This window comes from Capra hircus, chromosome 19, assembly GCF_001704415.2.
Source record: "Capra hircus breed San Clemente chromosome 19, ASM170441v1, whole genome shotgun sequence".
Lineage (NCBI taxonomy): Eukaryota > Metazoa > Chordata > Mammalia > Artiodactyla > Bovidae > Capra > Capra hircus.
The window spans coordinates 50,210,389-50,317,900 of NC_030826.1; the positions used below are offsets into that span (position 1 = coordinate 50,210,389).

General features: G+C 55.8%; 8 protein-coding genes and 2 long non-coding RNA genes across 17 annotated transcripts; 5 read left to right on the forward strand and 5 right to left on the reverse strand.

Moving 5' to 3' along the window:
* On the forward strand, window positions 20,495–22,830 carry LOC106503208 (carbonyl reductase [NADPH] 2). Its single transcript, XM_018065425.1, has 8 exons — window positions 20,495–20,556; window positions 21,068–21,165; window positions 21,270–21,424; window positions 21,515–21,557; window positions 21,643–21,742; window positions 21,862–21,926; window positions 22,147–22,264; window positions 22,361–22,830. The coding sequence occupies exons 1-8, from the start codon at window positions 20,505–20,507 to the stop codon at window positions 22,462–22,464; spliced, it is 735 nt and encodes a 244-aa protein (XP_017920914.1). The 5' UTR covers window positions 20,495–20,504; the 3' UTR covers window positions 22,465–22,830.
* On the forward strand, window positions 22,976–27,978 carry LOC102190167 (L-xylulose reductase). Its single transcript, XM_018065426.1, has 8 exons — window positions 22,976–23,016; window positions 25,567–25,606; window positions 26,090–26,244; window positions 26,342–26,384; window positions 26,461–26,560; window positions 26,661–26,725; window positions 26,817–26,934; window positions 27,054–27,978. The coding sequence occupies exons 1-8, from the start codon at window positions 23,000–23,002 to the stop codon at window positions 27,155–27,157; spliced, it is 642 nt and encodes a 213-aa protein (XP_017920915.1). The 5' UTR covers window positions 22,976–22,999; the 3' UTR covers window positions 27,158–27,978.
* Window positions 29,545–35,136, reverse strand: LOC106503223. Of its 3 annotated transcripts, XR_001919773.1 has the most exons (4): window positions 34,870–35,136; window positions 31,298–34,400; window positions 31,040–31,199; window positions 29,545–30,391 (listed from the first exon to the last, which is right to left on the reverse strand). It is a non-coding gene; the product is annotated as an uncharacterized LOC106503223 (long non-coding RNA). The 3 variants fall into 3 exon arrangements; XR_001296844.2 differs by having other exon boundaries at window positions 31,298–35,135; XR_001919774.1 differs by lacking the exon at window positions 29,545–30,391 and adding an exon at window positions 30,592–30,751 and having other exon boundaries at window positions 31,298–35,136.
* LOC102191238 (L-xylulose reductase) lies at window positions 37,048–39,721 on the forward strand. Its single transcript, XM_018065434.1, has 8 exons — window positions 37,048–37,175; window positions 37,253–37,350; window positions 37,832–37,986; window positions 38,084–38,126; window positions 38,203–38,302; window positions 38,403–38,467; window positions 38,559–38,676; window positions 38,796–39,721. The coding sequence occupies exons 1-8, from the start codon at window positions 37,124–37,126 to the stop codon at window positions 38,897–38,899; spliced, it is 735 nt and encodes a 244-aa protein (XP_017920923.1). The 5' UTR covers window positions 37,048–37,123; the 3' UTR covers window positions 38,900–39,721.
* On the reverse strand, window positions 39,132–43,758 carry RAC3 (ras-related C3 botulinum toxin substrate 3 (rho family, small GTP binding protein Rac3)). 3 transcript variants are annotated; one of them, XM_018065433.1, is made up of 6 exons: window positions 42,741–43,291; window positions 42,097–42,168; window positions 41,787–41,904; window positions 41,578–41,640; window positions 41,014–41,177; window positions 39,132–40,889 (listed from the first exon to the last, which is right to left on the reverse strand). In XM_018065433.1, exons 1-6 carry the CDS (start codon window positions 42,773–42,775, stop codon window positions 40,694–40,696), a joined length of 648 nt encoding a protein of 215 aa, XP_017920922.1. In that variant the 5' UTR covers window positions 42,776–43,291; the 3' UTR covers window positions 39,132–40,693. The 3 variants fall into 3 exon arrangements, with proteins under 3 accessions (XP_017920922.1, XP_017920921.1, XP_017920920.1); XM_018065432.1 differs by having other exon boundaries at window positions 40,368–40,889; window positions 41,018–41,177; window positions 42,741–43,758; XM_018065431.1 differs by lacking the exon at window positions 42,741–43,291 and adding an exon at window positions 42,275–42,577 and having other exon boundaries at window positions 40,368–40,889; window positions 41,018–41,177.
* On the reverse strand, window positions 43,400–51,205 carry LRRC45 (leucine rich repeat containing 45). 3 transcript variants are annotated; one of them, XM_018065429.1, is made up of 17 exons: window positions 50,524–51,205; window positions 49,947–50,008; window positions 49,496–49,566; window positions 49,053–49,231; window positions 48,705–48,833; window positions 47,792–47,904; window positions 47,390–47,448; window positions 47,021–47,098; window positions 46,428–46,563; window positions 46,270–46,347; window positions 46,058–46,169; window positions 45,901–45,971; window positions 45,404–45,496; window positions 45,214–45,306; window positions 44,515–44,688; window positions 44,272–44,419; window positions 43,400–44,027 (listed from the first exon to the last, which is right to left on the reverse strand). In XM_018065429.1, exons 1-17 carry the CDS (start codon window positions 50,741–50,743, stop codon window positions 43,831–43,833), a joined length of 2,013 nt encoding a protein of 670 aa, XP_017920918.1. In that variant the 5' UTR covers window positions 50,744–51,205; the 3' UTR covers window positions 43,400–43,830. The 3 variants fall into 3 exon arrangements, with proteins under 3 accessions (XP_017920918.1, XP_017920917.1, XP_017920919.1); XM_018065428.1 differs by having other exon boundaries at window positions 47,390–47,503; window positions 47,793–47,904; window positions 50,524–51,199; XM_018065430.1 differs by lacking the exon at window positions 48,705–48,833 and having other exon boundaries at window positions 47,390–47,503; window positions 47,793–47,904; window positions 50,524–51,199.
* On the forward strand, window positions 51,341–54,970 carry LOC102178856 (centromere protein X). Its single transcript, XM_018065436.1, has 5 exons — window positions 51,341–51,420; window positions 53,724–53,775; window positions 53,976–54,029; window positions 54,316–54,404; window positions 54,492–54,970. Exons 1-5 carry the CDS (start codon window positions 51,391–51,393, stop codon window positions 54,504–54,506), a joined length of 240 nt encoding a protein of 79 aa, XP_017920925.1. The 5' UTR covers window positions 51,341–51,390; the 3' UTR covers window positions 54,507–54,970.
* ASPSCR1 (ASPSCR1, UBX domain containing tether for SLC2A4) lies at window positions 56,146–84,509 on the reverse strand. 2 transcript variants are annotated; one of them, XM_018065437.1, is made up of 16 exons: window positions 84,348–84,509; window positions 83,373–83,428; window positions 79,618–79,732; window positions 78,242–78,342; window positions 72,584–72,641; window positions 71,675–71,748; window positions 70,896–71,331; window positions 62,067–62,206; window positions 61,774–61,855; window positions 61,338–61,404; window positions 60,865–60,927; window positions 60,285–60,337; window positions 56,889–56,940; window positions 56,585–56,654; window positions 56,327–56,502; window positions 56,146–56,242 (listed from the first exon to the last, which is right to left on the reverse strand). In XM_018065437.1, the coding sequence occupies exons 1-16, from the start codon at window positions 84,447–84,449 to the stop codon at window positions 56,229–56,231; spliced, it is 1,659 nt and encodes a 552-aa protein (XP_017920926.1). In that variant the 5' UTR covers window positions 84,450–84,509; the 3' UTR covers window positions 56,146–56,228. The 2 variants fall into 2 exon arrangements, with proteins under 2 accessions (XP_017920926.1, XP_017920927.1); XM_018065438.1 differs by lacking the exon at window positions 83,373–83,428 and having other exon boundaries at window positions 56,148–56,242; window positions 84,348–84,458.
* LOC108638232 lies at window positions 89,682–92,093 on the reverse strand. The gene is made up of 4 exons (XR_001919660.1): window positions 91,736–92,093; window positions 91,285–91,448; window positions 90,223–90,320; window positions 89,682–90,127 (listed from the first exon to the last, which is right to left on the reverse strand). It is a non-coding gene; the product is annotated as an uncharacterized LOC108638232 (long non-coding RNA).
* NOTUM (NOTUM, palmitoleoyl-protein carboxylesterase) lies at window positions 98,615–105,941 on the forward strand. Its single transcript, XM_018065439.1, has 11 exons — window positions 98,615–99,204; window positions 100,336–100,388; window positions 100,471–100,566; window positions 101,083–101,143; window positions 101,398–101,456; window positions 101,869–101,971; window positions 102,638–102,829; window positions 102,956–103,056; window positions 103,615–103,762; window positions 104,977–105,024; window positions 105,264–105,941. Exons 1-11 carry the CDS (start codon window positions 98,873–98,875, stop codon window positions 105,568–105,570), a joined length of 1,500 nt encoding a protein of 499 aa, XP_017920928.1. The 5' UTR covers window positions 98,615–98,872; the 3' UTR covers window positions 105,571–105,941.

Here is a 107,512-nt window from a genome sequence, read left to right on the forward strand (position 1 = left end):
CTCCTTGGAAGAAAAGTTATGACCAACCTAGATAGCATATTCAAAAGCAGAGACATTACTTTGCCAACTAAGGTCCATCTAGTCAAGGCTATGGTTTTTCCTGTGGTCATATATGGATGTGAGAGTTGGACTGTGAAGAAAGCTGAGTGCCGAAGAATTGATGCTTTTGAACTGTGGTGTTGGAGAAGACTCTTGAGAGTCCCTTGGACTGCAAGGAGATCCAACCAATCCATTCTGAAGGAGATCAGCCCTGGGATTTCTTTGGAAGGAATGATGCTAAAGCTGAAACTCCAGTACTTTGGCCACCTCATGCGAAGAGTTGACTCATTGGAAAAGACTCTGATGCTGGGAGGGATTGGGGGCAGGAGGAGAAAGGGACGACAGAGGATGAGATAGCTGGATGGCATCACTGACTCGATGGACATGAGTCTGAGTGAACTCTGGGAGTTGGTGATGGACAGGGAGGCCTGGCATACTGCGATTCGTGGGGTCGCAAAGAGTCGGACACGACTGAGAGACTGAACTGACTGACTGACTGACACAGTCAAAGGCTTTGGTGTCGTTAATAAAGCAGAAATAGATGTTTTTCTGGAACTCTCTTGCTTTTTCAGTGATCCAGAGGATGTTGGCAATTTGATCTCTGGTTCCTCTGCCTTTTCTAAAACCAGCTCCCTGCCTTAACTACTGTTTGAATCAGTGTTTTGGGGCTCAAGGATACCAGGCCAAGGAGGCTGAATGAAGTCTATTTCCTACAAACAAGAAACGGGGAATAGAGAAAGGATTTGTACCTGGGAGGGCCCCTCAGGATTCTACTCTGTTTGACCAAGTGGACTGAGGGAAAGATACTGGGTCTCTGATGTTGCTGGTGCCAGATACTCACTGTGCACTTGTTATTATGACAGAAATATTTCAGCCAGTGTTAATCACCATGTTTGCAGCTAGAATCACTCATAACTTATATGGAATGTGAAACAAGGTCCATAAGTGTAAATTGTTTTTGGAAGGAGTACTAAGGGGAGACACAGCTTTCCAGGTGGCCCCAGTGGTAAAGAACCCACCTGCCAATGCAGGAGACATAAGAGACATGGGTTCTATCCCTGGGTGTGGATGATTCCCTGGAGGAGGGCCTGGCAACTCAATCCAGTATTCTTCCTGGAGAATCTCACGGACAGAGGAGCCTAGTGGGCTACAGTCCATAGGGTCGCACAAAGTCGGATACGACTGAAGCAACTTAGCACACACACTAAGGGGAAGAAGAAAAATTAAATAAAAAAGGTGTTGGGTTGTATTCCAAAGGCCTAAGAGCTGTGCTTGGCCAGCTTCAAGACAGAAGAGCCAAGAGTCAGCAACAGAGCCATCAGTGGTTTAACAGATTGGGGAGCTTCCAGGTCCGAAGTAACACCCTACCATGTGCAGCTGACAGAGAGCAGGAAATGGTAGCAGACTTCTCTCCTGGGGAATGGGGGGAACAGGGAAGATTGCCAGTTATAGGGGAATTGACAACAGATGGGCTCATTAGTTACCAGGGAAACCAGTAAAGGGGCATGCCCCTCACCAACCCTTTAGTAAGAACAATCACTAGCTGAAGCCTGGGGCAAGTATGTAGGAAGGTCAGTCTTGTGTTAGGTTATACATGAAGCAGGCACTGGTTGGAAAGGGGATGTACAGAAAGCGAGAGAACAGTCATCTTGAGTGGCCTGACCATACGGGAGGAATATAAAAAATAGAGAAGATATGGAAGGTAAGCCCCTCAGCTTGAGAGGGTGGCTCTGAGTCCAAGCTTGAACTGCTTGCTGCACAACAGGCCAGTAAATTGAGAGTAAGGATTAGCAACTTTTCTCAGAAAGCCGACAGACTGAGAAGACAGTGGGCTACTGTCCCAAAGAGTCATCTTTCCAGAGTTAGAATTCAAGCTTCTTAAACTGAAAGGGGAGGGGGAACGTTCTGGTTGTGGCCAGCCTCTGGAGGGGATGTGTTAATTTCTTCCTGCCTACAGCCTTTCACAGATGGGCCTAGTTGGGATATTTTGTGAGAGTAACACAAAAGTATTTTAGCTTCATGCTCTTTACCTGGGAGGCAGGGTTCCCAGAGATGGGCCATTACGTGTAATTTAGTTAATAGGCAATAAGCCTTAGGTAATTGATTTGTCAAAGGATACAAGGCTCTTCCCTATTATAGCTCCTGGGTGCGGCACACAGTTATAGGGGAAAGTCATTATTTTAATATCTTTCAGGAGAAGGAGGGAAAAGCATTTGCACTTTGAAAAATCAGCAAGGGCAGAAGACCCTTTGGAAGTGTTACCAAGTTCGAGCTCACTCTGCTCACTGCAAAACAGGTCAATGAATCTACAGGTGAGGTGTTGAGACAAGGAATACAACTTTATTCAGAAAGCCAGCAGACCGAGAAGATGGCAGACTAATGTCTCAAAACAACCATCTTGCCGGGACCCAGATGCCAGGTTCTTTTGCAGAATAGAGAGGAGGAGGAAGTGAGGAAGTAAAAAGGCCATTAATCTAGCAAATGTCTCCTGACACGGCCACACTTGGGGAGGGGATGTATTAATTTCTTCTTTCTGTAGCCATTCACAGGTGGGCAGGGTCAGATTATCTCTCTGTGAGCTGAATAAAGGCACTTCAGTTTAACAGGCAGAGTGGCAGGATTATGAGGCAGGCCATTATGTATGATTTTAACAAAAACAATGGAAAGCAAAGGTTAAAGTCAAAGAAACAGATCCAACATGGAGTCAAAATTGGCTCTTCCCTGTAACAATCCTCCACTGTCAATGTCCATTCCACATCTTGTGGAAAAAAAGAGTGACGATCATTCGAACTGCTTCGTCAGATGGATCTTTCTGTTATCAATGCCAGTGTTCCAAATGTTGAGATTTTTCTTCTTTTATTCCACTTTGGAAAGTGTCTACTTTATAACTGTAGACTTAAAAATATTCACAACCTAAAAGTTGAAATTTTTGTGGACTTCAAACCTAGAAGGCAACATCTCAAGTTAAGGAATTTAGCACTTTTCTATGTATGGTGTCAACTAAAAGGTGTACAACATAAGAGTTGCGAGTTAAGTTTTATCTGGGGCAAAAAGGGGACTGTAGCCCAGGAGACAGCACCTCAGATAGCTCTGAGAGATTGCTCCAAAGAGGCAGTGGGGAGAAGGTCAATGTATAAGATTTTGATAAAGGGGGTATTCAATACAATCAAGCGCTTATTTTACAAAAGGTTTTCTGCTAATCACAGGAGCTGATGTCACCATGAAGGGATCTAGTGCTTTTCTAGATATGAAGAGATTCGAGGATTGGGTTCATGAAATCAGTTCCTGAAAATATCCAGTTTCCCTGGAGCACAGCGTGCCTCACTCTCCACCCTGAATTCCCCTCATAGGTATCGAAGTTCTGCAGCTGCAGCAGCACAGGGTTCAATCTCTGCAGAGGCAGATGGCAAAGGCCCTTGTAGTTGTTCAGTCACTGGCAAATGCTCTTGGCAAGTGCTGATTTGTAGTTGACAATGGGAAGATTCAAGAGTCAGGGCTCATTGAAATCATTCCCTTGATATGTACCCTTGGAAAGATTCCAATATATAATTATTTCTCAAAGCTCACCCAAAGCTCTTATCTCATGTGCATTTTCTTTCCTTAAAATTTCGTTACATCAAGTTACTTTCCTTACTGATAAATTTGCATCATCAAACATTAATACCAGGTATTAACTTAATATTGTTTCCCAGTTCACATGAACCTGAAACTCATTTTAGCTTAATTTCTCTTGTATTTAGGATTGTTTGATTTGTAAGCACTTAGTTTTCTTTAAACCAATTAAATAGAGCTCTTCTACAAATTAACCGCAGCAATAATATCCAAGGCACATCCTGAGACATACATACATCCAGACAGACGCAATGAGAGATCTCATCGCTTCACTGTCCAAACTTAGTCATGAATCAAATATCACAATATAAAACTCACTAGTTTATAAATAACAATTTAAATTTAAAAAATTTAAGTTTCTTCCATTTTCACTGATATTTATGGAAAACAATTCAAGTTCTAAATTACTTGACCCTCTTTTCAAAGTTTGCATGTTAAAAAGAAGGAAGAGGGCTTCCCTGGTGGCTTAGTAATTAAGAATCTGCCTGCCAATTCAGGAGACATGGGTTCAATCCCTGGTGCAGGAGGATCCCACATGCCTCTGAGCAACTAAGCCTGTGCTTCCCGACTACTGAGCCTAAAAAGCTATTGTGCTCTAAAGCCTGGGAACTGCAGCTACTGAAGCCTGCCTGGAACCTGTGCTCTGCAACAAGAGATGCCACCAGTGAGGAGCCTGCATTAACAGGGAAGGTTTGGGGAGCTGTAAAAGGACTGATGGCCTTTGCATTATTCTTGGAGTTACACTTCTGGTCCTGTATAAAGACTGTATTTGTAAAACAAGGGCAGTTTTGTTTTTTCTTTTTTCAAATAACCGAGTGGCTATCTCAATGATATTGAAGGACTGAAATACTCATATACCTATGTTGGAGAGTTTTACTTTTCCTCACTTATCTCCTTTTGGTAATCTACTTACAAACACTTTTGAGACTCTTCCCTAGGCTTCAACCAGTTATCTAAAATTTCCCAAGGATGATAGTGGAGGACAGAGAAACCTGGCATGCTGCAGTCCATAGGGTCACAGAGTCATGACTTAGCAACTAAACAACAAAAGGGCTCCCAGGTGGGAGTGGAGCCTGAGAGGAAGTGCCTCCCATTTTAGCTTGAGCAGTTAGTACCAGATGTCTATGGGTTACCAAAGTAACCAAAGGAAACCAAAACCTCACCAGCAGAAAAGTCGCATTCAAAGCCGAATGGCAAAATGCCCAGTGTGACTTCCCTGTCCCATTAGATCTGTCACCTTTGTCCAAACTGCCTTATGAACAGAATTTCCCTTCATAGGCGAGGACTTCCCAAATTGGAACCGAAGTTCTCCAAACAGGAACCTGAGGTTCCCCAAATGAAACCCAATTTCCGCAAATGGAAGCACAGTTCCCAAATCGACAAGGTCAAAATGCCCCGGTAGAACTCTAATTTCCAGCTGTTCTGGTGGAAAAAGTTACTTTGAGCATTTAGCTACAAAGAAGATCTTATCCCCAAAAAGGGGATTGGACACTTTGACATATATAAGAAGCTATGTTGCAGGGTGAAATCCCCTAACTGGCATTCTAGAGGTTATAAAAGCAAATGGTTTTTTAATTTCCCCAGGGACTCCTGTGACTGGCATAGACTAAGATGTTTTCTGGTCCACACTGATGTTTACCATGGAACAAGTGGCACCTGTATCTATTAGAAAGTCAATCAATTTGTTTTCCACTGTCAAAGTTACCTGAGACTCCTCTGGAGAAATTAGAATCCAACACCACAAGTCCAAGGGTGTCACTACATTTATTATCAGAGTGTTCCTCTCTTTTCCAAAATGCTTCTAACTGCAAGATCATATCATAATTGAATGAGCCATTCAGGGGCCATCACTGTTTTGACCTTAATATATCTAATATATGCCCCCAAAGGATTTTTTCTTCTGGATAAATGGGGTATTTCTCATTTTATAAGTTTGATAACACCAAAACACAAAAGATGTAGACAAATTCCAACACAAACAAACTCCAGCATCAATGCACACAAAATCAAAGAACTGGTTCCCAAATGAAGTAGACTTACCCTACAAACCAAAGAACTGGTTCCCAAATCAGGAAGACTTACCCTACGAAGCCAATGAACTGGTTCCCAAATGGGGTAGACTTACCCAACAAAAACAACGAATTAGTTCCCAGTGAACCAGTTCCAACTCAGGTACAGTCCAAAAACAATTCTCCTCTCCAACAGGGTACCCCAACCAAATTGGCTTGTCCCATAAAGGAAAAGCCCAAACTGAGGGGCGAATATGTTCCTGGTGTGCACACTAGAGCAACTTAACCTACAAAATCAAGCCTGTCAACTCACAACACAAAAGGATACACAAAACCAAAACAAAACCAAGACAAACAAATGAGCTGGTTACTTAATTGGGTAGGCTTACCCTATAAGATTGAATCTGTCAGCTAGCAGAAATTTGTAGTTCCCTTGCTTCAACTGCCAAGCACTAGGGCAGTCAATGCCACTGCAGGGAATTTTGAAGGGAAGATCCTCAAGACAAATGGTCCCAGAAGTTGCTAGGGCCTTGCCTCAGTAGTCCCTGACCAGGGCCAACTATCTATGAGCAGCAAGCCTCCTGACTGGCTAAGCCAAATTTGTTACTGAGTCCAAGCTCACTCTGCTCACCACACAACAGGTCAGTGAATCTACAGATGAGGTGTTGAGGCAAGACATACAACTTTATTTGGAAAGCCCACAGACTGAGAAGATGGCAGACTAATATCTCAAAACAACCACCTTGTTGGGGCCTGGATGCCGGGTTCTTTTACAGAACAGAGAAGGGGAAGAAGTGAGGAAGTAAAGTAAAAAGGCCATTAATCTAGCAAATGTCTCCTGGAATGGCCAACTTCGGGGAGGGGATGTATTAATTTCTTCTTTCTGTAGCCATTCACAGATAGGCAAGATTAGATTGTCTCTCTGTGAGCTGAACAAAGGCACTTTAGTTTAACAGTCAGGCAGAGTGGCAGGGTTCCCTGAGGAAGGCCATTATGTATGATTATAATAAAAAACCAATGAAAAGCTAAGGTTAAAGTCTAAGTCAAATAGCTGAGGAAAGAAGAGAAGAGAAAGGGAAAGATAGAATGTAGAGTTCCCAACAGAATGTAGCCTTCCAGAGAATAACAAGGAGAGATAAGAAAGCCTACTTAAATGAACAATGCAAATTAACAGAGGAAAACAATAAAAGGGGAAAGACTAGAGATGTCTTCAAGAAAATTGGAGATAACAAGGGAACATTTCATGCAACGATGGGCACAATAAGGGACGAAATGATAAGGACCTAACAGAAGCAGAGAAGATTAAAAAGAGGTGGCAAGGATACACAGAAGAACTGTACAAAAAAAGGTATAACCACGGTGGTGTGGTCACTCCCCTGGAGCCAGACATCCTGGAGTGTGAGGTCAAATAGGCCTTAGGAAGCATTACTAACAACAAAGATAGTGGAGGTGATAATTCAGAATTGGCTCAGAATTCAAGCTAAGCTATTTAAAATCCTAAAAGATAATGCTGTTAAAGTGCTGCACTCAATATGTGAGCAAATTTGAAAGACTTAGCAGTGGCTACAGGGCTGGAAAAGGTCAGTTTTCATTCCAAGCCCCCAAAAAGGCAATACCAAAGAATTTTCAAACTATTAGGGGAAGTACACTGACTGAAACCGCCCACCCTGGCCAGGCACCATAGTAACCATTTGCATGAGTTGTTTTATGACAGGAGGTCCTGGTAAGAAACAGAACTAACAAGCCACCACCAATCGGAAGATTCAGGGAAAGTCAAAAGGAGACACCACATGTCTGACCACCTCCCAGAATCCTCACTGGCATCCATCTTGGCTGAACAAGGTGTCCACCACCAGGGAAGCACTCTGAGTCAGAATGATTGGCTAAAGATAACCCGGAAACTAATCCCATCACCATAAAAACCAAGACTGCAAGCCATGTGACAGAGCTGTTCTCCTGGGTTCCCTTACCCTACTGCTCTCCACCTGGGCGCCCTTTCCCAATAAAATCTCTTGCTTTGTCAGCACATGTGTCTCCTCAGACAATTCATTTCTGACTGTTAGACAAGAACCCAGTTTTGGGCCCTGGAAGGGATCCCCCCCTTCCTGCAACAAAACTGCAGCACAAATGTGCTCATTTCACATACCAGCAAGGTTATGCTCAAAATCCTTCAAGCTAGGCTTTAGCAGTATGTGATCTGAGAACTTCTAGATATACAAGCTGGGTTTTAAAGAGGAAGAAGAACCAGAGGTCAAATTGTCAATGTTCGTTGGATCACGGAGAAAGCAAGGAAATTACAGAAAAACACCTACTTCTGTTTCATTGACTACACTAAAACCTTTGACTGCATGGATCACAACAAACTGTGGGAAATTCTTAGAGATGGGAATACCAGACCACCTTACCTGTCTCCTGAGAAACCTGTATGTGGGTCAAGAAGCAACAGTTAGAACCAGACATGAAACAACGGATTGGCTCAAAATTGGGAAGAGAATATGACAAGGCTGTATATGGTCACCCTGCTTATTTAAACTCTATCCAGAGTACATCATATGAAATGCTGGGCTGGATGAATCACAAGCTGGAATCAAGATTGCTGGGAGAAATGTCAACAACCTCAGATACTCAATGATACCACTCTAATGGCAGAAAGTGATGAGGAACTAAAGAGCCTCTTGATGAGAGTGAAAGAGAACAGTGAAAAAGCTTGCTTGAAACTCAGTATTCAAAAAACTAAGATTATGGCATCCAGTCCCATCACTTCATGGCAAATAGGAGGGGGAAAATGGAAGCAGTGACAGATTTTCTTTTTCTGGGCTCCAAAATCACTGTGGAAGTGGACTGCAGCAGTGAAATTAAAAGATTGCTTGCTCCTTGGAAGGAAAGCTATGGTTAACCTAGACAGCATATTAAAAAGCAGAGACATCACTTTGCCCACCAACTTTCATCTAGTCAAAGCCATGGTTTTTCTAGTAGTCATATATGGATGCGAGAATTGGACCATAAAGAAGGCTGAGTGCCAAAGAATTGATGCTTTTGAATTGTGGTGCTGGAGAAGACTCTTAAGAGTTTCTTGGACTGCAAGGAGATCAGTCAATCCTAAAAGAAATCACCCCTGAATCTTCATTGCAAGGACTGATGCTGAAGCTCTAATACTTTGACCACCTGGTACAAAGAGCTGACTCATTGGAAAAGACCCTGATGCTGGGAAAGACTGAAGGCAAAAGGAGAAGGGGTGGCAGAGGATGAGACAGTTAGACAGCCTCACTGACTCCATGGACAAGAATTTGAGCAATCTCCGGGAGATTGTGGAGGACAGAGGAGCCTGGCATGCTGCCGTCCATGGGGTCACAAAGCGTTGGAGATGACTTAGTGACTGATCAACCACAATAACAAGGTCAAAGAAACGCATTCAACACGGAGTTGAAATTGGCTCTAACAGAAGTTGGATAAACTGGAAGGTGTTGAGTCAGGGTGACTCTTTTCTACATGTGGGCTGGGTTCCAAATCTCATCCCAAGCTGTCACTTCCATCTAATTTCACAGATCCATGCTGGGCACCAGGTTCGCCCCATACCTAATCTCTGCACCAAAGGCTGGCCGCTAAGCCTGCACCAGAGCCAAGCGGCACACCTTCTTCCCTCGTACTTGAGTTAGCACTCTGGTTCCACCTATCCCTGAGGCCACTTTCCCTTTCATTCATTGAATATATTTATAATAGCTACTTTAAAGTCTTTCTTGGTAAAGCCAGATCCATTTTTAATTGGTTGCTTCCCCCCGCCCCGACTTTGAGTAACATTTTCCTATTTCTTTTCATGGCTAGACAATTTTCATTGTATATAGGACATTGTGGATGATATGCCAGAGAGAGTATGGATTTTGTTATTTTCCACTGAAGTGTTCATGTTTGTTCTCCCAGATAGTTTAATTACTGAGCAATCACTTTGTACTTGTCTGGGCTTGGTTATGTGCTTCTTTGGGATAATCTGTGGAAATTCTATGGCGTTCATAAGGACCTCTAACTTAGTGGGATTCAGCCTCCAAATTCTTGTCTCCTCTGTACATTTTATCAAGGTCTTGGGGATTACGACTGGAGCAAGTTTACCTCAACTGGTCCTGAATCATAAGGATCAGACTTTGGAGGCCTCAGCTGGATGTGTAGAGAGTAGACTAGTTGTTAATGAGCTGTGTTCAGCTCTGGAAGGTGGAAACCCTGAAGGTGGGGCCACAACTCCTGGGCCTCCGGCCCTTTCTCACCCCTAGTAGCTCCATTCTGCCCTTACTCTCTCTTGGGTCATCTCTCCCTGCATACACACAGCTCAGTCCTCAGCTATTGACTCAAGGAACTGGCACAGACATTTGGGCATGGCCTCCTCTCTACTGCTGTGCCTTGAAGATTTCAGCTCCTCGAGCCCTGATCTGCTTCCACTGTTTGGCAGGACCATGCATTCTGTTTGGACTCCAGTTCCCCGTCCCTCAGGGCAAGCGTCATCTGAGCTAGAGCATCTGAGGGTCTCATCTCAGGGTTTCCACCTTCCAGAGCTGGAAGTCTTGTGCTGCTTGTTATCTATTTCCTGGGAATAACTACTGGGCCTCTGATGTCAAGATTCACGGTTATTTACAGCAGGGAGGCTACTTGGGGTGCCAGTTACAACATCCCTGCTGGAAGCAGATGTCTGCGCACGTATTTTTAGTTTACAGTGAGGAGAGTGTGTTGTACACCTCAGTCTGTTTTTTGACTTGTTCCTCAGCTCCCAGGGAGCAAGTTATAGCAGTTCCTGGGGAGCCAATCCCACGAGGAGGCACTAGCTGGTGGGAGAGTCTGGTGGAGCCTGGGGAGGCAGTAATGCAGCTAATCTGGGCCGCTCCCCAGGAACATCATCGCCTTGAGGAAGGGGTCACCCTTTCCCTGTGTCTGTGAGAGGCCAGGGTGTGGAGGGAGCAGACAGAACTGCTGAGGACTGAGTGATCTGAACTGCTGTTGGAGAAAACCCTCCTCCCTTGCCTGGAGAGCAGGGTCTTCAGCTCTGGGCTCACAGTGCTTGGGACCTTGTGCCTCCAGGCTGGGGTCAACTTCCCCGTGAGCCGCTGACTCCAGGAGAGTGTGGGGCCCCTGTTCCCCATGGTGGGGAAAGGGAAAACTGCTTGCCAACAGGAAACTTGACAATCCCTCCCTAGCTCTGCGGCTCTCGCCACTCAGGCCTAATCACCCTGGGAACAGCCAGGGTGGCTTTTCCCAGAGGTATCACCTTACTTCTGAAGCTCTCTTCTCCCAGGAATATTTCCCTACCCAGAAGAGCTTAGGAGAGCTCTTAGCAAGGTGAAAGAGAGCAGGGCCTATCCCAGTCCACACCCAGGCTATAATGCCATGATGTTATGGGCAGAAACCTCAGGCCCTTTCCCATCAGAGAAGCTTCTGTGGGTCCTAGGAATCGAGGAGCCGTTGGGAAGTGGAATTCCTGCACAATAACCCCAGCACTTAAGCCTCCCTCTCATTTCTTCAAAATCCTGGTACTGAGGTGGGAACAAGTCACCTTCCTGGAGGGCAAAGCCCCTAGAGAAGGGTTGGGGCTTGCAGGAGATGGCTGATGTGGGGTAGAATAGGGGCACATCCTGAGAAAGACTGAGACTCAGCAACTGTGAGTCTTCCCCCCCATCCCATCAGGTCTGGTCTTCACCCCTCCCTGCACGTTCCCATACCCTCTGGCTGTCCCCTCTGCCCCAACAACACAGGAAGGACTCATCCTTGGGGGTGAAGGAAAGAGTCACCAGGCTGACATGGGAAGGACCAGAAACATCATGGTCCAACAGTGACATTCCACTTGATTGGAGGTGGCCACAAACACTGGCCTGAGGTCCACAAAGAAGGCCTTCAGGAAGCCCTTTCTGTGTGGTGTCTGTGGGCTTGAATGCCCCCTGCCCCCAAGAGGGTGCTTGCAGTAGGAAAGGCTTGGCACTGAGCGCACAGACACTCCTAGAGGCAAGAGGCCCCTAGCTGGGCTCCTGGGGTGGCCTGAGCCCCGGATTCCACTCCTAGTGGTGAATACCAGAGGCCTGCACCCAGGATCTCACCTGGAGTGCTATGCCCCTTCCTGATCAGCTTGGTACCTTGGCCCTTGCCAGCTGCTGGCCAGGCAAGGGCTGTCCGGAGAGCCAGAAGGACCAGTACAGTGTTCAGGAAAGTGGAGGGTCAGAAGGTCTTATTAGGTCCTTTCAATCCCCTCATAGTCCAGAAGAAAACAAAATATACCAATGAGATGGAATATTTTCCAGCCCCCACCTATGGTGACCGCAGGACCGGATCTAACTCTCAGAATCCAGTGTGAATCTGGCCCAGCAGGATCCCTGGAGCCCTCGCCACAGCCAGTGTGCTATCAGTCATCCTTGCCCAAGATCCAGCCAGTGTGACCGGTTCCAGGGAGTGCCAAGATTCTGTCTCCTCCTTCGTGGCTGCCCGGTAGGAGAACCCTAAACACAGTGACAAAGACACAGCCCAGCCTGGCTATTGGCTCAGCCCAGCATCAAGAATGAACCCGCTGGGAGTTCCCTGGTGGTCCGGTGGCTAAGACTCTGCCCTGCCAGTGCAGGGGGCCTAGGTTCGAACCCTGGTCAGGGAACTAAATCCTACATGCAGCAAATAAAGATTCCATAGGCCGCAAACCCCCCACCCCCCAAAAATCCCGCATGCCGAAATTAAGACCTGGCTCAAGTAAAATAAGTAATTTTTTTTTCCCTGAATGAAGAACAAACTTGCTGACATTCAGGTCCTCTTCATCACGCCAGTGGGACGAACGTGTGCTTGTGTGTGTGTTCATGTGTGCCTACACCTATGTGTGTCCGCGTGACTACACATGTGACTCCGTGTGTGTGTCCATGTGCATGCCTGAATGCATATGCTCACACTTGCATGTGCCATGGGTGCACACGGGGATCGTGAGAGGAACGATGACCTTCAGCCAGTGACCTGAACAGGTTTTCTCTCCCTCCCTTATGGTCACAGGGCAGGGCAGGCACTGGGCAATGAGCGGAGCTGACCTGGCCTTTGGGAGCGAGACACAGGGACCCAGGCAGTCAAAAGGCTCCTCGTGTGGTAGAACCAGTGAGCCTTGTGCAACCCAGCTGAGCAGTGGAGGAGGAGGAAAGGTCAGGAGCAAGTGACGGCTTTGGGCTGAGCAGTGGGCAGTGCAGGGGCCACAGCTGTGGCTCTGGGTGGGGTCAGGTGGCATAGAGGAGACACTACAGCTAAGTGAGGAGTGATGGCTCAGCCTAAACAGCAAGAAGGCACAGTACCTGGAAGAGGCATGGGGGAGTCCCACTCACCCATGACCCTGGCTATACCCGGCACTATTTGGGAGAAAGCCTTGATGTCCAGGTCCAGAGGGTTCACTCCATCTCCCAGACGTGGAATTTTCTACATGGCATCAAGCCCTGTCCAGCCTGGGCTGCAGGGTGGGGCCTGGCACCCTTGTCATGTGCCTCCTGCCCCTATTCTGTTGGGTGCCCAGCTCTCCCTGAAGCCCCTGTGGCCATTCTTCCCGGACCCTGGCCTTTCTCAGTGGGCACCTAAAGGCTGACCCTTTGGACCCTGGCCTTTCATAGTTCAGTTCAGTTCAGTCTCTCAGTTGTGTCTGACTCTCTGCGACCCCATGAATTGCAGCATGCCAGGCCTCCCTGTCCATCACCAACTCACAGAGTTCACTCAGACTCATTTCCATCGAGTCAGTGATGTCATCCAGCCATCTCATCCTCTGTCGTCCCCTTCTTCTCCTGCCCCCAATCCCTCCCATTATCAGTCTTTTCCAATGAGTCAACTCTTCACATGAGGTGGCCAAAGTATTGGAGTTTCAGCTTTAGCATCATTCCTTCCAAAGAAATCCCAGGGCTGATCTCCTTTAGAATGGACTGGTTGGATCTCCTTGCAGTCCAAGGGACTCTCAAGAGTCTTCTCCAACACCACAGTTCAAAAGCATCAATTCTTCAGTGCTTAGTCTTCTTCACAGTCCAACTCTCACATCCATACATGACTAGTGGAAAAACCATAGCCTTGACTAGATGGACCTTAGTCGGCAAAGTAATGTATCTGCTTTTGAATATGCTATCTAGGTTGGTCATAACTTTCCTTCCAAGGAGTAAACGTCTTTTAATTTCATGGCTGCAGTCACCATCTTCAGTGATTTTGGAGCCCCCCAAAAATGAAGTCTGATACTGTTTCCACTGTTTCTCCATCTATTTCCCATGGAGTGATGGGACCAGATGCCATGATCTTCCTTTCCTGAATGTTGAGCTTTAAGCCAACTTTTTCACTCTCCACTTTCACTTTCATCAAGAGGCTTTTTAATTCCTCTTCACTTTCTGCCATAAGGGTGGTGTCATCTGCATATCTGAGGTTATTGATATTTCTCCCGGCAATCTTGATTCCAGCTTGTGTTTCTTCCAGTCCAGCGTTTCTCATGATGTACTCTGCATATAAGTTAAATAAGCAGGGTGACAATATACAGCCTTGACGCACTCCTTTTCCTATTTGGAACCAGTCTGTTGTTCCACGTCCAGTTCTAACTGTTGCTTCCTGACCTGCCTACAGATTTCTCAAGAGGCAGATCAGGTGGTCTGGTATTCCCATCTCTTTCAGAATTTTCCACAGTTTATTGTGATCCACACAGTCAAAGGCTTTGGCATAGTCAATAAAGCAGAAATAGATGTTTCTCTGGAAATCTCTTGCTTTTTCCATGACCCAGCAGATGTTGGCAATTTGACCTCTGGTTCCTCTGCCTTTTCAAAAACCAGCTTGAAGGGAGTTCACAGTTCACGTATTGCTGAAGCCTGGCTTGGAGAATTTTGAGCATTACTTTACTAGCATGTAGTGGGCACCCAAAAGCTGACACTTTGAGGGGGCCCATTCCCCTCAGAGGTCTCTTGTCCTGGACTCTGCCCAGCCTGGACGTCAGCCCCACTTCTCCTCCCCTGATCAAATATTCTGTATTTATGGTTCCAGTTTTTTGTTTTTAATAATTTATTTTTATTTTTGGTTATGCTAGGTCTTCGTTGCTGCATAAGCTTTCTCTTATTGTGACCAGCAGGGGCTACTCTCTAGTTGCCGTGGCTTCTCTCGTTGCAAAGCACAGAGCTCTGTGGGTCTCTTCTCTGTAGGTCAGAGCTTATGGCGGCAAAAGCTGCCATCGAGTTGGGAATGACGGGAATCTCAGGGTGGCAAGGATCAAGGGGTAGCACTTAATAACAGACTAGCCAATTTCACCAGCAGAAACAGGTTTATTCCAGAACAGCCAGAGGAACTATGGCTCAAGAAACCGCAAACTATGGGGAACCAGAAGCAAACCCAGAGAACAAGGGACAGGAACTTGCTTTTACAGCAGAAAGAAGAGGCGCGAACAGGGGGTTGGTAATAACCAGAGTCTCAGTTGGAAGAGCTGGGAGACCACAGTATGGAGGCTTCTCATTGGTTGGATGGCAACAGTCTCTGATTGGCTGGGCTGTCTGGGCGCAAAGACTTCTTCCTCCTCAGTTTTCAGTTCAGTTCAGTTCAGTTCAGTCACTCAGTCGTGTCTGACTGTTTGCAACCCCATGAATCGCAGCACGCCAGGCCTCCCTGTCCATCACCAATTCCCAGAGTTCACTCAGACTCATGTCCATTGAGTCGGTGATGCCATCCAGCCATCTCATCCTCTGTCGTCCCCTTCTCCTCCTGCCCTCAATCTCTCCCAGCATCAGAGTCTTTCCCAAAGAGTCAACTCTTCGCATGAGGTGGCCAAAGTACTGGAGTTTCAGCTTTAGCATCATTCCTTCCAAAGAAATCCCAGGGCTGATCTCCTTCAGAATGGACTGGTTGGATCTCCTTGCAGTCCAAGGGACTCTCAAGAGTCTTCTCCAACACCACAGTTCAAAAGCATCAATTCTTCGGCGCTCAGCCTTCTTCACAGTCCAACTCTCACATCCATACATGACCACAGGAAAAACCATAGCCTTGACTAGACGGACCTTCTACTGGACGGTAAATAAAGGCAACTATCCTTGCTGTTCGGGGTCATGGACGCGTGTGGCAGGCAGAAGAGCTCCCGTACAGGCGTACCCAGACTCCAGATGTGGCTGAGATTCCCTTCATTCTGTTACCGAAAGTGTGGATTGGCTGCTCTCCACTCTAAAGCCAATAAAGAGGCAAGGTTGGTGGAAAAGAAAGTTTGCTTTCTTTAGGAGGCTGGCAGTCCTTGGGGTGAAGGCAGACTCCTATCCACAGGTTGACTCCTCTGCACTGACAATCAATTGGCAAGAGTTTTTATAGGTGAAAGGAGGAGCTACATGCAGAAGCAGCACAGTCAGCTCTAATAGTCTTAAGTACACTTAATCTTCAGTTCCGGGGTAGGTTTGTTCCCATTTCTTTGAGGCCAGCGCTTGGAACTGTGGCAGCTTATGTTATGGCTACAGTCTGGTCATCATGTAGTTAACTTCTTTCACCTGGTGAACATTTTAGTATCTATAAAACAGCTCAAAGGATAATGCTCAGAGTAATCTCTTAGCTCTTGAAGAGAAACTAAAGAAACTAAACTATGCTTAATGAGTAAACTATTACCATCTAGTCTCATTGGATTCTTTTCCTTTGTTTCTGCCTTTTCTTACTTCTTTGATTAAACTGACTCTTTGGTTAAAGTTTTTCCACAGACAAAAGACAGGCTGAGGACATGGGAATGGGGCAAAGACCATAGGGTCCCACTCCACTTCAGCGCCACAGACTTAATCCTCAGCAACAACTTGGTCACACTTGCCACAATGGTGTGTGTGTATTAGTTGTTCAGTTGTGTCTGGCTCTTTGTGACACCATGGACTGCAGCCCGCCAGACTCCTCTGTCCATGGAATTCTCCAGGCAGAAATACCGGAGTGGGTAGCCATTCTCTTCTCCAGGGGATCTTCCCGACCCAGGGATCAAACCCAGGTCTCCTGCATTGCAGGCAGATTGTTTACTCTCTGAGCCGCCAGGGAAGCCATGCCACAATGGTAAGCAGACCCAAAGCAGTGATCAAAATGTTGTACCCTAAGAGATCTGACTCTACCTGGCAGAGGAGAACAAAAGAATATTGGGCAGGGGGACTCCCTGGTGGTCCAGTGGTTAAGAATCCACCTAGCTGTGCCGGGGATTTGGGTTCAATCCCTGGTTGGGAAACAAAAATCTCATGTGCCTTGGGGCAACTAGGACCACTTGCTTCAACTACTGAGTCCATGTGCCCCAACCAGAGCTCCCACATGATGCAAGGAAGATCTCAGGTGCTGCAACTAAGACTCAATGCAGTCAAATAAAATAATTAATTTTTTTAAAAAAGAATATGGAGCAGTGTAGAAGATAAGCAGTAGTTATGGTCATGTGACCATGTGACCAGCTGGAGAAAGTTCAGTCGCTCAGTCATGTCTGACTCTTGGCTACCCCATGGACTGCAGTGCTCCAGGCTTCCTTGTCCATCATCAACTCTCAGAGCTTGCTCAAACATGTCCATCGAGTCAGTGATGCCATCCAACCATCTCATCCTCTGTCGTACCCTTCTCCTCCTGCCTTCAATATTTCCCAGCATCAGGATCTTTTCCAGTGAGTCAGTTCTTCGAATCAGGTGGTCAAAGTATTGGAGCTTCCGCATCAGTCCTTCCAATGAATATTCAGGACTAATTTCCTTTAGGATTGACTGGTTTGATCTCCTTGCAGTCCAAGTTGCAGGAAAGAAAACTATAATTATCTCATCCTCCTTTTGACACAAATATACTTGTTATTGTTCAGTTGCTCAGTCGTGTCCGACTTTTTGCAACCCCATGGACTGCAGCATGCCAGGCTTCCCTGTCCTTCACAAATACATTTGTGCACATATTAACCAATTTTTTTTTCTCTTCTCCCTCTCCCTCACTATCTACCATAATATGTGTTAATAGTGGTTATCCTTCTAGGTCAACATTGAAGTTAAGAATATACAAGAGAGTGTGGCTCCACTGGAAGAGGAATGAATATCACCCAGAGATGGATAAAGGGACTTCGTCATCTAATGGTCAGAGGGTAACATGCATTTGGTTGTGTGTTGGTGGTTGCGTTATGTCAGGCAGTCTTTGCTATTAACTTTACTTGGAATTGAAGTTAGAGGGACTGGGGTGGATTTGTAATGGTCAGTGTATATTGTGCAAGGTTGAACCTAGGGTCCCATAGTCCTTTCTCTGCATGGTTCTGAGCTGGTGTGGAACACGGGGGACATTCTGCCTGGGATTTGGGGGAAACAGATGTGAAGCTACAGCAATCATGTTCTTTTTGCACCTGGAAGGGAGACACAGTGATTAAAGTGGTGTCCTAGTGATGTCCGCTTCCATCCTGTGATCGGATTTAACATCACCAGCGATGGGACCAATCAAAATGGTGCCAACCAGTGGGATGCTGTAAGGATGCTTTGTCACCATGGTGCTCATGACAGAGATACACAGCCTGCATGATTACAGAGAAACACTGGGCAAAGCGAAATCGAACAACTTTCTAAAAATAACTGATCTATATTCTTCAAGAGTATCAAGGTCATAAAGATCAAGGAAAGACTAAGGAGTGTTCCAGAGTGAGGGAAACTAGAGACGGGACCTCCAAAGACAATATATGAGCCTGAACTGGATGCTTTGGCCATAAAGAACTGGAATGGGGAGTCTCAGCTATGCCAGACAAGCAGGTTGTAGAGACCTGTAGCTCACAGTTAGTACTAACCAATGGGACTCTGTGTGAGGGGGTGCCCTCACCACAAACACAAAACCAGTGTGCAGGGACTTCCCTAGTGGTCCAATGGTTAAGACTTCATCTTCCAACACAGGGGGTGTGAGTTCAATCCCTGGTCAGGGAGCTACAATCCCACATGCCTTGGAAGCACCCTTAAAACCCCAAAAACATACAGCAGAAGCAATATTGTAGTTAATTCAATAAAGACTTTAAAAAATGGTCTCCATCAAAAAATAATCTTAAAAAAACAACGATGGGCACAAGGAAACTTGGGGGTGATGGATATGTTCATGACCCTGATTGTGGTGATGGTTTCCAGGTGTTTTGTCCAAACTCATTAAACTGTATACATTAAATTATGTATTCTTATATATATCAATTAAATCTTTATAAAGCTTTATGTCGTTTAGAAACATGAAGAACATCATTGGGACAACTTATGAAAGCTGAATGAGGGCTGAGGACACGTGGTAGGGACACATGGTGTTATTCTCCTGACTCTGATGGTTATGTTGTATATTTGTTGTGGTGGTGTGTGTTATGTTGAGATTTTGTTGTATTTATTGTGCGTTTTTGTGGTTGTATAGGACAATGTCTTTGTTCAAAGGAAACAGACGCTAAGCTATCTGGGGTGACGGAATGCTAGTTTTGCAAATTTCTCTCAAATGGTTCAAGGAGAAAAGTTCCTGTTATCCTCGCAACTGAATTACTTCAAAATAAATATTGTCTTTAGCATTTGAAAATGGGTCTAGAGTGTAGTGATGGCCTTGGTTGAGTGGGGCTTTGTTTGGGGTGGGGATTGATGGAGGTAGGGAGACTTTTTAAGTTATAGGCATTTGGGAGAACACTTGCCAGAAGGACCTCTGAGAGTAGATCAGGCAGGCAGTGCGGGCGGGGTGGGGTGGGGGCGGGTAGGGCTGGAGTATTCCACAGCCAGTGACGTTCCTTTTCATCAGGCCACCTGGAGGTTAGCTCCCAGGGCTCAGGAACGGGCTGGGAGCAGGTGTGCCCTGTCCTGTGGTCCGGTCCATGAAGAAACCTGCTGGTCACACTGTATATGAGGACTCAGCCCTCTGTTGCTCAGGGCGTCCCCTGTTGTGTATTCTGGGCCAGCTCACTCATGCACAGAATTGTCAGTTTTCTACTTCCGCAGTCTGCATCCTGAGTCTCTTTTAAGAATGTTTCTCTAGCTTTGCACGGCAGCAGTACCATAGCCAATGAGGTTTATCCAGTGTGGGATTATTGCTCATTTGAAAAAAGAAAAAAAAAAGAATGGCCTGGGAATTTCATGGTGGTCCAGGGGTTAGGACTTTCACTGCCAAGGCCCAGATTCAGTGCCTGGTCTGGGAACGAAGATGCTGCAAGCAAGGCCAACAAATAAAAAAAGAATGAGTTTCTAACAAGTGTGAGGGAAGAAAGCCAGGTTGGATGTGTTACCTGAGTCCCTGGCAGGGCAGGGACTGCCTTCCTTTTAGTCACTGATGAATTCACAGGATCAGAAGAGCAAGCCCATCTGGGCCTCCAGGAGTCAGGGACATCTCAGAGAGGTGGGATGGGATTTCTGGCAGGAGCCCTGAATGAGAGTGGGGTGTAGGTGGCCAGGGCCCACAGGCGTGTCTGAGAAGTGAGAGTCTGGGCTGGCAAGGGGCAGGTGAAGAAGATTCCTGAGGCCAAAGTGGCCCCTAGACTGGGGCATGGTGTGATCCAGGTCGGCAGGTGCAGGGGGCCAGCCTGAAGCATAGTGTTTCTTGGCCGTCACCCCAGCGCACCAGACTCAGGGCTCGCAGGGACCAGCTCCAGGCTATCTGCTTCCAGCCAGCCAGGGACATGTTCCACACCCCAGGGTTTATTTCTAGCTTGTTTCCCAAACCCAGGATGGAGCTTCTGGCTGGCCCCTTTGGATTGTGGGCAAGGAAGGTGACCCCTTCCAGGGAGGCAGGTTTCTGTAAACAGGAAACAGAAGCTGTGCTGATACCTGGCTCCGCCCGGTGCCCCTAGCTTCCCCTTCTCCTGCCAGCCCCACCCCAAACCGCCCAGCCTGCCCCAGCCCCGGCCTATAAAGTCCCCACACCCTCATTTCCAGTTGAACAGTGGCTTGGAGCAGCACCATGCAGCTGAATTTCAGTGGCCTTCGGGCCCTGGTGACAGGAGCAGGAAAAGGTGGGTGTGATCCAGGCAGGTGTGAGAGGAACTGAGGTTAGAGAGCAAAGTGCACAAACCCAGAGCCTCGTGCTGGGGCCTGCACATTCCCTTTATGCCTGTCACAGCCTGCCCTGCCGGCAAGTGGCCCCAACTCCAGCCACTGAACCAGCCAAAGTGGGCCTACGCTGCTCCCTACCATCCAGCAGGCCCCACTGGGACAGGACACTGGCCTCTCCCTGGCCAATGCAAGAGCCCTCCAGAGAGGACGGCCCTCAGACTCAGTCTGGGCAGATGGGGACACGTCTAGCCAAAGCCTCTTCCATGGGCCCAGCAGGGAGGGGCTGCCCTCTGGGCCTCCCTTGGCTGGATCCTGGTTGTCCAGATCCCTGCCTCCTGCCACCTCCTGGGCCAACACCCCTCTGGCCAGCACCCTCTCATCACTCTTTCCTGAGCAGCATATCTGCAGCTGCCACCCGCAGTCTTGGTCCAGACTTGTTGGGCCATCTTCCTGCCTGGTGAACCCCTGTAGGGATTGGACGGGACACGGTGAAGGCCCTTCATGCCTCAGGAGCCAGAGTGGTGGCCGTGAGCCGCACCAACGCCGACCTGGTCAGCCTCTCCAAGGAGGTGAGGTGTGCAGGCCTGGTGTGCCCTGGAGCTATGACCCTTGGGGATACCTCATGAGCCTACCAGGACCACCCCTTTGGGCACCGGCCAATGCCTCCCCACAGTGCCCCGGGATAAAGCCTGTGTGCGTGGACCTGGGTGACTGGGAGGCCACGGAGAAGGCTCTGGGCGGTGTGGGCCCCATGGACTTGCTGGTGAACAATGCCGCCGTGGCACTGATGAGGCCCTTCTTGGAGGTCACCAAGGAGGACTTTGACAGGTGAGGAGGAGGGAAGGAAGTCGACGGGAGAGAGCTGTCCAGGACGTGGTTTGGGTGTGACCGTCATCTGACTGTCTGCTGTCTCCCCAGGTCCTTCAGTGTGAATCTGCGGGCTGTGTTCCAGGTGTCCCAGGTGAGGCAGGGGAGGCTGTGGCTCAGCACTGACATGGCCCAGGTAGGGGTGCGCTGGGCTCAGGCCATCCCGTCTTGGCTTCCAGATCGTGGCCCGGGGCATGATCAACCGTGGAGTGCCTGGCTCCATTGTCAATGTCTCCAGCATGGTGGCCCATGTCCCCTTCCCCAGCCTAGCTGCCTACAGTGAGTCCCTCTGCCCAGTCTTGAGCCCCTATTCCGGGCAGGAGCAGTTGGGCTCCCAAGCTGGGCCTCATGTAAAGCCTGCTGAAACCTTAAGGATCCTCAGCGCTGCCTTCTCACAGGCTCCACCAAGGGTGCAATGACCACGCTGACCAAATCCATGGCCCTGGAGCTGGGACCATACAAGGTAGGCATGGGGGCCCTGGGGGTGCCAGGGACCCAAGCCTAAGAAGGCACGCAGGGTAGGGGTCAGGTTGGTGGTGGTGGGCAAGGCTGGGGCCTGGGGATCAGAACGGGGGAAGGGGGCTTCAAGGGGTGAGTGAGCAAGCTCAGTGGGGGCCGCGACGGCGGGGTTCGTACACCGTCTGAGGCCGCCCCTCTGGCCCCTCTGGCCCCTCCGGCCCCAGATCCGGGTGAACTCCGTGAATCCAATGGTGGTGCTGACAGCAATGGGCCAAAAAGTCTCGGCTGATCCTGAGTTCTCCCGGAAGCTGAAGGAGCGCCACCCGCTGAAGAAGTTCGCAGGTCAGGGGAGCTTCGCGGAGTGGCGGGCGTGGATGGGGAGGCTGGGCAGAGCCAGCCGGGCCGAGCCGCGCTGACCCCGCCTGCCACCCGCTGTAGAGGTGGAAGACGTGGTCAACAGCATCCTCTTCCTGCTCAGCGACCGCAGCGCCTCCACCAGCGGGTCAGGTATCCTGGTGGACGCCGGGTACCTGGCCTCCTAGAGCGCCACGCTCTGGGCGCCAGCGGGATGGTGCGCGGCGAGCCTGGCCCCGCCTCCACGCCCCGCCGCCTAGCCCTCAGGCCTCCAGGGCCACCAGGCGAACGCTTCTCCGCGTCCTAGGCCACGCCCCCGACGCCATCCACGCCCACGCCCAGACAACCATCTGCAGGCCCCGGCCCACGGTTTGGTCCCACCTCCACGACACACTTCGGCAGCGCCCCACCAGCCTGCAAAGCCATACCTGCCCCACCCTGCCCACCCCCGAACCAGACCACATTCCTCCACATCCACACCCAATGTGTGGATGCCAGGAGACCCAGTCCCTGTCGATCCCACCCACTGTGTGGTCCAATGAGCTAGGGTGGATTTGCCTAAATAAATAGAAGTTCTCCTGAAACTATTAGATCTTCCCTGGTGGCTCAGAGGTTAAAGCGTCTGCCTCCAATGTGGGAGACCCAGGTTTGACCCCTGGGTCGGGAAGATCCCCTGGAGAAGGAAATGGTAACCCACTCCAGTATTCTTGCCTGGAAAATCCCATGGACGGAGAAGCCTGGTAAGCTACAGTCCATGGGGTCTCTCCTGAAACTAGTAGCCTTGCCAGGGCTCTGGATGGGCTTGCTCCAAGGGCAGGGAGGGGAGGATCAGGGACTGAGCCACACAAAATCTTGCAAGAGGTAGAGAGGGGGCAGATCCAAAGCCAAAGGAATTCCTCAGCTGACCCGTGACTTTGATCTGAATGGCTGTGTTTCCTTGTCTTTGTTGTCCATGGCCCTGCTACACCCAGCCTTGTCTGTGCAGAGGGCAGCCTGGCAGCCTGCACCCAACTTTCCTTCCCTGTGGTTCTGGCTCTGACCTTCAGCCCAGCACCCCCTGCTGTGACTACCTTCGGCTGGAGAAGGAAGAGGATCTGAGGAGCTACAGGGAGATGCTCTGGACCATCCCTAGGGAAGATGGTCCTGAGCTCTCAGCCCTGGTGTGAAGGAGGCAGGGAGCTGGTTTCTCCAACCGTGAGAAACCCAGTTTCACATTGGGGCACACCTTCCCCCTCAAGACCATCCATGAGGAGGGCAGCCCCAGCTGGGGCAGTGTCCAGAGCTGCTGCCCTGCCTACTGTTCCTGGCCTGACCCCGGACACAAGAGCCCTGCAGCTGGGGCAGCTAGAGGGTCCCCCTGGCCCTGCTGGGATTCAGTTGTGCTTGCCCTAGTCAGCTTCCTGCAGGACCCATGCCATCTGAGTGTGTGATGAGGGCCTGAGGTGGTCAGTCAGCTGGCCTGGTGCAGTGTACAACCCTGGGCAAGGAGGCAAGAGACAAAGGGCTGGGGTGGGGCCATCCAGGCACTGGTAGTGCTGGGTTGAGAGAGCAAAGGGCACTTCTGCTCAGCCTCATGGCTTCCAGAGCAAGGTCTGTGCCAAAACTGATATGGATCAGTGCAACTGGCCCACTCTGGGAGTTGCTGATGGACAGGAAAGCTTGGCATGCTGCAGTCCATTGGGTCGCAAACAGTCGGACACAGCTGAGCTGAACTGAACTGGCCCACAGAGGATCACGGGACAAAGAAAGTATTTGGACACCAGTCTGGGGGGCCAGGAAAAGCCAGTGAAGGGATCTGAGCTGATGTGCCTCTCAGGAAGGACAGGCTGGGGATTGTTCCCCCCACTCCCTGCCCCTGGGCTTCTGGCAGGCAGATGGCAGGGTCCAAGGTTAGGAGCAGAAGGCAGGGTTAGGTGGGAGCCCAGAGGAGATGGGCAGTACCACATGACCAGGTCTGGTAGGGAGAATTCACTTGGCGATCCTCCAGGGGCTTCTCAAATCTGTGCCTCCTGCTGACCCCAGGCCACCATCTCCTCCAGACAATCCATCCCTCTGGGCCCAAAGCCACATGACCCAGGGGCCCTGCAGTCACCAACTGCTTACATAATCCTGGCCAAAGAAGGCCCTCAGGGCAGGTTCTAGACTTTCCCACCATAATCCACAGAACAAAGTAGCTTTAACAGTGGAACCAGTGCATGCATGGACATGTGAGCACACATATATCTCTGACCCTAAAGCTCCAGGAAGCAATGCTTGCCCTTTTCGGGCCACTGGTACCCTGATGACCCCAAGTCTAGCCTATGCCAACCTATCCTAGTCTTTGAAGTACTAGTGACCTTCTGCGGGTGAGTCGGATGAGTTAAGTGTCTCAACACCCTTTGCAGCTAAAGTGCACCTCTGCTGTCCTTGGCCTCTGCTTCAGGCTTATCAGTTCAGTTCAGTCACTCAGTCGTGTCCGACTTTTTTTGACCCCATAGACTGCACCATCCGAGGCTTCCCTGTCTAGCACTAAATCCTGGAGACTGCTGAAGATCATGTCCATCAAGTCGATGATGCCATCCAACCATCTCATTCTCTGTCGTCCCCTTCTCCTGCCTTCAATCTTTCCCAGCATCAGGGTCTTTTCCAAGGAGTCAGTTCTTCACATCAGTTCTTCTTCCAGCTTATAGGCTTGTCCAAACCTTTTCGCTCAAAGCACTACAAGCGAGCTTGCGTGAGCTGCTCCCAGGTCTGGGGGAGGGGATCATGAGATCCTTTTAGCCAAACTTTTCATCTGAGAAACAAAAAAAAGGGTTAGCACTGCGTTCTCTTTCACGAGGTACCTTCTTTCCGGTATGAATTACCAAATCTGATTTTATTTATTTATTTTTGTAATAATCTACTTGAGAAGGGGAAAATGTAGGCGGGGACCGCTAACCTTATTTCCCCTCGGGATGAAGGACCGCTGAAAGGGCAGTTTGATAAACTCTGCCCCAGGGTCAGGCGAGGACTCTGTGCCTCACCTCGGCCGCGCCCACTCGTTTCGGCCAATCGCCCCCGCGGGGAGATCACTATTTGAATATCCCCGCCCGCGGCGGGACACCACCCTGCGATTGGCCCGCCGCGCCCCGCCCCGCGCCCCGCCCCGCGCCCTTCTGAACCCAGGAGCGCCGCTCAAGATTGGCAGTGTGGCCGCCGGAACTCCGCGCTCGTCACGGGGGGGGAGGGGGAAAGGTGGGTCTGCGGAGGTGGCCGGGGGCAGGCAAAGGTGGCCGGGGATGGGTACCGTCACTCATCCGCGCTCCTCGCAGGAATCGGGCACGGCACTCTCGAGGCGCTACACGCGACGAGGTAGGCGCCACCCTGTCCCGGCCCAGGGGGCAGCAGGGGGGAGCTGAGGGCGGCCCAGGAGGGACACACGGAAGCTGGGCGCTGGGGCTCAGCAAGGACTCTTAGCACCCCCGCCCCTCGCCGGACGCGCGGAAGAACGACGATTCCCCCTGGACTTAGAAGGAGGCAGAAATGGCTGCTTTGCTGGGCCAGAGGCGCTCTGGCGCTGGGAGGAAGTAGACTGGCTGGAGGCGGGGCTAGATCCCTGATGCTGAAGCCCCGAGTTGAGTTGCCCAAAGGCCAAGTTAACTCTCTCCCGACAGCACCCTGGGAGCCCCCAGAAGGCGGCTGGTTCCCCTGAGACCCCCTAACCCCCTACCCCTGTGAGACTGAAAGGTCACGAAAACACAGTCCCTCTCCCTTGAATGGGAGAGGCCCAGCTGTCCCCTCCCCGGGGCATGGAGCCTCTGGTAGACGTGCCCCGTTACCACCTAATATACACAGTGCCCCGGGGTCGAGACCGTGTGCGTGGACCTAGCTGACTGGGAGGCCACGGAGCAGGCGCTGGGAGGTGTTGGCCCTGTGGACCTGCTGGTGAACAATGCAGCTGTGGCGTTTCTACAGCCCTTCCTGGAGGTCACCAAGGAGGCATATGACATGTAAGCCAGGGTGGGGTGGAGGAATGCCCCTGGGGAAGGGCTGTCTCCTGCTGCAGCGGCCTCAGTCCCTGACCAGGGCCTGTCCATCTGCCTCCAGGTCTTTCAGTGTGAACCTTCGGGCGGTCATCCAGGTGTCCCAGGTGCGCTGGCTTCAGGGCAGGAGTGGGGATTGCCGGGTGATGCCAGCCCTGCCTCATCCCTCTTCTGCGATTTCAGATTGTGGCCCGAGGCCTGATAGCTCGGGGAGCCCCAGGGGTCATCGTGAATGTTTCTAGCCAGGCCTCCCAACGGGGACTGACTAACCACAGTGTCTACTGTGAGTGAGCCCCGGCTGCGCCCTGCCCCCACCCCCACCCCCTGCCACCCCCCATCTGAGCAGGCAGCTCAGGCTCCACACATGCCGTCCCTCCTCACAGGCTCCACTAAGGGTGCCTTGGACATACTGACCAAAGTGATGGCTGTGGAGCTCGGGCCACACAAGGTGAGCCCCAGTGGGACCCCTCCCCTCACCCAGTCCATGTGCTCAGAGAGCCTCAGTCCCCCGAGCTGCCCCCCTGCCTGTGCCAGTGCAGATCCGTGTGAATGCAGTCAACCCCACGGTGGTGATGACACCCATGGGCCAGGCCGCCTGGAGTGACCCTCAGAAGGCCAAGGCCATGCTGGACCGCATCCCCCTTGGCAGGTTTGCCGGTGAGTTGGGCGGGAGCCCGGCTGGGAGTCATGCCAGTGGCCTGCTCAGGTGAGGGGTGGGAGGGAGGGACGAAGGGCAGCTCCTTTCATGCACGTCCTGAACGCCACCTTGCCCGCAGAGATGGAGAACGTGGTGGACACCATCCTCTTCCTGCTCAGTGACCGCAGCAGCATGACCACAGGCTCCACTGTGCCGGTGGATGGGGGCTTCCTGGCTACCTAAGCGCCCCCTCCATCCCCACACACCCCTGTTCCATGCTGAACCCACCTTTATCCCCATCCCCCTTCCCTATCTCTTCAGTAAACATGATTCTTCCGTCCAGCCTGCACACTCACACCTAGGCTGCAGTCATGTGGCCGGAAGATGCAAAGCTCAGAGCTGGGCATGGGGACGAGTCCCAGGTAGAGACACCCTTTCAGCTCTCATCCTGGGTCAGTGGCAGCCTGGCTCTTCTGCCAGAGTTTTTCGGGCCTAAGTCCCTAGCAGACATGTAGGACCTTCCAGAAGCCCAGCTTCTAAGGAGGGTAGTGAATTTGACCGAGGATGGCCTTCGGCCCTGTCCAGAGGCCTCTAGGGTGGAATGGTGGTGTTTTTAACGTGAATGTTCATTGATGTTCCTTAAGTCAGGGCAGAAAACAAAAGTGAGCTGAGCAGGCTGCGTGCTGGAACTCCACCGCTTTGTTCACGATTGAATGACTTCTTTGCCGAATCAGGTGGTGGTTTTCAGTTACGGAGAGAATATTCCCTCAGCGTTGTGAGTCCTTCACCATGTACTGGGCACAATCCAGCGCAAGATCCAGCTGTAGAATTTGCCAACTTCCATGGTGACATATTCCCTCCTGTTTGATGTCCTTGAGGTGGAGCTGGCACAGAGATGCCTGTCCTCCACTTTTCCATGCTGTCTTCACCACACAGACACAAAAGGCTTACACCCCAAAGCACAGCTAACAGTACATGTACAAAAATGTTTAGGAAGTGATGGAACAAATGTTGAGTATTTGTTAATTTCATTTTAAAATACAACTGATTTCAAGTTTATGTAATTCTTAATAGTGGTTACTTAAAAACTGGCTAGCAGAATTCCTGAACTCCAGCAGTCCACCCCCTGCACACCACTGCGGGGGAGCTGAGTGTCACTTAGCTTCATGTCACGGATCTGCCCAGAGTGGTGCCTTGCAGGCCCCAGGGGTGAAGTCCTAGTGACAGGCCAGGCCCCCCCCTCACCTCCCGCCATGTCTGCCCAGCAAACCCAACCTGTTGACCCGTCTGCCACCCCTCCTGTCCTCTCCACACCTCCACAGCTGCAGGACGCCCTCCCTCTTGACGGTGTGTCTTCGTGAACACTCAGTTGAGTGACCCCTGGCCTTGGCCTGGGCTCCACAGGGCCTCCTAGGGCCTGACTGCAGGCTGTTCTGCGCCACCCCTGGGAGCTGCTGAAGGGTGCTGTGCCCTCCCGGATGCCTGAGATGAGCACAGAAGGGGCTTGCTTTATTCAGAAGGGGCCAAGCACACTCGCTCCCACTCACTCCCACTCACTCCCACACTCACTCGCACTCCTTAGGGTCCCTCCTATGGAGACAGAGGGCTCATATGGCTTTGGGCTGAGGGGTGGGGAGTGTCAAGCTCACCTACTCTGTACCCTTGGTTGGCAGGGGTTGGGGGCTTAGCACTCCCAGGGTGGAGGACTAGGCAGGGAGAGACCTGGGCAGGGCAGGTAGTGAGTCAAGAACAGGAGATGAAGAATATTTGTTGTGTAAAATAAGAAGGGGCTGCCCCATCGTGGGGCACAAGGACAGAGCCCACCCCCTCAAACTCCCCCATCTGGGAAGCCCATCCTGGGGCTGCCCTGGACCCTCCCCTACAGCCTGAGGGAGACCCTGCTCCCTTCCCCACCCCCAGCACCCCCCACAGCAGACTCAAGGATACATCTTAGCACAACAGACACAGGCAGGGAGGGGCTGCTCTTCTGGAAGCGGGGGCTCTGGAAGACCGTGCACTTCCTCCCTGGTTTTTTCTCGTGCGGCGGGCAGAGCACAGCCCAAATGGTCTCGTTGAACACTGTCTTCAGGCCCCTCTGGGTCAGGGTTGAGCACTCCAGGTACGTGACAGAGTCTGGGGGCGGCCAGGAAAGGAGATAGGGCAGGGCCACACCTTGGCTTCACCCGACTGGCCTGCACTCCCACACGTGCTCCACCGGCCCATCCCCTAACCAGACCACTTTCCTCCACATCCACACCCAATGTGTGGGTGCCAGGAGAACCGTGCCCTGTCGTTCGCACCCACTGTGTCCTCCAATATGCTGTGATTCAGTGGCTCTGTCGTGTCCGAGTCTTTGCAACCCCGAGTACTGCAGCATGCCAGGCCTCCCTGTCCATCACCAACTCCCAGAGTTTACTCAAACTCATGTCCATTGAGTCGGTGATGCCATCCAGCCATCTCATCCTCTCTTGTCCCCTTCTCCCACCTTCAATCTTTCCCAGCATCAGGGTCTTTTCAAATGAGTCAGCTCTTCCAGTCAGGTGGCCAATGTATTGGAATTTCAGCTTCAACATCAGTCCTTCCAATGAACAACCAGGACTGATCTCCTTTAGGATCAACTGGTTGGATCTCAGTGGACAATTATCAATAGGCTTGTGGTCATACCCATTAAGCATAATAGAATGTATGATTCTATTTGGTTTCACAGATAATTAGGGTATTCTTTTAGGTGTCAGAGAGTTTAGGTACGAGACCTGGGGCTCTTCCTTCTGGAGGTCTGGTTTTCCAGTTGGTATGTCGTTTCCATAGATACTGGGCATGTAACTCAAAGTCCACAGTCCCGCCCAGGATGGAGTCCTGGTTTCAAGATGGAGCCTGCTCTGTCTGTTTCCTCCTTCATTCCCCACTCTTGATGCTCTTAATTGATAGTATGAGCATCATTCATAGGGATATATTGGACCCTGGCTCTCTGACCACCAATTCGGGAGAACGACACCAACCTTTGAGTTACAAAGTTCATAATACATTGTAAAACGCAGGGTCCACAAAGCAGAACTATCAAGGGAACTCTAACGTTGCTAAATATAGTCTTCCACCAATCCCCCTTCACCCAAGATAGGACCGAAGTCCAGAAAGGAATGTTTACATTTGACATTGCTTTTACCTGCTTTTTCATGTCATCTAAAGCAGCTGATACATAACCAGACAAATCAGGAATATATACACAACATTCAACTTTAATTATAGCACAGGTCTCTCTTTGTACTGAAACTATGGTTAGTCTCACGATGGTACCAGCAAGTCCTTGTAGCAGCAGTTGATTGTAGAGCTTCACCTCTTTTTTCTTTAAGACGATCTTGGTTTCACGGGGCTCAGCAGGGTCCTTCTGTGTAGTCCACTCAGCGTCCTCCGGGTCTGCGTGGTATGCTCTCTTCACCCTCGTGTGGTGGATCCAGGGAGCGACACCTGCAAGTTTAACTGCAGTCGGGCTGGTTAGAGCAACAGTATATGGACCCTTCCAATGTGGGGCCAAGGAGTCATGTTTCCAGTCCTTGACCACACCTGACCCCCGGGCACAAATTCGTGAATCTGTTCCCCAAGGGGGAACAGCACCCTTTCTTGTACAAACTTAGTTACCTGATTTATTACCTTACCCAGTTGTTCCATCTGCTGTGAAATCTCATCTCCCCTTACCTGAGGCAAATTTGTTGACAGCTGTTTTATTATGGGAGGGGGCCTCCCATACAATTTCCTATGGAGAAGAGCCATGGGACCTTGGGGTCATCCTGAGTCTTAGCGGAGCCATTGGAAGCAAGTCCACCCAGGAGCAGTCAGTCTCTATGATCCATTTTGGAGAGTGTCTCTTTAAGTGTCCAGTTAGTTCATTCCACCATCCCAGAACTCTGGGGCCTATATGCAGTGTGTAGTTTCCATTTGATGTTTAAAGTTTTGCTTATTTGTTGTACTAAATCAGCTACAAAAGGCAGGCCATTGTCTGATCCAATGCTGGTAGGAAATCCAAATCTGGGGACTATCTCCTATCTCCCTAAGCAGGCACTGAGCTACTTCTGATGCTCTTTCAGCCCCAGTAAGAAAAGCTTCTACACATCCTGAGAATGTACATACCATGACCAGCAGGTAGTGTTGGTGAGGTTTCGTTTCAGTGAAGTCCACTTCCAGGTGTTCAAAGGGCAGCCTGCCTTTTAGCTGAATACCCAGAGGTTTCCGTCTGTGCCAAGAGGCAGCATTGACCTGTGAGCAGGCAGTGCCGCTCTGAGATTCTGTCCTGCATAGGGAAGAGAGGTGGGGAACCAAGAAATATTTTTTAATTACCTCTTCCAGTTTATCATGGCCTAGGTGAGTCGCTTGGTGTGTTTGGCTTACCAGAGTGGGTGCCAGTTCCTCTGGTACCAATAATTTGCCACTTGGCAATTCCCACCGTCCCTTTTCAGTCTCGATGGCCCCTTCCGCTTTGGCTAGTTGGTTTCGGGCTTCACTGTATTTTGGAGAGTCCAGTGTTAGGTCAGGCAGCTCTGCCAATACGAGAGCTTTAATAGGGGCTTCACTTGTCACCCCCAAGCCCTCGGCTGCTTGTTCAGCGGTCTTATCTGTCAGTCTGTTTCCCAGAGCCTGGGGAGTATCCTCTTTTTGACGTCCTCAGCAGTGTATGACTGCAACCCCTTTTCTGGTTCCCAGGCAGCATCTAATAGGGTCAGAATGTCTTCCTTATTTTTAATATCTTTGTCACCAGCTGTCAAAGGCCTCTCTCCTTATACAGAGCCCTGTGTACATGCAGTGTGGCAAAAGCATACCTGGAGTCAGTGTCAATGTTTGTCTTCTTACCTTTCGACAGCTGGAGGGCCCGGATTAGAGCATATAGTTTGGCCCATTGAGCAGACCAGTGTGATGGCAGAGAGCTAGCCTCAGCGATGGTTTCTTCCATGACTACTGCATATCCCAACAGTCATTGTCCTTGTTTCACCAGGCTGGTGCCATTGGTTTACAGGACCAAATCTGGGTCTGGGATTGGCCGGTCTCTCAAGACAGGTCTGTTGGCATAAACTTCTAGGATTTCCTTGTAATCATGTGAGGGCCCACCTTCTCCCACAGGAAGGAGAGTGGCTAGATTCAGGGCCTGACAAGCCTCAATTGTAACATGGGGGTTCTCACATAACAGTCCCTGGTATTGAGTAATCTGGGATGTCGACAGCCATTTATGGGGGTCCCCTCACAGGAGAGTGTTGACCTCATGCGGGACTTTTATGATCAAGTCTTGGCCCAAAGTCACCTTGGTTGCCTCCCAGACCAGTAAGACAACAGCAGCAACTGCCCGTAAGCATCCCAGCTACCCAGTGGCAACAATGTCCGGCCGTTTCAAGAGATAAGCCACGGGTCTGTCACATGTCCCCATAGTCTGGGACAACATTCCCATAGCCACCTTGTCCTTTTCAGTCCTGTGCAGAGTCAACAGCTTAGCAAGGTCTGGCAGGCCCCAGGCGAGTGAGTGCTGATGTAATTGTATTGGGTTTGAGCTCTATTACCACTGGGACTTGTTTTGCAAGCCCGGGGCGGAGGGGTTGTCTTCTGCCCAGACCTCAGGAAATTGTTGAGTTAACTCTCTCTCTCGCTTTCTCAACAATTTAGGTCCAGTCCAGGTCCAGTTTCCCTCCCGGGAGACTGAGCAACCCCCATTCATCTTGAGGGGTTACCAAGAGGGAGAGTAAATAAGTGGTTGAGCCCACTCAAAGAGTGTGTCTTTTGTGGGGGGGGGAAGGCCACTTGTGCCCTCAATTTAGACAGCAAGTCTCTTCCCAACAAAGGTACTGGGCATTCAGGGATGTATAAAAATTCATGAGTCACTTGGTGCCCCACATCTTACATTTTCAGGGTAAGCTTGATACACACAGGCTGCATTTATCACCATCTGAGACCCAGTGGCCTCCGGATCTATTGGCGTATAAACTCTATAGGCCTCGCATAGTTTTTCATAGAACTCAGAGGGTGATTTGGTTTCCCTTTGAATCACTTTGGAGGGTTTTGCCATATTCATAGGTTTTCGGGCCCCCCTTGTGAGGCCTTGTAAAAGAGTCACCCAATACCTCTCCAGGTGGCCCCTCCCTTCCTCTGTGTTACAGTCCCAATCGGGCCTCTCATCGGGGGTGGCTGGTTCTGCCCACCGCTGCAGGTTTGAAGTACCCTCAGGTGCCATTTCCCTTAACCATTTTCTGGCCTCAGTTAGGATCCTGTGTCTTTCCTCAGTGCTGAAAAGGGAGACTAGTAGTTGGATTATGTCATCCCATGCAGGGTGGTGGGTTCGAGAAGTAGTGTCTATTAGCCTAATTATGGCTTGTGGCTCCCCTGAGTATGGTGGAGTGTGTCTCTGCCAGTTTAATACATCTGTAGAGGAAAATGGCTGGTAATACTAGGCTACGGGGGGCGGATGGTAGTGCCCCATTCATCCTGAACTGGAGGCTGTTGTACCCTCTGAGGGGCATCTGTAGTGGGCTTCTTTCCCCCTGCTCTTTGGCGGAGCACAGCCTCTGTCTAATTCCTGTGTTTTCTTCCCCCTTCCCATCAGTACTCACTGGGAGAGGTGGATACAATCTAGGAGGTCCAGCTGAGGTAGAATCCTGGGGGCACTGACCAGAGGTATCCATCGCTGGGATAGGAGCCTGCCGAAACGGCGGCTCTACGATCTCCAGGAGAGCTGGCGGAGGAGCAGCGGCTGCTGCAGGAACTTCACCTGGCCCTGGATCGGGCATTAAGGCGGCCTCTGGTCCTGGTGGAGCACTGGGTGGCGGGCGCATCATTATCCAGTATGGGGGAGGGGTCAGGTCATCCCCGTCCAAATCCTGTAGAACTTCTTTTTTTATCATCAGTCAATTTTTGTGCCATTAATATTTTTCCCTTTCCCTTCTGGATACAGAACCTTGTCCAAGTAGGAGGGTTTTGAGCTAACCCTAGCCATGAGTCAGTATATGGATATTGATTCGGGTGTCCCGGCTCTCCTACTGTACAGACTGCTTCCACCAGTTTTAAGTTCATGGTGTTCTCTGGTGGCCGTCCTACTCCCATAGGGGGCCATTCGACCTCACAGAGTATGTGGAGGCGGTTAAGCTTCATCTTCACCCCATAGTCTCCTCCACATCCCTTCTTTAAATTTTTAATCCTGCACTCCAATACAGTTGCCTTAGATTCATTTCTTCCCATCTTGCTTACCTTCTCAGACTGTCTTCTACTTTTCCTTTTTGTTCTGTCTATGAAGTTCTTGGTACCATATGTACTTCTGATATTTCCACTCAGTGAAACACTTAAATTGCCATTGGGGTTTCCTAATTGGGGTGAGAGGAGCCTTACCTGCCAGATCTCAGAGGGAGAAGGGGGATCAGCGTGTCTTCACCTGCCGGTCAGCGCAGCCGAACCAGAACACCACGTGGTCCAAAACTGTTTCTCCCTTAGCTTTTAAAGTCCATTCTACCTTGGTGGGCTTGATCAGGAGCAGATGAAAACACAGATGGGTTAAATATCCCACATCCCAGGCTGTCTCTGGAAAAGCCAATTCATACTCACTTATGTATCCCCCTCCTTCTAGCCTGACAATTCCGAGGGGGTCAAGAATTTCACAGCAGATGGGACGCCTTCTTGGGGAGGGAAGAATACGAGCACACAAAGACCAAGTCTTTCTCCTAACAATCTCCTGGAGATAGCTTGGTAATAATTTTCCCCAAGATAGCATGGACACTACCTCCTAAATGACATTTGCAAATTTCCTTACTAAGCCCTAACATGCTCGTTAACCTGCATACCAGGCAATCGCTGCCACCTGCCTATTCCAGGCGCCTGTGGGTCCGTGTCCCTTCTAGTCCCTCCAAGGGGGGTGATCAAGCCCCCTCTTCCACCCTCCACGTGAGTTCCTCCTCACCTGAGTGCTCCGTTCCCCTGCTGCCGTCCACTACCTGCTAACATGAAAGGTCCGGGTGTTGGGAAGCAGAATCCTTCCAGAAGGGTGAGGTGCCTTCTCCCCGCTAGAAGAGTCAGTCTGCAAGCCCTTGGAGTAGTCCCAAAGGGGACTTGTCTCCTCAAAGTGAGGAGTTTCCCAGCCAATGCACCAAATGTAGCCATGCGTTCCAGGAAACAAGCTCCCTCAGAAGGACAATGCAGATAGTGGAGTGCAGGTTATTACACCTGCAGACCAAAAGAAGAGTCTCCTCTTAGCCAAGGACGCCGACCAGTTTTTCTGAAAACCTTATATACCCTAAGTGTATGTGCCCAAACCCACCTCCCCAAATCCCTGAAACTAGTCTGAACAAAGGAAAAGAAAGATACAATCAAAGTTAACCTGTGATTCATATGCCTTAAGCCTAGGTAGTTAACAGTGGACAATTATCAATAGGCCTGTGGTCATACCCCAATAAGCATAATAGAATGTATGATTCTATTTGGTTACACAGATAATTAGGGTATTCTTTTAGGTGATGGAGAGTCTAGGTACGAGCCCTAGGGCTGTTCCTTCAGGGGGCCTGGTTTTCCAGTTGGTATGTCATTTCCATAGATACTGGGCATATAGCTCAAAGTCCACTGTCGGGCCCAAGATGGAGTCCTGCTTTCAAGATGGAGCCTGTTCTGTCTGTTTCCTCCTTCAATCGCACCATCGTGATTATCTGGGTCATGAAGATCTTTTTTGTATAGTTCTTCTGTGTATTCTTGCCAGCTTTTCTTAATATCTTCTGTTTCTGTTAGGTCCATACCATTTCTGTCCTTTATCGTGCCCATCTTTGCATGGAATATTCCCTTGGTAGATCTCTAGTCTTTCCCATTCTATTGTTTTTCTCTATTTCTTTGCATTGATCACTGAAGAAGGCTTTCTTATCTCTCCTTGCTATTCTTTGAAACTGTGCATTCACATAGGTATGTCTTTCCTTTTCTTGTTTGCCTTTCACTTTTCCTCTTTTCACAGCTATTTGAAAGGCCTCTTCAGACAACCATTTTGCCTTTTTGCATTTCTTTTTCTTGGGGATGGTCTTGATCCCTGCCTCCTGTACAATGTCACGAACCTCCGACCATAGTTCTTCGGGCACTCTGTCTATCAGACCCAGTCCCTTGAACCTGTTTGTCACTTCCACTGTATTATCCTAAGGGATTTCATTTAGGTCATACCTGAATGGTCTACGGGCTTCCCTGGTGGCTCAGAGGTTAAAGCGTCTACCTTGCAATGCAGGAGACCTGGGTTCCATCCCTGGGTCGGGAAGATCCCCTGGAGAAGGAAATGGCAACCCACTCCAGTATTCTTGCCTGGAGAATCCCATGGACAGAGGAGCCTGGTGGGCTATAGTCCACGGAGTCGCAAAAAGTCGGATGCGACTGAGTGACTTCACTTTCACTTTGAATGGTCTAGTGGTTTTCCCAATTTTCTTCAATTTAAGTCTCAGTTTGGACCCAGAATGGTGTCCAAATCCTTTCCTTGTCCCGTGATCCTCTGGGAGCCAGTTCAGTTCAGTTGCTCAATCGTGTCCGACTTTTGTGACCCCATGTACTACAGCGCACCAGGCTTCCCCGTCTAGCACCATATCCCGGAGCTTGCTCAAGTTCATGTCCATCGAGTCGATGATGCCATCCAACCATTTCATCCTCTGTCATCCCCTTCTCCTCCTGCCTTCCGTCTTTCCCAGCATCAGGGTCTTTTCCAAGGAGTCAGTTCTTCGCATCAGTTCTTCTTCAGGCTTATAAGGCTTGTCCAAACCCTTTGGCTCTAAGCACTACAAGTGAGCTTGCCTGAGCTACTCCCAGGTCTGGGGAAACTTTTCTTCTCAGAAACAAAAAAAGGGTTAGCACTCTTTCACCTTCTTTCCGGTAAAAATGACCATATCTGGTTTTATTTATTTATTTTGTAATAGCCTACTTGGCAGGGGGGGAATGCTGGCGGGGCCCGCTAACCTTATTTCCCGCCGGGTTGAAGGACCGCAAAGAAGGCAATTTGATAAACTCTGCCTTAGGGTCAGGCGAGGACCCAGTGTGTCTCACCTCGGCCGCGCCCACTCCTTTCGGCCAATCGCCCTCGAGGGGAGACCATTATTTGAATATCCCCGCCCGCGGCAGGATACCACCCTGCGATTGGTCCGCCGCACCCCGCGCCGCGCCCCGCGCCCCGCCCCGCGCCCTTCTGAACCTAGGAGCGCCGCTCGAGATTCGCACTGTGGCCACCGGAACATCATGGATCTGAGACTCGCGGGGCGCCGGGCGCTCGTCACGGGGGCGGGCAAAGGTGGGCCTGGGGAGGTGGCCGGGGGCGGGCAAAGGTGGCCGGAGATGGGTACCCTCACTCATCCGCGCTCCACGCAGGCATCGGTCGCAGTACTGTCAAGGCGTTACACGCGGCTGGCGCCCGAGTGGTGGCCGTGAGCCGGACCCAGGCCGACCTGGACAGCCTGGTCCGCGAGGTAGGCGCCGCCCTGTCCCGGCCCAGGGGGCAGCAGCGGGGAGCTGAGGGCGGCCCAGCAGGGACACACGGGAGCTGGGCGCTGGGGCTCAGCAAGGACTCTTAGCACCCCCGCCCCTCGCCGGACGCGCGGAAGAACGACGATTCTCCCTGGACTTAAGAGGAGGCAGAAATGGCTGCTTTGCTGGGCCAGAGGCGCTCTGGCGCTGGGAGGAAGTAGACTGGCTGGAGGCGGGGCTAAATCCCTGATGCTGAAGCCCCGAGTTGAGTTGCCCAAAGGCCAAGTTAACTCTCCCGACAGCACCCTGGGAGCCCCCAAAAGGCGGCTGGTTCCCCTGAGACCCCCTAACCCCCTACCCCTGTGAGACTGAAAGGTCACGAAAACACAGTCCCTCTCCCTTGAATGGGAGAGGCCCAGCTGTCCCCTCCCCGGGGCATGGAGCCTCTGGTAGACGTGCCCCGTTACCACCTAATATACACAGTGCCCCGGGGTCGAGACCGTGTGCGTGGACCTAGCTGACTGGGAGGCCACGGAGCAGGCGCTGGGAGGTGTTGGCCCTGTGGACCTGCTGGTGAACAATGCAGCTGTGGCGTTTCTACAGCCCTTCCTGGAGGTCACCAAGGAGGCATATGACATGTAAGCCAGGGTGGGGTGGAGGAATGCCCCTGGGGAAGGGCTGTCTCCTGCTGCAGCGGCCTCAGTCCCTGACCAGGGCCTGTCCATCTGCCTCCAGGTCTTTCAATGTGAACCTTCGGGCGGTCATCCAGGTGTCCCAGGTGCGCTGGCTTCAGGGCAGGAGTGGGGATTGCCGGGTGATGCCAGCCCTGCCTCATCCCTCTTCTACGATTTCAGATTGTGGCCCGAGGCCTGATAGCTCGGGGAGCCCCAGGGGTCATCGTGAATGTTTCTAGCCAGGCCTCCCAACGGGGACTGACTAACCACAGTGTCTACTGTAAGTGAGCCCCGGCTGTGCCCTGCCCCCACCCCCACCCCCTGCCACCCCCCATCTGAGCAGGCAGCTCAGGCTCCACACATGCCGTCCCTCCTCACAGGCTCCACTAAGGGTGCCTTGGACATACTGACCAAAGTGATGGCTGTGGAGCTCGGGCCACACAAGGTGAGCCCCAGTGGGACCCCTCCCCTCACCCAGTCCATGTGCTCAGAGAGCCTCAGTCCCCCGAGCTGCCCCCCTGCCTGTGCCAGTGCAGATCCGTGTGAATGCAGTCAACCCCACGGTGGTGATGACACCCATGGGCCAGGCCGCCTGGAGTGACCCTCAGAAGGCCAAGGCCATGCTGGACCGCATCCCCCTTGGCAGGTTTGCCGGTGAGTTGGGCGGGAGCCCGGCTGGGAGTCATGCCAGTGGCCTGCTCAGGTGAGGGGTGGGAGGGAGGGACGAAGGGCAGCTCCTTTCATGCACGTCCTGAACGCCACCTTGCCCGCAGAGATGGAGAACGTGGTGGACACCATCCTCTTCCTGCTCAGTGACCGCAGCAGCATGACCACAGGCTCCACTGTGCCGGTGGATGGGGGCTTCCTGGCTACCTAAGCCCCCCCTCCATCCCCACACACCCCTGTTCCATGCTGAACCCACCTTTACCCCCATCCCCCTTCCCCATCTCTTCAGTAAACATGATTCTTCCGTCCAGCCTGCACACTCACACCTAGGCTGCAGTCATGTGGCCGGAAGATGCAAAGCTCAGAGCTGGGCATGGGGATGAGTCCCAGGTAGAGACACCCTTTCAGCTCTCATCCTGGGTTAGTGGCAGCCTGGCTCTTCTGCCAGAGTTTTTCGGGCCTAAGTCCCTGGCAGACATGTAGGACCTTCCAGAAGCCCAGCTTCTAAGGAGGGTAGTGAATTTGACCGAGGATGGCTTTCGGCCCTGTCCAGAGACCTCTAGGGTGGAAGTGGTGGTGCTTTTAACATGAATGTTCATTGGTATTCCTTAAGTCAGCGCAGAAAACAAAAGTGAGCTGAGCAGGCTGCATGCTGGAACTCCACCGCTTTGTTCACGATTGAATGACTTCTTTGCCGAATCAGGTGGTGGTTTTCAGTTACGGAGAGAATATTCCCTCAGCGTTGTGAGTCCTTCACCATGTACTGGGCACAGTCCAGCGCAAGATCCAGCTGTAGAATTTGCCAACTTCCATGGTAACATATTCCCTCCTGTGTGATGTCCTTGAGGTGGAGCTGGCACAGAGATGCCTGTCCTCCACTTTTCCATGCTGTCTTCACCACACAGACACAAAAGGCTTACACCCCAAAGCACAGCTAACAGTACATGTACAAAAATGTTTAGGAAGTGATGGAACAAATGTTGAGTATTTGTTAATTTCATTTTAAAATACAACTGATTTCAAGTTTATGTAATTCTTAATAGTGGTTACTTAAAAACTGGCTAGCAGAATTCCTGAACTCCAGCAGTCCACCGTCTGCACACTACTGCAGGGGAGCTGAGTGTCACTTAGCTTCATGTCACGGATCTGCCCAGAGTGGTGCCTTGCAGGCCCCAGGGGTGAAGTCCTAGTGACAGGCCAGGCCCACCCCTCACCTCCCGTCATGTCTGCCCAGCAAACCCAACCTATTGACCCGTCTGCCACCCCTCCTGTCCTCTCCACACCTCCACAGCTGCAGGACGCCCTCCCTCTTGACGGTGTGTCTTCGTGAACACTCAGTTGAGTGACCCCTGGCCTTAGCCTGGGCTCCACAGGGCCTCCTAGGGCCTGACTGCAGACTGTTCTGTGCCACCCCTGGGAGCTGCTGAAGGGTGCTGTGCCCTCCCGGAGGCCTGAGGTGAGCACAGGAGGGGCTTGCTTTATTCAGAATGGGCCAAGCACACTTATTCTCACTTTGATCTGGGTCCCTCCTATGGAGACTGAGAGGGCTCAACTGGCCTTCGGCTGGGGGATGGGGAGTGTTAAGCTCACCTGCTCTGTACCCTTGGTTGGCAGGGGTTGGGGGTCTAGCATCCTCGGGTGGAGGAGTAGGCAGGGAGAGACCTGGGCAGGGCAGGTAGTGAGTCAAGAACAGGAGATGAAGGTTTATTGTATAAAATAAGAAGGGGCTGCCCCATCATGGGGCACAAGGACAGAACCCACCCCCCCCCCAAACTCCCCTATCTGGGAAGCCCATCCTGGGGCTGCCCCGGACCCGCCCCTACAGCCTGAGGGAGACCCTGCTCCCTTCCAGCCTCCCGTGGGGGCCAGGGGAGGCTGGAGCTGCGTCCCCACGAAGATGAGGCAGAGCAGACAGGACCCCATGGTCCCCGCGGTGCCCCAGGAGCAGCAGCCTCATCCCCATGCTTCTTTCCCTTCCCCACCCCCAGCACCCCCCACAGCAGACTCAAGGACACATCTCAGCACAACAGACACAGGCAGGGAGGGGCTGCTCCTCCGGAAGAGGGGGCTCTAGACCACCGTGCACTTCCTCCCTGGCTTTTTCTCGGGAGGCGGGCAGAGCACAGCCCGAATGGCCTCGTCGAACACTGTCTTCAGGCCCCGCTGGGTCAGGGCTGAGCACTCCAGGTACTTGACAGAGCCTGGGGGTGGCCAGGAAAGGGGGCAGTTAGGAGAGGTCATGGGGCGGGAGGAGCACAGGCTAACGCTGTGGCTCCCAGAGCACACTCCTCTCCTCCCTGCACCAGCAGGCCTAGACGGGCCCACTCACCGATCTCTCGGGCCATGGCCAGGCCCTGGGGGTAGGTGATGGGCGCTAGCTTCTTATCTCGCAGTCGCTCGATGGTGTCCTTATCGTCACGAAGGTCCAGCTTGGTGCCCACCAGGAGGATGGGCGTGTGTGGGCAGTGGTGCCGAACCTCTGGGTACCACTGTGGGGATGGAGGCTCTGATCCCTACCCCTGGGGCCTTGCCCTCCGCCTGGCCCAGAGCAAGCCACAGCTCTCAAGGGGCCCTTCCTCGTGCCTAGACCCACACTTAGCCCTTCTTGCTTCACAGGGCAACCAGTAGGTCTGGTAAAGCAATGACCAAGAACAAAAATATGCCAAGAAGCTTCCAAGCTCATCAGGGCCTCTCAGTCAGGGCCCTCCTTTCTCTGAGAGCCGCACTCACCAGCCCTACCCCAAGTGGAATAGGCATCTCTTCTGCCTCCAAAGGACAATTTGCCTCTGTCAGGCCTTCAAGCAAGAGACCCTGCCTTGTACGGACAAGTTCTCTGGGCAGTCTCCGCCCCTCCCAGGAAGCCCAACCCGGCTTCCTGCCCTGCCCTACCTTGGCTCGAACATTCTCAAAGGAGGCTGGGCTCACCAGGGAGAAGCAGATCAGGAAGACGTCCTTGGGAGAAAGGGAAGGAAGGAGAGGACCATGTGGGAAGGGTCAAAAGGCTCTGAATGGCCTCAGCCCCCAACACACACACGCACCAGGCCCTCTGGGCCTCTACCCAAGCCACCCGGCCCCTGCAGGCACGCTGCGGTCCCTACAGTTTGGGGGTAGGAGAGGGGCCGCAAGCGGTCGTAGTCCTCCTGCCCGGCGGTGTCCCACAGCCCCAGGTTGACGGGCTTCCCATCCACCATCACATTCGCAGAATAGTTGTCGAAACTGCAGAAACAGAGAGATCAGCCAGTGTTTGGACTCTCAGTCTGCACAGACCTGGAGCTCTGTCAGCACCTTGCTGCACCCCAGGAGCCCAAACTAGGGCCACGTGGGCCCCACCTCAAAGCCCAGAGGAGCTTCCCGCACAGGCGCCCACACCCTCTGCTCCCCACCTCTGGACCCACCCCGCCTGCTCACACTGTGGGGATGTATTCTCCGGGGAAGGCGTTGGTTGTGTAGCTGATCAGCAAGCAGGTCTTCCCCACGGCGCTGTGGAGAGAGGGCGAGCCCACGTTGCTCCCAGGTCCACCTCTGCCCACTGCTCAGCAAGGGCGCCCCCCTCCCACGGTCCCAGGGTGGGGACAGGGGTGCCTGCCCTGCAGATCCGCAGTGAACGAGAGACAGGTGGGCTTTGGGGACAGAGTGGTGGGTGCGGGCTGCGGCAAGCCGCCTCAGTGCCCCAGGCAGGTATCGGGAGGGTGGCACCCGCTGAGGGTTCAGCCCAGGTGAGAGCCCTGGCCCCACCCACCCGGAGGCCGGGCGGGGCCGCGGGCAGCTGGCAGCATCAGGTGGGCCTGGGCTGGAGGCCTGCGCCCGGCGAATAGCCGGGACCCCGCCCCACCACGTCCTCCAGCCCCTGCCGGGTCCCCGGACGCCCACAGGCCGGTCGGGGCGCATCCGGGCCGCCGCGCCTGGACCCCCAGCCGGGATCCCTGGCCCGTGCGCGCGCCGCCTCCTCCGCCCTGGCCGCGCCCCGGAGCCGCGCGCCCTGCCCGGGAGGATCCCCTGAGCCAACCCCGCCGGGCGAGCCCGGCCGAGCGACCTCCGCACCGCGCACTCACCCGTCGCCGACCACCACGCACTTGATGGCCTGCATGGGCGCGGGCCGGGAGGGCGCGGCCGCGAGCCGAGCTGCGGAGAAATGCCCGGCGCCGCAGCGGCCGCGGACCGGAGCCGAGCGCGGAGCCGAGCGGCCGGAGAGAGCCGAGCGCTGCCGAGCGTCGGGCGCGGAGACAGCCGAGCGCGGCCGGCAGGGCGGGCGGGGGGCGCGGACCGGCCCCGAACCCGGGCAGACGCGCTTTGCAGAGAAATCTGGCGAGGGGCGGGACACAATGAACCCCTCAGCGAGTCTGAGCCCGGGCTGGCTCTCCCCAGTTCCCTGTGACCCACTTCATGGGGCGAGGGCAGCGCAGACAGGCGGCTCCCACCCACCTGGACAGGTTGTGATCGGTGGGCAAAAGTACCCCCTGGGCCCACCCACCTTCCAACCAAAAGGCAGCTGGTGAAAACTCGGGTGTTTGCTGTCAGTCACCACAGACCCTCAAGGCCGACAGCCCGCTGCGCCCCCATCCCCTCCTGTCCGCTGCAGTAGCCAGACCATCCCCACCTGGTAGCAGTTAGAAGGGGTGACCCAGCCACATCTGGAGAGCCGGCCTTTCCTGCAGGGCCGGGCTTGGGAGCACAGACTGATATGGGAGAAAGGCACTGGAACCAAAATGTATCACAAAGTGCAAAATTCTGTATTTCAAAATACCCTAGGGTGAGCAGTTGGGTCTGCAGAGCTCTGGTTATAAAAGGTGACTGCACCACGGTGGGTGGGGCCGGGAGAGCTCACACATTGCTCCTCCCTTCCAGGGTCTGTTCTCAGGCATGTCACTCCCTGCAATGGGGATGACAGAGTGGGTAAGGCCCTCTTGGCCAGCCAGGTTCTTGACCACCCCACCACCCAGACAGGCACCCTGGTTGTAAGCTGCGGCTGTCCTGCTCTCAGATCCTGCCCAGCACTGATTTTCCACGTTATTGGCTGTAGACTCTGTGCAAAGAGCCCAGACTTGCCAGTGGCCTGTTCCTGGTGAAGAAGGGAGGGGCAGGAGCCAGACACATGTCCGACAGATGCCACCTTCCTGCCGCTCTCAGACTTTCCCTGCTCCCTCACTTTTGGGGGCTCAAGGTCCTCAGGGGGGACCCCTGCACATAAGCCAAGACAGCATTTTGCAGGAAGCTGGCCCTTTGGGCCTCCTCATCCCGAATCCGGGCGATCTCAGCCTCTTTAAGGCGAAGCTTCTCTCGGAGAGAGGCATTCTCGCTCTCCCTGTCCAGCAGCGCCTCCCGGTGGTCACTCGCGATCACTGCAGGAGAGGAAGTTCAGTGAGGAAGGGGGCCCAGGAGGTCCACAGGGGGCTGGCGGGGTGGGGTTTGCTCAGGGTCCTCTGCGCGTACACACACCCAGCCTCCCCTACCAGCAGCACCTCCCGGAGCGAAGACCTAGGCCAAGCTCAGCTCTCCCGGCCCACCTCCTCCTCCTGTGGGATGGCCTAGTAAGAAAGGCCCTGCAGAGATGCCAGGGGGTGGGGGGCCTGGGGCTCAGCTCGCCTTTCAGCTGGCGTTCCAGGGCCGCCACCTTCTCCTTCAGTGCTTCCTGGGCCGTCAGCTCGGCCTGCAGGCGGCCATTCTGCTCTTGCAGCTCCAGCCGCACCCTCGTCACCTCAGCTACCTTTTCTTGGTCCTTGTTGCTCAGCTCCTGCCAGGCGAGGAGGGGTGAGTGTGAGGTGGTGGCTGGGGGTGGGGGTGGGGCAGTCCAGGGGCATCACGGGGAGCCCTCAGTGTCCCAGCTACCTGCTGAAGCTCCTCCAGGCGCCGCCTCAGGCTCTCCACCTGCAGGCCCAGCTGGCTGGCCCGCACCTGGGCATCGGCCACCGTCTGCTTCTGCTGCAGGCAGGTGCTCTGAGCCTCGTCCCGTGCCTGTGCCAGCAGCCGCAGCTTCTCCTCCAGGTGAGCCTGGTGCTGCTGCTGTGGGCCCAGGAGAAGGACGGGTGAGCTGCTCTCTGGCCTGTGGCTCTGAGCTCCTGTGAGGAGTGACCCCTGTCCCTTCAGGCTGAAGGGAGCTTATATTTGCAATGTGGAAACCACTTTGTCACTACAGTTAACACATGTCTTGCTCTGAATGGGCTCAACTCAAATGAGGAGCCTCCCCCGTGAGCCAGGCTGACACCATCCTGCCGTCTGGACCCTGCTTCCACCAAGTGGTCACAGGTTGCACATTTGGGACAAACCCCTTCCCCAGCGTGGGGAGGGAGCACACTGGCTTTTTGCAGGGGGGGCTGGAGGTGGTACTGATGGGCTGAGTGTCCTCGTCTGGCTCTTCTGCACCCCTGGAACTCCTGTTCCCTTGTCCCTCCCTACAGAGCCAGGAGACAGCCTTGGTCATACCCACTTAAGCCCAAAGGGCTGTGCAAGCCCGGCAGCTCATGCCAGCCCCTCAGTGCTCTCTCCCCCGTGGGTGCTGCAAGCAGTGCGCCGTGACCCTGCGCTCACCTCCTCCAGGCGGACTTGGTTCTTGGCCTTGATGAGCTCCTCCTCGGCTTGGCTTCGCTCACTGAGTGCCGCGGCCTTCACCCGGCTCAGCTCCTACACCACAGACTGTAACCGCTGCACCCGTCCTCGGCCCTTGCCCGGGGACCCCTTCTAGCCACACCCAGCCTCCTGAGCCTGCCACCCAGCTTACCTCCTCGAGGGACAGCCGCGCAGCTTCCAGCCTCTGCACCCTCTCCTGCATGGCCCTCTCGCTGTCCTCCAGGTGGCGAGTCATGTGCTCTACCTGCCCAGGTGCGGGGCGGGGACAGGGCTGGCAGTCTGGTCCCCCAGGTTTCCCCTCATGGGATCCCCACCCTGGGGGGCAGATGAATCTTGGGCACCCTGTTCCTTCCGAGTGGAGGCTGCCCCAAGTGGCTTCGCAGGAAGCTAGGACGGAGGGCAGGTCCCAAGGCTGCACCCCAGGTGCAGCCTGCACTGTGGCCCGGGCACAGTCAGTCAGGGTCCCTTCTAGAAACCGGTGGGGAGGGTTTGGGTCTGACATCTGCCGGGACTGTCATCAGCAGCCCAAGGTTGTTGAGGGAAGCCAGGCCAGGAGTCTGCCTGGGGAACACCGTGCCCCACTGAGGTGTCTGCATGCCCCGGGGGAGCGGGGAGGACGAAGCCCAGAAGACACAACTGATAAGGCACCTCCTTGAAGCGCAGATGTTCCGCGTCCTCCAAGCTCTGCCGGGACCTGTTCTTCTCCAGCTCCAGGCGTTCTGGAAGCACAGGGGAGGCGTGTGAGTGGGACTCCTCAGGGGGCCCCTGGTCCTCAGGCCCCAGCAGCAGGCTTGGCTATGCTGACCTTCAGCCTGGATGGCCCGCATCTTCAGCTCAGCCGTCGTGTTGGTCAGCTCTGTCTTGGTCAGGAACAGCTGCTCCTGCTGAGATTTCACCTTCCGCTCCAGCTCATCCACCTGCAAAGTCGGCACGGAGGGAGGAAGCTACGTTCTGCTTTCCCGAAGCCCCACCCCAGGCTCCCCAGGGGCTGGCCCCACTCCCACCCCCACCCCATACCTGATTTCGCAAAAGTAGGTTCTTTTCATTGGCAGCAGACAAGTCTCTGAGGAGCTTAGACTCCCGTTCTGCAGCTTCCTGGGGGTGACATGGCAAAAGGGTGTCGGTGGCCATCTGCCACCACACACCCCTGGCCTGCCCACCCCACACCCACCCACCTGCTGCTCCAGCCTGTGCTCCTTGGCTTGCCTCTGCACCAGGCTCCGCTGTTCCTGCTCTGTAGTGGCCAGGAGCTCCCCCAGGTCCTGGGCCTTCTGCTCCGACAGAGCCAGGGCGGCCTCCGTCATCTGCAGTCTGCAAGGAGGGAAGGGCCATCCCCACCCCAGCCGACCTCTAGCCTTTGCTAAGGTCATTCTTGCCAGGCCACTGCCCCTGCTAGTGCCCCTTGAGCTAGTCTAGGCTCCTCAGAGACTTGTCTGATGCCAGTGAAAAGAACTTGCTTTTGCAAAACCAGGTAAGGGGATGGTGGGGGAGTGGGACCAGGCTTCTGGGGAGCCTGGGGTGGGGCTTGGGGAAAGCGGACGAAGCTTAACCTTCCCTCCCTCAGTGCCCAGTGCCCGCTTTGCAAGCGGATGAGTTGGAGCTCCTCCCAGAAAGCCTTCTCAGTAACTACCCCAGCGGTTTCCCTGACTTCCTTTGTGCAGTGGAACTTGAGTCCCTATTAGGATGGTCCTCCTCTGCCCTGTGGGCAGGTCTCTAAAGTGTTCTGAAACCTCCTCATACTCCCAGCCTGCCCTCTGCCCCTCCTTACTTGGCCTTGAGGGAATTGATGATGGAGTGCCTCTCGTTCAGGGCTTCCTGAAGCTGCCCCACACGCGCAGCCGATGCCCTGTGGACAGAGAAGAGGGTCCGAGGGGCCCAAAGCTGAGTCGTCTGAGCCCCTCCCTGAAGCGGCTGCTGCCCCTCATGCTCACACAATGCCCAGGTGCGGGCTAAGGCAGTGCTCAGTGGAGCCTCGAAGCCTCCAGCCAACTCCCTCAGGAAATACAGCCCACATCCTTGTCTGTGGGGAGAGGACCAGGCTCACACGTTAGGTCACTCCAAGGCCAGAGCCAGCACCCAGACTCCCAGGTTCCCCCACTGCACTGCCGCCCTGCCCTGGACCCGGGGCCAAGCTCACTTGCTGCTCCTGGCCATCTCTTCTCTCTGTCTGTCGATCGTCTCCATCAAGTCCAGAAACTGGGGACAGAGCCAGGCAGAGCCCGTCAGAGCCCAGAGCCTGCTCATGCCCCACGGTTGGCAAGAAAGGAGGCCGACATTTACTGAGGCAGCAGGACACCAAGGAGCTGAGCCTCATCCAAGGAGAGGGTGGCTGCCAGACAGGGAGGCCCAGAGGGGAAGCCCACCCACCCAGCTGAAAAGCATCAGAAAAGAGGCTGCCTCGGGCCTAGGTACTGGCTTCTTGGAGAGGCTCCAGGGCTCAGAGGGAAGGAAGAAGGCCACGGCATGGGGGCTGAGGGAGCTCTGTCCACACAGCCAGGGCGGGGCGAGGCTCTGCAGTCAGAGGCAGCGTTGTCCTTACCTGCTTGGACTTCTCTTCCCGGAGGTGCCGCACCTCCTTGCTGAGCACCTGGGCACGGGCCTGACTCTCCCGGAAGACGGTCTGCCGGTCCTGGTTGTGGTCCATGGCTTGCTCTGTTGGAAGCCGCACAGATCAGACCCCTCAGTGCACTAAGCAGGTGAGAGGCTCAGAGGGGATGGGGCAACAGTGAAGCGAGGAGCAGCGGAGGCACCAGGTCAGGGGGACAGGCACATGGAAGAGGTGAAGAGGCTGCTCAACAGTCACAAAAGGCGGGCATTTGGATTCTGCCCCAAAGCTTAAAAGCCAACATGTGATTTTTAAGAGGTGAATGTCGTGCTCAGCTCCCATGTTCTGGACAGATCCAGGCAGCATTTGGAGAGGGACCGGCCAGAAGCAGCCACGCTGTCAACTGAGGTGACTCAGAGGCAGGTGCAAGAACCAAGAAACAGGAGAGGACATGAGTTGGGCAGACTCAGGAGATGGTAACCACACACTAGATTCCAGCCCAAGCTTGGGCCCTCAAGGGGCTGGTGCTGCCAGTGGAACAAGTTGCCATGCGGAGTGGCAGAGTGCTCAGCAGGCCTGGGATGGAGGAGCTGAGGGTCATGACAGAAGGGACCATGGTATGAGGAGGGGACCATGGTGAACCTGGGCCGTTGGCACTCTGTGCGCTCCCACCTCTCCCCTTTCTTCCTTGGTGTCTGCTCCCTGTTCCCTCTGTTTCTAACACTCTACCATTGAGATGCCTTTATGGTTCCAGCCCAAGCCTCCCCTCCCTCAGTGGGTTCTGCCCCAAAGGTTAAAGGCCAAAATGTGGCTTTTAAAGGGTGAGTCAGCTGATCCCGTCAACAGGGAATCAGCTCTATGCCCTGCTTCAAACAGTGCAAGTTGCCAGCTGCCCATGTGCCCATACCCACGGCTCTAAGGATGTCGCCCGGGATGTTATTCCCAGCCAGCTCCAGCTTCCACAGGGTTCTGTTGCTGGGGAGACAGTTCACCAGGGCGCGGCCCCCAAGGAGGCCAATGTGATTCCAGCGCAGGTCTGGAAGGAAATGTGGTGTTGCCAGGGGTGGGAGCGCTGGCCCAGCCCAAGACGCTGGTACTTTCGGTGATCGGCCACAGATCAGGAGCCCAGCTCGGTGTGCCCCTCCTCACCACCCCCTCCCTTCTGGGAGAGGACAGAGGAAGCATTGGGAGGGCTGAGATGCAAGACCTCCCTGCCTGCCCTGAGGATGGGGAAGGCTGGCGCTGGCAGCCTCACCCAGTTGCTGGAGGCTGGCATTGCTCTTCAGGGCCAGGGCCAGTTCCTCGGCACCCTTGTGGTTGATCTGGTTGTTGCGGAGGTCCAGCTGCCGCAGGGCACCATTGGCCGCCAAGGCCCCGCAGAAGGTGGCAAAGGCTTCGTCCCATGTGCCCAAGTTGTTCCACTCCAGGGTGAGGCTGCAGGAAGGGTGGACATGAGGTGCATACCCTAAAGGGCATCCTCCTCCCATGGGATCCAGTGGGCTCAAGGAGGAGCACAGGCTTGGGGTGTCTCTGGCAGAAACTGAGTAACTTATACCCACCTACCCCCCACCAGAAAAGACTGGCATGAAGGTGTGAACTCTCGTGTTGCAGAAAAATGTCCCCTGGAGAGCCAACCTAGAACCAGAGAGAGAGAGCAGGGGCTGGGAGAAGAGCTGGGGGCTGGGACTGCCACCTTACCTCTGAATGGACTTGTTCTGTCGGAGGAGTTTTGCCAGTGCCTCGGCCCCTGCTGCTCGAAGGTTATTGCCCTAGGACAGGAAGAGGCCATCCAGTCACTCCCCGGTGTCCTGGGCTGGGCTCTGAATACCCTGGTCAGGCAGCGGGTGAGGCCACGGTGAGCTCTGGACAGACATGTGGCTCCTTTCAGATTCTGCCTTCCCTGACCAGAGTGGCCTTTTGATGCGGGATCTTTCAGTGTGCTTGTGAGAATGCTCTGGAACTCACATTTCCACCCTCAGAACACCAGCACACATGCATGAGACCATGAGAAAACGGTGTGGAGCCTGTGTGTCCAGAGCGCTTACAGGCATGGCCTTTGGCCACCATGCAGACTCCTGGTGGCTGGGACACCTCTATCTTCTCTACTCCTGCACTCAGGTGGCATGCCCCTGAGTCCAGATCCACCCACCTTGAGATCCAGAAACCGCACGACAGTGTTGACACACAGCCCCTGCAGCAGCAGTGTGGCCCCTGTAAGAGAGCAGGGCAGTCACTCACCACCCCTGGCGGCTCCATCTTGGGGCAGCTCCCCAGGCACAGGGGAAGGATGGCAGTCCACTTGGCCCCCACCCGCCAGGGTTCATGCCAAAAGTCACCCCACTTCTGTGTCAGGTTTGAAACTGCTTCCAAGTGCCAAGTCAGGCTGCTGACCCTTGTGCTCATCAGCACGGCAGGACTCTCTGAAGCTGGGGGACGCTAAGGGCTTTCCCATTAAAAAGAGAAATTGCCTTCTGCGCCCAGGTCTCCAAAGGTGTTGGTTTAATGACAATGAAACTGAGAAACTTCACCAAAAATAAAAAAGGAGATCAGGTGGGACAGAGTTCTTTGCTAGAGGTGCCAAGCACCAAGGACTGGGGTATATGTAGCTAACAAACAGCAGTGCAAAAGCAGTCAGGGGAAGTGGGCTTGAAGCAAAGGGCTTGAACCCAGCCCCAACTCTGAAGTTGCAAGGACTGCCCTGGGCGCTGCCGGCCCTTGGTGCCCACCTTCCTCACTCAGCATGCAGTCACTCAGGATGAGCTCCGTCAGCAGTGACTCCTTCTGCAGCAGCCTGCCCAGAGCCCTGCAGGTGTCCACTGTCAGGCTCTGTGTGGCCAGGTCCAGCCGGCCCTGTGGCAGCTGGTGCAGTTGCTGCAGGACAGTCTCCTGGGGTTCGGTTCCACTCTCCTTGCACAGCCGGCTGTAGGCGCGCCGGAACTCCTCCATGTCCGTGGAGTGCGGGAAGGGCTTCCCTCAAAATTCCTAGACAGGACTCACCAGAAGCCAGCTGGAGCCAGGAAGCCAGGGAAAGGCAGTAGGGCAAGGCCTCTCCCATGGGGGCCTACAGAGACCCCGGCAGCTAAGTGGGGGCACAAAGACCCTAAGTCCTCAGCAGGCGAGGAACAAGGAACAAACTGAGTTGGTCCAACAGGCAAGAGGCCCCAGGAGGGAGGGGGCAGTTGATGCTCAGGGGACGGCAAGAGCGGGGGACCGAGGAGGTGGGCGTCCTCGGGGTGGAGCCTCCAGCGGCAGAGCCTGTCCGGGCGTCGGACGTACCCCTGGGCCTCGGGCCCAAGGCCCTAGCCCTCTTGCAGCTGACCCTGGCTCGTTCGCCGCAGGTGTACGCGGCCTCCGCGCGCCTCAGTATCCAGGAAGAGCAGGGCGCGCCGGGAAGGCCTGGTAGAAACTACGACTCCCAGGAGGCTTTGCGGAGGAGGGCGTTCACCACGGGCCAATGAAGGCGAAGGAGCGGGCGCGCGCGGTGGGCCCATTGGTTGGCGGTGCGAGGGCGGGGCTCCGGGAGGCGCGCTCTGGGTCGATTGGCTGGCGGCTCGGGGGCGGGGATCCAGAGGGCGCGCGCTTTTGTGGCAGTCATGGAGGAAACCGGGGCTGTCTTCCGGAAAGTGAGAGAGGGTGTGCTGGCTGGGCGGGCTGGGGGCGGCGGGCGAGGTTTCTGCGGCTGGGGGACGCGCACGGACCGGCGGGGACGCTGCGACCCCGGCTCCCTGCCTGACTCACGTGCGGGTCTTGAGCCGGCGCCCCCGCTGCCATCTAGGGTGAGCCGGTTTCCAGAATCCGGCAATGACCCCCATCCCGAGCGCCCTTCGTCCTCCGTGGTCCCGTGGCCCGGTAGCAGAAGGTTGAATAGGCGCCCTGGTCTGTGGCCAGACGGAGAGGGTCTGCAGAAATCCCGCAGGGGTAGGTGCTGGCACAAATGCAGGGAGACTCAGAGAGGAGCCTGGGCCGCCGAGCCCTGCCCCTCGCCCCGCTGCTACGGGATCGGCAGGACTCTCCTCCCTAGGGTTTAGCGCAGAGCACAGTGCGGCCCAGCTCGCTGGTAGTCTCGGCTGTGTATTCTAAAGCTGTGTATTTTGGCCTTTTTCCTGTCACGCCAGCCCTGTGCTTTGCGTCTTGATTTAGCCGGGCTGGCTCGGTTGTCTGGTGTGTTTGTGGCTCTACGAGTACTCTTCTTAGCAACACACCCAGCACAGTCAGGCACTGGATATGCACCAGGCATGAATTAGCCCGTGTAATGCTCAACACCCTAGGACATGGGTCCTAGTACTGGCCCTACTTGCCAGTGGGAGAAATCAGCAGAACTAGGGTCAAACCCAGGCCATCCACTTCCAGAGTAAGCCCCTTTGCCCTGCACCTGGTGAGTGCTGCCCTGGGTGGATGGATAGGGAGGCCTGCCAGCTATGAGTGATCTGAGTCTCTTTGTTACTCTGCCTTAAGGTTAGAAGACACTGAGCCCTTGATGTCAGGCCTTTGTGAACCTGGGGCGGGAAGGAGCATCCCAGCCCCTTGTGAGCGCTGCCTTGTCCAGCCTGTCTTAAGTGGGGATTTTCGGTCTTTATCACTGAGAGCTGGGGTTGTGGCCATTCCCCATGACCAGGGCTGTCCCGTGAGGGTGACCTGGAGGAGAAGTGGTTGTATTGCCTCCACACAGTGGGACAAAGGCTGACCACGTCCCAGGTCCCATCCTCCCCTCTGCAAGTTTAGGGAATCTCTGCTCCCAGCTGGTGTTGATCCCTCTGTCACAAACCACCCCGTGCAGCTGCCCCCCAGCAGCAATCTGACTGATTTAGCTCTTCGCCTGGGTCTGGGAGCTGATGGAGCGGTAGAGCCTTCTGGGCCCTTCCTGGTATTTTCCAGGTACACAGGCTTCCCCAGTGGCTCAGTTGGTAAAGAATCTGCCTGCAATGCAGAAGACCCATGTTCAATCCCTGGGTCGGGAAGGTCCGGTGGAGAAGGGAATGGCAACCCACTCCAGTATTCTTGCCTGGAGAATTCCATGGACAGCCATGGGGTCATAAAGAGTCGGACACGAGTAGGACCAGCAGATGGCGCCAGGCTCCCGTGGTCACAGCTGGAGGGGTGAAGCTGCTTCAGCGCTGCCCGAGTGACCTGTGGCAAGCTCTTCCCCTCCCGAGCTGGGTCTCTGGCGGGGTCCATTCCCTCCCCTCTGCTCTCCAGCTTTGCTGAGCTGCACCGGGTGAGGCAGTGCCATCTCCATGGCCAAGGCTGGAGGCCTGGTGGGTCCTCAGCTCACCTCTGCACGACACCCGGCTTCTGGGCACCCACTGTTGCTGTCCTACCTCCCCAGGAGCTCTGCGGGCTCCTCATTCACAGCTCCTTCCAGCTAGTCCCTACCCTCAGCAACCTTCCTGGGTCCCCTACCTTGACTGCCCATTGACAAAGAAGCCTGGCTCCTGCTCAGCTCTAGGGTTCTCACAGTTCCCTTCCCCGTTACACGAAGATCCCCTTCTCCATGCTGTGCTGTAGGCCCCAAGGAGGGACCTGGGATGGAGCTGGCGCTGTGCTCAGAACGGGGTCTGGCAAAGCCAGGCAGTGTTAGTGACATGGGCAGGCCTGTGAAGGGGCCCACTGTGGGGAAAGCAACTTGTCTCTGGGGGCAGGAGCACAAGACCACTCTGGATACCGTGAGGACTGGAGCCCCAGAGCAGTGGGCAGGCACCTGGGCTGCTTCCTCGTGTCTGCCACACGCATCTGATTTCTGGCTCTCCTGGAGGCACTTGCAGGGAGGTAGCCCCCCATGCCTAGTCCTCCACCCTGAGGAGACCCAGCCCCACAGACAGCATTTCCAGCTGGAAATTATAACCCCATCCCATCCGCAATGAAATGACTGAAGGGTCAGCAGGAGGGGTGGGGGAAGTGGCTCACTGATGTGCCCTCCGTTCCCCAGGAGCTGGTGAGCAAACTGCTGCACTTGCACTTTAAAGACAAGAAGACCAAAGGTGTGTGGGCCCGAGGCAGGGGTGGGGTGCTGGGACCCTGCGCTGCAGCTCTGCAGGAGCCAGGGCCTTAGGGAGGGCTGGGTGGACCAGACAGAGGGCAGAGGTCACCAGCCTGAGCTTGAGCCAAGTCCGAAAGGGTGAGGGCGGAGTGGGGCGGCAGGGAGGGGGCGTGCTTGTAACCTGCTCCCTTCGCCTTGCAGTCAGTGGGGATGCGCTGCAGCTCATGGCCGAGCTGCTCAAGATCTTCGTTGTAGGTGAGCAGAGGGACCCGATAGTGTCCTCTGGGTCTTACCCAGGCTTGTCTGGACGATTCGTGATCCATTTACATTTTTCAGTGAGGCTATCAAGACACCTTTTTCCCATTTTCCCACAAGCACCTTGTCCCTGAAAATTTCTGTTTCAGAAGCCCCAGCCTCAATCTTCTGAGCTGTCAGCTGGCACAGGGGTGGGGGAACAGCCAGGGCTGTGGCCCAGGGGGGTTGGGGTTCAAGCCCCCCCACCCCGCTTTCTCTACCTTACTTCCCCTGGCCATCACGGCAGAAGCGGCCATCCGCAGCGTCCGGCAGGCCCAGGCAGAGGGCCTGGCCCGTGTGGACGTGGAACAGCTGGAGAAGGTGCTGCCTCAGCTGGTAAGTGGGCCTCCAGGAACAGGGCCTGGGCCGGGAACGGGTGGGTGGCCCACACCCATAGGCTCTGAGCGTGCCTCTCCCCCACAGCTTCTGGACTTCTAGGGTTTCCACCCTCACTGTGGCCACCTGTCGGGAGTCATGGCCTCTGGCTGCAGACATGACAGAAGCTGCTGACCCACAACGTTCTCCAGCTCCCAGCAAACCACCCCTCTTCCCCAGGTCATTCCTTCTGCCTGCTGCTGACGGCCAGGACACAGCATATGGAGGGGAGGGGTCGCTGACAGGATCAGGGGCCAGGTGCCCACCCCACTTCCCGGGGCAGCTAGGCGCCCGCTGGTGTGAGGGAAGCATTTGGTCACTGGGAAGCGGGTGCGGGAGACCCGCCCACCTGAACAGGTAGCCCATGTGTCCTCCACGAACACGCAGAATGGTGTGGTTCTGCCACTGGTCCCAAAGCTAGCGTGTCACCTTCTAGCCATCTGATACTCCCCGCAAAAGATGCTTCCCTGAGCTATATATTTGTTTTCAACAAAGCAACATCAATAAATCAGAGCCACCTCCCCAGGCACAGCCTCCTGTTGCCATTAATCACCCAAAGTCAAGTTGCTTCAAAGCTGGGAGAGGACAGAGTAACAAAGAGCATGTGTGAGTACCCTGCCGTGGGCCGGGCTCGAGGGCTGTGAAATCGGAACCCTTGCACGTGTGGCTGCCCGCCTGGGATGGTGCCTCTGCCCGGGGCTGCCGAGGGCATGGGGTGCCACCGACTGGCCGGGATGCCCAGGGATGTGTGGGCAGGGCTGTTTGGGGGGAGAAGGGTCACGCCAGTGGAAAGGACCACTGCCCCCAGGGCCCAGGCCAGGCAGGTCAGGGCTGTTCAGGACCTGTTAGGAACCCAGTCAGGCTTGGCTGCCCTCTGGGGCCCAGCAACCAACCCCCCACCCCCCCAGCACCTACCTCCCATTAATTCTGAAAGCTGCCTGGACTTGTCAACCTAGGATTGAAACACCCCGAGGGCTCCGGGCCCAGTGACCTCAGAGTCAGGACTCTCATGAAGCAGCGGGATCTGGCCTGCTGGGGAGGGACATCTGCCCAACTGCCATGGGCACCCAGGAGCCACCTCCCCCCACCACCAAAGGGTGGCATAGGTAGGGGGCCAGCCCACCCGCCCTCCCTAGTTTAGCCCCGCTGGCTCCTTCCTGCACCCGTTCCCCGCCTCTGCCCCCCATCTTCCTCTCCCCCCTCCCACAGGGAGTCTCAGGGCTTCAAAGCTCTGGGCGCATGTGGAAGTAATTAGACCTGAGGGGAGAGGCTGGCGACAAGTGCCAGGGCCTGTGCCCCCACCCCCCCAGCCACTTTGAAGTGCACTCAGACGGTGGGGCGGGTGGGGTCCCGGGAAACCCCAGGCCGGCCCTGCCCGCCCCTCCAGGGGTGGAGGCAACATCCTCTCTCCTGTCAGGGGCTGGGGGCCCGGCCTGAGCTGCAGCCAAGCAGGCGACGCCCGGAGGCCTTTCTCCCCAGACTCGTGTCCTCCACTGAGGGGGTGCTGTTAACGTCAGTGAGGTTCAAAACCAAAGGGCAGGCAGTTCAAGGAAGACACCTGTGTCCTTAACAAGAACAAGCCCCAGCAAGCAGCCTCTGGGCTCACATATCACCATCTAGCTAGGCTGGGGGGCCTTTGGCTGGGAGCTTGGCGCAGAGCAGAGGACCAAAGGACCCTCCCCTGGAAAAGATGACAGGAGGGTCTCAAGAGAGGCTCGCGTCTTTATTCCCGCTCAGGGTGGGAAGGGGTCCTGTGGCTGGCAGAGTGGGCACCTCTGGCGGCTCTCACCTCTTCCCGGCTGCAAGGCAAACACACAGGGTGACGTCGGGGCCCTGGGCTCCTGCCCACAGCCCCACCCCGCCCGGCCACACCCCCAGGGTACCTGGCAGCTTCAACCACTTGGGCACTTTGCCCAGATCCCTCCTCACAGGCTGGGCTGTCCCCCGGCTGGGCTCAGGGGGCCCCACTGTCCCTTCCTCAGCAGCTGGCTCCAACTCAAGGGGTGCAGTGTCAGGGGCTGGCGGTGGGGGTGGGGTTCCCGCAGCCCTGGACATGCACCTGAAAACAAAGGCACAAGGGCCGAGGTGCCAGAGGGCGGGCACTGTGCCAGTGTGCTCCCCCACCTTCTGCAAACACGCACCTGGCCACGAGCACGTCAGCTGCAGACGGGGAGACGGTGTGTTCCAGCAGCCTGGGCTCCAGGTAGATGCCTGCAGGAGGCCCAGTGTACCCTCAGGCCACAGACAAGGGGACCCCACCTGCCTACAGCTGCTTTGCTCTGGGAGGGAGTATGGCCTGGCCCTGGGGAGTAGTAGGGTATGGGGGTATTGGGGCCACAGGTCTCCCTCCCAGACCCGAAGTCCTCTGCTCTGGAGCATCTCAGGAGCTGGGATGTGGGGCCCAGGGCTGGCCGGCGCTGGTGGGCAGAGGGGGACCCTACCCACCTGTTGGCTCCTCAGGTCCAAAGTGCACAAGGGCAGCGGGGAAAAGGTTCGCCTGCAGGGAGGGCGGAGGGGAGCTCAGGGACCAAGTGGGCACCGTGGGGCACAGGATGGCAGGGAGGAGCAGGGCTTCCGTGCTGGCCTCACGGGCACCGCATCTGTTAGGCCCAGGGCTCCACTGAGGAGGCCTACAGCCCCACCAGGCCCCTCCCATCACGCCGCCCACTGCCCAGCTTCACCTGTTCCTCCTCTGGCACCAACCCCAGTGCGAGCCAGGCCAGGGCATCAAACCACAGGGTCCTGCCAGGGCCCAGCCCCAAGCACCAGCTGAACAGGAGGCTCTTGTGGTGTGCGTGCTCTGGCATTTTTAACTACCTCCCCTTCCTGCCCAGGTCCCAGGGTCAACACTTTATATTCTGAAGGCTGTGGCCACCCCCACCCTCACCAGAGACTACAGGAGACATCGAGAGGTCAGAGGAGATGCAGATGAACACAGAAGTGCACGGATGGGGATGGGGGCATGGGGCGCAAGGTGGCCGCCAACACAAGCACAGCCCGCTATACCCCCACCAGCCCCCCCGACCTCTGCTGCCCAAAGAATGGAGGGGGGACTCTGCAGGGGCTGACAGGTGAGCCCGGTCCCCTGGGAGCAGCTGGATGGGAGGTGGGCGTGCCATGTGCAGGGCTCTCCAGTGGGGCCCAGGCATGGGGAAGTGGGCAGGGGGCCTCTTGGAGCCAAGCTGCTTTGGGAGCCTGGGCCCAGAGGTGCCCCCAGGCCTATTGCCTTGACCTGAAAGCTCACATAAGGGTTCCCTGACTCGGCACTAGGTCACCTTATGAGGAAAAGCCAGTGCTAGCCAGCGAGAAGGCCCTCCTGCAGGGTAGGGGGGTCCCCACATTCTTCTTGGCATCCTGTCCGTGGGGGTGGTGGCACAAGATTTCTGCTCAAGGACTGGCCCCACCTGCATAGGACGCATCACACAACCCCTGAAACGTCCCTGGAGGCCTCCCAGGCAGGAGGCCAGACTATGGTTCAGAAATCAGGGCTGTAGGAGAGGATCCCAGAGCTCCCCAGCGTCATCACCTGCCTCCACTCCCACCTCCGCATCCGAGGCAGGAGTGGCTGCAACCCCCAGAGCTGGCCTGAGGAACAGCAAGGCCACCACCCATGGCCGTGTCCTCAGCCCTCGGCGGAAGGGCCGCAGCTGCCAGCTGAGTGTGTCCTCTCAGCTCTGAACTCTTGAAATTGGGTGGGGACTTATTAATAGAAGGAAGTTTCAAAGACCAGGAACGCTGGGATTGCAGGCAAAACAGAGGGACAGAGAAGGGCCATGAACACTCTGAAACCCCACTCTGAGGCCTGGGATCCCAGCCTACTGTGGAGGGATGGCCTGGATGGTGTTCGGGGGCTGCCCCTGGCCCTGGAGGCACCGGAATCTGGAGGGGCTGGAAACAGGTAGGACAGTGCCTCACCCTTTCTCAGGTGGCCCAGTGAGGCCAGACCCTGACCTGGCCAACCCAAGGCACTGGTAGGATCATCCCAGTGGGGCCGTCTAGGGGCTGCAGAGCTTAAAGCCTTGAAGGACCCCTCTGGGCCCCTAGAGGCCGCTCTTCTGGAACCTGGCCTCCCTGCCTGCCCTCTGCACCTGCTGGAAGCCCCCCACCCGCCAGCCTGTATCCCAGGGGACAACCCCACTGGAAAAAAGGGTGAACAGAAAGCACAGAAGACCACCATGGCTCCAGGAGGGAGGCGCACCCCTCTGCTCAGGCTGACAAAGTTCACAGATTGTGGTGGTCTTCGGGGCCCTCTAAGGGCATCACCAAGGGGTGGGGCTTGATGCTGGGGCTCTGGGTGAGGCAGTGCAGGGGGGCTGACAGGAGCGAAGGGAGGTCCCTGAGGCTCGGGGCTGCACCAGCATGAAGAGGGCTCGGGCCCAGGAAGCAGGTATGACATGGGCTGTTGGGGACCTCTGTGTCCACGGACGGCATCCTTGGCAACCGCCCATTCTCAACCTCACTCGTCTTGCCCAATGAACAGTCACTCTCCTGGCCCCGTGGTCAAAACAGGCAGCTAGGCTTCCAGCCCCCACACCCACCCTGAGCTGTCACTTCCCGGGGCGCAGGACTGGCCCCGGGCAGCCTCCAGGGCAGCCGGCAGCCAGCACGAGGCCCTGCCAGGGACATGAAAGCAGGCAGCTTCCGCGCCCGCTCACCCGCGGGTGGGAGGAAGGCTTCCTTCCCTGAGCCCTGCCAGCTCTCTGATCGCGGGCGGGCAGGGACACCACCCGGAGCAGAGGCCCCACGGCTCCAGGGCGAGCTGACAGATGAAAGGAGACGGCTGCTAGTAGCAGGGGGCAGAGTGTCACCAGGAATCAGGCCACGTGGGCGGGACAGGCGGCACCCCAGGGTTCCTAATTGGAGGGGGGTGCCTGGACGCTGGCCTCCCTCCATCCCAAAGCATCTTCCAAATTCAATGTTTATCAACAGGCTGGCCAAAGAGGGAGAGTAGGGAGGGAGGGAGGCAGGGCGGGTGGGGATAGAAGGAGGCGGCCCAGTGCCTCTGGGGCTCCTAAGGGGCTGAGAAGGGGGAGTGGGGGTGCAGGGAAGCACCCTGCTCCCACCAACCTCGACTCCTTTCCTTGGTGGGCTTCTAGCCTCTCTGCTGGTCTGACCCCATCCCCACAAGATGGTGGCAGCCCCAGGCAGCAAGCAGATCCCCTTGCCCCAACTCAGACCTCTGCAGGGCCTACTGGCCATTTAACAAAGGCCAGCCTCTGTTACTAATTAAAATATCTGAAGAGACTTTAAGAGGAAACCATTAGGCCAGAGGGCTGGGGAGGCCCCGGGCTGCTCTCCTGGGGTGAAGGGACAGGACATTCCTCCTGGCTCTGGACTGCAGCCCAGCAGGGCACCGGATCCACACTCCTCACCCTGGGAGCTCTGGGGGCCCCCAGTGCCTGGGGAGGGCCCGTCGCGGTATTCCCAGCAGAGGCCATGGGATCCAGGGGACAGGCAGGGGCAGGGCAGCAGGCCTGGCAGCAGCCCCTCCAGTCTGCAGCCAAACTTGCCCAGCAGCTGGCACCCCAGGGGCCTCCTGGGCGGCTGGCCACCTGAACTGAGGCCTCTGACCCTTGGTCCTTCGGGGGCTCCCTGAGCAGCCCCATGTGCCAGCCCCTTCTCACCCAGATCCAGGGGCAGTCCTGGCTCAAGCCGGCGGCAGCCAACTGAGCAAGCCCATCCCCACTGAAGCAGGAGGCACGAGACTGGAAAGCCCCAAAACTGCCTTCAGAGGCACTCTGGTACAAGTTTACCCCTCGACAAGGCCTTATCATACTTCTGACTGTGGCCTCACCCACCCTCCCTCGCACCTGTCCCTCCCAGGCCAGCCCCAGATGGTACCTGAAAGAGGGTCAGCGTGTGGTCGTCCAGGATGGTTTTTGGAGGAGCGATGACTGTGGAGAGGTGGTTGTCTGCACCAGGAAGTGTCCTGCCCCTCCCCTCCCCCCATCACCACCCCACCTTCTGCCCATGCTTGCCCCTACACCCCCGACCCCACTCCCAGAACAGGCTTGACAATGAGTCAGAGGATTTCTGAAGCAGCCCCCTCAGCTCACATCTCCCTGTCCGTCTCTGTGCTGTTGGAAAAGCCCAGCCAGAAGCTGGGGAGAGGACCAGGGGCAGACTCACTGCAGGGGAACACCTGACCCCTCAACCCCCAGATGTTCTCCAAAGGTGGCCAGGAGCTCTCCCTGACACCCCTGCCCCCAGCCCCCACCTCCCCGAGGGCAGGCGGGCAGCAGAGGGCACAGCTGTACTGAGCAGAGCAATGGTCACCCTCCCTCCCCTACTCCCCTAGCTCATGCTCAGACCCCAGCGCAAGACCCACCAGCCCCGCTGCTGCTTCTGTGGGAAAAGCTACTTCAAGCCCCAAACGAGAGGGGCCAGGGCCGCTGAAAGGAGGTCCCGAGGAAGCACTCACACAGGTAGAACGGCAGCTCCGGGTTGCCCAGGTGGCTCCTCACAAAGTCCCGCAAATCCCCCACTGCAGGAGGAAGAATGGGTAAGCAAGCACCCCACTCCAGGGCCACGCCCCCTCTGCAACGGGACGAGCCAGGTCCAACCTCACTCCCCCCAGGCCACGGAGGACCCCACTCAGAACTGGTGGCATGGCTGTCTTTCTTCCAGGTGAGCTGCAGTCCCAGGCCAGAGACCCCGGTACTGGGTGTAGGGGAGCCCACCTTCTCTGCCCCTCTGTCCCACCAATGCCCAGAACAGGTGGGTGCATGAAGGGCACCCAGCTCCAGAGGCACTGCCTAGCTGCTTTGCAGGGCCTCTGGCGAGAGCCAGCCCCCAGCCCTGTGCCCACTGCCTGCCCCAGAGCCCAGACGGAAGAAGCCTGGAGGGGCTCGTGGGGCCTCCCACCCTCCTGGCCGCCCAGACGGGGCTCCTCACCAGTTTCGCTGGGGCGGAAGAAGCCCTGCAGGATGTAGCGGTCAGGAAAGAGGACCCTCAAGACCACCTAGGCCAGGACAAGCCGGTTTGTCAGCAGGACAGCTGGAGTCCAACCCAGGCAGCTGTACCCCTGGGCCCACAATGTCCAGGCCTCCCCCACACTGGGCCAGCACCCCCTCACCTTGGCTGCCCCCTGAAACTCCTGGCCATGCGCTGGACAGAAAGACCAGACAAGTACCCACGTGCACTTGTGAAAACACAGTGACATTTTTCATCTTAAAACGAGGCTGACTGGTTAGTTGACTGGTTAACAAACCGCAGCCCTGCCGGCCTGGGCTGAAGTACAGGAGACCATGGCCAGTGACCTGTGGGCTGTGGGAACCGCAAGAGGCCCCAGCGCAGAGCCGTGTGGAGACCGCACCCCCGCCCCGGGTACCTTAGGGTAGCGCTGCAGCTTCTCCTTCATCTGAGCCTCCCTGAAGGCCTTGGTCACCAAGGGCGCTTCTTCTAGGCGCTTCCTGGGGAGGGGGCGGGGAGTGGTGAAGGTCCCAGGTCTCCCCAGCCAGAACGGAGGCCCACACCAGCTGGCCTCAGCTTCTCCCTCAGGCTCCGTGAGCTGCTCTCCCTCACAGGGCCAGAAAGGACTAAGCAACCCCTGCCTGGGCCCCCCCACCCTCCAAGGTGCTGCTGAGCGCATGGGTGTCTCAGAAGGGGCCAGGGCACACCCACCGCTCACTCTTGAGTTGGGCCAAGCGTCTTCTGACGTCGTCCACAGTCACCTCGAAGAACTCATCAGGCAGCTCCGCAGGCCAGGCCTGGAGCAGCACCTCCAGGTCCGGGTGGCACACCACGGGGTCTCGGTCCACCGGCTGGGCAGGCAGAGAGCTCAGCTGATGCAAGGCCCGGTGGGGCCTAGGCTCCCCACCCTGAGGGGCTGGGCTGGCCATGCAGACCCCAGCTGAGCTCTGTGCTGCCGGCCCCACCTGTCAGCCCGTGGCCAGGCTCCAGGGTGGGGCGTGGGGCGCCCGAGCCTCTCCCCGACCAGGGCCCCTCCCCCCAGGCCCGCCCGCTCAGCAGTGACAATGCCGAGACCCTCACCAACAGGGCGCAGGGCCCGAGGGTCTCCGTGCAGCCAGGTCAGAGCGCACCCTGACTACTGAGGGGACTTGGACAGTGAGTGAACGGCAGCATCTCTGTTCTCATCCTGTCTTCACGAGGGCTCCCCACGAGCCCCAGGAAGCCACCTGTTATCACAGTCTACCAAAGTGGGGAACAAAACTGGAGAGCAGCACCCTGGTCAGGGCCACGTCAGGGATTCCACAGGAGGGGCAGGACAAGCAACAGCCCCTAAATTAGAGGTTTGGCAAAAACCTGCCAGCTGCTGGCCCCGTGGCTAGACTGACCCCACCTCCCCTCTCTGGGGGAGCAGTCAGCCCCTCCCTCCGCCCACCACGGGGACACAGGAAGGGACAGCCTCTCTCCTAATTGGCAGCCAACGGCGACGGAAATTACAAGGCAGGGCTCACTCTGCTTGCAGTGCCTCCGGGTGTGGCCCAACTGATGATGGGGGAAGACACCTTCGCGGTGCTGAGGCTGCCTATGGAGCCCGGGCAGACGGAGGTGTCCCTCGGGGCCCACGCCAGCTCCTGCCCTCCCTTGCACAGACTGTCCACAAACGTCTGGGGTGAGGCCTCTTTTGCCTCCTGCTCCTGCCTGCCCTCTCTTCCACACCCCAGCCTTGCACAGGAATCCCACCCCTCTGCCTTCGAAACCCAACGCCAGGCTTGGCAGGCTTCTCTCATCGTCCCTTCCTGCACTCTGGCCCGACCCCAGCCCCGCTGGCTCTGAAGGTCAGACTCACCGTCCTGGGGCTGGCCAGCGCACCTGCCAGGTAGCTCAGGGCTGCTCCCCCAGCCACCCCCAAGGCCCTGACTGCCCAGGCCGGCAGGTCTCTGCCATTCCTGAGCGCACAGCTGCGTCACGCCTCGTAACAAAGGGCGGTGGGCTCTCGCCACGAAGCACCTCTGATCTCAGGGCACTGGTGGCAGGGTGGCTAGGAAAGACTGGCTGAGGCCCGGGCAGTGGGGTCGGTAGGTGGCTGACCAAGGCCCCCAGGGGTTGCCCCCTCAAAGCCACAACCCTCCTGCAGCCCACAGGCAGTCCACGCCAAGCTTTTTATAACAAGATGCCAGGCGCCAGGCTGCCCCCCACAGCCACGGCGCCTGCATTCCAGAAGGGCCGAGCACTCGCCTGGGCTCCTGGGGGAGGGTGAGGGCAGACATGGATGTGCCTGAGCTGGGCACTGCAGTATCCACCAGTGCCAGGCCCCTGGACGCGTGAGCACAGAGCCCACAGGCCACCCTGCTCCAGTCCTGCCCTCAGAGGGCCCCGTGTGGGCACACGAGTGAGTTGCCCTGAGAATCCAGCCATTGGGTGACTTGTGGTCTGTGGCCTGGAGCTGAGCCTGACCGTCCAGAAGTGCCCCTGATCTCCGGGGGACACATTGGTGAAGCCTGACCCCGAGAGCGTGGGGCCACTCTGGCGTCCTCATCCTGGGTGCTTCCGGTGCACAGCCCAGGGGTGACCTGGAAGACCGCGGGCCACTAGCACTTTCCACAGCCCTCCCACAACTTTCAGAACAAGGACATAGGCGACATCAGCCTTTGGCTTCATGCTGCTCAGGGGCCACTGACCTTCAGTCAGACAGTAAACTGAGAAAAATCTCTCTCAGTGTTGGATCCACCCTCGATTCATGCCCCTCCTCCCATGCACGCCTCAGCTCTGCTCTAGAAGCCTGTCTTTCTATCCAACAGCAGCCTGGAGCCAGGGTCCCACATAGGAGCCAGAGGGCCAGGAGAGAGCCACCTCAAGATGACTCTGACCCGCCCGCATCGTCTGCACCTTGGGGAAACTCCCTGCTCCTGGGCAGAGGAGCCAGAGGTCTGATGCCGCCCATCAGAGCCCAGACCACCCACCCAGAGCTGCCGCCCTGACCCGGCCCCAGGAGGGCCCCGTCCCATGAGAAGAGTGGATTTCCATGGCTGGTTGGTAGGACGCATCACCCTGTCCTGCCAAATGACCAAGGGAGAAGCCAGGGGCCTCAAACACCTCCACACAGCCTGCCCAGTGGAGATATTCCCACTGCAAAGAGGAGAGAGACCAGGAAAGAAGAGGACCTGGCAGCTCCATGTGGGAGGAAGTGCGGCAGACGCGGCACCGGGGGAGGCCAAGCCTTGGCCCCGCTCACTTCGGATGCTCTGCCGGCAATCTGGCCCTCATTTGCTGTCCCTTCACCCGCTGTTCCGTGGTCATGGGCAGTTATTACGCACACAGGTCCCATCCTAGATGGATTTATGGAGATGTTTTTGGATAGAGACTAGAGGCCTAGGATGAGACCATTAGGGGAGGAAAAAGAAAGGCACACAATGGCCACTGTCAGAGGGCCCTGGCACCCTCACCACGGAGACTGGGCTCCTGTGCGCTGCTCGAGGGCCAGAGCCCCCGATTCTGGGATGGGGCTCCAAGATGAAACGCCCCCTGTGGGGTGGCAGGCCTGGAACCTCCTCAGCACGCCTGACAGCTTGTCTTCACAGCCCAGAACTCCAGGTCTACTCCAAGAGCCTGTGGGAGCCGCTCGGAGGATGCGCCTCCACCAAGAACCCAATGTCACCAGGCCTGGGTCATCCTGGCAAAACCGCAAGTTTTCCATCACTGGCTCAGAGTCCAGCTCCTGAAGGCTGTCAGTATTCAGGGCAGAGACTGGTTCTGACTCCCTTACCCCTTAACCCCCAGAATGCCAGAGAAGCTGGTCTCTTCCCTGATGGCCTCAACGCTGTGGGCATCTGTCAGCGAGAAGATGAGAAGAATGATGAGGCAGCAGCCAGGGCCTGGGGCCTGAGTCCATGGAGTTGCGAGGTGGGGGGGTCTATACAACTGCCCCTGACAGGTGAGCAAACAAGCACCATCCTGAGGGGAGGCACAGTGGGTGTCTGCAGGCTCCAAGGGTAGGGCCTTAAGGGACCCAACCCTGCTGGTGAAACACCCCGCGGGGGTCCCTCATTTCTTGCAAACACGTGACCCTGGCAAAGATTCCCTTGTCCCAGCCTCCACCAAAGTTGGAGACAACACCCAGAAAACCAGAAAGGAGGAAGGTAGATGGAAAGAGGGGATGAGTCAGGGGGTCTGCAAACTGGATGAAACTGGTGCGGGGAACAGACGGCACCTGGGGAGGGAAGAGACCCTCCGGAGGTGGGGTGATAGGAGCACTCTCTGCGGGTGACGTTCAGAGGAGGCCCCGAGCAATGCCTGAGATTGGAAAGACACCGGGCTGACGCCTGGGCCACTCAGCCATGGGGACTTGGGAACCAGCCACCAGCTGTGACGGCCACCTGTGCCTTTAGAAAGAGCCGCCGCCACAGGGGGACAGACCCCGCGAGGGAGACCCGAGGGGAGGAAGTGAGGGCACTGCCCACTGTCAGCACCACTCCAGGTCAGCAAGGCCACAGGAACAGCCAGGGGCTGGGCCTGGAGGGGACAGGGCACCGGGCCTAGATCTGGGCCCATGGCGTCCCCCGACAGCTGGTGGACATGCTCCAGGGGCCGCTGCCCAAGTGGCTGAGGACCCACTTGGGCACACGAGGGTCCCTTCGTGTCAGAAGCAGCCTCACTGCCCGCTGAGGTTTCATTTTCTTGACAGTAATTTTCCAGGACGTGATGACACAGGGAGAAAAAATGCAAAAACTATTTGGAGGTGACCTCAACCCCAGATTTTCCAGCTTCCCTGTAGGGCTCTTGTGTCCCTCCCGCCCTCATGCCTCCCTCTTGCCCAGACTGTCCTCTGACAATGCTTTTTGGTAACAGGGAATGTGGAGCGTTTCCCCTTGAGGCTTGGAGCTGAAATGAATCACTACGCGGGAGGGACGTGGGCCAAGCCTCCGTCACTCTCAGAGCCGGCCGCCCTCCGGAACGCGCGCTGTGCCAATGTGAGGCCAGGCCTGACCGGCAAGGCCGCACTGAACCTGAGCCCCTCACCCGCTGGGCCCGTTGTGACACAGGCTGAAGCCAGGTCTGCCCCAGCCCAGGGCCGAGGTCCACACCTGACTCTGCCCACCTTCCGAGCAGGAAGAAACAGAGCAGATCTTTAAAAGAGAAACGCTGGGCTGCAACAGCGACACGGGCAGTTTGAAGCTGGCATCTCTGTGCACAGTGCACGGACCCCCAAAGGACTGAAATAAGCAGACGCGGGGCATGGGGTGGCTCTCCTCATCCACAGGGGAAGACGCATGTTCCAGACCAGCAGGCCCGGGGGTGGATGCACACAGCGGACCAGGGCCAGGAGCAATCCCACACAGGGAGCCCCCGGGGCCCAATCAGAGGCCTCCTGGCCCTGTGGGCAGCTCTGGGTACCAGAAGATGTGCCAGTGGCTGAGGTGCTCTGCCCGCCTGTTCTCCATCATGGCTCTACAGGCTGGGCGTCTGTCTCTCCCCCGAGTCCAGTCACGGCTGACACAGCACAGGGACAGCTGGAGGGCACCTGCCGGTCACCAGGCTTCAGAAACCGCCTTGAGACTCAGCTGGGGCCTTCAAAGCGGCTGACCTATCTGCCAAAAACCCTTAGAGGACATCCCAATTAAGGCCAAGGCTGGCGCCCGCGGGTATCCACAATCACCAGCAGATCAGGGACAGCTCATACCCCACCCTGGGTTCACACACAGGAGACAGTGAGCTGTGCTCTTGGGGGCTGTCATGGACAGACACCCCAGACCAAGAGAAGGAGGGAGGCAAGCCAGCAAGGGGCGCTGCTCCCAGTCCACCCCAGCCCCCAGGTCCTGGCCAGGGTCCCCCAAGTCCCGTGTGTTCTAAACCTTCCAGTAACCGGGGACAGCCAGAGATGAAGCTGACGCCTGCCCCAAGGTGTGGGTGCAAGGTGCGGAGCAAGTCCGCGGGACCACGTCTCCAAGGGAAGAGACCACCCCCCAGAGGGTGGGGGACAGGCAGGGGGGACCGTGGCCAGCCAGCCCTGCCTAGGGGGTCGGAGCCTTTGATCACGAACCCCTGTGCCAGCTGCGTGAGGGGACGCCTGCTGGGAGCATGGCCCAGCAGCACAAAGAGCTGCGGGGCAGGCTCCCGGGCCAGCGGAAGGACTTCAAAGGACAGGCCAGGGGCCGCCGGGCAGCCCCAACCTCTCCCCGCACCCGGTTCTGACGGCCAGTAAAACTACCTTCTAATAATTAATGTTCTGACATCAAAGGCAGGGGCCGCCCGGGTCTGTAAACCATCCTGGGCCTCAGCCGAGGACCTGCCTGTATTTCATCCTGTCTCTTCTGACTCTTCATTCAAATCCAAAACCACACACAGGCAAAACATTAATGGGAAACTTGGAAACTCTTCTTGATTACTAAAATGTACCTTTGAAGTTCCCCCAAAAGTTCTGTTTTGTTCCCTTCTCCCCTCCCCCAGGACTCGAGGGGACACAAAGCAGACACCATGTGGCCAGCCGGGCCTCCGGGTGCGCGGCTGTCAGTGTGACAGGAGGCGCGAGGCAGGCGGGCGGGCGGGGGACGCTCCACAATCAACCAGCTGCTGGGGCTCCCAGATCAAAGACACGCACTGCTGGCGGCCAGGCGGACCCTCCCCAGGATCCCTCCTTCCTGGGGCCCCTGGGGTCAGCACTCAGGGATGCACTGGGAACCTGCGCCTGACAGCAGCCACTATCAGGCCGGCACCAACCCAAGCCACTCCCCACACAGCCACGGGTGTCAGCGGGTTCCCAGGAGATACAGAGAGCCACAGGCTTTAGGTTGGGAGGAGGAGACAGCCAGCCCCAGTTCTAGCTTTCTGACCCCCAAACTCAGGGACCCCTCCCCTAAAGGGCAGGCCTGAAGGGACTCAGGAGCCCGGCCCAGGTTCACCCCAACCACAAGGCTCTGCACTCAACCATTGGTTCTGGGCCCAGGTGATGAGACTGGGGGCTTTATACTACCATCTAATGCAGCCCAAACATCAGTGTAGAAGCCAGTGGGGTCCCTGAAAGGCCAGGGTGCCACCACCAACTCCCTAGGATGGCCATTCATGGGGCTTGGGACTGGCTCAGTCCCCACCCCACCTCCAACACCTCCCTCCCACCACCATCCATTTCAGCAAGAACACACGAAGGGTGACTTGGGGAGCAGGAGGAGATCTCCGAAGCCTGTTCCCCTGCAGGGACTTGGGCTCTGTTTCATGGCCGAGCTGCCCCACCTCCCCACAACACAGGTGCCCCTACTTTTCCACCATCCTCTGGTGTGTGACCTGGAGCAAGAGTGAGGAGGGGGCTCTAGAAGAGACAGGGTGCACGCAGGCTCCAGCACTAACACATCACTGGAACTGCCCTGGAATGCAAGGATGGCTTGATGGGGGAAATCTACCCAAACCCACATCATGCAAATGAACTGAAGCAGACATAAGGTGTGGAGTTACCTCAATTCAGGAAAAGCCGTTCATAAAATAACCACGTTGATGATAAAGAAAAACTCTCAGAGAATTAGAAACAGAAACCCTCAATTTAATAAAAGACTTTTCACTGTCTTCAGCACACTTCACAGATAAACTAAGGTTACTCCCTGTAAGATCAAGGTCAAGACAAGAATGCTCACTAAATTTGATATTCAACAGACACCAGAAACCCAATCACTGCTATACGACAAGCAAAAAAAAAAGGAAGAAGGACATCAAAGAAAAAGATAAACCTGACATTATTTGCAGACTCCAACTGATACTGAGAAACTACTGAAACCAGGAAAGCAGGTGAGCATCCTACCACCCAGGTGGAGCCTCACCACCCTCACTCCAGAAGCTCCCAGTCCAAGCAGGGAACCCTCCAATGGCTCTCCATCACCTGGAAAGGTGATCTGTAAAGAGCAGTTTCTTTTGGCAGGGGCATCCTTCTCATCACATAAAACCTCAAGTGGACCCTGAGTGGAGTGTGGGCACACGGAGTCACTCTGGCTGGAAGGAAGGGGAGAGGAGGGTGGAGAACCTGGGGGCCCCACTCCGAAGGTGCAGCAGCGTCTCAGACAATGCCCACATGCACCTGTGCAACCGCAAGGGCTCCAGAGGTGAGAACCTGCCGCCCAGGCTGCCAACCCAGGCCGGCGCCACCGTAAGGTCTTCATTAGGAAAGACCCTCTCTAGCCACAAGCCAGAGGCCTAAGCTGGACTCTGGATGAACGCACAGAGCCTCCTTAGGGGCCAAGCCCAGGAGGCAGGGTGCCCAGGACAGTCCCAGGGCAAGACATTCCTTGGTGCCCAGGAACCCGACACACTAAGAAATCCACAACAGGCCATTCCTGAAAACAGGGTCTCAGCACTGTTGAGGGAACAGTCACACAGAGGGACACAAGCCCATGAGAGCTTTGCCCTACGGCTCATGAAAGCCCCACTGGACAAAGTCCCAGAGGCACTCCGAGGGGAAAGCCCTGCATCAGCACTCAGCTCAAGCACTGGATCCAACAGAAGTCACGCCTGTCCTCTCTCTTAGGAGCTCTGCCAAGGCTGCAACTGACCAGGGCAGGGCTGGCCTGACCTACAGAAGACCAGAGATGGCCTTGGAGGCTGGCACCATCAGACAGTGGGGAGGCCGACACTGGCCACATGCCTGACTTCTGCAGAGGTGTTGGCCACCTGGGGGTCCCCTTGCTCAGCATGATCCAAGATGCAGGGTCCCGGCCACTGTGCATGTCTGTGTGTGGTCAGAGCAAAAGATGGGAGCGGGCCTCACTGCAGGGGAGGGTGTGAGACTCACGACAGCTCAAAGGTGCCCACAGACAGCCTCAACATCTACAAAAGCCCCACGCTGCCCTGGTGGCAGGTGTCTATGCAGTAAGCTGTACTGGGTTGGACAAAAAGTTCGTTCTGGTTTTCCCATAATATCTTACAGAAAAACCCGAATGAGCTTTTGGGCCAACCCAACACTTCAACAGAGTTGGTCAAACAGGAAAATGGCGTCACGGAGACAATCCAGAGCCTGGACCCTTCCATCCGAGTTCAGAGAGGGCTGTGCACCCTCCTCCCCACCACGGCTCAGGTGGCCACCAGGAACTTCCCAGAAATGTCCAGAAGAGATGTCCAAGGCCCAACCACAAGGCCACAACGTTTGTGAAGAGTGAGCAAACTCACCCTCTGCTGGCCAGCGATGGGACACAACGGGTGAGCTGGCGAACGCCTGGCTCAGGAGTAGAGGTGGCGTGCCACAATCAAGGCCAAACCACCTTCGCATCAGTGCCGGCCAAGCCCACCAGCCCAGCAGAAGGTGAGGTGCCAGCTCTGAGGCTCTGGAAGGATGGCCCTGTCGACTGTGATGCGGCCACAGGGACACACAGGTTTGTCAAAACCCATCAACAGTATATCTAAAATGGTGCCTCAAGAAAGTTAATTTCAAGCAAAACAAAGCCAAAACATCACTTCCCTGAGAAGATGAAACGTACCCAAGTGACCCTGCTGTACCCTAGGCTGACCAGCCACAAAGTCAGGTGCTGTCAGGAAAAAAGACCCCAGTGCCCAGCCCAGCTCACCCCTTACCGGCTCTGGCTCTGGCTGGGGCTCTTGGCCAGGCCTCAACTTCTTCGGCTTGGAGGGGCCTGCAGGGCTGGAGAAGGACTTTGGCAGTTTGGCTGACGATGACATCAGAGGCCTTGCAGACCCGGAGGGGCCCCCCAGTCGCTGTCCCCCACCAGAGAAAGGAACAAAAGGGGCAGGTGGGGGCTCCTTCGAGATCTGCTTCGCCTGAGCATCCACTGGTTTCGGGCCTAAGCCATCCACGCAGCTGGCGCCTGGGCTCACTGCCTCATCCTGACGGCTCACATCGCCCTGGCTGAGCCCCGTCGAATTCAGTGGGAGCAGAGGGCTGCTGGCTGCCTGGTCAGCCGACATGGAGGGGGTCGGGCTTCCTGGGCTTTTGCTCCAGGAGGCCCCAGGCTCCTGTTTGCTGGCAGAGTCATATCGCTTCATGGAAAACCTGAGTGGGCCCAGAAAGCAAGTGAAACTCCACACGTGGAGCCCTGGGTCTCACGGTGCCGCCCCCTAGCCTCTGATGACTACCAGACTGAACCCAGTGCCCCGAAAGCACCTCACAGCCCTTCCCGACCCACCTCACCTCCCAGGGGAAGGAACGGGCACAGGGTCACCATGGCAACCCTGCCAAGGGCAGATCCCCCACCTGATGCTGTACCCTAGGGTACCCAGCCCCCCAGGCTGAGGGCGGGAGAAGCCACTGGTGAGGGTCTGGCCATCCCCATGTTTCCTGTTGCCTTTCCTATGAGACCCCCGTTTTCTAAACCAGACTCAAAGACATGCCTCACCTGATGATCGCACTGCCCCCAGTAAGGCCCAGTGACTGCAGTGTTGTGCTCTGCAAGGCGGCTCTGCCGGTCACCTGTGAGGGGGGACAGGACATCCTGCTGACCCCGTGCTGATGAAGCTCCCCATCCGCTGAGGCTGCCGCATGCTGCCTCCCCCAACCTGGGCACTATGTCACCAGCACTTCGGAGTCGCCCTGCCAGCCCCAGCACCCAAAAGGCCCATGATGGCCTCAATCCAGCCCAGGTGCCCAAGGCCCAGTGGTCTCTCTCCTGCAGAAGATGTCTCCACTCAGGTCCCTCCCCCTCAGAGCCCTGGAACCCTCACCCTGCTGAGCCCTGGATCAGGAACCTCAAGCTGGGATAAATACATGGGTGTGGCCCATCCATACCAGAGGCCCCTCGGGGACAGTGGCCACCCCGGGCCAGGAAAGGGCACTTGGCCAGGGTTGAAACAAAAAGCCCCTGTGAGCCAGGGCACTGAGCGCCAGGAGGGTCCCCCGTCACGGGCGGGCGGGCGGGGACAGGCAGGGCCTCGGTGCCAGGCCAAGCCTGCACCACGCCACACTCGGTTTTGAAAAAGATCAAAACAGGGAGCAAAGCAAATATTTATTAAAATGAAACCACTTTTGTGACTCTTGGGCTTTGAGAGAAGCTGAGAAAACAAACAGGGCTCTGAGGGAGGTTTGGGAGCAGCCCGGGCGGCCCGCGGTCGGTTCCAGCGGAGCCGGCGTCCTGCCTTTTTTCCATGAAACACATCATGCTTTCAGGGCCCAAGTCTGCCCGTCGCTGCTTTGAAAGCAGGTCTGAGGGAGTGAATTTTCCAGATTGGAAAGTGGGGCTGGGCCTGTGTGGCAGCTAGGAGTGGGCGGCGGGGTGTGGGCCAGGCGGGCGGGTCCGCAGCTCACCTACCTCATCCCTCATATACACGCAGACCGGGCTGGCCTCACACGGCCGCTCCAGACACTCCCTGTGAGGAGAGTGAAGAAAGCATCAAAGGCAGCCACTGCCCGGGGACGCTGCTGCCCTCAGGATGGCACCCTGGCCAGCGCCATGGGGACCCGCCCACCCTGGCCGCCCCACAGCTGGCCATCAGCCTGGCGGAGTCTCCCACCCGCCCCTAGCCTCCGGGCTCAGAGCAAAGAGAGGACACGGAACAGGGGGACGGGCAGCACCAGTCACCTCCCGGATGTGCCTCACGTCTCTGGCAACTGTCCCCACAGTCGGTGACGACAAGTCCTGGGGGACCATGATCTGAGCTTTTATCTGAACCTGTCCCCTGAGCGGGTTGCTGCCACCAGAGACGCCAGGATCATTTGGCATGGATCTATCACATGGACTCCAAGGAGAGAGTGGGGCAACCCCGGGAATAACAGGGAGGCAGGCAACAGGCCCGGCCACCTGTAAAGCAGACCCCGAGATGGGAGGGGAGGGCCCTAGGGAAGCACAGCTGGGCACGCTGGAGGGTGGAGGGCATGTAGGTGCACGGTCGGCACACGTTCTCAGGACAGTCCATACCACTTGCACCGGCCTGTACCTTGATGGCCACCGAGGTTTTAAGCACACGGTGGCCAAGCCCTGGCTTTGGATGGTTAAATTGCTGATGGCAGGCCTGTGAAAACCGACTCAAGTTCTTTTCTTCATCTCTGCATTTCCTGACACAACCACTGAACCAGCCCCCAAATAAAGGCCCATCCCAGACCCACCAGCAGTGCCCCAGGCCTGTCCCTCTCCTCCAGGAAGGGTGACGTGCAGCAAGCAGGAGACCTGAAGCCCCTTCAGGCCATGCAGCTCAGCCCCAGCCGGGCCCCAGGGCTCAAGCACAGAAGTGGCTGGGACCGGATGACACAGGTGCTGAGCTGGTAAACGTACGGACACTGGAACACTGCCTGGGCCACCCCAGACCCGTGACAGAGGACCCATGTCCTCTGGGCGGGTTCAGCACGTTTTCTCCCATCTCTCTTGTTTGCTTTCACGTTTTACAGAGCCAGGCCTCAGGAAAACACAAGACCCCAGAGTGCCAGAGAGTCAGCCCTTGCCAGACCCACACGCTCTTCATCCTGACGCCAAAACAGAGGAGCAAGGGAAGATACTCCAGCAAACAAGATCCCAGGCCCAGAGAGGAAGAAGGAAGGGGAGACACGGGGGTCCTGCTCCTTTCAACGGCAACAGAGACAGCAGCTGCCCAGGCTCAGAAAGCTGGCTGACTGCCCACTGCAAGACAGCAGGCCCTCTCTGCTCCTGGGGGCTCCGGTCACGCATCCTCCCTCCAAAATCCTCGCCCGCGGCACCTGAGGGCAGCCCGGGAACCGCAAATCACAAACAGGGACGAGAGCACGGCAGCACCCGGGAAGGCCGGCCTGCCTGCCTGCTGTCCTCAGAGGCCTCTGGACATCAAACAGCAGCCCGGCTTTGATGTCGGCCCCTCCAGAGGGATCGGGTTCCCGCATGTGGGATCTGAGAGGAGGCCCCTAAACACGCTGAGGGGAGTGGCAGCCGCGATCGCTTCCAGACTTTCCTGGCCAATTAGCAACCTTCTCGTGTCCAGCCGAGGACAGCAGACCAAGAGGTTCCAGTTCATTGGCGAGCTGAAGCCGCCACTCCCTGCCACAGGCCTCGCTGAAGATCCTCATTCTCAGAGGGAACTTAGCAGAGCCCTCCCGGGGACCCCTGTGCCCTTGGAACTGCCCTCAGCTTCCCCAGCCCAGGTAGGTCCTGCTGTCCTTCACCCACCACAGAGTGCCACGCCACAGACGTGGGCTCCCGGCAGGGCCCCCAGGGAAGTGATGCTGTGAATGGGGGGGGCAAGGCAGTTTATCTGGAGCCCCTTCTGTTTTTGTCACTTGTTTGGACTTCCCTGGTGGCTCAGATGGTAAAGCGTCTGTCTACGATGCGGGAGACCCGGGTTCGATCCCTGGGTTGGGAAGATCCCTTGGAGACGGAAATGGCAATCCACTCCAGTACTATTGCCTGGAAAATCCCATGGACAGAGGAGCCTGGTAGGCGACAGTCCATGGGGACTCGCAAAGAGTTGGACACGACTGAGGGACTTCACGTTCGCGTTTGGGCCTGACCAAGTGGGGCTGGTACAAACTCAGGTGCCTCTGACACAAGCCTGGCACCACAACACTCCCATGCAAGAAGAACCAAAACTGACAGAAACCAACCCAAACTAACAGCCGTGCCTGCACGCTCAGAGGGGGCCCTGAGGCCACCAGAAGGCCCAAGGGTGGGTGAGGCTATGTCCTGTGGGGCCAGGTGACTCACACCCACCACACTCAGCAACCCAGCCCATAAAGAGATGAGGGTAGCGCCAGATGGAGCAAGAAGGACAAGGACTGGCCAAATCACAGGGATTCCTTCCCCTGAGCGGACAGAAAGGGAAGTTTCGAGAGCAAAGCGGCCTCTGGCCTTTCCAAACAAGGCTGGGGGCGGGGAGGGAGGCCCGCCTGAGACCACGGAATGAATAGCCCAGCATCTATGCCTTGTGTTAACCGCCCACAAGGCCCTGGTCTGGGCTCTGCGTGGCCACAGCTGGTCCCTAACCTCACAGGCAGCCCTTCCGTGCAGCCTGCAATGCCTTGGGGGCTGTACAATCCCAAAAGAACAGGCAGACAGCTTGTCTTTCCCAAGGACCCCTGAATCCCTGCTCTTCCTATCCACAGAGTGAACATGGCTGAGATGGACCAGCAGGCTCAGCCATGAAATCAGGCCAGGTGCCGAGGGGCAACGGGCTTCAGGGGAGAACCGAGCCTGCATGGCACGCCTGGAGCCTCCCTGCCGCAGACACCTGGGAAGCAGAGAGGGGGACGGCCAGCCCACATGGAGCCAGTGCCATCCTCCGCAGTAGCTGCCAGTCCTCACGGGTGCTGAGCACACACAGGGCAGCCGGCCCAGAGGGCGGCCAGCTCCAAGTGTGAGACACGCCGAATTTCAAAGACCTCCTACCAACAAAGAATGTAAAATATCTCCTTTTTCCTGTTGATTACATGTTCAGAGGATAATATTTTGGATATACTGAGTCAAGTTAATTATATTCCTAAAATTAATTGCCCCTGTTTTTACTTTTCTTTGATGTGGCTACCAGAAAATTCTGAATTACCTCCTTGTCCCGCACATGTGGCCCACATGGCATATCCCGTGGACAGTCTGTCGCTCCAGATGCTGCCATCAGGGCTGGGCCACTGTCCACCGTGATCCCCAAGCAGAGGACCCACCGCCCGACCCACAGTGGACCCGGGATGCCCAGCTCAAACCCGCAGCTCCCAGCCATGCAGGGCACCAGTCACTCAGGGACACTAACCACTTCCTGAAAGTGTCAAGTGAGAAAAACTAACTTCCTGCTTGTCCCACTCTCAGGCACATGGACACTTGGAATTCCCAGAGCCGCTCACCCACCCAGCCAGTGAGGGAGCTGCTATGAGCCAGCTGGAGCTCCCTCACCACACTGGACCTGTCAGGTGGCCGCCCCCAACTCCAGCAGCAGGGCCCTCTAGTGGCCCCAGCATGACCACACCAGTTCACTGGGCATCTGGCCATGGCTTTGGGGCCAAACCCGCCACCCACCCTCCCACATCTGAACCCTGCTTCACAGTTAGCTAATGCCAGCTTCCAAGCAAAGGCCCAGGTCTGCGATTCTGGAGACGAAGCCTTGGCAAGTGCCATCTACAGGTCCAGCAACTCTGCCTCCGGAGTAGATCTCAGGACGGAGCCGTCGGCAGTTTGCTCAGAGAGTGCATGTGGTGCATGTGTGACCTTGTGTGTCTAAAAATGGCTCTGTTTCATCCTCATCCCCAGAACTGTCTAGCAAAACAGAATTCTAGAACAAATGCATTTCCTACAGTGTTCTGAAGGCACTGCGTGGCCACCATCCTGGTGCTACCACGGATAGCCCGAGCCCGAGCCCGCCAGCCCCCTGAGGGTGCGGAACCATCCCCGCATCCCCAGCTCCCGACGAGTCACAGTGATGCCACCAGGTGGGGCCCCACTGGCCTAGGCACAGCCAGCCTGTCACTTGGAAACGCACGCCCTTCGATTCCAGGACCGCTTCCCACCAGCTTCCTCCTGCACTTCTGTGTTCTTGCTAGAGTTGAGGCAGCGGGAGCTGGCAGGCTGGCCTGTCCGGACTCCCCGTCCTCTGGCCTCTGTGCTCGTGCCTGGCCACTGGCTCTGTGGCTCCTCCCAGGAGGAGGCAGGGCAGCGATTCTGTACCCCAGGTCCAAGGCCTGCTCCCACGCCTCTGGGGCCCCATGTGCCCTCAGGCATCTGCTACCACGGGAAGAATGCGCTTGGGCAGGCCGCAGACCAGCCAGGCCAGCTAACCCTCGGGTGCCTCAGCAGAATGGCTCCAGCGCTCCCAGACATGCCGCGCACGGGCATGTGTCTGGGATCCTGCCATCTGATCCACAGCTGTGGCTGACCCCGGCACCTTCTACTGCGGCTTCCTCATCTGCTTCCGAGAGTTCTTGTTTCTGAACCCTCCTTTTTAATGGCATCCAGCTCCCCAGTTCCAACAGCCTCCCCATCCTCTAAGAAAAGGAACAAATGCCCTGGCCTGTCCTGACAGCTGCTGTCCCTTCCTGTTTGCACTGGACTCTCACGTCAGGCTCACTCAAATGTCTGGGCCCCTTGGCTGTGAGCTCCCAATTACACTGGGACTCTGGTCACGGTACAGCTGGCTGTCAGTAACCAGGTGGTGATCTGAGGAGCCACCCGTGCCCCCAACACTAGGAGCCTCCAGAATTCTCACGCTCACCTATCCCCGTTCTCAGGATAGTGTGGGCAGAGCCCCACCCTACCCAGGGAACCACCTCCGGCATCAGCAGTGCAGAGTCTGCGGGGATCTAGGACCTCATCTCCTCCAGCGCCTGCCGTGGCCCCCCACCCACCTCCCCTTTTCGCCCTCTCCACCCTGTCACTGTGAGGACCCCACCCAGAGTCCCCTCTTCCACAGAGACAAACCTAGTTCTCGACACTTGAGAAACATCAACTCATATCATCATATCACCATTGGGAGGCCCAGAGAGGGCAAACAACTTGCCCAAGGCCACACAGCAACCACTATATCTTTCCATGGTCCCTTCCATTCTGTGGCTGGAGACCTTTAAAAGTAGACAAAGATTTCCAGCCCACAAAGAAAAATCAAAACTTAAAAGACTACCATTTTGACACTTTCAGAAACAAAGTTTAAACCGTTAATCACCAAATAGAAACTGACCCATGGCAACTGTCATTAAAGTGTTTTCTCTAAATACAGCCCATTCTCATGACAAGGGAGTTTTATAGGTGCAGCATTTGTTAGCACCCTACTTCTCTATTCAATGCTCACCACACTGGAGGGGGTCACTTGGGTCCCCCACAAGCTCTTTCAGGAGGGTGAGGCCCAGCCATCACACCAGGACACCCATACAGACAGACAAGCTACTGGTGTAGGCCGAAGGCGGTACTGGCAGCAGCTGGTGGAGGCCGAAGCACAGCTCCGGCTTGCAGCTCTGGATCAATCCCAGTGACCGTGGCAACATCCCCTTGGCGGAGGAAGGCACGGCCCAGAACCTGCTCATCAGCACTTACCTGATCTGGGCAAAGTGGCAGAGAAGCTCCCAGAGCGACTGGCCTGAGCAGAAAGTGTCTTGCAACCTAGAGCCATCGTCTAACTGCAGAGCAATGCGCACCTGAGGGGTGAGACGTTGGAGCCAGGTCAGGAAGAGGAGCACTGTCCTGGCTGGACCCCGCCCAGGTCTGGGCCTCAGGGCACAGGCGGAAGGTACTGTGTTTGCTGAATTTTTTTTAAATAAGCGAGCATACTGTTTTACGAGACGCTTTTAACAATTATCTCCCAAAATAGAGACGTAAGTCTATTAACCCACAAGGGGGATAAATACTCTGGTCCCTCTGTCAAGTGACAGACACACTAAAGCTCAAAGTCCCCAGGTGAGGACCTGCTCAGCCCATTGCCACAGTGCAGTGATTCTCTAGGTCGCAGCTACTCCTGTCCTTCTGGCCAAGGGGCTTCTCCAGGGCACATTTATTTACACTGTGTGTGTCAGTCACTCAGTCGGGTCCGATCTGCGACCCCATGGACTGTATCCCACCAGGCTTCTCTGTCCAAGGGATTCTCCAGGCAAGAGTACTGGAGTGGGTTGCCATTATTTACATTAAATCCCAATAAAAGACAAAGGAGAAACCGCTCTGTGGGAGAGCGTGAGGGGGGCTCCAGTCACACCCAAGGAATCCCCTATGGAAGTCAGGGTTCCTTCCACATCAAAGGCTGCGAACCACAACTGTAATGGAAAAAGAGATCTATCAGGCTCAGCCCCAGGTGCCTGACTCTGGTGGGCTCTAAGCTCACACCCCTGAGGCTCTAGCCTGGTCTCTCAACCGGGATGAAAACTGCTTCCCTGCAGTATTGGGAGGATTTGCACTTTCGTTCTTAAAGGACCTGCCTGAGCACAAGAGGGCAGCTATCACCATGATTCTCACCATTTGCTAAATCCCTAGGAAGCAAAAGCTGCAGATTTGGTAGAAACCAGTGAGCTGCGGTCAGAAGACTCAGGCTGTGCTCTCGCTGCGCCCAGTCAGAGGAAGCCTGTGCCTCACCCTGTGTGTCCTCATCCCAGAGCTGAGGCTGCACTGGACGCCACACAGAGAGTCCTGCCGGCTCTAAGGTTCTTGGCGATGTTCTACGGTGAACGCTGCCAGCATGCCGACATGGACATAAGTAACCGCCCCCACCCCAAAACACAGTCAGCACAAAGAATGAAAAGTCTCATTTCCAATCATCAGTTTGGGGAATAGAAAAGTGGCTGTCGCCTGACCGAGAGAAGCCAGTCTCACCCGAGGATGGGGACGAGTGCCTCGCATGCGCAGCCCACGCACCCCACCCATCTGCTCGGCCCCAGTGGTCTGAACAGAAGAGCTGGGAAGCGCGCGGCCGCCGAGCTACCTACCATGTTCTCGGGCCCCTCGCGGCTCCGGGAGATGGGCACCATCTCCAGCTTGGCGTTATTGGGCAGGTTGGCGAATCGCCACTGGAGAGAGAGGTCAAGCACATTCCTCTGAAACCTGCAAAACAGATCAAAGCCTCAGGCTGCCCCCTGACCTGAACACAGCCCAGCACTGCCAGGAGCAGCGTGCAAGCAGACGCCCATGTCTGGCCAGCACTTCCACAGTCCCTGGCGGCAAGGCTGCAAGAACTGAGGGCTGGCCTGAGAGCCTGCAAAGACAGGGTGGGTCCCTGACTCCAGTAGTGGGTCTTCTGAAGGAAAGAGAGTGAGCACTGATACAATTCGAGCAGGAACAGTGAGAACACAGGTCACCTCTGGGGCAAAGCAAGCACCTGCTCCCTCAGACCATGAAGCAGTGATCAGTCCAACTATAAACTCAGAAAATGAAAGCACAGATGGGCACGACTGAAGGGCATGCACCTTGCTCTGCACTGAAAAGTTCTAAGGGAACAAAGCCCTGTTGCTACTGCCCGGAGCTGCAGCACTCCAGCCACTGAGGCCACGCCCCTGTACTGCAGGCCACCGGCCAAAATGACCTGCTCCCGTCCCCCCTGCTTCCTGCTATCCTTGGAAGCAGGGCCACAACCCCAAAGGCCAGTGACAGAGGCAAAGGTTTTAGAGAATCACAAATGGAATGACCTGACCTAAAATCCCCATGGAGAGCCAGGCCCTCACAGTGGCTGGAATATGGGGATAAAGGGCTGAGACCACCATTTCTGGCTCACAAAGCCAGGTCCTCCAACCCTGGAGTGGCCCATCATCTCTCTGTCCATGTCCTGCATGTTTTAGAGCTGGGGACCTGGCAACTTAGAGCCTCCAGCAGATCAAGGAAGAGGCCCACATGGGCCCACAGCCTCCTCTGACCCTCATGTACAGAGCTCCTGGATCCAAAGACGGATGGTTCCTGCAAGGAACTGGTGGGAGGAAAGTGAAGTGGTGAGTCAGGAGGGAAATACCCACGGCCAAGAGGACAGGTAGAGAATCCAGTGACCTCCGAGACACCTGCTGGTCTCCACTGGCAGCCAGCCCTCCTAGGAAGCATGGCCAGGGTTGGGATCAGCCTGCATCACAAACAGGAAACCAAGATGGGAAGTACCTACAGGTAGCCCAGGCCACCCAAAGGCAGTGCTAGGACCACACTATACAGCTCCTGATATTCAGCTCAGATCATATCTTGTCTGTGGACTGAAAGAGTCAGATACCCACACCTGACAAGAGGAGGGATAGAAAGGGGCTTGGGACTTGGAGGCCTTGACACTGTCTCACCTGGGTAGGGGAGGGAGGGTGGTAGCCAGGTGGCCCTGGAGCCTGCCTGACCCTGGGCCCTCCCCTGATCCTCTCTGCTCCCACGAATGCTATGGAAAGGAGAACCACCACTGTTAACCCTACAGATCACTTGGGAGTGAGGAAAGCTCTTGCCCGTAACAGAAAACAGGAGCCGTGTGGTCGTGATTTTATAAGACACAGACAGCGGCCAGAATGAATCACCAGAAGAGTGAATAAGAGAACTTATTTATGCCTCTCGGAAGTCAGACCCTGAGCTCCATTTTTAGTGAAAGTTTAGGGGAAGAGGGGGAACTACAGCACTGGCAAGAGAACATGAGATTTGAACACACAAGGAAGTGGTCACCCAGCAGCATGAATACCAAGATGCCTTTGGAAACAATGGTTTTCTGAACATGCAAAGGGCGTCTGGAAGACCTAAGAAAGAAAGAACTTTGATACCCATCTTCAGCACTTTAGAAATTGCCACACAACAACTTCAACGTTAAGTGCAAGACAGGACAGCAAAGCTACAGAAAACTCGAGAAGGGAGGCACTCGGAGCCCTGGAGATGAAGGGAAGGGGCCTCATGAAGTGTACACACACACACACACACGTGGGCAAGAGGCTGCCTTCCTTGGCAGGAGCAGCAGTTTTTAAACAAATTACACAGTCAGTGGATACAAAGAAAACAAGAGAAAAATCAATATGTGTTGTAAGAGTCCAACCAGGCACCACATGGAAATCTCAGGCAGGTTCAGGGAGAGCAAAGAAAGAATACACAGCTCTGTGACAGGATGCCAGGGGAAGGCCCAGTACAGGCCCTGGGATTCTCCGTGGCTGGGCAGGAGGCAGGGATCTGGGATGACACGGAAGCATGCCTGCTCAGACCTCCTCTATAGAGCCCCACGTGAGAGGCAGCGCGAGCCAGGTCTAGCAGAGCAGTCTCCCACACCTCCGGCTCCTGTCTACCCTTGATGTGAGGACAGCCATACTGTTAAGGATGTGCTTAAGGTAGGAAGCTCCCCATATGCGACAGAAACCCGCACCCACTCGTGTGGGATTTTGACTCTTTCACTGCCCTAGATTCCAGAATCTGGTGAAAGCCCTCTTTTTGGAAAAATGCCTGCACACGAAGACTGGTGCTCCAGGGCCTGAGGCCACCAGAAGCTACCTGCTGTTTGCAGGTTTCTTCCCATTTCTCCATGATCACCTCTTCTTGCCCTCAGAGCCTCACCAGGAACTTACACAACCAAAGGCTCAAAGCCCTCTGCCGTGGTTGGAATATGGCCCCTAAAAAGACATATCCATAGCCAAACCCCCAGAACTCATGAATGTAACCTTATTTGGAGACAGGGCCTTTGCAGATGTAAGATGAGATTATCCTGGGTTATCTGCTAGGCTCTAAATTCAGAGACAAGTGCCCTGATAAGAGACAGAAGAGTTCAGTTCGGTCGCTCAGTCATGTCCGACTCTTTGCGACCCCATGAATCGCAGCACACCAGGACTCTGTCCATCACCAACTCCCGGAGTTCACCCAGACCCACGCCCATCGAGTCCGTGATGCCATCCAGCCATCCCATCCTCTGACGTCCCCTTCTCCTCCTGCCCCCAATCCCTCCCAGCATCAGAGTCTTTTCCAATGAGTCAACTCTTCGCATGAGGTGGCCAAAGTATTGGAGCTTCAGCTTTAGCATCATTCCTTCCAAGGAAATCCCAGGGCTGATCTCCTTCAGAATGGACTGGTTGGATCTCCTGGCAGTCCAAAGGACTCTCAAGAGTCTTCTCCAACACCACAGTTCAAAAGCATCAATTCTTCAGCGCTCAGCCTTCTTCACAGTCCAACTCTCACATCCATACATGACCACAGGAAAAACCATAGCCTTGACTAGACGGATCTTAGTCGGCAAAGTAATGTCTCTACTTTTGAATATGCTATCTAGGTTGGTCATAACTTTTCTCCCAAGGAGTAAACATCTTTTAATTTCATGGCTGCAGTCACCATCTGCAGTGATTTTGGAGCCCAAAAAAATAAAGTCTGACACTGTTTCTACTGTTTCCCCATCTATTTCCCATGAAGTGATGGGACCAGATGCCATGATCTTCGTTTTCTGAATGTTGAGCTTTACGCCAACTTTTTTGCTCTCCTCTTTCACTTTCAAGAGACACAAACACACAAGGATCAGGGAGACAGAGATAAGAGGGAGGCAACCACAAGCCCAGGAACACTTCGCGTCCCCCAAAGCTGAAAGAGGTAAGACAGGGTACTCGCCCAGATCTCTGGAGGGGATGCAGCCCCACCAACCCCGTCATCAGGGGCTTCTGGCCTCCAGGGGGTGAGACAATAAACCCACGTGGGCTGAAGCCCCAGCAGGGCCCTGGGTGAAGGGTGGGTTATGGATTTGGAGCCCGTGGCCTGGCCAAAGCAAACTCACTTCAGGTCGTACTCGTTGGGGTTGAAGTCCTGCCGACGGCACGTGTCCTCCAGGACCTAAGGGTGAGATGAGGGTGTGAGCCACTGTGTCAGGCCTGGTCGCCCCAGGCGGGGGCAGGCAAGTGCCACTCAGGCAGCTGAGGGCACACAGTCCACCTCTTTCAGAGCCCGTTGGCTCCACAGGACAAAGCCTGTAATACAAGTGGTGGACCATTCACTCAGCAGCTCCACACACCTCACCTGCAAATCCTGCTTACTCTCTCCTCACTGGGCCTGCTGTGTCAACTCAGTTCTGCAAGACCTTCCACATCATGCCCTCAACAACTGGCCACCACAGATATCTTCCTACACACTCAGGGACGCCCCTCCACCCCCAGAGAATAATGTTCAAACTCCAAAGAGAGCCAACTCAAGGAGGTCCTGGGTTCCCCACTCGACAGAAACCCCTCTTTCATCATGCTCTGCACATACTGAGTTGCCATTCATCGGCTCAGCCCCCATCCCCACCGTGTTTTCGCGCCGGCCCCTACATAACAGGGCCCAACAAGCATTTCCAACATAACGGGTTCGACATGGGCCAGCTGCCGGGTTAAGGGCAGCAAGTGACTCAGCACACGCCTCCACAGCGCACCGAGCCGGAGGGTGACCCTAGAGTGGAGACATGGGGCCGGAACCCTCGGAGTTGGGCTCGAAGCGCCGCGGGCTCGGATGGGGGTGGCGGGGGCCGCGACCCAAGGCATCCCATCCCCTCAAGGAGGATAGCCAGCCCCCATCCCCATGCGCCCGGAGCCCGACGCGGAAGAGGGAGGGCCCGCCGCGCCATAAGGCCGTTCATTGGCCGCAGCAGGCCCCGCCCCAAGGTTCCCTCTCGGCCCCGCCCCCGCGGCCTTCGCAGCAACCGCAGGAGCGGCGGGCGCCACGTCTCCGCCGCCGCGTCTCCGCCTTTCGCTCGCCCGCCGCCCGCCCGCGGCCGCACCTGCAACAATACGGTGCTCGGCGTCACCTTCACCGTGTGGCGCCGCCCGTTCGGGGCCAGCACCGACACCGCGGAGCCCCCGCCGCCTGCCGGGGCCGCCATCTTCCGCTCACGTGACCCGCTGCCCGCCCGCCAGGCGTCAAACAACTTTATCCGCAACAGCCGGACGCACAGCCTCGCGGCTTCGGGGGCGGGGCCTGGGATGGGGCGGGGCCGGCGCGCCTCCGGGTCCGCCCCTGCGTGGCCACGCCCCGACGCTTTTGCTGGCCCACCCCCACACCCGAGCGCGCGCCCGACACCTGAGCGCGGTCACATCAGCTGGGCCACGTGGCCCTGGGTCCGGGCTTGGGGTGCCCTGGGCTCCCTATCCCCTCCGGCCCGTCTTGGGTCCCACTGCCCCTTTTCCTGCCCCCTATGGTCCCTAGGGGTGAAGCCAGGCTCCCGCACCTCTGTGAAGTGAATGCCTGCCGGCCGAGGGGTGGTGTGAAAGTCTGGGAGCAGCTTTGGGGAAGGGCCCGCCAGAAACTCCAAATCAGAGAGCAGATTCGGTGAAAGTCTGCGACGAGCATTCTGACTCTCCGTGCTCTCACCGTTTCCTGTGACAGAACTTGTCCTCCGATTCCAGCTGCCCAAGTCAGTGGAAGGTACCGGGAGGAGGAGCATGTGGATCCTGCCTCCTCTCAGGAGTGGGTGCTGCAAGGCGCCCTCGTGTAGCTGACACATCCATCTCACCGGCAGCCTCATACTGACCGCATGTGTATGCGAGAAAACGGGAAAGCTTCAGGGTAGCCACAGCTCCAGGGCCACCCTTCACAGTTTGCCTCACAGTCCTATTGGACTGACTGTGCAACCTCAGTGCCTCACCCAGCCCCCACATTGGTCACTATCAGCCAGTCCCCTCTGGGGAGAGGAGCCGCACAGGATACAGGGCAGAGAAGTTTTCTGGCTCAGAGTCAGCTTCAGTTGACCTGCCCCTCCCTTCCCACCTGCTCGCATGGGTCACACCATCCATGTGTAGCTGAGTACACAAGACCCTGGAGGAGACTCCTGGGGGGCACTTCTGATCACTGCCTGCAAGCTCTCTAACCCACCTTTCAGCCGGCCAGGGCCTCCCATGCAGTTCTGTGGCCGCCAGGTCCCTGGTTGCCCCCAACCTGGCCTCTTCAGCACTGCAGGGTTTCCTCAGAGCCCCATCTGCTGGGACAGGCCTTTCGTGCCTGCTCACTTGTTTACTGGCTGTCTCTACTCGGGGCAGCCCTGTCTGCCTGGCTATCCACTGGCAGGCACGCAGACCGGAGTCTCACATGGGGCGGGAGTTCTGCAAACATCTGTGAGAGGAATGACTATTGATGGGGAGACAAACGTATGCGCAGTCCCCCCACATGTGCTTTCTCTGGCTGCTGCCGCCCACCAGGCAGATCAGGGTGCCCCATGCTCCATGGGGTCTGTGTCCTGGTGGTGGCATTAGGAGATGGGAGAGACAGAGCAGACCTGCCTCCCTTAGTAGCCTGGCTGGGTGTGACCTTTGAAGACAAAGCACTACAAACCAGAGTCTGTGAGGCATCCATGAAGCAAGCCCCAGAGCCAACCTCTGATGCTGGACACAGCTTGAGAAGCCTCCAGAGGCTGGAAACGCCCAGCAGAGGCTCCCCTGGGACAAGGGATAATTTCAGGCCAGGGGCAAAAATTCAGGCTTGACACACCAGCTCCTCACCACAGCAGGAAGGACCCTTACCTGTTTCGTGGCAAGTTTGCCACAGATTAGAACTCACAAGCCTGAGTCAGAACTCCTCCATTAGAACGCCTCCATTTGCTCCATGAGGAGGCTGCCTCCTTGGGCTTGCCTTCCTGAGCTCCTCACTGCAACTTGGCACCTTCCCTCATGGCCTCAAGGCCTCCTACAGGGGGTCTGGTTACAGCCTTGAGAGTGGGATCACAACAGGGGTCACAGAGATGACTGTGGGGTCAAAGATTATCTTTGGGAATCATGCAAGGTCCTAAAGGGGAGTCCTTTCTTGGTGCTCATAGTTCAGCTTCTTTTTGTAGCTCTTATTTTTTATTTCCAAATTTGCCATTTAAAAAAAATTACATATCTGTACATTAATATTCACAGCAGCTTTATCTAATAGTCGAAAGCTGGAGTGAACTTAAATGTCCTTCACCAATGCGGCACATCCACACTCAGAGCACTGCTCAGAAATCAAGGGAATGAATACTGACTGCAACCTGGGTGAGTCACGCTGAGTGAAAAGAGCTGGTCCTGGAATTTCTTGGTGGTCCAGTGGCTAAGACTCCACACTTCCGCTGCAGAGGGGGCGGATTCTATCCCTGGTTGGGGAATTCTGCATGCTACATCATGTGGCGAAAGAAAATAAAAAAGAGCTGGTCCCCAAAGGCTGCAATTGTATGGAAATGACAGTGTTTCCCTTTTTCTCTCTGTGTTAATATGTGCATACATATTTATATTTTAAAGTAAGTTAATGAGGGACTTCTCTGGTGGGCCAGTGGTTAAAGAATCCACCTTGAAATGCAAGGGATGCAGGTTCACTCCCTGGTCAGCAAACTAAGATCCCACATGCTACTGAGCACTGCAGTCACTGAGCCTACATGCTCTGGAGCCCATGTGCCACAACGAAAGATCCCAAGTGATGCAATTAAGACCCGACACAGCCAAATAAATGAGTGAGTATTGTTTAAAAAGAAAGTAAGTTGATGATATCTAGGCCCTTTCTCCCCAAATATTGCAGCAGCTGCTCCTAAGAACTAGGACCTTCTCCTGTTTAATCATAACCCGTCACCACATGCAACAACCATGGATATAATGATATTATCTAATGATATATCTACACAGTCCACGTTAGAATTTCCTTTGTCCCAAAATGGTCCTTTATAGCTGGTTGTCACATTGCATTTGGTTGTTGGGCCTGTTTACACTCCTTTAATCTACCACAGTCCTGGGAATTCCCTGGTGGTCCAGTGGTTAGGACTCTGCACTTTCACTGCTGAGGGCATGGATTTGATCCCTGGTTAGGGAATTAAGATCCCACAAACTGTGTGGCACAGCCAAAAATAATAATAATAATAACCACAGTGCCTCTGTTTTTTGTTTTGTTTCTATTTTTCATGACATTCACATATTTTAGAGCCCACAGGCTGGATCTGCATGATCTTTTCCTGGAGTTAAACTTTCAGGGCAGTGAGGCAGTGTAGATGACAGCCTCTCAGGAGCTCTAGGGTTTCAGTTTGTCCCATTAGTAAGGATGCAAAGATTGAACCTCCCCATTCCAGGTACCTTGTAAACTGAATAAGCTGTGTGTGGAGGTAATTCTTTGAGAGCACAAATATGATGTTTTTCTAAGAACCACTGACCCAGTGGTTTTAGCACCAACTGATAGTCCTTGCCTGAATCCATCATTACATTTATGGTGCAAAATCAGTCTTGCAACCTTATCATTCCCTCTATACTTAACAGGCATTTTCTGATTGAGAATTTTTTAAAATTCCTAAATGTTAGCATGAACGCATGGATTCTTTTTCTTCATTCAGTTATGCTTTTGATGCTAAAATTTGATCCACATTTGACCAGTTAGACCCTCCGTTCAAGCTGGCTCCTGTGCTTCTTTGGGGAAGGGAGGACAGTAACTTTTTATTTTCATATTATTTCAAACTTAGAAGTTACAAGAACAGTACATAAACTAACTCCTGCGTGCATATCTCCTAGACACACCATTTGTTTGCATGTTGCCCATTTGCTTCATCATTATCATTTCTCTCTATGTATATTTTTTTCTCTCTTTGTCACTATGTGTATATGTATCTTTTTTTTTTTTTCTGAAACCATCTGAGAGTAAGTGAGGGCATTGTACACCTTTGCCACTAAATACCTCAGTATGTATTTCTGAAGAAGGGCCACTCTTACTTTGCCACCAAACTATGATACAACATTGGGAGATCTTTAATTGATACAACAATCTGAGCTACTCAGCAGTCACCTGTAGCACTCACACTTTTCCTGCATCTTTTTGATGTTTCTGTTGTTCTCTGAGCACTTCCTCACTTCAGCCACAAGAAAGTGTCTTAAGCTTACCCAGGTTGTCCCTGCCCTAGCCCTGAATGCCATTTCCCAAGGAAGCCCTAGTCCCTGCTAGAGGGGAGTGGGATTTAGCGACCAAGGTCTGGAGTTGAGCGTGTTCATTGCTACCGGGATGCCTCTGCTTTGTAGACCCCCTAGGAGACAGTGCTAGCATCCTGAATTCACCACCCCTTATTCTTCCTCTTCTTCCCTCCTTCCATATTTATACTTGGCTGAACTGTATGACAGACTGGTTCCAAATAGGAAAAGGAGTACGTCAAGGCTGTATATTGTCACCCTGCTTATTTAACTAATATGCAGAGTACATCATGAGAAACGCTGGGCTGGATGAAGCACAATTTGGAATCAAGGTTGCCGGGAGAAATATCAGTAACCTCAGATATGCAGATGACACCACCCTAATGGCAGAAAGTGAAAAAGAACTAAAGAGCCTCTTGATGAAAGTGAAAGAGAGTGAAAAAGTTGGCTCAAAGCTCAACATTCAGAAAACTAAGATCATGGCATCTGGTCCCATCACCTCATGGCAAATAGACGGGAAACAATGGAAACAGTGACTTATTTTATTTTGGGGGGCTCCACAATCACTGCAGATGGTGACTGCAGCCATGAAATTAAAAGACACTTGCTCCTTGGAAGGAAAGTTATGACCAACCTAGACAGCATATTAAAAAGCAGAGACATTACTTTACCAACAAAGGTCCACCTAGTCAAGGCTATGTTTTTTTTCAGTAGTCATGTATGGATGTGAGAGTTGGACTGTAAAGAAAGCTGAGCACAGAAGAATTGATGCTTTTGAACTGTGGTGTTGGAGAAGATTCTTGAGAATCCCCTGAACTGCAAGGGGATCCAACCAGTCCATCCTAAAGAAGATCAGTTCTGAGTGTTCATTGGAAGGACTGAAGTTGAAGCTGAAACTCCAATACTTTGGCCACCTGATGCGAAGAGCTGACCCATTTGAAAAGACCCTGATGCAGGAGGAGAAGGGGATGACAGAGGATGAGATGGTTGGATGGCATCACCGACTCAATGGACATGGGTTTGGGTGGACTCCAGGAGTTAGTGATGGACAGGGAGGCCTGGCGTGCTGCGGTCCATGGGGTCGCAAAGAGTCAGACACGACTGAGCTACTGAACTGAACTGTATGCATTTGTAAATATTAAACCATTTTCAATATACAAAAAAAAAAAGGCACAACCAAATAAACCCTTATCGACAGTAAGAACCCTTTTTCAGCAGCATCAACATATTTATTAATTTACTCTGTTCCAAAATGCCCTCCAAATAGCTTTGGAATTACTATAACAATCCTGCTACTAACCAAACCTACTAAGGAAATCTCAAGATCTCTTTGTAATTATTTTTGTCCTCAGAATATATCACACTGAAATTCAGAATATGGTGTTCAAAGCTGTTTGAATTCTCTTTTTTTCTGCGTGGTTATGTTGATTTGATATACAATAAAGGAATCAAAAAATCATTTATGACTGAATTTTAGGGTCTTTTTCATTCTTTCTCTATTTAATAATTTGATTATGGAGAATATTCATTTGAGTTAAATATTATTTGATTCAAAAGTTATACATATAAAATGACCCATAGCCAGAAAAGGGTCACTCCCTCTTCATCACTCTGACTGTCACCCACATAGGAAGTAATCTTCCAGTTCCACAGTGGCCCTCCTGTTTTTCTGCAAAGATGAGCATATGCATGTATCAGAAGCTAAGTGGACACAAATGCAGGTTCTCTCCCTCCTTTTTACACAGCAGGTAACACAGAACATACCCTCATTTGTTGTCTTCTCTGCAGCCTGTACGACTCACTCTGGAACCTCGTTTAACTCTGCTCCACTCCACCACACGGTACATCCAGAGAATGAAGTCCTGGATGTTATATAGGTTAGACAGTGGTCAGGGCTTGGGGTCCAGGCTCCCCTCCCTACACCAAGCAGAGCTTTGACATCTCCTGGCTGCCTGGGCCTCTATTCTTCATCTGTAAAGCTAGACCCAGGGAGGTGGAGGCTCAGTGCAGATAAGCCAGACAAACATCACAGGCAGCGATTCCACTCAGTGTCTGTGGGAAATCTTGAGCCAGGTCAGAAGGTGAGGCCAGACTCCCTTCAACATTGGCCCAGGACCCACCTGAATGCGGGGGTGAGGGGGCAGTAATAGCAGTTATTTTCCCCAGTGCCCCTAATGGGACCAAGGCTGTATTTTCCAAAGAAACAATGTCCCAAACTAGTTCTCTTAGAACTTCAGGTTGTAGGTTAAGGTTTAAAAGCCCCTGGCTGGGCTGACCTGGGGACTAAAGCTCCTTCCACCTGTTTCTTTGGGAAAGTTGTGGCTCATTCTCAGAGCAAGTGGCTTCTGAGGCTCCTCTGAGCTGGACCTGGGGAGGATCAGCCCTGCCTCACTCTGTGCTTAGACTACAGCTGAATGCATTTAAAATATACATAAAGATATATAGACACATATAATTGTAGTAAAATTGCAATTTAAATTTAGTAAGTTTTAAATCTACTTTCCAGCATAGATTCTCTGGGCGATTATCCGTATTATCATTCAGGCTTTCCACTGCCAAAGGAAAAAAAAAAATGTGAGTTCCTGATGGCGGCCTGCTGTCCACCCTTAGCACTCTCCGCCTCATAGCCGCCTGCTCAGCCCATTCTCCAGGCCTTTCCTCAGCTGCCTCCCATCAGAAGGGTGATGCCCACAGGTCAGCTGCTGGGGGGCTTCCCTGACAGTTTCCCACCTGCTGCCCTCTGCCTCGTTTTCTCGTTTTCTGCCCACTCCTGACCTCACATTGTGGAGTCCCTTGAGCAGCTGTTTCCATCATCTGCCCCCTTACCCCCAGCAGACAAGCCTGGGACAGAGCTCCGGTGAGTGCATGTGAGATCGTCAGGGACCCCCACGCATGGACCACCATGCATGGAGCTGCCCCACATTTGGTCTCGGTGGCTTCCAGGCCAGGCAGACACCTGGACAGGTAAGAATCTCGGCTCCTACTCACACCTGCAAAGGAGATCACACTGTTAATTTCATGAAATTAGTTCCATTTCTAAGCTGCCACCAGCTGGCAGAAGAATCAACACCCTTCACTCAGGAGCTTTCTTGGCTCTCAGTGTCCTCCTCTGAGAAGTGGATCCTGATTCCTGGGTGGAGGGTGGTGGTGCTTCTGCAAGATGGTGTGAGGAAAGTGCTCAGCATAGTCCCTACCGCCCCGCCCTCCAGTCAGTTCTGTAAGCAAACACAGTGGGATTTGGAGAGGACAGGGGAGCCACCTTCCTGCTCCTCCTCACCTCCTCGTCCCTCCCAAGCAGCGGCTTGACAGCTGTTCCCAGGATCTGCTTTGAATTAAAAAGTGGTGTAGCTCTTTAAGAAAAGCATCCGCCGCCCCCGCCGCCCTGCTGCCCCCTTTGAAGTCGCTGGCGCTGAAAGGTTCCCAGTGGCAGATCTGAGGGTTTGTTTCTGCCTCCCCAGAGGCCACGTGCGGATCACAGGGTGAGAGGGAGGGAGGGCCGAAGGTCACATGGCCTGCAGCCGCTATTGCAGCCAGCGCTGAGGACCTGCAGGCTGCTCGGATGGGGACCAGCAGGCTGGAGCTCATTAGGGCTCAGCAGAGCCAGCAGCTGGGAAAGCTAAGGAGGCGCTGTCTCTAGCCCTCTCCACAGGCCTGGGGCAGCCTGACCTCCCCCGCGCCCTCTCACCTATATAGTGAGGAACATGCCCTGGCACTTTGCAGACACTCTGGTGACACCCCCAAGAAGCCCCGTCTCCACAGATGTGTAGGAAGCCCCTCCCATCCCCACTGCCTTTCTCCCCTCAGCTTTGGAATGTGGCTGGTCCCAGGGGGACCCCAGTGGACCCTGACACTCCATAGTTAGCCCAGGTTAGCTGTGGGTTGGCATCCAGGACAGTCCTTCAGCCAGGATTGCCCACCAGCCAGGTGGGGCTGTGTGGGGAGGGTGGGCTAGGGTCAAGCCTGGGGCCAGAAAACCCTATCAGTCCTCCATTCACAGGCATGGGAGGGCAGGGCTTGCAGCAGAGTGACGGGCACATCTGGTACTCAGCTTCCTCACCCCTAAGTAAAGGGGGCTCTGATTCCCACGTACTCCCAGTCCTACGGTGAGGGGCGTATGGGTCCTTTCTGCAGGTGACCCCAAGGCTGCTCAGGCCAGGCCTACAAACGGCCACCTGCAGCCAGGAGAGGACAACTTCTGACATCATGCCTCAGAGTTGTTTGTAAAGGCCTGGAACTGACCAGGTGGCCCCAGCCCCTGTACCAGACGGCTCCAAGTGATGGGCTTTTCTCATTAAGGCCCCAGGATGTGAAGCGAAGGCGGTTCCTGCTGATGGAGAGCAAGGGTCGGGAAACCAGGCAGATTCAAGCTCTGCGATTGCATGACCTCGACTTGAGGCCCCTCCCCCAGCTCAAAGCTAGCTGTGGGCTCTTGGCTGGCTGGGGAGTAGGGCCTCCATTCAGGGCAAGCCACTGGTGGGGGTTGTGGTGGTCTGCCCCACTTTCCTGCCCTCTTGGGCCTCAGAGGCCAGCAGCTGGGATGCAGAGCCGCCCAGGTGGTTGTGCAAGGCGGGGCGGCTGAGGCCAGCAGGGAACAGCTGGGCCCCAGACGGCAGGCAGCAGCTGCAGCCCAGAGCAGCCTTGTGCTGTTGGAGCCCTGGGCTCAGGCCCCTGGGGATCCCCAGGAGGGAGCCGGCTGTGTGATACGGGGCCAACCCATGTCCAGGTAAAGACACTGAGTCTGGAGCTGCTGGACATCCTGAGACCCTGAAGGCCCAGTCCAACAAGTGGCATCCCCTGCACCACTGACTGCCCCCCACCATACATTCCTCCCCAGGGCCTGCTGGCCAGCAGGGACCCCAAGCCTGTCCCAACTCGGGCTCTAGCTCTTGTTTCCCAAAATGTTCCATCTCTGATGCCCCCTTCCGAAACTGGGCACATGTGGACACATATGGACAGGGCTTTCTGGGTGGCTCAGTGATAAAGAAATTACCTGCGATGCAGAAGACGCAGGAGATACCACAGGTTCGATCCCTGGGTCAGGAAGATCTCCTGGAGGAGGGCTTGGCAACCCACTGCAGTATTCTTGCCTTGGAAAATCCCATAGAAAGAGGATCCTGGCACACTCCAGTCGCATAGGGTCTCACAGGGTCGCACACAACTGAAGTGGCTGAGCATGCACGCATGCCACACGTGGACCAGTCTCATCAGTTCCTTCTGTGCTTCCTCCCCTACAACTTCCTCCCCAAAGGCCCAGCCCCTGAACCCCCATCCTATATCTAAAGATGGCACTTCAAAAGAGGCAGAGGCTCCCCTCTGGGCTCTCATTTTCCTAGGCCTTTTTGGACCTGGGCACGCACAGGATCTAAGCTTGGCTAGAAGCACCTATCGCCCACCTGAACGGGAACCAGGAAGCCAAGAGACAGAAACGATGCAGAAACTACCTGGACATGGCAATGGTTTGGGGCAGGGTCGGCAGAAGAGTGAGTCCCATGTTCAGCATATCTGGTGTCCATGGGCCATTGTTCCCGCTTTTCCTCCTCAAGCTTGAGTGTCAGCCCTCCAGACATCACATAAGCCCCCTGTGCCCAGGACCGCGTCTGCCTTGGTTCCTGAAGAATGGTTGGCATCCACTGGGGAGCAACAGCTATCAATGATCACGTGCTCACTGGCCTATACAAGTCCTGCCCCATTTCATGCTCCTATGACCCTGGAAGGCAGGTAGTATTCTAGTCCCCACCCTACAGATAATAAGCCTGAGGTTCAGAGAACCAGCTGCAGGCCCAGCAGGGGCAGATGTAGGCTCTCAGCCCCATGGCTACATCTGTTATTGTGTGGGTCCCATAGACATCTGTCTAATAAGTGAATAGTGGCATGCACATCCCATGTCCCAACAGAATCTCCAGGGTGGGACCAGCCCACCACATTCACTCACCTACCCTCCTTCCCTGCCAGTTACCTGGTGCTTCAGGCCCAGCCTGCTGACCACCACTGGTCAGACCCTTAGGTGTTTGGGTTTTTGGGTTTTTTTTTAGGTAAAATTCATAAAATAGAACCACTTTAGGGACTTTCCTGGTGGTCCATGGTTAAGAATCTGCCTTCCAAAGCAGGGGACATGGATTCAATCCCTGGTCGGAGAACTCAGATCCCACATGCCACAAGGCAACTAAGCCCACGCACCACAACTAGAGAAGACCCCGTGGGCCGCACATGGAGAAAGCCCCAGTGCTGAAAGGAAGAGGCCACATGCTGCACTGGACATCCAGCACAACCAAAACCGAAACACAAGCAAACAAAGAAAACCTTAAGGTGCGCAATCCCATGGCACGTAGTACATTCACAATGTTGTGCAACTGTCACCACAGTCAATTCTAGAACATTTTCATCATCCCAGAAAGAAGCCCTGTACCCTTTAGCAGTCACTCCCTGCTCCTCCCTGTCCCCTGGAAATTAACTCCCTGCAATGCAAGAGATCAGAGTTCAATCACTGGATCGGGAAGATCCCCTGGAGAAGGGAATGGCTACCCATTCTAGTATTCTTGCCTGGAGAATTTCATGGACAGAGGAGCGTGGCAGGGCTACAGTCCATGGGGTTGCAAAGAGTCAGACAGGACTGAGCAAGAAAGGCCTTTCTATCTCTATTGATTTGGTTACTCTGGATATTTCATGTGAATGGAATCATAAGATAGGTGGCCTTTTGTTTCCGGCTTATTTCACTTGCTTATTGTTTTTAAGGGTCATCTATGTTGAAGCACGTGTCAGTACTTTGTTCCTTTTCATGGCTGAATAATAGTCCATTGTGTGGATGGACCACATTTTCTTCATCCATGTTATTCATTATGGACATTAGGCTGTTTCCCCCTTTTGGCTACAGTGAGTACTGCTGCTGTGAACAGTGATGGTCAGGCTTTTGTTTGAACACCTGTCTTCAACTCTCTTGGGATTATACCTAGGCATGGAATTGCTGAGCCATGTGATGATTTTGTATGTAACTTACTGCACAGCCACCAAACTGTTTCCATAGCAGCTATACTGTTTTATATTCCTGCCAGCAATGCATGGGCTCTAGTGTCTCCATACCCACACCAATGCTCATTGTTTTCAATGTTTTCCTTTGCTTGTTTTTGTTTTGGCTGCACCGCATGGCTTGCTGGACCTTAGTTCCCTGACCAGGAATTGATCCCGATCCTTGGCAGTGAAAGCACTGAGTCATAACCACTGGACTCCCAGGGAATTCCCTGCTTTCCATATTTTTTTTATCACAGCCATCCTAGTGGGTGTGAGGTGTTATCTGAACTTCCACTGTTCAGTCCAGGATCCCTTTCCTCCCACGTGTCAGGGCCACAGCAGCCTCTAGGCTAGGTGCAGGCAGCCTGGAAACTGAGGCCAACCTGCTGTCCTGGGAATCTCCCTCCCAGATTTTGGGAGCTGAAGACTGAGTTGGAGGAGTCCGAGGTGCAGAAGGTAAAGCTGGCCCTTGAGGGAACAGAGCCAGTCTGTGAGAGTCGAGAGGAGAAGGAGGTATGAACAGCTCCAGAAGGCTCTCAGGAGCTGTTGCCCCCAAGAGTTGGGGTCCGGGGTCTAAAGCTTTAAAGAAGAGGATGTGGGAAAGGCAGAGACACAGAAGGACAGGGAAGTTCTGGGGAAGGCTCTTCACTACTGCTAGTAGTGTAGAATAAAGCAAACAGGAACTCGTTTTGGTCAAAGTGCAGGCTAAATCTCATTACAGCAATGCCAGCGAGTGCAGCATGCAAGCTCCCCCCTCACACTGGAATTCCACTGGCAGTCGTAACTGCCATTCCCGCAGCGCTGAGCACTTTCATGCATGGGCTCCCGTAATCCCACAACAGCCCTCTGATGGAGGTACGGTCGTTGCCCCGCTTTAAAGAAGAGGAAACGGAGGCACACAGAGAGGTCATGGAGCTTGCCCAGGATCTCCTGCCAGGAAATGGCTCAGAGCCAGGTCCGTGTGAAGCAGAACTCTATGCAATCCTGCCATCCGGCTGGAAGCAGCATTTCCCTGCCTGGGACTTAGAATAACAGACTCTTAGACGGAGAAGGTTCCTGGGGCACGTTCTCCCCAATGCCTAGGGACTCCTTCAAATGGGAGAATCTGTCTTTGAAGTGCCTGCCTCTGGCCAGCCCTATGAGGGCCTGTATACTGACCTGACAAACCGCAGTGTGGGAAGTGTGGGTTTTTGAATGAACAGAGTTCACACTCAGCTCTTCTGCTAGCACTTCTGAGTCTCAGGTCCCCTCAGCAGGAAAATGGGTGCCCAGCTGCCCCATGGGTGCTTGTGGGGAGGCCCTCTGTCACAATCTGCCCTCTTCTCCATTGCGTGACTCCAGCCAAGGCTGACCTCTGGGGCACCTCAGCCTGATACCAGGCTTCGAGGTTGAAGTTACAGTTTCAGCCTCACAGAGAAGCTCTCAAGGGCCCTGTCTGGTCTCTCACTGTATCTTCTGAGAGACCGCTGGAGCAGGCTGCTGTGTGTGTGTGTGCAGGGTGGGTGTGGTAACTGTTTACCCCACAGCTCATTACCCAGCCCAGGGACTGCTGAGGAGGACAGTGCTCAGGGCCAACAGGGCAGAAGGGGAAGGCAGGGGCAGGGGTCCCTGGTGTGGCCAGAGGCTCTGGCAACCTCTCTTCTCCTGCCTCAGAGGGGCTGCAGGTGCCTGCCTCCCTGGGGACACAGCTTCTCTACTGCCCCAAGTCAAGAGGGAGCTCAGGAAGCTGTGCCCCAGCTCTAGACCCCTGTTCCGAAAGGCAAGGTCTATATTCCTTATCTTTGAAATGGCTTAATGACATCCTCGAAGCTGCGGCTGGGAGGGGAATGAGAGGTCTATCCACCAAAGCTGGCTATGGTGCTTTGTGTGTGTTGTGTGCAGGGCAAATAAATGCCCCTTTTTTCCTTTTGTCTGTCCACGCAGCCCGGAACAAGCCCCTAAGTAAGCAGCTTTCCCCCACACATGCCCCATTTTGGATTCTGAGGACTCTCCTTCTGTCCCCAGTGAGGAGCGCTGGGAAGGTGAGATAGAAGGGACAGATACACTTTATTGCCCGGAGGTCACTGAACAGAGACCAAGCCGGCAGCTCTTCCATCCTGGCCCACGCCCCGGTGCCGGCTGGGGCGGGGAGAGGTTCTTGGGGGTCCCTGGCACAGGATGCAAAGCCAGAGAACACGCGGGGAGGAACCAGGACGTCACCCCAAGGCCCACCGACCTCGGTAAGTGGCGGCGCCCCCTCTGCCCCCACTGCCTCCGAGGGCCGCCCAGAATCTGTCCACCCAGGCGCGGGACAGGGCGACTCCCCCGTGGCGCCGTGCTGCGGCGCCCAGTCCCTCCGGCAGGTCGCCGAGGGCGCCGGGGCCTCGCGCCACACCTGTCCGCTCCTCCGGGAGGCCCCGGCGCCTCTGCTGCCGGCCCCTCGGCGCGGAGCCCTGTGTCCGCCGTCGCTTTGATCCCGGGGGCCCCGCTGGATAAAAGTCCCGGGCGGCTCCGCGCCAGCGCCAGAGGGGAGGCAGCCGAGCCGGGCGTACAGCGGGCTGGCGCTGGGCGAGCGACGCCAAGGAGCCGGGGCCGCGGGGCCGCCCGCGCGGGCCGCGGTGAGCGCGGGACTCCGAGCCGGTTCGGGGTGGGGAGTGCCGACCGGGGTGCCAGTCGCCCGCCGCTGCTCTGGGCCTGGGCGGCGGGAGCGAAGGGCCTCCGGCGGCTCAGGTGAGCGCTCCCCTTGCGCCCCCAGCCCGTCGGGCCGACCCGCCGCGTGGCCAACCGAGCTACCCCCGCGCGGAAAAACCCCGCTCCTTCCCCGCTGGCCCCCGCCCGCCGCCCCTTCCAGCCGCCCGGGGGCGGGGGCGGCGGCGCCGGGCTGGCCGCGGTGAATGAGCCGCCGGGGCCGCCGGGCCGCGCTGCCCCCCACGGAGCCGGGCCGGGAGCGCCTCCGGCGGCCGCGGCGGGGGAGTCCAGGCCCCTCCGTCAGGCTTGCGGTTTGGGAAGAAAAGGCGATGCCTCCGCCAAGAAAAGAGCGAGCGCGGCCCCCTCCCCCTCCGCCGAGCCGGGGCGGCGGCGGCGGCGGCACATCTAACGCGCGGGCACCCGGGCCGCCGCGGCCCCCGCAAACTACGCCCAGGCTCGGCCCCCGCCGCTCATTGGCGCGGGCCAGAGCCAGCGCACCCAGACCCTGCGCTGCCCTCGGCCGGCCGCGCGCGGAGTCCCAGCTGCCCAGGCCGACGGCGCCCGGCCCCGAGAGCCTCGACGCCAAGCCGCCCGCGCCTCCTCGGCCGGGCCCAACGCGGGGAGCGGGGCGAGCGAGCAGGCGCGCCGCGGCCCGGGCGCCCCCGGCCTGGCGCCCTCGCCGCCGCGCCGCCTCAACGCCGCCTGCTCTCCGCAGGTGGCCGCGGGCCCGAGCGGTGCGGCCATGGGCCGAGGGGTGCGCGTGCTTCTGCTGCTGGGCCTTCTGCACTGGGCCGGGGGCGGCGAGGGCAGGAAGACCTGGCGGCGCCGCGGCCAGCAGCCACCCCCGCCGCCGCCCCCGCCGCGGGCCGAGGCGGCCCCGGCAGCCGGGCAACCGGTGGAGAGCTTCCCTCTGGACTTCACGGCCGTGGAGGGCAACATGGACAGCTTCATGGCACAGGTCAAGAGCCTGGCGCAGTCCCTGTACCCCTGCTCGGCGCAGCAGCTCAACGAAGACCTGCGCCTGCACCTCCTGCTCAACACGTCGGTGACCTGCAACGACGGCAGCCCGGCCGGGTAAGGCCTGCACCCGCCCGCCGCGACCAGCGCGCCCCCGTCGGTGGTCCCGGGACCGCGGGCTGCCTGGTCGCCAGAGGGTGCGCACCACCCGCCTCCCTGTCCCCGCTCAGACGCACGGAGCCTGCATTGGACCGTCCCTGCTGGCCGCAGCGGTGGTCGCCCACAGGGGAAAGGGCTCCCGTCGGGCCTCGGAGGCGCTGGCTCCGGGTAGGGCCCTGCTAGGCAACTAGCTGCGCGGGGGTTGGGGCAGCGTTGGTCCTGGGCCAGCCCCGGGCACTGACCCGTCGGCCACCGGTACCCAGTCCCTGTGCTCGCGTTCTTCGTTCCCTGGGCGGGGAGATGGCAGTCCGCGAGTGGCCCTGACTCCAGCAAGAGGAGGTGACACAGGGGGGCGGAGAGACGCCTGGCGTCCGTACCTCCACCCCCATCCCAGCTCAACTCGCCCCGTCTGCTCCGTGTTGCTGCTGGGACTGCCAGAGATCCAGCCAGCCGGAGGAATAGGCAGGGGGCGCAGGTGGGACAGAAGGACCTGGGTGCCGCATTCACCCCCTCTCCAGCCCCTAGCAGATAATGGAAGGATGCGAGGCTGAGGGTTGGGGAGGGGTTAGGGGTGCCCATGCCCTCAGTGACTGCACAGCCTGAGGAACACGACGTTAGGTCCGGCCTTGGTAGGAAGGATGCGACCCCGCTCTGATGGCGCCCGCGCCCCTCCACGCCCGCCTGTACGACCCCGGTGCTCCTGCCCCACGCACCCTCGAGAGTGCTTTTCACTCCCCAAGCCCCACTGCGCATCCCAGGAGGATCTTGAGCCCTGGCGAAGACCCCACCCCGCCTGGCCGCCGGGGCCGAGGTTACAGCGGGTCCCGCGCGGGGCGGGCCGTGGGGATTTTCCACGGACCACACAGCCCCTCGCCGCCCTTCCCCGCCTCGCGAGCGCCACCTCCCGGGACTGACCGCCGCTCGCCCGGCCGGGCGCGTTCTGCGGGGGCCTGTCCGCTGGCGCCCCCGTGCGGCCGGCGCGTGCCCGGCGACAGGTGGAATGACCCCTATCTCCCGGGAGCTGGACCCTGCAGCCCCCGCTCGCCCCCCCCGCTCCATGACCACGCACTCCACCCACTTCCCTTGCAGCTACTACCTGAAGGAATCCAAGGGCAGCCGGCGATGGCTACTCTTTCTGGAAGGTGAGTGTCAGGTGCGGATGCAGCGGGGTAGGAGGAGGGTCTCCTTGGCACTAGATCCTGAGGTTGGGGGCTGTGCCCGCAGGAGGCTGGTACTGCTTCAACCGGGAGAACTGCGACTCCCGATATGACACCATGCGGCGCCTTATGAGCTCCAAGGACTGGCCCCGCACTCGCACAGGTCAGCGTGCCAGGGTTTGCCCAGGAATCCCCAGGAGGCCAGGGGAAGGGAAAGGGGCTCATAACTGGAAGTCCTGGAAGAAGCCTTTTCTCCTTCATTCCCTAGAGCCCCAGAGAGGCCCCACCCCATCTATCCCCCACCCCACCAAGGTTAGGGAACATTCACTCTAACATTTCATTCTTATTCCACAGGTAACTTCCCAGGGCTCACCCTGGCTACACAGTACAGAGCTGGTCCCTGGTCAAAGTAGCTGGTGGAAGGGGGGAGGTTGAGGGTCATGTCCAAAAGTCACAGCCCGGCTGGGCATCCTGGTCATGGAGACTCCTTGGAATAACTAAACCCATCCATTCCCTACTTCCCCCGCAACCTTAGTTCAGGTGGGTGTCACCACCCACCTCCTTGCTGGAGCTTGATAGGGTCCTTCCACATCCGCTTACCTTCCTGTAGTCCTCACCCCTGCCTGCATGCCCTGCTCCCACCAGAAAGACCCACTGCCTCTGTCCTTCCCTGCCACAGGCACAGGGATCCTGTCCTCCCAGCCAGAGGAGAACCCCCACTGGTGGAACGCCAACATGGTGTAAGAGGGAGCCAGAAGGTCCTTCCTGGCGGGGGGCAGTCCTGTCTTGGGGGTCCTTTCTGGAGGCTTCTTCCTAAGAGGTTCTTAGGGGAAGTCTATCCTGGGGGAGCCTGTCCTTAAGGGGGTCCGGTCCTGGGAGAGGTCCTTCCTAGGGAGGTCCTGTCCTCAGGAGTCCTTCCCGAGGAGGGTGATCCTTCCTGGGGTCCTCGGGCAACAGAGGAACACGGCGGGCTCACACCATCCGTGTGTCACAGCTTCATCCCCTACTGCTCCAGCGATGTGTGGAGTGGGGCTTCGTCCAAGTCTGAGAAGAGTGAGTCCCATGCTTCCCCCCTCCACTCCCTTCCCCCCCCGCCCCCACAGAGGCAGGGCAGGGAGGACAGCACTTCTGGGGAAATACAGACGTTCAGCCTTGTGTCTCCCTCTAACTCTTCAATAGTGTGTCCCTGGGTGCCTGCTCCCAGCACCCACTGCCTGGCTTGTCCATGGCTGGCCTGACCCTGGGGGAGGGGGTTCCTCACTCCTAGGTGTTCCCCGAGGAAGGGCCCCCAGCACAGTCTTGCGTACCTGACCCACCTTCCTCCAATCTACCCCTGCCCCTGTTCCCATCCCATGGAAGACCCTCCAGACACCCAGCTATACCTGACCTCCTTCCAACCTGGGGATGGGAGGACTGGCTGGCTGTCCAGGCCACCACTTGAAGCCAGCTCTCCTTCTCTGTGCAGACGAGTACGCCTTCATGGGCACCCTCATCATCCGGGAGGTTGTGCGAGAGCTCCTGGGCAAAGGGCTGAGTGGGGCCAAGGTGCTGCTGCTGGCAGGGAGCAGGTGGGCTGGGCAGGGGCTGGGGTGGGAGTGTGGATGGAAGGGAGAAGATGGGGCTGAGCCAGGGCAGACGCGTGGCCAGGAGGCTCAGCAACATGGGGCATCTCTGAGGTTTGGCTCCCGAATGCCATGTGGCTGGAAGCTGTCCTGCAGTCACTTCTGGCTCCGTGGTTGTTGGGTGTGAGGGAGGCTTTGGATCACAGTGACCTAGGCAGTTGACTAAGGGCTAGCTGTGGACCAATGTACCGCCAAGGGCTGGGGTCCCTCTAGGCAAGATCATACCCGCTGGTCATTGTATCCCAGCGGGCATGTAAGGGACTCAGGGGTCATCTAAGGAATGGACAGAGGGGCCTGGACCACAGAGTTCACCTTCATTTTCAGATAAGGGAACCGAGTCAGAGAGTGAGAAGCGGGGGAGGGAAAGAAGGGTGGGAGGAAGTGAGATGACCCGACACTTAGCTCTGTGTCAGTGCCTGGAGCTCTGCCAGCCCTTCTCTGCCTCCAAGACCTGGAAGGGCCCAGGGGCCTTACACACAAACCCAGAACGTGGTGGCAGCTCAGAAGGCTCTTGGCTCCCTGTGCCCTGGGGAATGGGCTGAGGCTGGGCAGGCCTGGTGGGTGAGTGTCCTTCCTCAATCTGCCCGGCTTGACTTCCCACCTTCCCTGCAGCGCGGGGGGCACGGGGGTGCTGCTAAACGTGGACCGTGTGGCCGAGCAACTGGAGGAGCTGGGCTATCCAGCCATCCAGGTGCGGGGCCTGGCTGACTCTGGCTGGTTCCTGGACAACAAGCAGTACCGCCGCACAGACTGCATCGACACCATCACCTGCGCGCCCACGGAGGCCATCCGCCGGGGCATCAGGTGCCCCAGGAGGGAGGGCCCATTCTGTGCAGAGGGCCTGGGATTGGGTGGCATCGGGGGGTGGAGGAGCTCGTGGGGGCTGGGTGGGAGGTGGGCGAGCAGCCTAACCTGCCGTGTGTGGCCTAGGTACTGGAATGGGGTGGTCCCGGAGCGCTGTCGGCGCCAGTTCAAGGAGGGCGAGGAATGGAACTGCTTCTTTGGCTACAAAGTCTACCCAACTCTGCGCTGTGAGTGGGGATGCAGGGCGGCGGAGGGGGCGGGCGGCAGGGGGTGTGCAGCCTTTCTGTGTCTGCTGGAAACCCAGCCTGGAGTCCAGTCCTCAGAGGCGAGGCTTGGAGACCACTGCCACACCCAAGAAGGGTTGACAAAGTCATCTCAGCCTGGCTGGGACTTTCTCAGTTTTAGCACTAGAAGTCCACTTGGTTCAAGGCAAACTAGGATGGTTGGTTACGCTGACCACACCCACGGTGAGGAACGTGCCTTGGAGTTGAATCCCAGTGCTGTCCCTGTGTGGGGCCTTGGCTGTCCCTCGCCAGCACCACACTCGAAGAGACATAATCGCCGTGTTTTGGTCAAAGCGGAGTCCTGGGAGCCAGGCCAAGGTGGGAGGAGGGAACGAGGCACCTCTTCCAGGCAGCGTGCCAGGGGAGCTAGTCGCCAGCACTCTGCAGCCAGAGCCTGGCCGGCCTGTGAGCCTGCTGTGGAGCTGGCGGTGGCCTCCGCCCCTGGAGCCTGGGGCGGGGGGCAGGGCTCCGAGGCGAGGCCCAGCTGAGCCGTCCCCGCAGGCCCAGTCTTCGTGGTGCAGTGGCTGTTTGACGAGGCCCAGCTGACTGTGGACAATGTGCACCTCACGGGGCAGCCGGTGCAGGAGGGCCAGTGGCTGTATATCCAGAACCTGGGCCGTGAGCTGCGGAACACACTCAAGGATGTGCCGTGAGTGTGTGGGGACCCCGCTTGGCCCCCCAGATCCATAGTAAACCACTTGACTTGAAAAGAGAGGCCGCAAAGATGGAAAACAGGAAGCAGCCCAGGGGTCCTTGAGGTGATAAACTGCGATCAATTCTGACAAAAGGGTACTACCCAGTGCTAGAGAGGGGTGAGCACCAGAGCTGCCAAAAGAGGAGGAACTGTAAATGCATATTACCAAGTGAAAGAAGCCAGTCTGAAAAGGCCACATGTGTTATTCCAACTCCATGACGTTGAACCTAAGTCTTGTGCCTCTCCTGAATTGGCAGGCGAATTCTTTACCACTGTGCCACCTGGGACACGCCTGTGACATCCTGGAAAAGGCGAAACTATGGGCACAGTAAAAAGATCAGTGGTGGCCAGGGGTTGGGAGAGAGAGGTATAAATAGGTGGAGAACAGTAGATATTTAGGGCTGAGGAACTGCTCTGTATGGTACCACAATGGTGGACACATGTCATTACAGTCTTAGTGTTAGTCGCTCGGTCATGTCCGACTCGGCGACATGTACCCCGCCAGGCTCCTCTGTCCATGGAATTCTCCAGGCAAGAATACTGGAGTAGGTAGCTATTCCCCTCTCCAGGGGACCTTCACAACCCAGGGACTGAAGCCTGGTCTCCTTCATATAGACAGATTCTTATCATCTAAGCCACCAGGGAAGCCCACGTGTCATTATACATTTGTCCAGATTCATAGACAGTACAGCTCCAAGGATGAACCCTGATGTAAACTACAGACTCTGGATGGTGATAATGTGTCATCTAGGTTCATTGATTATAACAAACATAACAACTGGTGGGGGATATTCATGATGGGGGCGGCTGTGAATGTATAAGAGCAGGGGATGAAAAAGAATCTATGCCTTCCATTCAATTTCAATGTGAACCTAAAAATTCTATGAAAAACTCAAGTCTATTAAAAAAACAAATATTCACCTGTCCAGCAGAGCCCCACTCTGAGCAGGATTTGGAGGCAGAAAGGGACAGGGGTTAGTAGGGCACCTGGGAGCTGGTGGGGATAAGGCCTGGGCGGAGCCACTGGCCAACCCAGCAAGTGGCAGGAGGGAAGTAGGAGCCAGGTAGGGGACAGCCTCCCAGGAGAGGAGCTGTGACCTGTGCGCTTTGGGGTGCGGAAGGAGCTGAGGTGGGATGTGGTTGCTCACAGGTTGCCTTCTCCCCAACAGGGCCAGCTTTGCCCCCGCCTGCCTCTCTCACGAGATCATCATCCGAAGGTCAGTGGCCCCTGGCCCCAGGACAGCTCGTATCCATGGCTCTCGATCCAGACATCTGCAACGCCCCCATCCCCCCAGCAAGCCTAGGCCTGCCCACCAGCCTCCCCAGCTCTGGCTTCTTCTGAGGGTTTTCAAAACCACTTGCACAACCAGCTGTGTGGCAAGAACTCACTGGTGGCAATGCCGTCCCCTGCTTTGGCCACACCCGAGTGATCCCCAACCTGGGTTTCTGTCTGCAGCCACTGGACAGACGTCCAGGTGAAGGGGACCTCACTGCCCCGGGCGCTGCACTGCTGGGACCGAAGCCTCCACGACAGCCACAAGGCCAGCAAAGCCCCCCTGAAGGGCTGCCCCATCCACCTCGTGGACAGCTGCCCCTGGCCCCACTGCAACCCCTCGTGCCCCACCATCCGGGACCAGTTCACGGGGCAGGAGATGAATGTGGCCCAGTTCCTGATGCACATGGGCTTCGACGTGCAGACAGTGGCGCAGCAGCAGGGCCTGGAGCCCAGTAAACTGCTGGGGATGCTGAGCAGTGGGAGCTAGGGCCCCTCGCCCCTGCCATCTCTCCTCCAGGCCCTCCCGCTCTCCTAGGACCACAGGGCCCTGGCTGTCCCCGCCCTGGGTCTGGACGCCCTCCCTTGGCAACCTTCACTGTCTCTCCTACTGCCTCTGAGGGGCCCTAGCCAGAGATGGTGGACCTGCCATCAGCCTGGCTGTGGTCCTTGGCCCCCTCCCGCCCCTCCCTCCTGACATCCCCCCATCCCCATCCCCTCATTCCTAACCCCCCTCACTCCCTCCACCTCCAACCCATGGTAGGGAGCCAGAAGCACTGGATTCCTCAGCCTCCAGCCCAGAAGGCATTCTCCCCCATCCCAGCCCTCCAGCCTCTCCTGCCCTTTTGTATTATTTTATAAAGTGACTTTTTTATTAATTTTTTAAAAAAAGAAAAATAACAAATATATAGTGAATGATATTGTTTTGTAACATATTTTTTTTAAATAATGAAGAAAAGATAACAAAAGAGCCTCACCCTGTAGACGTGTTTATTTGAGGGGGCACTTTGCCTGCTTCACACCCCGACCTGACCCGGACCCCCTACAAACCCAGGGCAGCAGGGAGAAGCTGAGAAGGACTCCGGGGCCTCCTGACCTCCAACCCCTGCTCCTTCTGTTCATCCTTTCCACACACAGCAGTAACGGGCCTATCTCAGACAAGCCCCCAGCATGGTTTTAAGCTCCCTTTCCTCTTTATTTTGATCTTGGGGTGACATTCACGCCATACCCCCTCCATTTCTAAGGGCATGACTCGGCATTTGTACCTCTACAATGTTGTGTCTCCAACAGCAACCTCCACTTTCAAAACTTTATCGCAAAACACTCCCTACCCAGCTAGCACGTTCTTTGAAGTTTGTATTGTATTTATTTTCACAACATCACACATGCACATGGTCCAGAATTTGAAAGAGGCAGAATTTTGGAGGGTGAAAATTCTCCCTCTAGGCCAGCCCTTGGCTCTGCTTCTGTGGTTAGTCCCAGAGGACACAGCCTCCCCATAAACACACACACACACACACACACACACAATCTTGTCCTTCCACATGTGACTGCACACTACACACTCATTGCCTGGTTTCTACCTCCCGCTGCAACTTGGGGCTGAAGAGAACATTCCCAGTCTTCAGTGAGCTCTGTGCTTTATACCCTCTTCAGGTACAAAGGGCCGCGTGACTACTCTGTGTCAGCACCACTGCACACAGGCTCACAGGCTGGCATCTCCATGGAGGCACCTCGAGGTGGCATGTGCATCAAAGATAGTGAGCCCCTGTGGGTTTTGTGACATACTGATAAGCACCCCCTCGGAAGGTGGCCAGGTCATGACTCTCCAACAGACCTGGCTTCCTCAGCGTTCCCTGCACTAAGTGCCCCACACACAGGACACCCTGATTCCCCCAGGTGCCCAACAAGTAGGTCTTATTACAAGCCTCAATTTGCAGATTGGGATACTGAGGCCCTGGGACTTCCCTGGTGGTCCAGTGGTTAAGACTCTGCCTCCCAATGCAGGGGACATGGGTTCGATCACTAGTTGAGGAGTTAAGATCTCCCACATGCCTTGAGGCCACTAAGCCCCCACCCCCCCCACCTCCAGCCACAACAAAGGATCCCACATGCTGAAACTAAGATCTGATACAACCAAATATCTTAATAAATATTAAAAAAGAAAGAAACTGAGGCCCAAAGAGGCTCTGTGAAGGGATAGAGGAAAGACTTGATGCAGCCAAATATCTTAATAAATGTTAAAAAAAGAAAGAAAGAAACCGAGGCCCAAAGAGGCTATGCGAAGGGATAAAGGAAAGACTTGACGCAACCAAACATCTTAATAAAAATTTTAAAAAAGAAACTGAGGCCTGAAGAGGCTATGTGAAGGGACAGAGGAAGGATTCATGCCTGGACCCTGCTCCTAGCCTCCAACCACCCAGCCTCTCTCA

Excerpts from the sequence above, each read along its gene's own strand:
- LOC106503208 (XM_018065425.1), top strand. The coding sequence starts at position 20,505 with ATGCAGCTGAATTTCAGTGGCCTTCGGGCCCTGGTGACAGGAGCAGGA. Across the intron at positions 21,558-21,642 it reads CTGTGTTCCAGGTGTCCCAG|ATCGTGGCCCGGGGCATGAT; the intron begins GTGAGGCAGGGG and ends CTTGGCTTCCAG. Across the intron at positions 21,743-21,861 it reads CCCCAGCCTAGCTGCCTACA|GCTCCACCAAGGGTGCAATG; the intron begins GTGAGTCCCTCT and ends GCCTTCTCACAG.
- LOC102190167 (XM_018065426.1), top strand. Across the intron at positions 26,561-26,660 it reads GACTAACCACAGTGTCTACT|GCTCCACTAAGGGTGCCTTG; the intron begins GTGAGTGAGCCC and ends CCCTCCTCACAG. Across the intron at positions 26,935-27,053 it reads CCCCCTTGGCAGGTTTGCCG|AGATGGAGAACGTGGTGGAC; the intron begins GTGAGTTGGGCG and ends CCTTGCCCGCAG.
- LOC102191238 (XM_018065434.1), top strand. The coding sequence starts at position 37,124 with ATGGATCTGAGACTCGCGGGGCGCCGGGCGCTCGTCACGGGGGCGGGC. Across the intron at positions 37,176-37,252 it reads CGTCACGGGGGCGGGCAAAG|GCATCGGTCGCAGTACTGTC; the intron begins GTGGGCCTGGGG and ends CGCTCCACGCAG. Across the intron at positions 38,468-38,558 it reads TGGAGCTCGGGCCACACAAG|ATCCGTGTGAATGCAGTCAA; the intron begins GTGAGCCCCAGT and ends GTGCCAGTGCAG.
- RAC3 (XM_018065431.1), bottom strand. The coding sequence starts at position 42,576 with ATGCGCCCCGACCGGCCTGTGGGCGTCCGGGGACCCGGCAGGGGCTGG. Across the intron at positions 42,169-42,274 it reads GTTCACTGCGGATCTGCAGG|CGCCGTGGGGAAGACCTGCT; the intron begins GCAGGCACCCCT and ends CTCTCTCCACAG. Across the intron at positions 41,178-41,577 it reads TTGAGAATGTTCGAGCCAAG|TGGTACCCAGAGGTTCGGCA; the intron begins GTAGGGCAGGGC and ends CCATCCCCACAG.
- LRRC45 (XM_018065428.1), bottom strand. The coding sequence starts at position 50,743 with ATGGAGGAGTTCCGGCGCGCCTACAGCCGGCTGTGCAAGGAGAGTGGA. Across the intron at positions 45,497-45,900 it reads AACATCTGCGCTTCAAGGAG|GTAGAGCACATGACTCGCCA; the intron begins GTGCCTTATCAG and ends GCACCTGGGCAG. Across the intron at positions 45,307-45,403 it reads CGCGGCTGTCCCTCGAGGAG|GAGCTGAGCCGGGTGAAGGC; the intron begins GTAAGCTGGGTG and ends TCTGTGGTGTAG.
- LOC102178856 (XM_018065436.1), top strand. The coding sequence starts at position 51,391 with ATGGAGGAAACCGGGGCTGTCTTCCGGAAA. Across the intron at positions 51,421-53,723 it reads CCGGGGCTGTCTTCCGGAAA|GAGCTGGTGAGCAAACTGCT; the intron begins GTGAGAGAGGGT and ends TCCGTTCCCCAG. Across the intron at positions 54,030-54,315 it reads GCTCAAGATCTTCGTTGTAG|AAGCGGCCATCCGCAGCGTC; the intron begins GTGAGCAGAGGG and ends CCATCACGGCAG.
- ASPSCR1 (XM_018065437.1), bottom strand. The coding sequence starts at position 84,449 with ATGGCGGCCCCGGCAGGCGGCGGGGGCTCCGCGGTGTCGGTGCTGGCC. Across the intron at positions 56,941-60,284 it reads ACACGCTGACCCTCTTTCAG|GCGAACCTTTTCCCCGCTGC; the intron begins GTACCATCTGGG and ends CCCTCCCTGCAG. Across the intron at positions 56,503-56,584 it reads GCTGACGTGCTCGTGGCCAG|GTGCATGTCCAGGGCTGCGG; the intron begins GTGCGTGTTTGC and ends CTTTGTTTTCAG.
- NOTUM (XM_018065439.1), top strand. The coding sequence starts at position 98,873 with ATGGGCCGAGGGGTGCGCGTGCTTCTGCTGCTGGGCCTTCTGCACTGG. Across the intron at positions 102,830-102,955 it reads GCCATCCGCCGGGGCATCAG|GTACTGGAATGGGGTGGTCC; the intron begins GTGCCCCAGGAG and ends TGTGTGGCCTAG. Across the intron at positions 103,057-103,614 it reads AGTCTACCCAACTCTGCGCT|GCCCAGTCTTCGTGGTGCAG; the intron begins GTGAGTGGGGAT and ends CCGTCCCCGCAG.